The sequence below is a fragment of the Salvelinus namaycush genome, chromosome 13, assembly GCF_016432855.1.
Source record: "Salvelinus namaycush isolate Seneca chromosome 13, SaNama_1.0, whole genome shotgun sequence".
Lineage (NCBI taxonomy): Eukaryota > Metazoa > Chordata > Actinopteri > Salmoniformes > Salmonidae > Salvelinus > Salvelinus namaycush.
This window is the reverse complement of record NC_052319.1, coordinates 10,756,490-10,900,668: the sequence shown is the minus strand read 5'-3', so window position 1 is coordinate 10,900,668 and position 144,179 is coordinate 10,756,490. Positions and strand designations below refer to the sequence as shown.

The window sequence follows — 144,179 nt, the reverse complement described above, 5'->3', positions numbered from 1 at the left end:
TTGTGTGTGATGACTGTGATGAGTTAGACAAATTCGAGAGTCAAAAGACGGGGACTTCAAATATGGCACCTCAAGGGAATTGTAGCCAGATGGGTTAAATGGAATTGTAACCTAACTGAAAACTGACTGTAGGTCTATGAGCTCTCACTTAGCCTAATATAACATAAACTCCTGCAGAATTTAGCACTTATTGCAGTAAAGTGATACACCAAATGTACATTTGGACTCTGGAACAGGAGTAGAGAAATAGGATTTATTTCTTTCAGCATCTTGAAATAATGAATGCGCGGTTAGGGAACGTCTGTAAAGGTGCCATCTTTATCAGCGTCATAAAAGCTGATAGTATTCCAACCACATAAAATATGCATCCGAGACAAACTTAAATCGTATCAGAAACATGTTGGGTTGTTTTCACTGCTTTTAATTTCAAAATGATGTCATTTGGAAATTTTGCACGGAAAGCCTATCCTTTTTTAATATTTTTTATTATGCATTTTCTTCCAGTTCCTAAAAGTCTGCTGCACGAGAGAAGCAGAGATAAAAGGGGAACTTAACTGACGTCAACTAGATTGAATTCATTGATTTGTTACATTGATGTCATAAATCACATTGATGATATTATTTCAGGGTTTATTTAATCTTCTAGGGCAGTAATGACTGAAGAAAAGCTGCATGTATCCAATTATAGACAAGTTGAAAGGCAGAAACATATCAAAAATAGGCTGAAAAAAAGAAATCCGGCACCCCGTCAAAAAAATTGTTCCGTCGTCACTGACTGTACATCACATTTTCTATCAGCCTATTTGCGGGTTAGGGTCCCAGATTTTCACTTTAACACATATAGTCAGGCGGTTGCGTTATTAGGAATTGCAGGTGGGTCCGGGTGAACAAACAGCTGACCCATGCATCACTATTGTCTACTTCTTCAAGTTGGTTTAACTATGGTTTGTAAATGTCATCGCCATCTGGTGCTACAATAGATCAATGACAAGATTTGGTTCAGGTCGCCAGCAATGCAGGTGGTGGTAAATCACCATTATTAGCTTTGTGCTTTTTTCAAACACAAAAGAAGAACTGACTACTTCAAAATGGAGATGGCCTCAAATGGTGCTGCCCGTGCTGTTACAGACGCCATAATGGGACAAATAGAAAGACGAGCCCTTTAACTAACTCTATTCCTTGGCCACATCACATCGGCCTTATCCATTCTAAAAAAGTATGTGGCAGGAGTTTTGGGCAGCGCTATATTGCATGAGAACTAGGGAGGCCAGGTTCAAGACTACCACAACAAATATTGTCAGCACATTGAATCTGCAAGCTTCTGGAGAGACAAAGGTGCAATCTGGGATATTTGCGCCCTATTTTGGTCACCAAAATGAATGATATGAGGCCAATACCTATCGATTCTTGAATAATGTCAAAAGAAAATTGTATAGCATATACAGCCTCATGAGCTTGTGAGTAAAACGGTCCCTTCATAACTCAAAATTGAATGTTGTTTTAATCCATTGTTTTTAAACAAATGCCTTTGTTAACAATATATGGCTTCAAACATTTTTAAAACTATATTGATGATACCATTGAATTGCAACCAAAGCGGTCTGTAAATGTTAAAATAGTTACATTTCTTCAGCCCCATCAATTGGTAGCGGGGCTGCTGGGCTGAAACACAAATACACCAAGAGTGTAGATTTAATTAACACTCATAAACTGTTGCGCTTGGTAAATGACCCTACTTTTCACATTGCAATCTACGTTTCACATTTAATGCATAAAATGTTGCCATGTGGCAACATACCATTTCTCTTCATCCACTTGCTTCCATGAATGAAGAAATACAAACACCATTGAACTTAACAAAAGGGGGGGGGGGGGGGGGGGGCTTACACTAGCCAATAATGTCCTTTGGTGAAGTCACATGACATGCAACTCCTCTCCAGATCACATGCTAGTGGGAATAAGGAAACTCTGAAATTTCTGACTTGCTAACTGGTTGAACGCAGCACTTGTAGAACTACAACTAGTTAGCAAGTCGGAAATTTCAGAGTTTGAACTAGCCGCAAAGGCAGAAATAGCTAGCTGCTACTGAAATGCCCCACAAATTGTTCTCATAAAACTGTGTGTACACATCTCCTTCAATAAAAAAATGGAAACTCAATCTCGGGTGATAAACATTAAATCAAATTTTCCAAGTATTTGTTCTTATGAAACGGATCAAATGCATTTGTTGCCAAATGTAAACAAGTGGGAGGGCCCTGGAAGTCATAGGCAAAAGACAGTGAAAATTGCATTTTCTGTCATTTTTAAGTAATATTGGCATGAGTCATATGATTTTAACGTATTTTTTGTAAAGATAAAATATGGCCAAACAATGTTTTTATATACGCATGGATAATACAGTACAATACTGCTTTAATAAATGTACAATATCATTAGTAAAAATATGGCCAGAGTGAATTATTTTTTCAAGATAACAATTTCAGAGAGTGTGGATGAATAAAAACAATAATTATAATTCAAATACCTCATTTATATTAGAAACCAACATTCATGATTTTTGTAGTTACCGTTGTCACACAGTGTTTCCATATCAATTTTTCAAATTTTTTTTTTAATGGATTTAGTATTTGTATATTTAAGGCCATTTTATGTACGAAAAACTAATCATAGTTCTATCATAATGTGTGCAGTAATTGAGTACACTATTTTGTGGCGATATGCAGCTTAGACGAGACTTACATTTTAAAGTTAGAAACAAACTATGTTCATCCTGTATAGGCCTAAGAGCTGGCCTCTGTTCTATCAAAACCGGTAAGCGGCAACAAATTATATATTTTTCCCATATTACTTCAAACACTTTGTCACATTTTGTTTTTGAATGAACACAGAAATGCTGTTACCAGTTGTTTTTTTTCACATTACAAAACAGTACTTTATAATTATTTGTATTCTTACAGTACAAAGAATCCCATATCATTAACAATCAATAGGAATTACATACTGAAGTCATGTGTGTTTGACCTCTATTTCTATTTGACATGAACTATTTGAATGTAAATACACTGAACAAAAATATAAACGCAACATGTATAGTGTTGGTCCCATGTTTCATGAGCTGAAATAAAAGATCACATACATTTTCCATACACACAAAAAGCTGTTCTCTCTCAAATGTTGTTGACAAATTTGCAGACCATCCCTGTTTGTGAACATTTCTTTTTTGCCAAAATAATCCATCCACCTGACAGGTGTGGCATATCAAGAAGCTGATTAAACAGCATAATCATTACACAGGTGCACCTTGTACTGGGAACAATAAAAGGCCACTCTAAAATGTGCAGTTTTGTCATAACAACACAATGCCACACATCTCAAGTTTTGAAGGAGCGTGCAATTGGCATGCTGACTGCAGGAATGTCCACCAGAGCTGTTGCCAGAGAATTTAATGTTAATTTCTCTACCATAAGCCACCTCCAAAGTCATTTTAGAGAATTTGGCAGTACGTCCAACCGGCCTCACAACTACAGACCACGTGTAACCACGCCAGCCCAGGACCTCCACATCTCTTCAACTGCGGGATCATCTGAGACCAGCCACCCAGACAGCTGATGAAACTGAGGAGCATTTCTGTCTGTAATAAAGCCCTTTGGTGGGGAAAAACTCATTCTGATTGGCTGAGCCTGGCTCCACAGTGGGTAGGCCTATGCCCTCCTAGGGCCACCCATGGTTGCACCCCTGTCCAGTCATGTGAAATCCATAGATTAGGGCCTAATTTATTTATTTCAATTGACTGATTTCCTTATATGAACTGTAACTCATTAAAACCGTTTAAATTGTAGCGTTTATATTTTTGTACAGTATATATATATATATATATATATATATGGCTGAATCTTTGAGCCTATAACAAAGAGTTACATCTTGTAAAGGTACCCAAGCTGTCTGGAGCTGCACTTTGCTGTGCTGTGAATAAAAAAGTATAACATTGCCATCTTGTGGATATATGGTGTAAATATTTCAATGGGGTCACTCACGTTTTCTTGAAATTGCCTGCTGCATCTTCATTCTTTCCTGATGCTAAGGACAAGTTCTCCATCTGGCTGTTGGGAGAGATCTGACAGCAAAAACAAAAAGTGTCTTGAATAGTCATTTATCATCTGGAATCACGTCAGGGTTGAACACGAGGTGAAACCCCCTATTTCAGTTGGCAACATCAGCTTCTATTGGACATACTAGGTCATTTTATTCTCTATCACTGCAACTGCAAGAGAGGAATCTGATAAATATAGAATAATTCAAATATGGTAAACGCTAGTGACAATTTGATGCTAATCCAATACATTTCAGCAACAAATGGGGACATAGCCAAAGATGGTGGTATAGTGGTTGGTTATAAGTTCACTAGATACGGTAGGTGTCGAGTCTGAGAACTCTATCCATTGTTAGCTAATATTTGTACTGAGTCAAAAACATGTAGCTTTTCATGATACTAGGCAGGTGATATAATGCTGTCAAAAGGGAAGTCAATGTCCAAAATAATCTAAACAGGTCTGTCTGCATACTGGACTTCGAAGACTTCAGAATAAACTATTAACTCAATTTATAGTAGCCCAATATGATATGAATGGGGAAATATTGTTACATTTGCTGGGTAGCGCATCATCAGAAGTGAAATTGCAAGGATTTCTCCATTCACCTTCTCTTTGTCATCAAAGTCCCTTTCCCAAGTTGACTTATTATCACTCCCAAAGGGAGCATTAGTTGACATGTAGTTTTGAAAGCTCTCAGTTGGGCTGGAAGAAAGACAAATTTACAAATGTCAAATAACCCATTATACTAATAATAGCCTTAGCCTGTATAACTGGGCTGCAATCAGCAGGACTCAATAGTGTGCAATGTTTGATACGTCAGAGACGGCGGATGTTCTGAAGGACTAGTTGAAGGATGTTTTGATAACAGTGGCCCAGAGGGTGAATGTGCATACAGTGCTCTGCATGAGTTTTGCGATATCAAATGGTAACCACGCCCATATTGATCAGCCCACACCCCACCACACCCACCAAACGGGAGCAAACATACAAATGCTGTTGAAGAACGGTGCGCACTGTTTGGCGGAAACGTGTCATTCAGTACAAACCGCCACGCAATGTAGCAAAACGTTTAACAAACTGAACACACCCCTGTTTTACAATAGGGTACATCAACCATATAACCTCAAACAAATATGAAATTTGGATGATCAATGCACACAATCCATCTTGGCCTGGCTAAGTAGCCATAAATTACTAACAAACGAACTTCACAAATAGATTATTTTTTAATCCAGAGTAACCGTCATTATTCTCATCTTAATTTGCCTTTTTGGCTTTACCTTGCTTGCTCTTGAGCTTTTGGAGATCCAGAGAACCAATTTGGAGCTTTGTAAGATGACGCAGAATTAGGTTTGGTGTCCAAATTGGTCTCCTCGTGCCACAATAAACCTGTAAATGAATGAAAAGAACTTGGTTATCAATGTTGTACACTACAGTGGTTCCCAAACTGTGGGGTGTGCCCCAGGGATCAGCAAAGGGGGGGGCTTTTTAAAGGAAATCAGTCCCGGCAACTTACTCTTTAAAGTTGTAATAGTAGAATGCACAAGCCGTCATTTTGAAATTGGGTAGCGCATCATCAGTTTTCCTCTTGTCATGTCAGTCATTGCATATTTTAGGGACCTTTACTATCTATTGCATCTTAGCCACTTTATCACTGCTCATCCATATATTTTATACTTATATATTCTTACCCCATTCCTTTACTAGATTGGGTGTATTAGGTTTTGTTAGATATTAGGTTTGGTTGTGGAATTGTTAGATATTACCTGTTACAAATACTGCTGCACTGTCGGATCTAGAAGCATAAGCATTTCACTACGCCCGCAATAACATCTGGTAAGCATGTGTACGTGACCAATAAAATTTGATTTGGAGCTATTTATAACTTGTCTGAAATGCGGGATGTTCCCTAATGCTGAAAGGGGGGCCTGAGTGGAAAAGTTTGGGAACCCCTGGTATACTTAATTAAGCAATAACCCCTGGTTAAGCACAAGGGGGTGTGGTATACGGCCAATATACCTTGGATAAGGGCTGTTCTTATGCACGATGCAACGCAGAGTGCCTGGATACAGCCCTTAGCCGTGGTATATTGACCATATACCACAAACCCCCGAGTTGCCTTATTGTTATTATAAACTGCTTACCAACGTATTTATAGCAGTAAAAATAAATATGTTTTGTCATACCCGTGGTATACTGTCTGATATACCACCGCTGTCAGACAATCAGAATTCAGGGCTCGAACCACCCAGTTTAGAATACTAGCTATTTGCTAGTTAACGATAAAAAAATGTTTTTAAAGTGTCTCGCTAGGCCATCCTTCCAAACTGGATGGGTGTGTCATTTTACCTAGCTGCACTTTTTTACAGTCTATGAGCTAGACAGATAGCTAGCTATAACTTACTTCATTTCCACAGATTAAAGGGGAGATAATAATCTTTGTTATTTCTAGGTCAAACAGAATACCGTTTTTACCCCTCTGTCCTCCTTGTTTAGCCAGTTTAGTATAAGCAGAATCGGACTCATTGACTCCCGTACGGCGTCCTTTAGTCCTCTCCTCAGGACCATTGTTAGCATCGTCAGACATCCCAGGAATCTGCGAGGTCGGGGCAGCTTTTGTTGAATCATCATCACCATCACCATTGCCAACGCCTAAAATAAAAAAACACACACAATTATAAAGGCTTTGCTTCAAGTTGTAGCTAGTTCGTTAGCTACTTCAACTAGCTAGCACATTCACCTGGTAACGTTACATCTTAGATTCTTGTTAGAATTAGAGGTGTAACGTTAGCTAGCTAGCCAAGAGTCATATTCAGAAATATTAGCTAGGCCTTCACAGCTAACGGCGGTTAGCTACGTTAGCTAGCTAGTCAGCTTTGCACATTTGAAGACCAATTGTACTTGCCATGGTCGTTTTGTCGGCGATCTGTGTCAGTGTTCATGTCTACTGTTGTCTTTCTGTTGAAAAAAGAACGCAGTACATTGTCATCCTAGCGTACACTGCTGGTCAAATTGCTAGCTCGGTAAGGACGTTAGCTTAGCAATAAGGCGTTGCCAGCTAGCGTTAGCAGCTAGCTATACATGTTCGTTTTAGTACATGGATGTAAGTGTAGTGTAGGTAGCTAGTAAGTTAATGTGATGTTGAAGCATCATTCCAAAACATTACTTACATTTCCAGCTATACTGCGTTTGCAAATCTGGACACCAGCAAAAATAGTGCGGAGAAAACCCGAGTATGGATTTCGAGCTAACTTGCAGGGAGTGACAAAACAAACGTCTGACTGTGCCGAGAGTTTTGTTACCATGGAAACAGGGCTGGAGCATTACTTTTTTAGGGATGTGTTCAATAACCTTTTTTCGTTCATGGGTTTAAAAACAGAAATTATGTGAAATTCATTTGAATCAGAGATGATATCTATATTTAGTTTTTGACTGTTTATTAAATAAAAATAAAGATATTTAAATTATGAATAATCCACCAAACCCTTTATTTGCTACTTATTGTAGCCTATCCATAACCCACAGTATAGTTTAAAAAATATGTTCAAAATATATATATTTAAAAATAATAACAATATTTTATCTTCTGCTTTATTATTTGAATACCTTGTAATTAGACCTCTATTATGCCTAGTCTTAAAACATTAGGCAAATTTTCCATGAATGGGCTTGCAATGCAGAAAATGAAAACAACATCTTTCCTCCCATCTCTATGGAAGCTCGTTCCTGCCACCAAAAAATGAAAATCTGACTACAGGTTATACCAGTCAGACCTCCCGGGTGGCGCTGTGGTCTAGTGCACTGCATCGCAGTGCTAGCTGCGCCACCAGAGTCTCTGGGTTCACGCCCAGGCTCTGTCGCAGCCGGCCGCAACCGGGAGGTCCGTGGGGCGACGCACAATTGGCATAGCGTCGTTAGGGAGGGTTTGGCCGGTAGGGATATCCTTGTCTCAGTATGTAAAAATGTATGCACTCTACTGTAAGTCGCTCTGGATAAGAGCGTCTGCTAAATGACGTAAATGTAATGAGATAGTATGTCCTAATTATGAGATATGTAAGTCATTTTTATGAGATATGCAAGTCATATTTGTGAGATAGTAAGTCATTATTATGAGATAGTAATTAATCATTATGAGCTAGATAGGCATAACTATGAGATAGTAAGTCATTATTATGAGATATGTGAGTCATAATTATGAGATACTAAGTCATAATAAGGAGATACTAAGTCATTATAATGAGATACATTTAGGCGATCTGTATCACATGAATCCAATGTGCACTTTGCATTGGGTCCTCAGCTTTCAAGGATAACCTTATGTATATCCTATAGTCAATCACGTGTGTGTGTGTGTGTGTGTGTGTGTGTGTGTGTCTGTGTGTGTGTGTGTGTGTGTGTGTGTGTGTGTGTGTGTGTGTGTGTGTGTGTGTGTGTGTGTGTGTGTGTGTGTGTGTGTGTGTGTGTGTGAGAGAGAGAAAGAGAGAGAGAGAGAGAGAGAGAGAAGGTTTGTTGTGATATTGTTCCATATGAATGGATTGGAGCGTTTTGTTGATGTGAGTTGGTGTCTGTTTGATGACATCTGGTTGACATCAGATTTAATTACAGACATGCTCCAGAACATTGGCGACTACTAAGTGTATTCTAAACATCCCGCTTTGGGCTGGATGTGTCAATGTGTAGTTCATACATGCATAATCTCTGAGCAGAATTACTGTTTTACCCCAATTAACCACGAAATCCCTAGTTTGAAAGCAACAGTTTTTCTGGAAGCTGTGCTGCGCTAGTCTGAGTACCAGTCTCTTTAGCTAATCCATTCCGTGTACTCCATGTCATGTGCCAAACAGACTGGCCTTTCTGACATCTTCAAATATGAACATCATATCATTAATGTGCTCGAGGAGAACAGAGAATTTAAACCTGACTCAATCACCCTCACAGCTATCCTCCAATCACAACGATTATGCAAATATTGGAACTCAATCACTTTTTTTCTCCACAGAACATGTTGGTATCCGGTTGCTCAGCATCTGTTTTTTGTTTGTCTAGAATCTAGATGAAACCAGTTTGTAAAAAGTTGCTTGATTTTAAGCCTCAAAATACACCTTGCCAAGCTAACAGCTAAATGTTTGTTTTTGACTATGTTATACATTTTCATTATATTTTTCGAATGCTCCACATGTTGTCATGGAAAAAATGAAAGTTATTTCCAACAACCAATGAGCAACTCTGCCGTAAATCCAGCACATATTGAATGTTTCGATTGCTGAAAGGCCAGTCTTTTTGGCATTGACAAGGAGAGGCAAGTGGAATGTTAGCTAAAGAGAGAGACTGGTACTCAGACTAGTGCTGCGCAATTTCCCCTACAGTTTCATCCACTTCAAATCAAATCAAAGTTTATTCTTCACTTGCGCCGAATACAACAGGTGAAATGCTTACTTACAAGCCCTAACCAACAGTGCAATTTTTAAGTAAAAAAATAGGTATTAGGTAAGCAATAGATGAGTAAAGAAATAAAATTAAAAAAGTAAAATGACAGTAGTGATGCTATATACAGGTGGTACCGGTACAGAGTCAATGTGCCGGGGCACCGGTTAGTCTGGCTAATTGAGGTAATATGTACATGTAGGTATAGTTAAAGTGACTATGCATAGATGATAAACAGAGAGTAGCAGCAGCGTAAAAGACTGGTTGGCGGGGGGGGGGGGGGGCGACACACACATGATGCAAATCCTGGTGGCCATTTGATTACCTGTTCAGGAATCTTATGGCTTGGGAGTAAAAGCTGTTGAGGAGCCTTTTGGTCCTTGACTTGGTACTGCTTGGCTTGCGGTAGCAAAGAGAACAGTCTATGACTGGGGTGGCTGGGGTCTTTGACGATTTTTAGGGCCTTCCTCTGACACTGCCTGGTGTAGAGGTCCTGGATGGCAGGCAGCTTAGCCCAAGTGATGTACTGGGCTACTCTGTAGTGCCTTTCGGTCGGAGGCCGAGCAGTTGCCGTACCAAGCAGTGATGCAACCAGTCAGGATTCTCTCAATGTTACAGCTACAGAACCTTTTGACGATCTGAAGACCCATGCCAAATCTTTTCAGTCTCCTGAGGGGGAAAAGGTTTTGTCATGCCCTTTTCACGACTGTCTTTGTGTGTTTGGACCATTCTAGTTTGTTGGTGATGTGGACACCAAGGAACTTGAAGCTCTCAACCTGCTCCACTACAGCCCCGTCGATGAGAATGGGGGCGCACTCAGTCCTCCTTTTCCTGTAGTCCACAATCATCTCCTTAGTCTTGGTTACGTTGAGGGATAGGTTGTTATTCTGGCATCACCCGGCCAGGTCTCTGACCTCCTCCCTATAGGCTGTCTCATCGTTGTCGGTGATCAGGTCTACCACTGTTGTGTCGTCTGCAAACTTAATTATGATGTTGGAGTCGTGCCTGGCCATACAGTCATGGGTGAACAGGGAACAGTCCCAGGATCCTTAGCTTAGTGATGAGCTTTGAGGGCACTATGGTGTTGAACGCTGAGCTGTAGTCAATGAATAGCATTCTCACGTAGGTGTTCCTTTTGTTCAGGTGGGAAAGGGCAGTGTGGAGTGCAATAGAGATTGCATCATCTGTGGATCTGTTTGGGCGGTATGCAAATTGGAGTAGGTCTAGGGTTTCTGGGATAATGGTGTTAATGTGGGCCATTACCAGCCTTTCAAAGCACTTCATGGCTACAGACGTGAATGCTACGGGTCTGTAGTCATTTAGGCAGGTTACCTTAGTGCTCTTTGGCACAGGGACTATGGTGTTCTGCTTGACGCGTGTTGGTATAAAGACTCAGTCAGGGACATGTTGAAAATGTCAGTGAAGACACCTGCCAGTTGGTCAGCACATGCTCGGAGCACACGTGCTGGTAATCTGTCCTGCCCAGCGGTCTTGTGAATGTTGACCTGTTTGAAGGTCTTACTCACGTCGGCTACGGAGAGCGTAATCACACAGTTGTCTGGAACAGCTGTTGCTCTCATGCATGCCTCAGTGTTGTTTGCCTCGAAGCGAGCAGAGAAGTGATTTAGCTCGTCTGGTAGGCTCTGGTAGGCTCGTGTCACTTTGTAGTCTGTAATAGTTTGCAGGCCCTGTCACATCCGATGAGTGTCGGAGCCGGTGTAGTACGATTCAATCTTAGTCCTGTATTGGGGCTTTGCCTGTTTGATGGTTCGTCGGAGGGCATAGCAGGATTTCTTATAAGCTTCCGGGTTAGAGTCCTGCATCTTGAAAGCGGTAGCTCTACCCTTTAGCTCAGTGCGAATGTTGCCTGTAATCCATGGCTTCTGGTTGGGGTATGTATGTACAGCAGTGGCGTGCCGTGGGCCTGGGGCCTGGGCCTTCAGTGAGGTACTACACAGTCCCACCCGAATGAATCCACCTCTTATTACCATCATTATGATGCCATGGCTCTAGACACTATACATTTAGACAGAAACGCAGTATAACCAGGCGTTGCGTCACCTTGAAATTGACAAATTTAAATTTTTGGGTAAACAGTGTTTACCCAAAAACATGACACAATCAATGAGTCTTTTCAATATTTCCCTTCACCTTTTCATTGTGCAGCTCCGTTACCCTGCGCGCTTGTTCGTTGAGCTGTAGATCCACTCCGGTGTCCCCAAAAGTTTTCAAAAGCTCCATTGCTTGTAAGTGCCCAGCCGTACTTTGGTGTCTCGTTGCTGCCTTGGTTAGACAACTCAAGTTTGCAAAGCCAGTGTGGCTCCAAACACCAAATCGATCACTTGCAAATAATAGGCATTCCCAGCAGTACAGTTTGCAGTGCTTCTCGGAGCCTGTGAGCCATTGATAGCGCTCGTAGTTGGAACCCCTTTCCCGCCTGTGACAGGCTTTGTAGCGTCGGCGTCGGGCGACCTCTCCTTACAATGTCTAACTTTTCTTGAAAAGTTCGTCTTGAGAATGGCGTTATAATTATATCCTCGACCAAATCGATATCTTCTGTTATTTATTTCATCTAAAACATCAGGTGTACGCCGACCCCAGCTAAGTAACTCATGCAAAGATTTAAAGTGCAATTATGTGTTTTATCTCCAGTACATTGCCATGATTGTCAGTTATGTAGCTGCTCTTCTGATAATCTCAGTGCGTCTTTGCTGGGATGACACAATCATTCTACTACCGGAGAATATCACCGTTCCACGGGAGCGGCCAGTACACAGCATACCATAATGTTCTGAATAATGGCCAAGTCTACCTCGCTCCCTATTCCACTGAACCGCTTAGGCGTAACATACACAAGGGCAAAATTTATCGGAAACTGTTAAACTACCTGTTCACTACTCTCCTGCTCTCCGGGGATGTGCAACTCAACCCTGGGCCTAACATCACCGAGCCAGCCTCAACCCTGGGCCTAACATCACCGAGCCAGCGAGCAGTGGATGGCCTCGTCCACTGATCGTCGCCGCTGCGGAAGTGGGTGAGTGCTATGGTCCCATGGTTTCTCTCGACTCACCCGGCTTCAGGAGGGAATTTGACTCTTCAAACATATCCAAGTCACTATATGCGATCCCTGACTGCTTCTGGTACGCAAGTTGTTTTAATTAGTTCCCCGCATCCAGTGCAAGCGGGAGGGATAGTTAATTGCACTATCGAACTGCCTCTAATCAAAATGAAATAAAAACACTGTCAGATAACACAGAAAATGTAACTTTTTTCAATGTATCAATCCCTCTCGAGTCATCTGGGATCCACAAGCTAAGCCCAATGGACTACTAGGGGGGCACTTGAACATTCGTAGTGTCATTCCAAAAAGTGATCAAGTTCAAAATCTTCTCACAGACTCCAACCTTGACTTCCTCTGCCTTTCAGAGACATGGCTCCAAAAAAACTCTCCATATGCTGCTTTGATTGTGCCTGGCTACAATGTTTTCAGGAGAGACAGGACTGAAGGAAGTGGAGGGGGTCTGATGATTTACATTAAAGAACATATCCGACGTAAACAAATTGAGTGGTCATGTGATAATGGACCAGAATGTATTGGCCTGAACGTTACACTGTCTCTCCAAATGTATTTTACCCTTATTGGAATGAATAGACCACCTTCCACCAAAAGTGTGTTTTTTTTAATCAATTTAATAACATGCTTAGGGAATGTGATTTTGGGAAAGAGGTCATCTTAATGGGAGATTTTAACATTAATTATGAAGACAAGTCTTGTAGGAAAACCCTCAAACGGATCACTTATACCTTTGACCTTACACAGCTAGTTAAATGGCCAACCACGGTGACTTGTTGCTCGAAAACACAGATTGATTTGGTGTTCAGTAATAAACCAGAGAGAGTGACTAAATCATTCAATATGGTTACTGAGCTATCTGATCATAATCTAACACTTATAGCCAGAAAGCTGTCTAAGAGTAGGTTTAACCTCTCTACTGTTAGAAAGCAGGATCAACTAAGAATACCTAAGAGTGAATTAAATTATTTTGAAAACGCAATTAAGGGAATTAACTGTAATGATCTCTTGTCCTATACAGACGTGGAAGCTGATAGTCAGGTTTTTCTATCCACAATCCAGACTACAATAAATGAAATTCTAAATTGATCTGGGAGAATCTAAAAAAGTTAACAGGGAAAGACCATAGTAACATTGCAAAAAGACTAGAAGTCATGGTGAATAACAATCTAACACAGGATGCAGTCGAAATAGCAATAGCCTTCAATTCCTACTTTATTGACTCTGTCTGGGTACTGACACAGAACCCCTCCACTGGTTTCTTGGGCTCAGTCCTAGTAAATGACACTCAACCTGTCTTCATCATAAGGGAGGTTTCTGAGTCAAAGGTGAACAGGGTGATTAGCTCACTAAATAACTCTAAAGCCAAAGATGTGTTTGGGCTGGACTCTACCTTTCTTAAAAACTACAAAGAGTCACTCATTGGCCCCATTACTAAGGTCACCAACACATCTATTCGTCAGGGGGTGTTTCCAAGGGTATGGAAGTCGGCCATAATAATGTCCATCTTTAAATCGGGTGACCCTGCTGACGTGAGTAACTACAGGCCCATTAGTATACTACCTGTGGTTTTGAAGGTTGTTGAAAAGTGTGTAGCAACTGATTGCCCACCTCAACAACAGCCCCTTCACATTACACTCCATGCAGTTTGGGTTCAGAGCGAAACACTCCACAGAAACGGCCAACTGTTTTCCTCTGGAAAATGTGAAGTCCAAGGGGGCGTTGTTGGGGCTGTGTTTCTGGACCTAAGGAGGGCTTTTGATACTGTTAACCATGAGGTTCTCATCACAAAATTGTCCAAGTTCAACTTTCCCCCCGATGCCTTGAGGTGGATGAAATCATACCTTGAAGACAGAACTCAGTGTGTCAGAATGAGCAATGAGCTGTTGCCCACTCTTAGCTATGATGTGGGCGTGCCCCAAGGGTCAATACTGGCGCCCCTAATGTTCAGCCAGTACATTCATGATCTGCATTCTGTCTATACTGGGTCTGAAGTTCAAATGCATGCAGATGATACAGTGATATATATGCATGCAAAGAGCAAACAACAAGCTGCACAAGAACTCACTACTGTAATGGTCCAGGTTACAAAGTGGCTCAGTGACTCATGTTTGCATCTCAATGTGAAAAAAACTGTCTGCATGTTCTTCACAAAGAGGACAACTGATGCTACTGAGCCAGATGTCTATGTGTCAGGGGAGAAGCTCCAGATGGTATCTGATTTTAAGTACCTTGGGATCATACTTGATTCCAACCTCCCTTTTAAAAAGCAGGTGAAAAAGGTAATTCAAATAACCAAATTCAAACTAGCTAATATCCGATTTTTATGAAATTGTTTGACTAGAGGTAGCAAAACTGTACTTCAAATCTATGATACTCCCCCACTTAACATACTGCTTGACTAGTTGGGCCCAAGCTTGCTGTACAACATTAAAACCCAATCAGTCTGTCTACAAACAGGCTCTCAAAGTGCTTGAAAGGAAGCCCAATAGCCATCATCACTGTTACACCCTCAGAAAGCATGAGCTCATGAGTTGGGAAAATCTTGTGCAATACACCGACGCATGTCTTGTATTTAAGATTCTAAATAGCCTGGCTCCCCCTCCACTCAGTACTTTTGTTAAACAGAAAACCCAAACAAATGGCAGCAGATCCACAAGGTCTGACATGGGAGGTGACTGTATAGTTCCCTTAAGGAAAAGCACCTTTAGTCAATTTGCTTTCTCTGTGAGAGCTTCCCATGTCTGGAATACACTGCCATCAGACACATAACTGCACCACCTATCACACTTTCACAAAAAACATGAAGACATGGCTAAAGGTCAATCAGATTTGTGAACATAATCCCTAGCTGTGCATTGCCGCTTTCCATGTTGTCTGTTGTCTGTAGCTTGTGAGGTGTGGAAACACTTTGTTGCTTTTATGGATTTTGTCTTGTTGCTTTTGTACTATGTTGCTCTGTCTGCATGCTCTGTCTTCCTTGTCCTATGTTGCTCTGTGTGTGCTCACTGCTTATTGATTGTCTGTATTGTAATTGTTTTTAATAACCTGCCCAGGGACTGCGGTTGAAAATTAGCTGGTTGGATAAAACCGGCACTTTTACTGAAACGTTGATTAATGTGCACTGTTCCTGGAAAAAAATGAAATAAACTCAAACTCAATATTGATGGTAAGGGCAGATTTCCCACTCGCCATCGGCAGATTCTTACGAGGCACCCCGCCCTGTGTCCTCTATACCTGCGTCTCTTTCTCTTGTCAATGACAGGGATTTCGGCCTTGTCGGGTGTCTGAACTACATCCTGTGCGTCCTGCTTGTTGAAGAAAAAAATCTTTGTCTAATCCGAGGTGAGTGATCGCTGTCCTGATATCCAGAAGCTCTTTTTTGCCGTAAGGTACGGTAGCAGAAACATGATGTACAAACTAAGTCACAAATAACTCGAAAAACCACCACATAATAGCACAATTGGTTAGACACCCATAAAACGGCTGCCATTTCTTCAGGCGCCATCTCTTTTTCAAATCAACACCCTAGCTGATTTGGAAAGGCACACACCTGTCTATATAAGGTCCCAAAGATGACAGTGCATGTCAGAGCAAAAACCAAGCCATGAGGTCGAAGGAATTGTCCGTAGAGCTCTGAGACAGGATTGTGTCAAGGCACAGAAAAAAAATGTCTGCAGCATTGAAGGTCCCCAAGAACACAGTGAGAAACAGGATTCTCTGGTCTGATGAAACCAATGTTGAACTCTTTGGCCTGATTGCGAAGCGTCACGACTGGAGGAAACCTGGCACCATCCCTATGGTGAAGCATGGTGGTGGAAGCATCATGCTGTGGGGATGTTTTTCAGCAGGAAGGACTGGGAGACTAGTCAGGATCGAGGCAAAGATGAATGGAGCAATGTACAGAGAGATCCTTGATGAAAACCTGCTCCAGAGCACTCAGGTCCTCAGACCGGGGCAAATGTTCACCTTCCAACAGGACAATGAACCTAAGCACACAGCCAAGACAACGCAGGAGTGACTTCGGGACAAGTCTCTGAAAGTCCTTGAGTGGCCCAGCCAGAGCCCGGACTTGAACCCGATCAAATATTTCTGGAGATACCTGAAAATAGCTGTGCAGCAACGCTCCCCATCCAACCTGACAGATCTTGAGAGGATCTGCAGAGAAGAACGGGAGAAACTCCCCAAATACAGGTGTGCCCAGCTTGTAGTGTCATACCCAAGAAGACTCGAGGTTGTAATGACTGCCAAAGGTGCATCAACAAAGTACTGAGTAAAGGGTCTGAATTCTTAAGTAAATGTGACATTTCCGTTTAAAAAAAAGAAATTAGCAGACATTTCTGAAAACCTGTTTTTCTTTTTTATTATGGGGTATTGTGTGTAGATTGACGAGGGGGAAAAACGGTTTAATACATTTACGAATTAGGCTGTAACCTAATAAAATGTGGAAAAAGTCAAGGGGTCTGAATACTTTCTGAAGGCACTGTATATGTATCTATTGTAGGTCCTAGGATACAACAATGAATAATGTGGAATAAATAAATACCACCAAAGGATACCTTACAACTTACAATAATGAACACCTTGTGAAACAGCTGTGAAAACCAACCTGCCAATATTTAAGATTTTAATACATAAACATTGATATTTTTTCAGTACAGTTGTGTCATGAATACATTTTCACAGATTGTTTTGCACACATGGCAATCATAGACTAAAATACTGAATTCTGTTGTGTAGAATATAGAGGAGGTGGTTGCTGTGTGGGTCGGAGTTTCCGCCTGTCACTTCTTCTCAACAGGCAGCCAATCGCGGAATGGGGACTTGAAGTGGGAGACTGCAAAGTCCAGGTACTGCTGCGCTCTTTGTTCTGAGTGTTTGCAGTGCTAGTGTTTTTAGGTAATCTGTGTATCTCACATATTATGTGCCCAGTATGATAGAGCAAGAAAACGTTTAATCAGACAATGACAACATGACAATAACCGTAGCTGTAGATTATGTAATGAAAAGTTGAAGGGTTGTTGTTAATGGAGGACATCAGGTAGATCCACATCTGGGTGTTGGGGAGAACATTAGGTCGTGGAGAACAGGAGCAGATTTATAGGGAAAAGGGTAGGAGACAGAGACGTAAACAAGCAAACACACAGGTTACACTTTACTGTGAGAAAATATGATGGATTAGTGCAGTGTTATAAGAGATATGTACTTTTAAACAATTTTGGAAGGTATAGCCTACCTCAAGCTGGTCCCCCTCCGACTCAGAGCACAGAGAATCAGACTGTTCCATACCTCTGGTGCCTCTGGTGAGGCTTGGACAGTCGATGGTCCTAAAGTCATAAGCTCAGCATAACTACCATTTCTTGCGTTCTCAAATGTCAACCAATGCTTAACATACTTTGTCTATTGGGCTTCACTGAAGTATAGGCTGTCAGGACTTTCAGTGGTCAACCTTCCAACTGCTCCTACTGGGGAAGATTGTTGGCTTCCACCAAGGAAACTCTAGGAAGAGAAAAAATATCAGTGTTATGGAATCTAAAACTAGCTTCAGGATATTTTGTGTGCAAATGCAAATAGTTATTATCTGAGATGTTTAATATTCACTTTAACAGATGGTGACCCCAGCTAGGAGCAAAAGAGCAGCGAGGTTTCCCAGGTCTCGCCTTCCTTTTGTCCTTCTTACATTTTTGCCTGGATGTCATAGCACTTGGTCCCCTTCTTGATTCTGCTCCGGTAGCTCTCCTTCTGTTTCTCCTGTGCCTTGTCGATATTCAGTTTCACCTTGATTGATAACAGGAATACATGCAATTATAGTTCATTTTACAAATACATTTCTTACATATCTCTTGGAGGGCCAGAAAATTAATTAACACCGGATAATAATTTTTTTCCTGGTCAAAAACCACCACATCCTTCTCAGTCCGTGCCTGAAGGTGGTCCTTGAAGGCGTTCTGATCTGGTTTGTCAACTTCCACCACATCAGATGGGGTTTCAGTGATCTGAAAGTACGTTATACAAAAATAGCAATAGACAAACAACAACACTAAGTCAATCACAAATTTGAAAGACTACAGTAAATGTAATAATTATATCTACAATTGCATTGTTTACTTTAGTCAACAGCTGCGATTCCTTCCGTACTCGGTGGAGGCCTGGAGGCTGATGTTGTGTGCAAAGAGAATTACCTTCGGGTTGTTCTCCCACCGTTCCTGGTACCCGTCAAGGGACTTGCCCTTGAGGGTCTTGAGGGTCTGGTTGGGCCATTCACCAAACCTGGAGGAGGGGGCTAGGAAAGCGATATCTATTGACACTGTAAGATATTGAAATTTGTCTGATTATATACCATGGAAAAACAAAAACAAATTGTAAAAAATAAATAAAACAAACCATTAGTGATAGAATATAACCTATAACATCCGTACCATGTTCAAGCGCTCATGACCTTGGTCACTCAAGATGAACTCAGGAGAACCGTGGGTGTTGAAGATGTCCATCATCGCCTTGAAGATGGCCTCGCCAGTCTTGTCCTTGATGGGTATCATACAAAAAAAAAACATTTTTGGTTCCAAGCACCCTTTTTGATGGGTTACAGAAGGGAATTTAAGGTTAAACACATTCTCTTCTTTTACTGAATGGGTACCACCCACTTGGTAAAGTGATCGGTCTCCGTCAGACACCAGCTGTTGACATTCCTTGATTTTGTGAAGTGTCTGATGAGGTCCACCCCTAACATTTAAAGTGTTAGAGAGAAGATTACTTTATTCTTACATGTATCGGTGTCATCCAGTATGCAGATTTTCATATTTGTAAGGATACTGACACACACACACACACACACACACACTCTATAATATTGAACTCTACTGTGGTCAAATAAAGCAACCATTACAAAACAGCTTATCAGGGCAAAATTTGAATTGGGACAATTACCGATCAAGTGCCATGGTGAAGCAACTTTGATGGGCTTCAGCTCCGGGGCCACAGTCTTCACCCCCTCAAACTTCTAGCAGGTTAGACAGGGTACTGACCTTTAAGCAAAAAGTGACAAATTGAGACATTGCGTGCTCTCTGATATGACATTCATTGAAATCATAATAATTTCATATATGACAGAATGAGATTGATAAACAAAAGCTTATTTCACTTGCCCAGCTGTCCACCTCCTTGACAATTCCTCATGAGAAGAAGTGTAGGTTGATTTTAGCAATCATGGGCTTCACTCCGAAGTGGCCAGCATGCATCTCGGTCAGCACGGCCTCCTTCTCCTCCTTAGTAAAAACCACCATCCTGTGTGGCTGGCCATCCTTCCCCCGTAGGTACGTGTGATTGCCTAACAAGTTGGAATAGACGAGTTGTTGAAATACCCAAGTCTAAGTACATTTGCACTGCTATGGCACTTTTTGGTAAAGGGACACTATTTGTAATGACAGTCCCTAAATGAGATTTGGATGGTGGGCCCCCTACCTCGTGGAAAATACACTAATTACCTGCCTTTCTACACATTTTGCCATGATTTATGACATGTTAATGATTTTGAATGAGAGTGACTAACAACATCAATGGGGGCTCCCTGGAGGTAAGGGCACCTGGGCACGTGCCCTGCATGCCCGGTTGGTATTCGGACGTTATTAATACAAGTTTAGATAGCTGGCTAGACTAACTTAACAGTATAACAATTGTTAGCTGACATGGCTAATTGAGTGACTGTCAGTGACTGACATAACAAGAGAAAAACGGTTGATGCACAACAACATTTCTAAATTGCACCTTGAGTATCTTACTATTCTAAATCACAACAGTAAATTGAGACCCCGACTGAGTTCCAAAAAATTATTATGCTCAGGTAAAACAATTCGGCAAATCTATATTTCCAAGTCATATTCTTGAAGATCAAGGGGTATTGCTTTAATTGGAATGACTAGAAATCTGACAGACCTTGGTTTTTAACGTAACGATATAGCCTAATCGTATTATTATCTGTAGTACAAACAATGGGTTATAAGAAGCCTACATAATCAACCCATAAAGTAAAATGCAACATCCATTACAGGCGAGCTATGTAAACTCTGATATTGATTTATCCTGCAATAGATGTCGTTCAATTGGTCATATTAATTTTGCCTTCTTCTAATGCCTCTTAAAGGGAAAGTAATCTAAAAGTAACGGAAAGTAATCAGATTACGTTACTGAGTTTGGGCATTAAAAAAATTATGTTACTGATTACAATTTTGGAAGGGTAACTAATAACTGTAACAGATTACAACCTACCCAACCCTGCTTACTATCTCATAACTGGTAATCAGATGTATTTATTTTTTCTTGCAGAAATGAGCTTCCATACTGATGTAACTCGATTGGATAGGACTAAGGTTGGTTTTATATTACGACTCCTTGTATTTTATAAAATAGCGTATGGCTATTCAGGGATTTTTTGTTCTTGAATGTAGGTCTCAAGGATTAGAATTTGTTGAACACTATTACATAGGCTATAATATTTTCCTAACATGCATGTTTTTCAAATCAGATGACTGAAAATGTATACATTTCAAATTCAAATATCCTAGATGACCGCCTGCCCAGGTGGCTGGTGTGGGAATATGCGCAGAGGAAATGATGTGGTAATGGTCCTCTTATTACAGTGAGTTGCAGGCTACTTCCTCCTAGGATTTGCCGTAGCCTAGCTCTGCTACATGAAATATCCGCCTAGGGGTTATTACCGTTCGTGTATCGAGTGAAGAACACCAAAGCTTATGGAACGCTGGCGAAGTTACTGACCGCAATTTTGCATCACTTTGGATTATGAGCATTCGTTGTATTGTAACATAGTATCGAAGCCGAAGTAGGGCAATGTCGGCTGAAACCGGAGTCTTGCATCTAAGAAACCAAACAAATAGGCTATTGTCGGTGAATTTTCGGGATATAGCAGAATAGCCTGACTTGTGCAGTAAGCACATTGTAGGTTACGTCTGTGCGTCCTCAAATCACTTCGTAAGTTTTACATGCAAGGTAAGTTGTTTAGGTTTGTTTTTATAATTATATATTTTATTAGGAATGTGTGGCTAACGTTACCTGTAGGCTAGAGTCCTATGCGTAGCCTATACTTTGGACTTGCGGGGACCCTAAATAGTACAAATGTAGCCTTGTATGTAGCCCACTATCACAGTAGTTTTCTCGCTAAATAAGGCAGTGAGTGGCACATTCCGTCTCTCACAAGCTTTAGGTCAACCAGATAAGGTTAATTTATCTATTTGAAATATTAGCCCTATATATAAACTAATATTTAGGTAACTTTTTTCAATCTGGAGAAACAAGAAACAATACATAAAAAGACTTGTGGAGGAAAACATTTGTGTTATTATTTACAGAAGCCTAGACAGGATCAACGTTGCCACAATAACCAACGCAAACTCAAGTATGGCAAGATATAACGTTAGGCTAGATTTGGGTATTTTTTTGGCGGCGATTTTTGATGCTCAGGGGTTAGTCACTCGTAGGCTCAATTGCGTCAAATTTTCTTTCACTTTGTTAGTGTGCCTTTTGTCATGTAGACTTTGTTGGGAGCATCACTCTTGATCGTGTGCCTCCTTCAAGCCCACGCTGGGCAATAAGAACCACAATGGTCCTGTAGCCAGAGTGGGGGAAGAACTATAAATATTTAACGAGATTGGGGCACACATTGAATACTACCTGATAGTTCACAGTTAACTTTGTGTGCACAGACAGCACACTAACTAATTACTTTTTGCCTCACTTGGGCTACATTACATCATATGAACACTTTATATAGCATGTACTTATTACATATTTGTTCATTACGTTTTGCACTAGTATGTTTTCGGGTTTGTCTTATCACAGAATTGAGGTGCAGAAAAAATGTGATCAAATTATCACGTGGCAAAGAAAGCAGACTGGTGCATCTGAATGTGGTGCATATTCAATTTGAAGGTATAAGGATTTTTGTTCAATCATCATACAACACTTACAGGTCATTGGTATCGTCATTGAAAAGAGCAGGACCTCTAAATTAACTTCTCAAACAGGTTATACACAGTCAGTTATTGGCTGTGAATGTCAATCTTAATATTATCAGCTGTCCCTTACTCCCTTCTAATTGATGAAACAAATAATGTCCTTCCATCCCATGGGCATCGGTGTCTCCAGTGTGTCATAAAGTCTCCAAGGTTAGCCGCCATGCTCAAATGAGTCAAGAGGTGATGATGATGATGTGTAAATTCTCTGCTATCTGAGTAATCGGGTTACCGTTGCGACAACTGTGAGATCATCGTAATGTGTCGAGGCAGGTATGCCTCGCAGCTCGCCCAGAACCTTGAAAATAGTCTCTTTTTGAAGCTGATGATTGACTGCCCTACTGTTGACGTTGTCACATGTGCACGATGTGTGTATTGGCAGGTGAATTTGGTCATGGAATAGACTTCTAGACAGATTGGAATACACAAATGAGTGTTGGTCACTGGTCATTTCTTTGGTTGGAATCTGTAGCTCTGACCTGTCTATGAAACAATGCTAGAAATGGTGCCTATAACTGATCCATTCTTTTGAGGAAAGTTGTTAATAATAGTTTGTACCTACTAATGGAGTTGTGTGAGTGGTTGGTGAACTGGAGTGTCTCACTAGGTGAGTTGATTCCTGGAGTCTGCTGATGGCGGTCAGATAGCGCGACGTCAGTCTGGACGGAGACAGGGCTCCCACTCTATTCAGCTGAGGTGAAAGGTCCGTCTGACTTGTTCGTGCCTGCTCACCCATAACGTCCTAATAAGCTCTCTTTCTCCAGTGTCCCTCCTGACAATGTAATCATTGTGCTTTGGGCCAATGACACTAGTGGATGTTGTGGAAATCTATTGTAGCCTCCTCAGCGCTTTAGCGCTCCTTTCTTCCGTAAAGATGTAAAGTTAATTTCAAGTAGCGGTCAAAGCAATGGTATCTTGCGTATGTGATTCTGGATATTACCATTTTCCCTTTATTGTCGCTCCTTAATGTTTTTTTCAAAACTTTATTTGACCTATGGAGTATTATCTGCGAATCTCTAGAGGCTGTTTGATTCATGCACCCTTTACCTACTGGGGTGTTATAATGGCGTACAGCAACCAGAAATGCTCTATTCTGATGTTTATGTTCAAGTCAATTTCAACGCCAAGTGTTCATGTTGGGTTAGTGGGTTCAACATAGTTTCTGATTCATCATACTGTAATGCCAATTGTTTCGAACAGGCTGTTTCTAATTCTCTCCCATAGACATGATCAAAGTAATTATTCCCACATTACATGATATCCACTTCCATTGGAGCAGATATGCTGGCCTTTCCTAAGCAGATCCGTTCTGCAGCTGTTCTTTCAGAGCACCACAAAGTGTATAATTTGCCCACTGAGGCCTGAACATTTCAGAAAGCAGAGGCGCGCGAGAGAGAAACAAAGAGCGTGATGGAAAGAATAGTCCTCCGACAGCAATCATTTCTCTGTGCACAGTCATTTGGCTGTCAGAAACAGCTGGCAGTATGGACTGAGACAATAGCAGAGCAGAGGGAGAAGCGAAGAGCTTGCCTTGCTCCGAGACAGAGCGAGGGAGCCCTGGCTGGCCTGCTGGAGGATCAGGTTACAAACACGCTGTCATTAGCAGCAGACTGTGCCATGCACAGAGATGCAGGGCTTCAAGTCTGAGCAGGAATCTGGGGCTGGCTCAGGCGTGGTGGTGTAAGTGCCTCCGTCTCAAACCAGCCTGGGAGTGAGAGAGAAGAGGTTGTGTGAGAGAGCGGAGGGAGGCGGGACTTGGCGGAGACTCCAACGACAGACGAGCGATCTCCTACAGTCCCGCTGTGACGCCGGCGCGTTTTGGATTCTAACCCATTTTAAACATTGTGCGTTTGAGCTACAGACTGCTGGGTTGTTGCATTGGATTCGTCTATTTCTTCTGCATCCACTAATACCAACCATTAGTTAACGGGGGCTGAGCTAGAGCTGTGTTTTGCTCTACGACGCTTACAAGCTACAAGAGAGTCGTCGGAAGGTAAGAAGTTCTACATAGAAGATCATATGAAATCCCAGGACATAGTGCCTTAGACTACTGTAATGAGCTCACATAGTTGCTGTCAAACTCCACACAGTTGTCATTGACTACTTGGATATTCATTTCTCACTGAGCAAACAATTTCTGTACTTACAGCATTCTTATAAATTCATTTTTTTCAATCAGGTTTTTGCTTGGTGGACCTTTTTTGTTGTTGACATTTGTCAATAAAACTCATGAATTCAACTGTTTTCATTTCAAATAGTTTTGTTTTCCTCGTAGCCCTGGTTGTCCTGAAAAGCAAATGGTAAAACAGTCAATTGTGAGGCTAAATATGAGGGCAGAGAAAGCCGATGAATGAAAGTAGTGACTTTGAGCTTTTTCACTGTGGGATTTCCTGAGACTGATAAGGTTTTAAGGACCCATCAGCTGTGAGGTTGGCACTCTTGACCTTATGTGGCGCACGCTGACATGCGAGTAAGTTGTACTTTTAGTTTTCTGTTTGGATTAGCGTTGGACCTGGCAGTTGTGGCTGCGGGGGAACACAGCATGTGTGTGGCATTGCTTGTCCCCCCCCCCCCCATTTCCCACTGCTTTTTAAGACGGTGTTATTTTTAGTCAAAATCCTTGAGCCTTTAATAATCATAAGCCCTGTGCAGCCAAAACATATCAGGATGAGTGCAGCATAGTCGTCTGGGGCCTAGCTGGCTCTGCAGCCTCGGCTTGATGCTAGACAGGAAGTCAGACAGCGGCTGTGCCCCAGACAGACTTTGGTCCTACTTGTGTGTGTGTGTGTCTGCTTCCAGGATCCCCTTTGGTGGCTCTCCAGTGGGTTATTGATTTCTAGTTCTATTCTCTCTGCAAATGTGAGTGAAAGGCAAACAGAGAGGAGACTGGAGTCTGCTGTCTACGCAGTGTTCCTGTCCTCTCTCTCTCCCACTACCCCGAGACTGCACTGGAGACCATCTGCAATACACATTTTATGAGCGCTTCACTCGCTTCAGAGCTCTTATCGCTCAGCTGTTAGGGGGAAAGTTATGGCACTGTTTGGTTCTTCTGCCTTTCCCCATTCCTGGGCTTTGAAGTGGATGTAGTTTACCAATAGAATTAAACAATGATCAATTCCCTAATTTAGCAGTGACCTCTGTTTGATCGATCTCTTGATTTGTGTGATTGTACATTCATTTAATTGATTGAATTATTCCTTCATTTATACAATTTAAGGATTCCCTTATTTAACTCAAGTCTGTTTGGAAAGTTAAAATTAGCAGTATTAGAGATGTGGGGCATGTAATAAGCTGATGGTTGAAGAGATACAAAGATGCCATTTTTGGCATGATGTGTAAATACTCAAACTATTTAGAATTTATCTGCTAGGATTTATTTATCTGCCAACAGATACCCATAGACTTAGCCATTGCGCTAATGCTAGTTAGCATTGGCTTGCGAAACTACCTCGAACTTACTTTCATACTGGACACAGACATAAAAATGGTATCCATGAGTTTCTTTTGACTCTGGGGAAGTAGATGAAGGGCCTCATTGCAAAAATCCCAAAGTATCCCTTTAAGACTAACATTGGTTAAACTCTCGCTAACATCAAACATATGTGCGTCTGTGGTGTGTTGCAGTTCTTGGACTTCCTTTCCAATTTTGTGATGCTGTTATTTGTTCTCTCTCCATGGCTTTGTAAGGAAGCTAACTAACACCTGAGGATTGAGGCAGAACAGGAGATTTCTACACATTTAGAAATAGCCCAAAATCTGTCGCCTATTGCCTCTCCTCAATGACATTATGTGAAACTTTTGTGTGCTCCTATGCTTCAAGATCAATGAGAGCAGATAAACTATAATGTCTTGTCACCTATCCTCTGGAATTGAAAGAACAATTGAATGGGAGTTGGTCCCACTCCTACGAAGAATTCTCTCAGGAATATAAAACAAACCCAGGTCATAAAGCTTCCATTGACAGGAGGGTGTGACTGATGGTCCAGCTGCAGTAGTGCTGTGTGGGACTCAGTCAGTGTGGGAAGACTCAATCTGACAGGTAGACACGCAGGACTGGAGTGGGGGTGATGTGTGTGGCTGGGGGGGCTGATCTTGTTAAGCCCACTCTCAATGGCAAAGCTCACTTTCTGCCACAGGACATCAAATCAATAGAAACGTATTGAAATTCTGTGCTTGGTGAGGTCGCCTATGATTCTTCTCATTGCTACCATACATTGCGGGCTTCGAAGGCGAAACTACAGTATCTTTGGTCACATTGGACTCCCGGACAACTATCCAATCAGGTCTGACGGTGGAGAAGAGGTGGAACAAGGGTCTGTGTGATACAAATCAAGGTGCTCTTGGAGAGCTGTGTCACTCCAGCACACTGAACTTTATCAGTGGGTCATTCAGAGGGAGAGAGTGTTTGTGCATTCCACTTTCTGCAAACATTGCTAAAGGTCATAAAGACAGTGTTTGAATTGGCTCTGTCGAGTGTTGTGATGGTGGTCCATACAGAGAACTTCGCAGTGCCATGGTGACTGCTGCCGGTTGCAGTAAACTCTGTCCATCAATATGCTGACTTCTCGTCTTGAATGTCTTCACCGTGGTGCTTGAATAATTGCCCTTGATTCATCTCTGTAGCACAAAGCACCTTTTTAAATGTTTTATTTGTTCAGGAATTCACTTGATGCTTGGGGTTTTAGTACATTGTTAGAGCTTCTGTGATTGTGCAATCGTACATTTTCCTTTTCTTGCTTTCAAGTCTCACCTGTACAAAGTGTCAGCGGTTGAGGCTGAAGGCGTTCTGTTTCGTTCAGATCCTTTGCTGTATTCAATGGGATCAAACCCGCAGCCATCTCCTCAATCCAATGTCATTTCAAAGTAAACAAGGTTGTTTTGACCATGTTATTAGTCCCTGCCAACATCTTTCATTCTACTCCGTGAGGAATGGATCATCTGAGACTAAGGAGAAACAAAATGGCCGTTCAAGTCTGACCATTTTCAGGAGGGTCTCTCTGGTTGTTGTCGAAGCCAGGGTGATGGTAAAAAAAAGTACTGCTGAAAGAGAAGACATCTTTTGTCTCAGATTACAAGGGATACACACAGTGGCATGTGTATTATATCAGAAATGACCCTTTACTGCACTGAACCAAACCTGCTGCGCTCACCTCTTACCAGGAAAGGAGTGTCAGTACTGTGACAAGAAAAGGCCCATTTGCATTTGATTACATTCCTTACATTGTGAGAGAGTCGGCTGTTAAGTGGAGCCCTGGAGAGAGAAAGGAGAGAGAGAGAGCCCAGGCAGGGTCAGAATGGGCAACTGTAGGGTCCTGTGGGCCATGGAGGGCTGCCTGTGGGTTATTCACTTTCTCTTTAATCTCCCATTTGATGAGGCCCCTAGCAAGGGTGGAGGAGGATTTCCATCGCTTAATGAATGTTTTCTTCCAATGAACAGATTTAGTGTGATTATGGCAACCCCCAGTTGTTAGCTGTCTTGCGTGCCGTAATTAATTAACATAGCAGAGTTGTTTGCGGCCCTGGAATTCCTTCGACTGTTTAGCTTTTACAGAGCTCTCTGTCTCTCTCTCTGTCTCCCTCTGTCTCCTTCTGTGGATTGTTCATTTTCTTTTGTTTGCATTTTTGTTGTTGTAGGATGACACATTCTTGAAGTGTAATATCTCTAAATGGAATTGCAAATGCTGCATGAATATGCAAGCCAAAAAAACCCCACACAAAACCGCTGATTAATCATTGGATGAGTTAAACAGCAGTGCCTGGGTAAGACAGAAGTTGTCCTTGCTCTTGATTTTAAGCACTACACTTAAACTTAGTGGATCATTTCACTGCTGTTCAATTGGAAGCAAGGCCATTTTCTTTTGTCTTCCCATGCTCCTAGTACACTGTAATAAAAAATATGAATGTCTAATTTGTTGGTTGAAATTGGCACATTTTCAATTTGAATTGTTTTAGTTTTTTATATGGCATGGCACAACCAGTCATGGGCTGCAATCTGTTGTGCAGTTATGAGATACTCCTGTTCCACATATAACCTATAGTACCATTTCTATTTATCGTACGCTGCACCTATCTTTAACTCAGACTATTCTGAGTTCTCTCTCTGGAGTTTCCAGACAGGTCTTGTAAACAACCGAATAAACACTGCAAATGTATGTCTGCGTTACTTTGTTCGCTCTGATGCACTTGGCTGTGAGCAGAGATTGGTGGAGTGTTTGATTCGATATGCTGTGTTAGTCTGCTGTGTAAATGCAAGGTGAGCTCGCAGGGGACTAGTTTGCCCCCAGCGCTGTCTGTGTCACACCCATATCTACCTCGGAGCGGGCCATCTGCCTGTTCCTGGTGTCACGCTCCTCTATGAGTGGGATGGGTACATGTGAGGGGAGGCATGGGCCCCGGAGCAGGCCAAGACTGGGTCAGCTGTGCCTTGCTCTGCCCAGCTCTCCCTGTGGCTCCCCTGGCGCTGGGGCTATTTGTGCCATGGTAACTATGCCAGCGCCAGCTCAGACACAGATTCCACCTCCTGTCTCCCAACTCGGCAGCCTGATGACTCAGCAGCTCCTGCAGGGCTCCCAGGCCCAAGCAACACACACACACACACACTCACACACTCACTCACTCAATATACTGTTATACAATGCATCGCACCAATCGTTACCTGAGCATATCGCAACCGACCAAACAAACATGATGGTTGGGTAAAAGAGGATGAATCCAAATATCTGGTGTATGCATGTGACTCAACAGTCAACACTGAAATGTTCATCTTGATGCAAATGTAGGGTTTTGAAAAGGAGCAGGGACTTTGAATCGTTTGAGAGAGAAGGACGACTGCATGAAACGTATTTTTCGAGCTGCTTCGACCACAATTTGGCCACATTTTTGTTTGGTCCCACTTGGTCCTCAAAGACAACATCTCAGCAAAGCCTTTCCACTGCCAACACCCACCCCTTCCAATCCCCTGCTTATGTACTTTATAGGGCGCTCTGTTTTTGATCTCCCCTCTTGTGTTTTTTATCCTCCCCTTGGTCGACTATTACAGTGATACTAGATTCTAGCCCAAGATACATAAAATGGCAGCCAACGAGAACTGCCTGGCCTCCCTCCCTGAGACAGAGAGGGGGGGGGGGGGGTTGCAGGGGGTTTGGGAAGCAGCACACCCCTCTCAGGATGTCTGCTCTGTTAACTCATTGCAGCTAAGAGACTGCCAGAGATTTCAATATGCAGGGACAGAGGGAGGCACACCACTTCAAAAATGTACTGCTCTTTCTGTTTTGCTCAATGTGTTCTGCAGATGTTGCTGGCCTTGTTTGTCTCCAACTTTGAGGTCTAATATCAGGAGGAGCACATCTTCATCCCTTACGAAAACTCCTGCATCAGATCTGTCTGACTCTGCTTTGCAGAACCCAACTTGTTATTCATCACCGGCATTAGTGCAAGCTGGCCTCTCAAGATGGCGGTAGGGTTTTGCCTTTGATACGGTCCAAAACTAGGCAATCCTCTCTCAAATTGGGTTGCGTTCTTGTCTTTGTGCGGAGGCAGACTGCAGACAGTGACATTTTTTGTAAAAGATAACAAATGAAACACCCCATTTGTAGGTAAAGGCTAGTGGCAGATTAAGTGGAAGTGGCTGAGATACATTGGGCAGATAATTGGGCAGATAATTAAGGTGATGTATTAAGTGCCTAGAGGGACACATCCTGTATCAGGGTGTTGGGGAGATCTGTGTCATTTTATGCCATCCCTATCTGCTTCTGCACCCGTGGTGTTTGTTGCAAAAATCTGGCAGTTACCCAAAATCAGAAGGGAACACCATAGTGCCCACGAAGCTCATCACTAAGCTAAGGACTCTGGGACTAAACACCTCCCTCTGCAACTGGATCCTGGCGAGGAGAGGGACAGAAGCTATACTGTTACACTGGCAATACTAAAGTGCCTATAAGAACATCCAATAGTCAAAGGTATATGAAATACAAATGGTATAGAGAGAAATAGTCCTATAATTCCTATAATAACTACAACCTAAAACTTCTTACCTGGGAATATTGACGACTCATGTTAAAAGGAACCACCAGTTTTCATATGTTCTCGTGTTCTGAGCAAGGAACTTAAACATTAGCTTTTTTACATGGCACATTACTTTCTTCTCCAACACTTTGATTTGGCATTATTTAAACCAAATTGAACATGTTTCATTATTTATTTGAGGCTAAATTGATTTTATTGATGCATTATATTAAGTTAAAATAAGTGTTCATTCAGTATTGTTGTAATTGTCATTATTACAAATACATTTTAAAAAATCGGCCGATTAATCGGCATCGGCTTTTTTTGGTTCTCCAATAATCGGTATCGGCGTTGAAAAACCATAATCGGTCGACCTCTAGTCCAAACATACCAAGACGGTCATGAAGAGGGCACGACAAAACCTTTTCCACCTCAGGAGACTGCAACGATTTGGCATGTGTCCCCAGATCATCAAAAGGTTCTACATCTGCACCATCGAGATCATCCTGACCGGCTGCATCACTGCCTGGTATGGCAACTGCTTGGCATCTGACCGTAAGGCACTACAGAGGGTAGTGCGAACGGCCCAGTACATCACTGGGGCCAAGATTCCTGCCATGCAGGACCTGTATAATAGGTGGATTCCGAGGAAAGCCCATAAAATTGTCAGACTGTTTTCTCTGCTACCGAACGGCAAGCGGTACCGGATCGCCAAGACTAGGACCAAGAGGCTCCTCAACAGCTTCCACCCCCAAGCCATAAGACTGCTGAACAATTAATACAATCGGCGGTGGCGATTTCCCACATCCCTTTTGTACACTGCTGCTACTCGCTGTTTATTATCTATGCATAGTCACTTCACCCCCACCTACATATACAAATTACCTCAAATAACCTGTACCATCACACAGACTCTGTACCGGTGCCCCCTGTATATAACCTCATTATTGTTGTTCTTATTGTCTTACTTTTTTATTATTTTATTTTAGTCTACGTGGTAAATATTTTCTTAACCAACAGTGCAGTTCAAGAGTAGTTAAGGGCTTGTAAATAGGCATTTCACGGTGAAGTCTACACCTGTTGTATTCGGCGAATGTGACAAAGTTTGATTTGAATAAGGAGGAAATCTAGAATCTTCCAACCTGGATTTTGGGACCCCCCCCCCCCATTGTCCTCGCTTAAGGCCGATACAAGTTTAGCTAGCTAGCCTTTTTAGCTTCCCATGTCTCCATGTGAATAATCTGATGTATAGTTGCGTAAAATATGCCCTGGCAAATATGTGTATACTTGTCAGTGTAACATATAACATTATCCCAATTTTGATATGCTACTTCAATGTATTAATTCCCATATCAGCTAAAAATAGAATATCATTTTTAGTCATGGAGGAGAAAAAAGAAAAGCACGACTACAGCTGTTTTTACAAAATAGCATAGAATCACATAGTAATCCCTTCTAAACAAAATACCGTGTTGGAGGATTCTAATAAGGCTACGATGTCTGGATTTTATTTGGTTATCAATGCAAAATGGGCTGCTTATTCAATGGCAAGCTAAATCAAGATAGCAATCTTGAAGCGATTTTTGAAGTTGATTAGCTTCCCACGTCTCCATGTGAAATAATCCGATTTATAATTAGATAAATATTATACTTGCTGGTGTAACCTAGAACATTATCACAGTTTTTAATATGATGCTTGAATGTATTCACTCACATATCAGCAAAAAAGGTCATGTTTTTGTCATAGGGAAAAAGCACATGGCTCGCTTTTTTTTTTTTTTTTTTACCAAAATAGCCTGGAATCACTAGTTATTACTTCTAAACAAAATACTTTTTTTGCGGGGATTAATAAGGCTACATTGTTTGGTTTATTGTCGCTGAGATTATATTTGGTTATCAATGCAAAATAGACTTTTGATGCATTCGGAAAGTATTCAGACCCCTTGACTTTCCCCACATTTTGTTACAGCCTTATTCTAAAATGGATTAAATTGCCCCCCCCCCCCCCCCCCCCCCCCCCTCAATCTACACACAATACCCCATAATGACAAAGCAAAATCACTTTTTTTTTGTTGACATTTTTGCAAATGTTTAAAAATACACAGTACTTTGTTGAAGCACCTTTTGGCAGTGATTACAGCCTTGAGTCTTATTGGTTATGACGCTACAAGCTTGGCACAGCTTTTTTCAGGTCTCTCCAGAGATGTTCGATCGGGTTCAAGTCCGGGCTTTGGCTGGGCCGCTCCAGGACATTCAGAGACTTGTCCCGAAGCCGCTTCTGTGTTGTCTTGGCTGTGTGCTTAGGGTTGTTGTCCTGTTGGAAGGTGAACTGTTGCCCCAGTCTGAGGTCCTGAGCAGGTTTTCATCAAGGATCTCTCTGTACTTTGCTCCTTTCATCTTTGCCTCGATCCTGACTGGTCTCCCAGTACCTGCCGCTGAAAAACATCGGCACAGTATGATGCTGCCACCACCATGCTTCACCGTCGGGATGGTGCCAGGTTTTCTCCAGATGTGACGCTTGGCACTCAAGCGTCACATCTTGGTGGTTTCAAACTTCTTCCATTTAAGAATGATCCATCCTGTTCTTGGGGACCTTCAATGCTGCATAAATGTTTTCGTACCCTTCCCCAGATCTGTGCCTCAACACAATCATGTTTCAGAGCTCTACGGACAAGTCCTTCGACCTCATGGCTTGGTTTTTGCTCTGACATGCACTGTCAACTGTGGGACCTTATATAGACAGGTATGTGCCTTTCCAAATCATGTCCAATTAACTGAAATTTACCACAGGTAGAATCCACGTTGTGTAAACATCTCAAGGATGATCAATGGAAACAGGATGCACCTGAGCTCTTTCGAGTCTCATAGCAAAGGGTCTGAATATTTATGTAAATAAGGAATTTTTATTTTTATACATTTGCAAAAATGTCAACCTGTTTTCTCTTTGTCATTATGGAGTATTGTTTGTAGATACATAAAAGGTAATCTATTTTAGAATACGGCTGTAACGTAACAAGATGTGGAAAAAGTCAAGGGGTCAAGGAACCAAGCGAGTTGGTGGTAAAAAAACAAAAACACTTCATTGCCTACACAACACTGCACCCACGGCTGCGCAAGGAATGATCAGGCACATTACAATTTTCATGTGGCACGGGAGTATGTAGGAATTTCTGAGTAGTACAAGGAGCTGCCCCTTTTAGTGACGAAAAACGGCATTGCATCACTGCGCTACAAATTATGCTTTTCCATTGGGTATAAATACTCCTTTACCTGTCTGTACCCTGTGCTCATTTTTGGGTGGCACAATATTCACCTGCCCCCCTCCTTTCCTCCTCAGTGCCCTCCCCTACCTGGTCGTCACTAGTTAACACAGCCACAAAGTCATTATGGCTAAAGCCCGACCATTTATACCACTTTTCTTCTTAATCTGATTTTAAACCTAAACCTAATCTTAACCACACTGCTAACCTCATGCCTAACCCTACCCTTACATTTTTGTAGCCAATTTGGACTTTGTGGCTGCATTGTCCCTCTGCCCTCTCGTTGCCCCCTGGCCATACTTGTGTGTCCCCTGGGTGCCCCCCTCGGTCCTCCTACCCCCGCTCTGCTCTGCACAGAGCCCATGATTATCTTTCAGTGGCAGCCTCTGTTTTGTGCTCTGATTAAAAGGAGCAACATGTGGTCTGTGTGTGAGCGGGGCCATACAGACGCCGTTGGGGTAATGCTAACATTACGTGCTTAATCATTTATGTCTGGGAGCAGGCACAAAGGCTTTGGGGGAAACACTGGGGTATTTATCAGTGGGCAGACACAAACACTGCCAAGATAACGGTCTGCCCTGGCTTAGTATGTCATAAACACGCTGCATGGGGAATAGGTGGCGGAATTGTAGGGAGTTTTTGGCCAACGGCAACAATCATCAAATCTTATCAATTTGGGTTTGGTACAGGAATAGTTTGGAAAACATGCATCCTAATTTTTATGGGGTGTGGATGTGTTGCTCTAGAGTGCGGTGGGCTCTGTTTGAATCAGTCAGACAGATCACAGCCGAAGTCAAACGGACGTAAATGTACATTTTATGTCGCTGTGCCTAAAGATACATGCAATATTGAATGGTTAGAGGCAGCCTCTTCATTTGAAATGTTTCTATTTGGGCTCCCTGCTGTGATCATCTCGTCCTCCTCCTCGTTCTCCTCCTGCGTCTGTCTGCTCCACTCGCTGCCAAGTAGGCTGTCTCTCTCTCCCAGTACAGCTCAGCCAATAGGAGAGCACTAGTCGCCCAATTGCTTGCCACTCAATGCCTTGTTGCCAGGACAACAGGAAGGCATGAGACCCACTTTACTTGAGCATTTTAAACTTGGTGTTGACTCTTTACTGAAAACAAGGAAAGGTCTTTTTTTCTCGCAGTAAAATTCCCCTCTGTCATGGTGCTCTTTAGATCTAAATCCTTTTCTTTCATCTCTTTCTTTCCTTTTATACTGTCACACCATTGGCTTGAATTCATTTTAGTGGACATAACAAAGGCATTTATACAGAAGCTGCTTGTCAATTTATCTGTGTGATGCAAATAAATGTATTTGTCTTGTCAGGGAATCTTCTGAGTACATAGATTGTAAGCTATCCAGCAGGTCCATGTTTAGCGAACACACTATTCAGATGTAATTTGGTGGAACTTCTACCCTGTCTTCCAGGTCTACAATGTTAGATGGCGACATGTTTTTCCTGGTCTTCATACTTCTGGTTTTACCCTCTTCCAGCGTGAAAGGTAAGTTTTTGACACGTCTCCTTAAAAAAACATGGCTACTCTCACTTACAAAGAGATTGGGGTACATTTAGCGTGTCTCTTCGGAGACTACACCCATTCAGTACCATTTCCCATCCAGTTGGCCAAGTACACGGCTCCGAATATGTGTAGTGAGTTAAAATATTTCTGTCAAGGGCATGTTTTGGCTCTCATTCTGTCCCTGTGCCTCTCTCCCTCTCCCCCTGCTGTCTTGCAGCATTTTTTAACAACTGCAGTGACAGGCTCTCAGACTGAGAACTGAGGAATTCTCACTGTCTCTGTCTGGCTGGCTGGGGATACTTATTATTCTGCATCATCTACTTTAGTGTAGCAGCTAAATGATAAATCTCTCAAGTCAAAGAGAGAAGAAAATGAGGAAGGTTGAATATACCAAAGCTCCTGCACTAAGATGACCATGATATTCACAATGCCGAATATCCACATAGTATACTGTATGCCATTATCGATGGTTAAATGTGTTTCCTTTTCGGTTCTGTCCCATGTCTGACTGTGTTTCCTGTGCAGATGAGGGGAGCGTGAGCGACTACGAGTGTGCGTGCGATGGGCCGTCGTGCGAAGTAGGAGACCGGTGTTTTGGTCAGCAGTGCTTCTCGGCCCTCTCCGTCCAGAACGCCATTTCCGTCCAGCAGAAGGGGTGCATTGTGGGGCGGAGCGAGGAGTCCATAAGTTGCGAAAGCCCCCCATCCCATAACCTGATGGTGGAGTGCTGCCATGGCGACCTTTGCAACATGAATGTCACAGTGGCAACACCAGCGAGAGGTGACACATTTATTCTCATTGGATTCATCACGCTCATGTTTTCATCCTGCCCTCAACGTAGGCTTAGCACTAGCAATGTGCTGACTCATAAACATTTCCACTACCGATACCGACCTACCTAAGCAGCACATCACCACTTTGCACATAGATCTAGCTAATGACACATTTTATATTCAGTGTGTCCATTTGTGTGACGGCCATTTGGGTACATGAGTGAATAACAACAAAACTACCAGAAGATTTGTTATATTCTCTTCAATGATTGAGAATTACAAGCGTTTGTAGATTTCTCCAATCTCCACCTCCCTTTTTATTTTTAACAGATGAGGAAGTGATGCCTGCCTTGCGAGACATTGAGTGTGTGTGTGAGGGGCGGTCGTGTGATGGCGGAGAGCGCTGTACGGGCCAGCAGTGTTTCTCCTCTATCAAGATCAGTGACGGGTTTGTGGTTCACCAGAAGGGCTGCCTTCAGGTTGACGACCAGGGGAGAGCCACCTGTGCCACCCCTCCTTCTCCCAGCCGCATAGTCAAGTGTTGCCAGGGGCACCTGTGTAACGTGAACATCACTGTGGAAGCAACAGCGAAAGGTAACCCACCACCCTGTTTTCACTGAAATCATTACCATATATTTTTTTATGATCTTGGCCTCATTGAAGCTCTATCTCACTTTGTGTTTCATAATTCATCTAGATTTAGTTAGTGATACAGATATGCATTAAAGCAGCAATCAGCAGTTGAAACAATAACAGAGTACTCCCTGCCCCTGTTTCGGTAAAAAGCTGAGGGATGGGGCTCAATGTTATCACTCTCAAATTCATGGACAGCACTAGGATGCAAGGACTGACCATCCATGGTATCATCATTATTATATTTTTGGAGGCTATAAAGTGTTTCTTTTGGTTTACACACAGGAAAGCAAATGTTAGTATGGGGAATAACTTGCTCCTGGGTGAAGCTTGCCCTAAGTACAGATCTCGTATCCGCTTCCCCCATTCTTAACCATTAGTGGGGGAAATTCTAAACTGACCCAAGATCAGCGTCTAGGGGCAACTTCACCCTGCTGTCTTTCTGTTACCTGCATAGAGGATAAAGTGAAGTCTGCTGGCGAGCACGAGTGTGTGTGCGAGGGGCGCTCGTGTGCCACCGGGCGGCGCTGTATAGGCCAGCACTGCTTCTCCAGTCTGACGGTCAGCGACGGAGCCCTGGTCTCCCAGAAGGGCTGCTTCAAGGTGTACGAGCAGAGCAGGATGACCTGCAAGACGCCGCCCTCCCGCGACCAGATCGTGGAGTGCTGCCAGGGCCACCTGTGTAACATGAATATCACCGTGGCGCTGCCTGTCATAGGTAAATAAATACACTTGCGTCCCAAATGGAACCATATTCCCTAAGTAGTGCACTATATAGGGAACAGGGTGCCATTTGGGACCCGCAACCAATGTCTCACATTCATTTATATGCATCCCTTTTCTAATGAGAGGTCTGTGTGATGCACATTTGCATTCAAACCAAGGTTATTCATGCCAGGAAAATGAAAACATTTCTGTGCCATATGCTCTCGGTGATCTGCTGTCTCTAATGGATTCACTGACACGGTTCACGGGCAGGTGCTCAATTGATAAACCAGTGGTGACGAGGCGCTGTGATTTTTTTCTTTGGGATATAGTTTTCTTACCCATTCATTCATGATGCTCTGCCAGTTTAGCCTTATTGTCAGGCCAAGTGCAAACAATACTCTAGGAATCCTCTTTTCCAATTAGGACTGTCTGTAACCGTCTATAAGGGTTAGTTCTGCCCGCGTTTAAGGTCCGAGGGAGCGTCATTCCATCCACTTGGCCGTTCTCCCGCGAGGGCACCACGCCAGGGTGTGTGAAATTGTCTGCCATAGCCGTTTGCTGCACGGCCATCTATTGCTTTTCAGGGTCTGTGTGGCAGTTCCACCCTGAGCACCTCTACAGCAGAGGAGGGGAGAGTCTGAGAAAAGAGACGGACGTTTGCATATTGTTTAGTCGCGGTCTACTTCCTCCTCTGTCCTCTCTGACATTGTCAGCGTGGTTTGACACAGAGCTCTAGGGCAAAGCAGAACAGAGGACACTGAGATGCGTCCCAATTGGCACCCTATTCCCTATGCCAGTGGTTCCCACATCCGGTCCACAAGTACCCCAACAGTATACTTTTTATCCCCGGACAAACGCACCTCATTCAACTCAAGGGCTTGATGATTAGTTGACAAGTTGAGTCAGCTGTGCTTGTCTGGGACCACAATAAAAATGTGTACTTTTTGGGGGGTACTTGATGACTGGGGTTGGGAAACACTGCCCTACGTGGTGCACTCCTTTGGACCAGGACCCAAAGGTTAGTTTAATAGGGAATAGGGTGCCATTTGGGACACAGACTGAATCCATGTAGAGCTGTGGTCACCCAACTCTGTTCTATGAACCTTAATGACTACTCTCCTATCCCCAGTAAAAAGAGTGTGTGTGTGTGTATCCACGATAGATATCTCAGCAAAAAAAGAAACGTCCCTTTTTCAAATAACTTCACAGATCTTCATTGTAAAGGGTTTAAACACTGTGTCCCATGCTTGTTCAATGACCATAAACAATTAATGAACATGCACCTGTGGAATGGTCATTAAGACACTAACAGCTTACAGACAGTAGGCAATTAAGGTCACAGTTATGAAAACTTAGGACACTAACGGGGCCTTTCTACCGACTCTGAAAAACACCAAAAGAAAGATGCCCAGGGTCCCTGCTCATCTGCGTGAATGTGCATTAGGCATGCTGCAAGGAGGCATGAGGACTGCAGATGTGGCCAGGGCAATAAATTGCAATGCCCGTACTGTGAGACGCCTAAGACAGTGCTACACGGAGACAGGACGGACAGCTGATCGTCCTCGCGGTGGCAGACCATGTGTAACAACACCTGCACAGGATCGGTACATCCGAACATCACACCTGCGGGACAGATACAGGATGGCAACAACTGCCCGAGTTACACCAGGAACGCACAATCCCTCCATCAGTGCTCAGACTGTCCGCAATAGGCTGAGAGAGGCTGGACTGAGGGCTTGTAGGCCTGTTGTAAGGCAGACATCACCAGCAACAACGTCGCCTATGGGCACAAACCCACCGTCGCTGGACCAGACAGGACTGGCAAAACGTGCTCTTCCCTGACGAGTCGAGGTTTTGTCTCACCAGGGGTGATGGTCGGATTCACGTTTATAGTCGAAGGAATGAGCATTACACCAAGGCCTGTACTCTGGAGCGGGATAGATTTGGAGGTGGAGAGTCCGTCATGGTCTGGGGCGGTGTGTCGCAGCATCATCGGACTGAGCTTGTTGTCATTGCAAGCAATCTCAACGCTGTGCATTACAGGGAAGACATCCTCCTCCCTCGTGGTACCCTTCCTGCAGGCTCATCCCGACATGACCCTCCAGCATGACAATGGCACCAGGCATATTGCTCGTTCTGTGCATGATTTCCTGCAAGACAGGAATGTCAGTGTTCTGCCATGGCCAGCGAAGAATCTGGTGCAGTCCATGAGGAGGAGATGCACTGCAGTACTTAATGCAGCTCGTGGCCACACCAGATACTCACTATTTGGATTTTGAACTCCCCCCTTTGTTCAGAGACACATTGTTCCATTTATGTTAGTCACATGTCTGTGGAAATTGTTCAGTTTATGTCTCCGTTTTTTAACCTTGTTAGGTTCATACAAATATTTACACATGTTAAGTTTGCTGAAAATCAACTCAGTTCACAGTGAGAGGACGTTTCTTTTTTTGCATATACAGTTAGTCGGAAGTGTACGTACACTTAAGTTGGAGTCATTAAAACTAATTTTTCAACCACTCTACAAATTTCTTGTTAACAAACTGTAGTTTTGGTAAGACGTTTAGGACATATACTTTGTGCATGACACAAGTCATTTTTCCAACAATTGTTTACAGACCGATTATTTCACTTATAATTCACTGTATCACAATTCCAGTGGGTCAGAAGTAGAGGTCGACCGATTATGATTTTTCAATGCCGATACCGATTATTGGAGGACAAAAAAAGCCGATACCGATTTAATGGCCGATTTAATAAAAAAAAAAAGATATATATATAATACATAAATACACACACACACGCACACAGCTCTGAAGTGACAATGATACTGAAGAGTCTGCTTAGGAGACAAATACTCTCAACTGTTTGAATAAAAATAGAGTTTAAGTTACCTGTAATGAATGTTGAAAACCAAAACTTTAATTTCTATATGCAGGAAATACTATTTTAATAATGGGCATAGTAAGAATTGACAACCAAAGTGCGAGTCATAATTCCCATCACACCTTCTAGCAAAATCTGAAAAGCGGTTCCTTCATTTATTCCATAGGATATTTTTTAGATTCACTTAAAATAAGGTGTGTGTTTCGTGTAGGCTTACATCACCGTGCTAATTTTATAACTGTGTAGATATCCATAGGACAAGGTAACTCTGATCAATATTGGCTAAATATAAGTGAAGATAAAAAAAATTGTTTTATGATTTATGAAAATATGTTGATACACGTTACCTTATCCTAGTGAGATTTACACGGGTATCAAAACGTCGAGGCGGTTTAAGCCTGCACGAAACACAGACCTTATTCAAATAAGGTAGAGATCAAGACATTCTCTATGGAAGACATGAACGGTAAAATAACGAAGGAACCCCTTTCAAATTCAGCCGGAAGTTATTACAGGAATTATAACGCGTCGACTATTTCTCTCTAAACCATATACCTTTGGACTAATTCAGAAACTATCACCTCGAAAACAAAACGTTTATTCCGTTCCGTATTTTATCTAACGGGTGGCATCCATGAGTCTAAATATTCCTGTTACATTGCACAACCTTCAATGTTGTCATAATTACGTAAAATTCTGGCAAATTAGTTCGCAAAGAGCCAGGCGGCCCAAACTGTTGCATATACCCTGACTCTGCGTGCAATGAACGCAAGAGAAATGACACACTTTCACCTGGTTAATATTGCCTGCTAACCTGGATTTCTTTTAGCTAAATATGCAGGTTTAAAAATATATACTTGTGTATTGATTTTAAGAAAGGCATTGATGTTTATGGTTAAGTACACTTTGGAGCAATGACAGTCATTGATTGATTGTTTTTTTATAAGATAAGTTTAATGCTAGCTAGCAACTTACCTTAGCTTACTGCATTCGCTAACAGGCAGGCTCCTCGTGGAGTGCAATATAATCAGGTGTTCGAGCATTGTACTAGTTAACTGTAAGGTTGCAAGATTGGATCCCCCGAGCTGACAAGGTTAAGAATCTGTCGTTTGAGGCAGAACGTTCCTAGGCCGTCATTGAAAATAAGAATGTGTTCTTAACTGACTTGCCTAGTTAAATTAAGGTGTAAAAAAAAAACAACTGCAAATCGGCCCCCAAAAATACCGATTTCCGATTGTTATAAAAACTTGAAGTCGACCTCTAGTCAGAAGTTTACATACACCTAGTTGACTGTGCCTTCTAAATAGCTTGGAAAATTCCAGAAAATTGTTATGGCATTAGAAGCTTCTGATAGGCTAATTGACATAGTTTGAGTCAATTGGGGGTGTACCTGTGGATGGATTTCAAGGCCTACCTTCAAACTCAGTGCCTCTTTGCTTGACATCATGGGAAAATCAAAAGAAATCAGCCAAGACCTCAGAAACAAAATTGGAGACCTCCACAAGTCTGGTTCATCCTTGGGAGCACCAAACGCCTGAAGGTACCATGTTCATCTGTTCAAACAATAGTATGCAAGTATAAACACCATGGGACCACGCAGCTGTCATACCGCTCAGGAAGGAGTTCTGTCTCCTAGAGATGAACGTACTTCGGTGCGAAAAGTGCAAATCAATCCCAGAACAACAGCAAAGGACCTTGTGAAGATGCTAGAGGAAACGGGTACGAAAGTATCTATATCCACAGTAAAACGAGTCCTAAATCGACATGACCTGAAAGGCCGCTCAGGAAGGAAGAAGCCACTGCTGCAAAACCTCCATTAAAAAAAAGACTACAGTTTGCAACTGCACATGGGGACAAAGACTACTTTTTGGAGAAATGTCAGCTGGTCTGATGAAACAAAAATAGAACTGTTTGGCCATTATGACCATCGTTATGTTTGGAGGGAAAAGGGGGAAGCTTGCAAGCTGAATAACACCATCCCAACCGTGAAGCACGGGGGTGGTAACATCATTTTGTGGGGGTGCTTTGCTGCAGGAGGGACTGGTGCACTAAACAAAATAGATAGCATCATGAGGCAAGAAAATTATGTGGATATATCGAAGCAACATCTCAAGACATCAGTCAGGAAGTTAAAGCTTGGTCGCAAATGGGTCTTCCAAATGGACAATGACCCCAAGCACGCTTCCAAAGTTGTGGCAAAATGGCTTAAGGACAACAAAGTCAAGGTATTGGAGGGGCCATCACAAGGCCTGAAACGTTTGACCCAAGTTAAACAATTTAAAGGCAATGCTACCAAATGCTAATTGAGTGTATGTAAACTTCTGACCTACTGGGAATGTGATGAAAGAAATAAAAGCTGAAATAAATCATTCTCTCTATTATTCTGACATTTTACATTCTTCAAATAAAGTGGTGATCCTAACTGACTTAAGATGGGGGATTTTTACTTGGATTAAATGTCAGGAATTGTGAAACTGGGTTTAAATGTATTTGGCTAAAGTGTATGTAACTTCCGACTTCAACTGTGTACACACACACGTATGTGGACACCACTTCCAATTAGTGGATTTGGCTATTTCAGCCACACCCGTTGTGACTATTGTATAAAATCGAGCACACAGCCATGCAGTCTCCATAGACAAACACTGTTTCAGCCTTACTGAAGAGCTCAGTGACTTTTAACATTGCACCGTCATAGGATTCCACCTTTCCAACAAGTCAGTTCGTAAAATTTCTGCAACGGTTGAACTTCCACGGTCAAGTAAGTGCTGTTATTGTGAAGTGGAAACGTCTTGGAGCAACAACGGCTCATTCGCTTGGTGGTAGGCCCCACAAGCACACAGAACGGGACTGCCGAGTGCAGAAACGGAGGCTGTTTTAGCAGCAAATGGGAGACCAATTTCATATTAATGACAATGATGTTGGAATGAGTTCTTCCACATCGATCTCAACAAATCAAAATTTCTGTATGGACCTCGCTTTGTGCACAGGAGCATTGCCATGCTGAAGCAGGAAAGGGCCTTCCCTAAACTGTTGCCACAAAGTTCAGGACACAGAATCGTCTAGAATGTCATTGTATGCCCTAGCGTTAAGATTTCCCTTCAATGGAGCTATCTCGAACCATGAAAAACATCCGCAGACCATTATTCGTCCTCCTCCAAACTTTACATTTGGCACTATATACATTGGAGCAGGTAGCATTCTCCTGGTATCTGCCAAACCCAGATTTGTCAGTCAGACAGCCAGATGGTGAAGCGTGATTCAGCATTTCAGAGAACACGTTTCCACTGCTGTGGCGGTCACAAAATTCTGTGAGACTGTGATTTGTCAATCAAATTATTGACCCTTAATTAACAAACACATTTATTATCTCCTGGCTTCCATAAGCCACTGACGCATACCTTTTTGTAGTATTTTTCAGAAGAACAAAATTCGTACTTGGAGTTATCCTTATGTTAGGTACTGTTCTGGCTATGCTATATGGCTGTGACCTACACTAGTTGATTTAGCAGACAAGATTTTCTTAGAATTCTGTAGCATAATTTTATAGTATGAAGAATACAATAGAACAAAGCTGAATAAAATAAAGGATATTTTCTCCAAACGATTTGAAGGAGTGCGCACAAGGCTATTTTGTGTTGAGCGGTTAACAAGGAAATCGGGACTCCTATATGCTGAATTTAGTTATTAATGTAACTTTAGTTCTAAAAACGTTGGGCTATATGTTTTGATTTTTAATAAATTGAAAGACGTGAGTTTGCGCAGGCTGTACACACTTCATCAGTCTCTTATTTACAATTTGACAAGCACTTGATAATGCCTCAAATTTCCCGTCGACATCACCTTTGTGTGGCCGTAATGCACCCCCAAAAAATCCAATGGTGTTGTGCCCTTGGGCTTAATATAATCATTATAATTCCCTTCTCCCTGAGTGCTGTGTGCTCCGAAGCACCTCTCACTCACATGTCTCTCCATCCATGTAATCGGGTCTTTCTCACAGGCTATAAGTGAAGATCGACACATCGGGGACGTAACTGCGTGCGTCCTTATCCAATTCCGAGGTGCATATTGAAGATAATGGAACAACTGTCCACATTTACTTTTTGTCAGCAAACAAGTGTAGGCCTAATGAACAGCAAAAGCACTAGCCTATGTCAATGTCCTAGCCCCCATAATACCAAAGTTGACTTATTCTGTGCGAGAAATAAATATTCCAAACATAGTCTGGGACAGTTGTGGAATGCGATAGATCCCAAATTAATACAAAATTGTTTTATGCAATGAGGCTGACGCAACATGTAGCTTAACATTTTCATAAACTATTAGTGTAACGTATACGCTGGGAGTCGGAAAGCAAGTGCAGGTGGTGAGTTTAGTAATAAACGGAACATCGAACAATATAACAAACACGAGCCATGCTGGTTAAGTGTGCCTTGAATTCTAAATAAATCACTGACAGTGTCACCAGCAAAGCACCCGCACACCACCACCTCCATGCTTCACGGTGGGAACCACACATGCAGAGATTCTGTTCACCTACTCTGCGTCTCACAAAGACACAGCGGTTGAAACCAAAAATCTCAAATTTGGACTCATCAGACCAAAGGACAGATTTCCACCAAATGTCCATTTGCTCGTGTTTCTTGGCCCAAGCGAGTCTCTTCATCTTATTGGTGTCCTTTAGTGGTGGTTTCTTTGCAGCAATTTGACCATGAAGGCCTGATTCACGCAGTCTCCTCTGAACAGTTGATATTGAGATGTCTGTTACTTGAACTCTGAAGAATTTATTTGGGCTGCAATTTCTGAGGCTGGTAACTCTAATGAACTTATCCTCTGCAGCAGAGGTAACTCTGGTTCTTCCTTTCCTGTGACGGTCCTTATGAGAACTAGTTTAATCACAGCGCTGAAATGGTTTTTGCATCTGCACTTGAAGAATCTTTCAAAGTTCTTGAAATTTTCCAGATTGACTGAACTAAATGTCTTAAAGTGATGGACTGTCGTTTCTCTTTGCTTATTTGAGCTGTTCTTGCCATAATATGGACTTGGTCTTTTACCAAATAGGGCCATCTTCTGTACACCACCCATACCTTGTCACAATGCAACTGATTGGCTCAAGCACATTAAGAATGAAAGAAATTCCACAAATTTACTAGGCACGCCTGAAATGCAATCCAGGTGACAACCTCATGAAGCTGGTTGAGAGAATGCTAATAGTGTGCAAAGTTGTCATCAAGGCAAAGGGTGGCTACTTTGAAGAATCTCAAATGTAAAATATATTTGTTTAACACTTTTGGTTACTACATGATTCCATCCGTGGTATTTCATTGTTTTGATGTCTTCACTATTATTCTACAATGTAGAAAATAGTAAAAATAAAGAAAAACCCAAGAATGAGCAGCTGTGTCCAAATGTTTGACTGTATGTACCAAGATGTTCAAATGAACTTAAACCTCTTTCTTCTCCTCGTAGCAGGCGACCTTCCCAACTACAGCTTGACTACACTGGCCATCGTCATCGTGGCTCCGGTCATCGTGCTCATCGTCCTCTCAGGCATCGCCATCCTGGTGTTCAGACGGATCCACCAGAACCAGATGGAGAGGCTGACGGCCCGGGAGGCGGAGTACGGCACCATAGACGGACTCATAGCCTCCAACGTGGGGGATAGCACACTGGCGGTGAGTAGGACATGATCATACTGCACCATACCAGGGCCCATATTATCAACATTTCAGAGTAGGAGAGCTTTACAAGGATCAGGTCCTGCCTGTCCATAATGTAATTTCATTATGATCTAAAAGTTAACTGATCCTAGATCAGCACTCTACTCTGAGAGGCTTTAGAAATATGGGCCAAGGTCTGGGATGGGCTGGGTGGGGAGCTGTGGTTTGAGTGGTTAGTCCACACAGCACTGAAAACATTTATGGACTCTCAAGCTATGTGATTATGTTGAGCCCAAAGAGCATTTTTGTGTGCTCTAGACTAGAGTGTGTGCTAGGTAGTCATGCACTCCATGTTCCTGGGTGTTCATGTAGTAGGCCTATATCAACTGTGCTGGGATTAATTTTCTGCCCTCTCAATTGGGAATGAAAGTATTTCTTCTACTACTGGGATGGAAAATGGGCATCTTGTTTTACCAGAGCAAATTGAGCCTATCACGGATACACATGATTTCAACAAAATTGCTCATTTTGTAGAATTTTGCATACTGTAGTGAAAGAATGCTTTGAGCTCGCAACTGTAATCAGTGTTTGTTTGATAAACTTCAGCAATTTACCCACCCCAAGAAAATCCCATGAATTTAATTAAAAACTTCAAGGAAAACACTAAACACGCCTAGTGTTTACAGCAAAGCGTGACCACTGACCAGTATCCCTGAAAACACTGGGCTGGGGTGTGCTAGAGGAATTGCTGATTTTTGGATCTATTTCAAGCTATTTCCAAACCCATCACAGTACTTGGCAACGGAAACCCAAAATATGCTGCCGCAGAATGTTTGTTTCAGTGTAATTAAAAAGTGCTTGGCAGCACCCGGAGGAAAGTTATTAACAACAGTGGTGACAGTCAAACATGTAAACACATTTCCTTAAAACACATGCAGGTCCCCCTCTCCCTAGGCCCTGGGTGCCTAAGTCTGTGGTGATTATGATAATGCTGTGGCTGAATTTCCCCCCACTCCTCTCTCCCCTACCCCCTTCCACCGAACAGCCCAGATCTGCCCTCCCACCAAACAGGGATGTTAAACTCACAACAAAATGAGTTCTCATTTGGATTTACAGCTTCCATTTAGCATTCCTTTCCTTTACTTGCTTTCACACAGCTGTTGTTTTATGCATTAAGTATCTATCTCTTAAATGTTTCCATTTTAGTCCTCTCTTCTTGTTAGTGTTTTTCTCAGCCAAATTTGGAGTTGCTAAACACTGCCCCCTTGTGTCAGTCATGGTGCCCTGCAGAAGCCTGGAGATAAGATGCACATTAAAGGCTTAGCAGCATTGTGCCTGTTTGGAGTCTAGGGCTGGGATTACATCACATCTATCAGCCCCCTCAGCTCACTAATCACCAGGGACTGCTGTTTACCAAGCAGAGGACCCTCTGCTGCTCCAGGGAGGCCAGACACACAGACAGACCCAACCAACCGGACCCCGAACAGCTTTTACCCCCAAGCCATAAGATTGCTTAATAGTTAACCAAATAGCTACCCAGACTATCCGCATTGACCCTTTTTTGCAGTAATTCTTTTGACTTACCACATACACTGCTGCTACTGTCTATCTATCCTGTTGCCTAGAAACTTTATCCCTACCTATATGTAAATATCTACATCAATTACATCGTACCCCTGCACATCGACTCTACTGGTACCCCGTGTGTATAGTGTGTGTATATACGCGTACACACACACACACACACACACACACGTGTATATATATATATATATATATATATATAGCCAAGTTATTGTTACTCATTTTGTATTTATTCCTTGTGTTACTATTATTATTTTATTTTTTTATATCCTCTGAATTGTTTGGAAGGGCCTGTAAGTAAGCATTTCACTGTTAGTCTACACCTGTTGTTTACGAAGCATGTGACAAATACAAATTGATTTGACAGACCGACGTCTCTGCAGCGTGGCCACTAACCAGACCGAGAGACGGCGCAGTATGAACAACTCCCACTCCAATCAGACTCCAATGAATCCCATATGCTCTGCTATGTCCGGGGCTGGGACACCTTTTTCATCTAGGGACTACCGGCTGATCTGATCCCTCTTGATGCTGTTCATTTATTGGCTGTCCCTCCCCTTCTCTCAGGATTTGCTGGATCATTCGTGCACGTCGGGAAGCGGCTCCGGACTCCCCTTCCTAGTTCAGAGAACCGTCGCCCGACAAATCACACTCAACGAATGTGTGGGTCAGTATCCAATACAGTCTGTTCTCTCTTTGTTCAGTAACTGAGGTGTACGTTTAGGATCAGGGCGTCCATTGTATGCACGGACACGGTTTTCGAGTAAAATGCCCCTTTAAGACATCTTAAAGTGAAACGCCTTTGGAACAGATTTGTTTTGCAAAACAGAGCCCGTGCTGTTCCCTGACCCCGGGAGTTTTCTGAGTAGATTTTTTTTGGAAGTGTTCTTAGTTTTCTTACAACTCGGTTTGAAACCTGGCCAGATAGCCAAAGTAACTACCAACAAAAAATATTTTTAACAAACATTTTTGGTTTCGTGTCAAATGGGGTTGTAGTTCATGCAAAAAGTCAAGTTGAGTAAGATGACCAAAATAAAGGTACTGTGTGTTCCATTAACTAATGGTCTGCAGTTTTGTGTAACACTGCCTTTTATAAAACCAATACAATCAGCAAAACAATCTCTATGTACAGAGATTATCTGACTTTTGAGTTGGGAGGGAATATTGGGGGTATTCCTGTCATAGTTTGGCAGGTTGATATTTTTCCACTGTATTTGATGAATGTCATTTGAAGCCAGATCTGTATTCCCAAAGCATCTCAAAGTGCCGATCTGGGATCAGGTCACCCCTGTCCATATCATTTTAGTAATGATGATCTAAAACTGATCCTAGGTCAGCACTTCTGCTCGAAAACATTATTTATGAATGCAGGACTTGAGAATGTCTGCTGTTTTCTCATCTCTCCCCTGTTTCCCCCGCTATAGGTAAGGGGCGCTACGGTGAGGTTTGGCGAGGCCAGTGGCAGGGGGAGAGTGTGGCCGTGAAGATCTTCTCCTCCAGAGATGAGAAGTCCTGGTTCAGAGAGACTGAGATCTACAACACAGTGCTGCTGAGGCATGAGAACATCCTGGGTACGTACCTCCAGATACGCTCTAGGCGAAGCAACCCAGTCTGACAGGAGCTGGTCTATATGGGGCAAATCCAAACTCCCACCGAAGTGGAATGGTTTTTTTTGTCCTGCATTGGTGTCAATGGAAGACTAAGTGAACATTTGACCTGTGGGAGTTAGGATTCACCCCATCTGTCTGGCAATGTTTTTTATTTTAGTGAAAAAATGTCTGTCATATTGAATTTGAAGAAATACCGTTCCCAGCTTTTCCCTGCGCTCTAATGTGTGTGTGTGTGTGTGTGTGTGTCTGTCGGTCTGTGTGCGTCCTTGGCTGCAGGCTTCATCGCTTCGGACATGACTTCCCGAAACTCGAGTACACAGCTGTGGCTAATCACACACTTCCACGAGATGGGCTCCCTGTACGACTACCTGCAGCTGAGCACCCTGGACACAGCCAGCTGTCTGCGCATGGCTTTGTCCATCGCCAGCGGCCTGGCACACCTCCACGTGGAGATCTTCGGTACCCAGGGCAAGCCGGCCATCGCCCACCGAGACCTCAAAAGCAAAAACATACTCGTCAACAAGAACGGCCAGTGCTGCATCGCCGACCTGGGTAAGAGCATAGTGTTGTGGATATAAAGCATACTGTATGCGTTCATTCAAGATTTGTATTGGTTGTCGTCAGAGGAGGCTGGTGGGGTGAGCTATAGGAGGACGGGCTCATTGTAATGGTTGGAATGGAATAAATGGAACGGTATCAAACATATAGAAACCACATTTGACTCGTTCCATCGATTCCATTCCAGCTATTACAATGAGCCTGTCCTCCTATAGCTCCTCCCACCAGCCTCCACTGGTTGTTGTTCATTTAGATGTTGTAAATTAATCTATATAATGTGACCGTTTTCTGTTGTGTCCATATTATATATTGGTGGTAATAGGGCCTCCCGAGTGGCGCGGTGGTCTAAGGCACTGCCTCGCCGTGCTAGCTGTGCCACTAGAGATACTGGTTTGAGTTCAGGCTCTGTCGCAGCCGGCCGCGACCATAGAGACCCATGGGGCGGCGCACTATTGACCCAGCGTCGTCCGGGTTAGGGAAAGGCTTGGCCGGCCGGGATGTCCTTGTACCATCACGTTCTAGCGACTCTTGTGTTTCCTCCGACACATTGGTGTGGCTGGCTTCTAGGCTAAGCGGGCATTGTGTCAAGAAGCAGCTCGGCTGGGTTGTGTTTCGGAGGACGCACGGCTCTCGACCTTCGCCTCTCCCGAGTCCGTACGGGAGTTGCAGCGATGGGACAAGACTGTAACTACCAATTTGATACCACGGAATTGGGGAGAAAAAGGGATAAAAATAAAATTTAAATAAAAAACAGTGGTGGTAATAGCGCCTTTGCAAACTGTCACCAAAGTTCTTGGTAGCTATCTAGCTATCTAGCTTCATAGTTTGGATCATGCGACGCAGTTGCTGGGACTGCTTGTCTCTTTCCAGTGATCCTGCCGACCAAGGGCCGGTCTGAGGAGCTATTTGGCGTCGCAGCTAGCCTAGCAGCTAGCTATCTGCATATCAAGCTAGCGAGGTTTTCTTGAACGCAGCCCGCGACACGGTTAGCCATTGTGGCTGGGACCGCGGATTGTCCCGGGTTTGTGGCTGTCTAGATCCCTGCTGTTTTGTTATTTTCAATTTTCCCCGTGACCTGCCCTGTCTGGAACTGTGAGGAGATACAGCATAACCTACGTTGCTAGCTACCATGACAAAGACCAAAGCCGGAAGTATTTGGTGTTTTATTAGGATCCCCATCAGCAGCTACTCTTCCTGGGGTCCACTCAAAACATGAAACATAATACAGAATGACATAATACAGAACATCATTAGAACAGCTCAAGGACAGAACTACATACATCCATTTAAAAAAAGGCACATGTAGCCTACATATCAATACATAGACACAAACTATCTAGGTCAAATAGGGGGGAGGCTTTGTGCCGCGAGGTGTTGCTTTATCTGTTTTTTGAAACCAGGTTTGCTGTTTATTTGAGCAATATGAGATGGAAGGAAATTCCATGCAATAAGGGCTCTATATAATACTGTACGTTTTCTTGAGTTTGTTCTGGATTTGGGGACTATGAAAAGACCCCTGGTGGCATGTCTGGTGGGATAAGTGTGTGTGTCAGAGCTCTGTGTAAGTTGACTAGGCAAACAATTTGGGATTTTCAACACATTAATATTTCTTATAAAAAAAAAGTGATGCAGTCAGTCTTTCCTCGACTCTTAGCCAAGAGAGACATGCATAGTATTTATTTCAGCCCTGATTACAATTAAGAGCGAAACATGCCGCTCTGTTCTGGGCCAGCTGCAGCTTAACTAGATCTTTCCTTGCCGCACTAGACCACACGCCTGGACAATAATCAAGATTAGACAAAACTAAAGCCTGCAGAACTTGCTTTTTGGAGTGTGGTGTCAAAAAAGCAGAGCATCTCTTTATTACGGCTAGATCTCTCCCCATCTTTGCAACCATTGAATCTATATGTTTTGACCATGACAGTTTACAATCTAAGGCAACGCCAAGTAATTTAGTCTCAACTTGTTCAACAGCCACACCATTCATCACCAGATTCAGCTGAGGTCCAGCACTTAAGGAATGATTTGTACCAAATACAATGCTCTTAGTTTTAGAGATGTTCAGGACCAGTTTATTACTGGCCACCCATTCCAAAACAGACTGCAACTCTTTGTTAAGGGTTTCAGTGACTTCATTAGCTGTGGTTGCTGATGCGTATATGGTTGAATCATCAGCATACATGGACACGCATGCTTTGTTTAATGCCAGTGTCCGGTCATTGGTAAAAATAGAAAGAGTAGAGGGCCTAGAGAGCTGCCCTGCGGTACACCACACTTTACATGTTTGACATTAGAGAAGCTTCCATTAAAGAAAACCCGTTGAGTTCTATTAGATGGATAGCTCTGAATGCACGATATGACAGAGGTTGAAAAGCCATAGCACTTACATTTTTTCAACAACAGGTTATGGTCAATAATATCAAAGGCTGCACTGAAATCTAACAGTACAGCTCCCACAATCATCTTATTATCAATTTCAATCAATCATCAGTCATTTGTGTCAGTGCAGTACATGTTGAGTGCCCTTTATAAGCATGCTGAAAGAATGTTGTTAATTTGTTTACAGAGAAATAGCATTATATTTGGTCAAACACACTTTTTCCCAACAGTTTGCTAAGAGCTGGGCAGCAAGCTTATAGGTCTGCTGTTTGAACCAGTAAAGGCCGCTTTACCACTCTTTGGTAGTGGAATTACTGGCTTTCCTCCAGGCCTGAGGACAAAGACTTTCCTCTAGGCTCAGATTAAAAATATGACAGATAGGAGTGGCTATAGAGTCAGCTACCATCCTCCGTAGCTTTCCATCTAAGTTGTCAATGCCAGGAGGTTTGTCATTATTGATGGATAACAATAATTTCTCACCTCTCCCACGAACTTTACAAAATTCAAAACTTGCACGGCTTTCCTTTCATTATTTGATTTTTTATGCATGAATATAATTGCTCACTGTTTCTCGTGGGCATTTCCTGCCTAAGTTTCCCCAATTTGTCAATGAAATAATCATTGAAATAATTGGCAACATCAAATGGTTTTGTGATGAATAAGCCATCTGATTCAATTAAATAAAAGGCTAGAATTTTAATTTGTCTTTCTGCCCATAATTTCATTTAAAGTACATTTTCCCCATCATTCTTTATATCATTGATCTTGGCTTCATAAAAAAGTTTCTTCTTTTTGTTGAGTTTAGTCACATAATTTCTCAATTTGCAGTAAGTCAGCCAGTCAGATGTACAGCCAGACTTATTAGCCACTCCTTTTGCCCCATCACTTTCAACCATACAGTTTTTCAATTCCTCATCGATCCATGGAGCCTTAACAGTTCTAACAGTCAGTTTCTTAACAGGTGCATGTTTATCAATATTGGAAGAAGCAGTTTCATAAATTCATAAAATGCAGCATCTGGATGCTCCTCATAAATCACATCAGACCAACAAATATTTTTAACATCGTCCACATAAGAGTCACAGCAAAATCTTTTGTATGATCTCTTATACACTATTTTAGGCCCAGCTGTTGGAACTTCGGCTTTCCTGGATATAGCCACTATATTGTGATCACTGCATCCAATGGGTACGGATACAGCTTTAGAACAAAGTTCTACAGCATTATTAAAATGTGATGGATACATGTGGATGATCTTGTGTAGGTTGATTTAATAACCTGAACCAACTCAACTCATCTCATATGCATTGATATGTAGACTACGTGTGCCTTTTAAACAAATGTATGTAGTTCTGTCCATGAGCTGCTGTTGTCTTGATGTTCTGTGTTATGTCATTCTGTATTATGTTTCAGGTTGTGTGGACCCCAGGAAGAGTAGCTGCTGCTTTTGCAACAGCTAATGGGGATCCTAATAAAATACCAAATACCAAACCACTCCAACACTCTTCCCTCCATCTACCCTGTTTTTTTTTTTTTAGCATTAGAGGAAGAACAGAGCAGGAAGCTCTTTAAGCCTTAACCAAACATGCATTAAGGAGCACTCATGTCCCAAACTCAAAGTTCTCGGTGCCAATGATAAAAGTGTGAGTCATTTCAGGTAGCTCTGACTACTCATTGAGACTACTACTAAGGTCACGACCGTCATCCCTTTTAAGTTGTTTATGTGCTGCATTCTGCTCACAAACAGGATGTTGATGAGTTGTTTTTGTTGTGATACGATCGTGGCATAATTTGATATTGGATAAATATGGTTGTTTTTGACAACAGTTCTAAGCTATTTTTTTTTTTTTGTGTCTAATCACATCCAACAGAGGACAGTATACTGTGCTTTAGATATATTAATTTAATAAGGACAATCATTTTGGTCCATAGACAGCATATTTTGAATCCTTTTAATGATTAAAAAATGTTTTCTGTCCTAGGTCTTGCTGTGATGCATTTCCAAGACACAAACGAGTTAGACGTGGGCAACAACCCTAAAGTGGGCACGAAGCGCTACATGGCCCCAGAGGTCTTGGACGACTCCATCCAGATGGACTGCTTTGAGTCCTTCAAGAGAGTGGACATCTGGGCCTTTGGCCTGGTCCTGTGGGAGATTGCAAGGAGCACGGTCAGCAACGGTCAGTACAATACACGTTGAATGGTTTCTTCTGTTCTCTCTCACTCCTTCACTCATTGACCATCAAATCAAAGTTGATTTGTCATATGCATAGAATACAGTGTAGTGTACACAGTGCGATGAAACACTTACTTGCAAGCTGTCATCTAAAACAGTGCAGCAACTATAAAAAGTATTCAGTAAAAAGGTAGTATTAAAAACAAACATCTAGAATGTCATGCATTTAGGGCTATTTGACAAAGCATGTTAAACATGTCATGTAGTAGTTTGATTATACAGAGCTTCTGTAGGTATCTTTCTGTTACCTGTCTGTCTGCATATGCATGCTGATCTTGGAATATTCTCTAATGTCTCTGTCAGGGCATAATCAAAACCTATCATAATACAGTTGAAGTGAGAGGTTTACCTACCCCTACGCCAAATACATTTAAACTCAGTTTTTCACAATTCCCGACAGTTAATCCTCATTCCTCCTGACAGAGCTGGTGTAACGGAGTCAGGTTTGTAGGCCTCCTTGCTCGCACACGCTTTTTCAGTTCTTCCCACACATTTTCTATAGGAATGAGGTCAGCGCTTTGTGATGGCCACTCCAATACCTTGACTTTGTTGTCCTTAAGCCATTTTGCCACAACTTTGGAAGTATGTGTGGGGTCATTGTCCATTTGGAAGACCCATTTGCAACCAAGCTTTAACTTCCTGACTGATGGCTTGATATTGCTTCAATATATCCACATAATTTTCCGTCCTCATGATGCCATCTATTTTGTGAAGTGCACCAGTCCCTCCTGCAGGAAAGCACCCCCACAACATGATGCTGCCACCCCTGTGCTTCACGGTTGGGATGGTGTTCTTCGGCTTGCAAGCGTTCCCCTTTTACCTCCAAACATAACAATGGTCATTATGGCCAAACAGTTCTATTTTTGTTTCATCAGACCAGAGGAAATTTCTCCAAAAAGTACAATATTTGTCCCCATGTGCAGTTGCAAACTGTAGTCTGGCTTTTTTATTGCGGTTTTGGAGCAGTGGTTTATTCCTTGCTGAGCGGCCTTTCAGGTTATGTAAAAGCATCTTCACAAGGTCCTTTGCTGTTGTTCTGGGATTGATTTGCACTTTTCGCACCAAAGCACGTTCATCTCAAGTAGACAGAACGGGTCTCCTTCCTGAGCGGTATGACAGCTGCGTGGTCCCATGGTGTTCATACTTGCGTACTATTGTTTGTACAGATGAATGTGGTACCTTCAGGCATTTGGAAATTGCTCCCAAGGATGAACCAGACTTGTGGAGGTCTACAATTTTTTTTTCTGAGGTCTTGGCTGGTTTCTTTTGATTTTCCAATGATGTCAAGCAAAGAGGCACTGAGTTTGAAGGTAGGCCTTGAAATACATCCACAGGTACACGTCCAATTGACTCAAATGATGTCAATTAGCATATCAGAAGCTTTTAAAGCCATGACATCATTTTCTGGAATTTTCCAAGCTGTTTAAAGGCACAGTCAACTTAGTGTATGTAACTTCTGACCCATTAGAATTGTGATACAGTGAAATAATCTGTAAACAATTGTTGGAAAAATTACTTGTGTCATGCACAAAGTAGATGTCCTAACCGACATGCCAAAACTATAGTTTGTTAACAAGAAATTTGTGGAGTGGTTGAAAAAACGAGCTTTAATGACTCCAACCAAAGTGTATGTAAACTTCCAACTTCAACTGTATGTAGAACATAATGTCCAGCTGGATTTTTGAGAATTGAATTCTCCACTTTTAGAGGAAGTGTTTAGCAATCTAATAGCAAAACCGCCGTATCACTTTGCTATGCATAAAGTTGTGTTGACCATTGACAGAACAAATCAATACTTGGGCTGACAGTCTCATTGAGGAAATGAGTGAATGTGACTTCAGAGGAGGACAGACAACTCTCCCCCGTGTCTGTGGTCTAGTCTGGGACTAGAGGCGCTGGCATCTTATCTGAAATGGATCTTGCTTTCTCCACACAGTTAAATGATGTACTTTCCCCATGGGTTTCCACCTAGTACACAAGTAGCAAGTGAGAACTATGCAAACAAAGCACCTTGTTAGCGTTTTTCTATGCTATTTCACGTTTTGTTTTGTGTCACTTTTACTTGGCTAACATATTTCTGTCATTAAGTAGGATGAAATACAGTATAAAACCCCATTTGGCAGATTTTATGGATTTTTCTGTCATGTATTTTTCCTATTCTCTGTTACACTTGCATATTGCTCAATATTAAAATTCCCATGCGGTTTAATGTGAGATCGCATAGACATTTATATGTTGTGTATTCTCCCACATACTCTGTGTGTAGGCATTGTAGAGGACTACAAGCCTCCCTTCCATGATGCGGTGCCCAGCGACCCCAGCTTTGAAGACATGAAGAAGGTGGTGTGTGTGGACCAGCAGAGACCCAACATCCCCAACAGATGGTTCTCAGATCCAGTGAGTACAGAGATGAGACAAGCAGAGGTGGAGAGAGAACTAGCTAATATATGTTTTCATAAGGAATGAGCCTCTCCAAATCTGTCTATTTATAAACTGTGCAGAATGCTGCGCTGTCTGCTAGGTTGTCCTTGCTCATCAGACGGTTACATGTCTCTGTAAACAGCTTGTCAGCCGCCAACCGCATTTCCCAGCTCCATTGAAAACATAATACGGTCTGATTGGCAGTTAGTCTTTTGTGCTTAGAATTAATTTTTGCTTAGAATTCTAGCCTTTTATATTACTCATTCTGATATTTGTTATTTTCGCTGCACCTGTGATAACATCTGCAATTCTGTGTAATTTTTTTAAATTTGATTTTAAGAATAATTGCTTTACCCTTTGCTTTGCGAAACTATACACTTACACACTTGATTTTTTATTATTTTTTTAAGTGAACTTTAATGGATTTTTAACTCTGATTTCCTCTTGCTTTCCAGACTTTAACGTCCATCGCAAAACTTATGAAGGAGTGCTGGTACCAGAATCCATCCGCCAGATTAACGGCGCTACGCATCAAAAAGACTCTGACAAAAATCGACAACTCTCTGGACAAAATTAAAACGGACTGTTGAGCTTCTTCCTTGTTGGTGCGCAGGGAGAGGAGACCTAAAGGCCTTTAAAGACATCCAGCAGGCAGTTCGGTTCCCCTGGACAACACACAGGAGAAAATGGACCGGTTGGGCTCAGTGCTCTTAAAGTGGCACATTTGTATTTATTTTAAACACTTGGTGGGACACATTTTGGCATCCAAAGATGGCTTACAGGGCATTTAAGACTGCCAATAGTCTTGGATATTAGGTGACTATCCCTTTTTAAGATATAGGAATATTGAACTAATAGTCACGTTCTTCAAGGAAGAAACTGTTACCTGGGCATTTGAGTACTGTATATCGCTTTAGAGCTGCCGATTTTTCTGAGAAATGTCTGAACATATTTCATTTAGCAATATTGGCCGTGCTTTATTGCTGTTTATTGCACTAGCAATCTTTGCATTCCTGGCTTGCACTGTTGCTGATGCATTTGGAGAGAAAAAACAACGTGCCAAAAATGTTTTGTTTTATAGTTCACACAAACTCCAGTAATCAGAATGAGGAAAAAAGAGTTTTTTGCTTTCACTGCATCTCTCGTGCACTGCTGTTTACAATATTGTTAGAACAATTCTCTTGGTATTTCATCCGACCTGTAACGTATTTAGCTAACACACTGTGTTGTAGAATTGTGCTGCAGACAGTTATAGCCACTCTTTACTTCTTACTTTGGCGATGTCGTCTAACGTATCCTGTCACAGAAACTTTTTATATCGCCATACATTTCACATTATGTACCTGTTCTTTTGTTTGGTTGTTTCATCAGCTTAATTGAGACAAATCCTAAAAGAGCAAATCAAATATTTACTAGATGATGCTGAACTCAATTCATACAGGAGCAGAAGTTATGCCTGTAAAGTAATATTGTCTTAATTTGTGCATTGTCAAAGTAATTGAAGTCAAACTTCAGCCTTTTTTTCTTTTTCTTTTAACATTTTATATCAAGTAGTGATTTCTATGAATTAAATAGAGAAAAACATAGATGCTCTGTCTCATCTGTCAGTTACAACATCAAATTAACCTTTTTCCCCCTCATCAAAATATATTCCCCACAATATTTGCCCACCGCGGAGCTCTGCACATCTCTACCTAAACTTGAACTTTTTTACATGCCGTGATAGGTTTGCAAAAGTCTGGTAACCTTCCAAAATCCTCTGGTTTTTCCAGAAATGACAGTTGGAAGATTCACAGAATTTAGGTCGGAATAAATTGCTGGAAAACCTGGGAAGTTTGTGAACGTTAACACAGTTTTGCAACTATGTCAGGATAAGTAATATGCTCGTGGTGAGTATTAGCAGTGGTTGTTATGCAAATCCAGAGTGTATTTTAATTTCATCAGCTCTGCATATTTTCCTTTGTCCTCCCGGACTAGACAGTTCCTTTGCCTTGGCATAGTGCCGCCCCTAAAGTCTTACTGACCTGTAGCAGAGACGTAAGCTGTTCACTGCACAAAGGAACTTTTCTTGTGTCCAGCTTGTCGACTACTAAACAAATAATGAAATGCAGCAAAGTATGTAGGGCATGTTAATCCATTTCCATATTAAACACAGCTCAATCTCGGTTGTAAAATGCAACAAATACATTTTAATTTGGGAAATGTCAGAGGGTATTCTAGGCCCTAATGACTAAATTGAACTGCTTAAATTGTGGAGCAGTTGCCCGAAGAGAAACAAAAGGCAAGTCTAGAATGGTACTGTAAATGGTGTCACCTGCACTCATTTGTATTCCTGAATCAGCATGGGGCCGGTAAAGAGCAAAGCAATGGATATGTCAGTTGTCTGCCAGGACTGACTGTTGCACCCAAAATGAGCATCTCCAAATGAGCATATTTTATAGACAACATCCTAGGAAGTGTCCCAAATGGCACCCTATTCCCTATATAGTGCACTACTTTTGACCGAGGCCAATAGTGATCTGGTCAAAAGTAGAGCACTTTATACGGAATAATGTGCCTTTCGGGACTCACTCATGGTCATTATTAACTGGTCATGTGAACGGTCTCCTGACTGTGCTACTGTGAACTGATCCACAATGACCAGATGTAGTTTTTAACAAGGTCTCATTTTGCTGCTTTGTGTATACGGGCAGTTGTTCACTCACTATGCTCCCCATTTACATGCAAATGGAGGAAATGATTTTCGACTAATTCCCACTACAGCACTGCAAGATGACAGTAATGCATATTATTTGTGTACTTGTTTTCCCTCAGCTTTTAGGTTTGGTAGCTTTTCAATTAAAACATTGAAGCAAAGTGTTGCTGTGGTGGTGGTGATCATTCAACAGAGCTCAAGAGATCCTGAGGGCCTTGAATTCTTCGTATTCATTTCTAGAGTTCATTTCTCCAACTTCGTCACTAAGCTGGCAAATAATTTTCTTTGAAGCAGTTGCTTTTTCAACTTCCTACGCAGCCTGACACCTGGAAAACACACACAGCCCTCTCTCGTTCTCTTTCCCTCTGTTGCTTTCTCTCTCGTTCTTTCAATCTTCGGAAGCTGTGCTATTCGTCCAGGGACAGCATGTACTGTAGGTAGCCTTGGCCTTGAAGAATAGAGAGATCATGTGAGAATGAAAAGCGAATAGAACCCCCGCGTTCAACGTGGCTTTGCTAATAGTTTCGTAATGGGTTACTATGGAAATGCATTACATTTCCATTTTAGTCATTTAGCAGACTTAAAATAGTGATTGCAATGCGGTCACCCATGGCTGTTGTGTAGTGATTTTCATGCAGGTAGCTGTATGGGAGGCCTTCCGTCAGATTCACTTTGGATTTACAGACCATAGAAAGAGAAGGGAACACTACCTCGCTCTTCAACTAAGGTGCAAGAGGAAATCAATCTATTCTTGAAGGACAGTGGAAGTTGATAAGTGTTTATTGTTAAAACCTGATGAAGGCTAAGGATGCATTGGTCAATAAAGAAGCGCGCTTTATCAAGTTCCACTATCCTGCAAGAGTTCAGTAAATAGTACGGTACTCTCGAGTGGTTGTTGGACTTGGTCTGTATATGGAATACCCTTAACCTTATTCTGTTGCCCAGTTGGCTGACCTCTACATTCTGAAAGTTACAGCACTTAGATCTACATTAGGGACCTGATATGGAGGACAGAGTCCCAGACTACACCAGAGGCATGTCAGGGGTTGAGGGACTGTTGATCAGAGAAGTGCAGGGACTTTTCTAAACCGTTTTTCCAGATGTACTACATTGGTTTCATAACTGGGATGGTGTTGCCAAGAGGCCATAGATGGGGCTTAGAGTTTTTCCTGACCACGTGACCTGACCAGGAGGTATGCCGGTGCTTGAGGCACCGTAGAACAGACAGCATACAGGGTGCATACAGCATATGGTGCTAGTGCAGTGTCCTGGCTATTGTACCATGTAGGTTTGGCGCCAAGTTAAACACAGAGGCTGAAGTAAATCACTTGTGATTTCACTTCGGGGCGCAGTCAGACACCTTGGTGTAATGGCTTTGATTGTACAGCTGCAAGGTTGTGTCCAGCTCTGGTGAATCCCTACACATTTGAAACAGTAGGAACAGTCTTTTACAGATATAGCACCTCCCAGCATTTGTAGATAGCATTCACCATGGCTTTTCATCAGTTTAATTAAAACAATTGTGTTGGGGTAGGGGGCAGTATTTTCACGTCCGGATGAAAAGCGTGCCCAGAGTAAACTGCCTGCTACTCAGGCCCAGATGCTAGGATATGCATATTATTAGTATATTTGTATAGAAAACACTCAGAAGTTTCTATAACTGTTTGATGTCTGTGAGTATAACAGAACTCATATGGCAGGCAAAAACCTGAGAAAAATCCAACCAGGAAATCTGAGGTTTTTAGTTTTTCAACTCTTTGCTTATCCAAGATACAGTGGAAATGGGGTCATGTTGCACTTCCTAAGGCTTCCACTAGATGTCAACAGTCTTTAGAACCTTGTTTGATGCTTCTACTGTGAAGTGGGGGCGAATGAGAGGGGATTGAGTAAGGTCTGCCATGAGCTGACCATGCGCGTTCATGTGAGCGTTAGCTTGAGTTCCATTGCATTTCTGAAGACAAAGGAATTCTCCTGTTGGAACATTATTGAAGATTTATGTTAACATCCTAAAGATTGATTCTATACTTAGTTTGACATGTTTCTACGAACTGTAATATGACTTTTCATCTGAACTTTTGCCTGGACCTGCCCGCGCGTCGTGAGTTTAGATTGTGTACTGAACGCGCGAACAACAAGGAGGAATTTGGACATAAATGATGGACATTATTGAACAAAACAAACATTTATTGTGGAACTGGGATTCCTGGGAGTGCATTCTGATGAAGATCATCAAAGGTAAGTGAATATTTATAATGCTAGTTCTGACTTCTGTTGACTCCAACATGGCGGATATCTCTTTGGGTTAATTTGTCGTCTGAGCGCCGTACTCCGATTATTGCATGGTTTGCTTTTTCCGTAAAGTTTTTTTGAAATCTGACACAGCGATTGCATTAAGGAGAAGTGGATCTAAAATTCCATGTATAACACTTGTATTTTCATCAACATTTATAATGACTTTTTCTGTAAATTGATGTGGCTCTCTGCAAAATCACCGGATGTTTTGGAACTACTGAACATAACGCGCCAATGTAAACAATGATTTTTGGAAATAAATATGAACTTTACCGAACAAAACATACATGTATTGTGTAACATGACGTCCTATGAGTGTCATCTGATGAAGATCATCAAAGGTTAGTGATTCATTTTATCTATATTTCTGCTTTTTGTGACTCCTCTCTTTGGCTGGAAAAATGGCTGTGTTTTTCTGTGACTTGGCTCTGACCTAACATAATCGTTTGGTTTGCTTTCGTCTTAAAGCCTTTTTGAAATCGGACACTGTGGCTGGATTTACAAGTGTATCTTTAAAATGGTGTAAAATACATGTATGTTTGAGGAATTTTAATTATGGGATATCTGTTTTGAATTTGGCGCCCTCCAGTTTCACTGGCTGTTGACGAGGTGTTTTTGGTATCCCTGGTGACTTACAAATGTATCAGATTTTTTGACCATTGGTTTTAGATGGACAACTCGTTGGTAGATGCATCACTTTATATCAAGGTACCTTTTTAAAAACATGATATAGGGATTATAAGCAGTTCTGAAACGAGTTTATAGATAGTGAAAAGGGAAATCTAAATATTGCTTATCGTAGATGTTGATTCTGGTGACAATATGCTTTACTGGATCATGGTGATATTGGCTTCTGATATGCCTACATAGGTGAATGAGAAAAGGAGAATGCAGTTGATTGTGGTGCCAGATGCAGAGGTGAGTCATCATACCTCACAAACAATTTTTTAATTTTACTGCTATGATGTTTTGGGAAAACCCAAGCACAGGACAATTTTATAAATGGAACATTGATTGAATGTAGGCTGCAGTTTTTGTTCATCACAGACAAGTGTGTGCTCCACAATTTATATGGATTAAACAGACCAGGATATTCAGCCTCTCTCATTCACTTGTCTTTATCAGTGGGCTAGACCAAGCAAGCACATAATGTTCTGAGAACCATATGTTTCTTAGAGCTTGGTGAGAGAGTGGTTGTCCTATGGTTATTTTGCATATAACTTTCCCACAACTTTCTGGGAATTGTGCAGGGTCGTTGCTTGGCTTTGGAACATTATCAGCAGCACATTTTCAAGGAACTTGACAAAAACTTTATTTTCTTGGTATTTCATTACTTTAACAGAATGTTTCCTAAAAGTTCAAAAATGGTTACATTTCATTTAAATGTTGGTAACGTTCTAGGAACATTCTCCAACTGGTTTGACATTGGGAATGTTCTCAAATAGTTCAGAGAATGTTACCGTTCTTTTGTGGGGATTTCAGTACTTCAGCATAATGTTTACTCATGGTTCTATTTAAAGTCATGTTCTCAAATTGTTCAGAGAAGATTAAAGCCCCCATGCAGCCTTTTAAATGTCATTTTAAAATTGTCACTTTGTCTAAGTCACTTTGTGTTTATTTTTATAAAACTCATATTTGTCAATTTATCTTGCTTTATCTCCCTTGGGCCACTGAAATGCTCAATCACATTGTGTAGGCATTAGGAAACAAAATGTAATATGAAATTAGATATTTACATACACAGACAGTTTGCCTTTTCATTCTCTCTGCATTGTTGGGAAGGGCCCATAAGTAATAATTTCACTGTTAGTCTACACCCTGTTTTTTACAAAGCAGACAACAAATTACATTTGATTTGAATTTGATTTGGCCTTACCCCTTCAAAAACAACAAAGGCCTGTCAGTTGGAGCTGGAGTCGGACCCTGAAAGCGTCAAACTTCCACAGGTGTGTAGGCTACTTTGTTTTGTCATCAAACCAAAAAGCATACATAATGCATCTTAATTTGCTATATCAATATTGTACTATTTTCAATAGGTCACAAGAAGATGCAGGACCGGAACAGCCTGTTTACCTGGTGGACCATCCTGACCGTCTATTCATTGCAGAACGCCATGATTATCTACAGGGCTATAGGCCTCTGCGTCTGAGGCCAAACACAGTAAACAATACTAAGTTTACTTATTATTACTTGCTGTCTTAGGCCTCTGAGATGCAATGGCCCATGGTATAATCTTCAGTATCAAAGTCTATTTCATCATTTTGCAAAATAGACTTTGATGATACAGGAGATAACTTTACATTTTTCTAATGAGTAAACATTCTTAGGTAAATAAAGAAATCAGGCTCCGTTGAAAGGTTGTCATTCTTCATAAATTCTCTCAATTATTTACATAAGACAATAAAACAGATGCACTGCAATTGTTTTCTTTACTGTAAACTGTCAAAGTGCTCCATTGTGGCACATGTATTTGTATAAATAAAACCTATCTGTCTCAGATCGCAAAAAAGGTTATAATGAAAGTAAAAATCACGGCATGTATATCTTTTCAAGTTGTTTTACAACTCAAGCTCTGGAAGGTATAACTCGTTCTCAATAAAAGGTATTTCCATTCTGATCCTGTTTTTGTGACTGATGGTACTTTTCTACAATTCTACGGAATATTCCGTGCTCAGACACTTTCTTATCCAGCTAGTAAATTAAATCTGCACCAAAATCACAGAAAGCACTGACTCTATATGGAAAGACAAGTAATATATTAATAAAACAACTTTATTGAAAGAATAAGGTTAGGGGAATACATGTTCTAATTTAAAACCTGAAAACAATGTTCAAGTTCCATCACTATCAGAACTATAACATCATACACTACTGCTTGCCCTTGCATTCAGGTGCCACACAAAAAAACTAATTCTATCTTTCCTGTAATAAAGCCAACAATTTCTAGAGTAGTCCTCAAGTACATTGAAGTTTCATTCTTTCTGTTCTGACAATCAGCCAAATGTTACCTTGGTCTTTGATCTGTTTGTGCTATATACCAAACTCCTATGTATAGCCAAGCCAACTGCTATGGTAACATGGCATGACAACTATCATACATTAGTAGTTAGCAAGACAGCATAAACAGATCTGGGACCAGGCTATAACCTTTCTATGACTTGCACACCAGCTTGGCATGTACAGTAGCCACCTCCACCAGCATCAACCTAGGAAGGTTAGAGGGAGAACCAGTTCAGTTACTTCTCTGCTAGTAGATGTTCGCCTGTCTGTCCTGTTTGTGTGTGTGTCTCATACTTTTCGTCCTAGTCTTCACCAAGTAGCTCCTCATCAAAAGCATCTTCCTCCAAGAAGTCCATGATAGGATCATGTACAGTGGCAAGAAAAAGCATGTGAACCCTTTGAAATTACTTGGATTTCTGCTTAAAATAATAACACACAAACAATTATACATTTTCATGTATTTACTGAACACACCATGTAAACATTCACAGTGCAGTGTCCAAAAAGTATGAACCCTTGGATTTAACAACTGGTTGACCCTCCTTTGGCAGCAATAACTTCAACCAAATGTTTTCTGTAGTTGTGAATCAGACCTGCACAACTGTCAGGAGGAATTTTGGACCATTCCTCTTTACACAACTGTTTCAGTTCAGCAATATTCTTGGGATGTCTGGTGTGAACTGCTCTCTTGAGATCATGCCACAGCATCTCAATCGGGTTGAGGTCAGGACTCTGACTGGTCCACTCCAGAAGGCGTATTTTCTTCTGTTGAAGCCATTTTGTTGTTGATTTACTTCTGTGTTTTGGGTCGTTGTCCTGTTGCATCATCCAACTGTTGAGATTCAATCGGCGCACATATAGCCTTACATTCTCATGTAAAATGTATTGATAAACTTGGGAATTTATTTTTCCGTCTGATAGCAGCAAAGCAGCCCCAAACCATGATGCTCCCTCCACCATACTTTACAGTTTGGATGAGGTTTTGATGTTGGTGTGCTGTGCCTATTTTTCTCAACGCATAGTGTTGTGTGTTCCTACAAAATAACTCAACTTTAGTTTAATCTGTCCACAGAATATTTTGCCAGTCGCGCTGTGGAACATCCAGGTGCACTTTTGCGAACTTCAGACAGCAGTGGCTTCTTCCGTGGTGTCCTCCCATGAACACCATTCTTGTTTCGTGTTTTACGTATTGTAGACTCGTCAATAGAGATGTTAGCATGTTCCAGAGATTTCTGTAAGTCTTTAGCTGACACTTGGATACTTCTTAACGTCATTGAGCATTCTGTGCTGTGCTCTTGCAGTCATCTTTGCAGGACGGCCACTCTTAGGGAGAGTAGCAACAGTGCTGAACTTTCTCCATTCATAGACAATTCGTCTTACCGTGGACTGATGAACATCAAGGCTTTTAGAGATACTTTTGTAAATCTTTCCAGCTTTATGCAAGTCAACAATTCTTAATCTTAGGTCTTCTGAGATCTCTTTTGTTTGAGGCATTATTCACATCAGACAATGCTTTTTGTGAATAGCAAACTCATATTTGTGAGTGTTTTTATAGGTCAGGGCAGCTCTAACCAACATCTCCAATCTCGTCTCATTGATTGGACTCCAATTAGCTTTTGGAGAAGTTGTTAGCCTAGGGGTTCACATACTTTTTCCAACCTACACTGTGAATGTTTAAATTATGTATTCAATATAGACAAGAAAAATATAGTAATTTGTGTGTTATTAGTTTAAGCACACTGTGTTTGCCTATTGTTGTGACTTAGATGAAGATCAGATCAAATTTTATGACCAATTTATGCAGAAATCCAGGTAATTCCAAAGGCTTCACATACTTTTTCTTGCCACTGTATGCCTGTAGTAAAGTCAAGCCAGCTAGACCTCCAGCCTGAGCTTTTATAAGTCATATGATATATCATAAGGGGTATACATTCATTCTTGCATTCAGCAGCCAGAAGGCTTTTAATTTTGGGGGGGAATCATATATCAGTAGCCTAAGCAGCTGATAGTGGGCGCTAGATCTGCACTATTGTCTAAGATTGATATGCATTCCCGGTAATACACTCGTGTCCGCCATGGACCGGCATGTACATAAAGCATCCTCCATTCAGGCTAAATTGTCCGAAAACACGTTAAATGGTGGTGGAAAAAGGGATTTTCAAAACGATTTAGTGACGAAGCATGCAACCCATGAATAGCATGTCCTTTACTTATAATAGGAAAATAACTATCTGGACACTTGATGAATGGTTGCTGCTGCTGATGATTTCAAGATCTATGCGATGCTTGATGGAGCTGCTGGGAAATCCACATGTATACCTAGCCTGATTTGCAACGTAGTCTGATGCAAAGTGTGCTGTGCAGGAGGTTCGACTGAACTCTGACTGTTGATTATGAAAACAAATCAGATGAAGTGATTGTTTGGATGGAATACAGTGCTAATGCAGCCATACTGCACAATCGCTCTTGCTTTTGGGTGGGACCAGCACCAAAACTAGGAGGGAATATGGAAATAAACTATGAATGTTAATTGGTTTATTATAATCAGATTGCCGATGACCTTATCCCTTACGAAAAAAGATTGCAGTCAGAGTGCAGTATAACTGGAGTCCACTGCAGTATAACTGCAATTAGAGTGCAGTATAACTGAAGTATGCTGCAAATACTGTGTCCAAAATAACACTGTTTTTTTACTGCAGTAATTTTGCAGTATAATTAAGCAATAAGGCCCGAGGAGAAGACTTCTAGCTATACCCCAATGACTCTCATGTAGTTCTGCCAATAGTCTGTTTTGCTTGCTTTGTGGAATCACCACCCTGTAACCCCCAAAGAACAGAGTCATCCTCCCATAATGGTAAGTTCAAACTTTCTTTTGACATAAATGCTTAACTATTTTCAATACAGGATCTTTCTCAGTTTCAAGTGCTGTATCTATAAATGACACTCAACACAGTGGATTTGGGGTAGGACCCCTACAATCACTCAGGGGGAGTCTGGACAATGCATCTGCATTGCCATGCTGCTCTGATGGTTTGTACTGTATCTCATATGTGTAAGCTGCTAAAATCAAAGACCATCACTGCATTCTAGCTGCTGCAAGTGTTGGGACACCTGTTTTAGGACCAAAAATCTTAGGGTGTGTCAGCAAGGTACATTTCCTACCATACAAGTGAAGTTCAGAAAACGTTCTAAGAATGTTATTTAAACTCTGTCTCTCCTTTATTTTGTTAAGTGTGTTCAGGTGTGTGCGATTTACCGGTATTTACCGCACAAAACCACTCCCTTTTCCTGGGATAAATAACTGAGAGAAACCGGTAAATTATAATAAATAATTTATATGAACAGCAGGGCGGGAAATGGAACTGTTAAATTATATAAAATGTCTAAATCTGGCTGCTCTACAGCCTCTGCATGATGAATCATCAACACTCAGGGTGGGGACAGACAGCCCATTTCAGTATGGAGCACACTTCACAATGCATGTTGTAGACCTATCATCTCATCATGGTTACTTTTGTTCTTGTGACAGATAGGCCTGCATTTGCTGCAGCATAGTCTATGCTACAGTAATATAAAGACCGAATACACGTCTAATTTACTCATCTCCATCTGGCTTTTGAAGGTCACCTTATTTTTTAATTGTAAAGATGTTTTGTTTTTATTATTGCAGCTCCTGAGTTTTAAAACAGCTTATCACTCGAATATCGTTGCTTTACATCAGTGCCCGCGCGAGCATCGACTCCATTCAAATTGCATCCAAAATAGATAATCCTGTTCTAGATTGATACGGTGCATTCGGAAAGTATTCAGACCCCTTTACTTTTTTTCACATTTTGTTACCTTACAGCCTTATTCTAAAATGTATTAAATCGTTTTTTCCCCCTCATCAATCTACACACAAATACCCATAATGACAAAGCAAAAACAGATTATTAGAAATTTGAGCAAAAAAAATACAAATGAAGCTGAAATATCACAGTTACATAAGTATTCAGACCCTTTACTCAGTACTTTGTTGAAGCACTTTTGGCAGCGATTACAGCCTCGAGTCTTCTTGGGTATGACGCTACAAATTTTCCCCATTAATCTCTGCAGATCCTCTCAAGCTCTGTCAGGTTGGATGGGGAGCGTTGCTGCACAGCTATTTTCAGGTCTCTTCAGAGATGTTCGATCGGGTTCAAGTCCAGGCTCTGGCTGGGCCACTCAAGGACATTCAGAGACTTGTCCCCAAGCCACCCCTCCAAGCAGGCTGTCATGTGCATTTTACTGAGGAGTGGCTTTGTCTAGCCACTCTCCCATAAAAGCCTTATTGGTAGAGTGCTGCAGAGATGGTTGTCCTTCTGGAAGGTTCTCCCATCTCCACAGAAGAACTCTGGAGCTCTGTCAGAGTGACGATCGGGTTCTTGGTCACCTCCCTGACCAAGGCCCTTCTCCCCTGATTACTCAGTTTGGCTGGGTCACCAGCTCTAGGAAGAGTCTTGGTGGTTCCAAAGCAGACCTTTATGGTAGAGTGGCTAGACGGAAGGCTGTTGTATTTGGCTCATATGACAAATACCATTTTATTTGATTTAATGTAGGGTTCATAAAATGTATTTAATGTATGGCTCATCAGGCTCAGGTAGCATCAGGCTTGAATTTTCGATCAAAACTCTAATCAAATCCAGACAGGCCCATTTATATGCTTTTATAATGCTTTTGAATTTGGCAAGAAATACTGGGTTACCCGGGAGAAAAGTGATTTATTCTCGGAATGGAACATTTGCAAAATACCTGAAAAAGATTCAACCTTAGTCTGTTTGAATAGACTGAAATGAATGGCTTTGTATGCGTTAAAAACATGGCATGCTAGCTCTATCCTGGTGGCGCAGTGGACTAATTCCAGGGATAGAGATCATAGTTTGAATCTCGTGGATTTCCATGTGAATTACTGTATCTGTGCATGCAGTTCAAAAAAGTTAGCAGTGTTATTACAAAACTTTCACAACATTTAGAGAATGTTTTCAGAATGTTATGTAATTACCTTTAAGCCTCTTAAGCTGACAGTACCCAAAATCGGGCTCTAGAATTACTTAAAAATATATGTATATGTTTACATTACTTATTTTATTGATTTCCCACCATTTTATAAGTCAGAAGACAGACATTCATACCTTCCTAGGACCATGTAAACGTCCTCTGTTGAATAAAAGTTTATTTGCCTCTCCTTCGGCTGCATCATTATATCCATTTATATTACTTCACTGCAACGTTATGTCAAACGGGCGGTCCTTAAAAAACATTTATCCAGATCGACTGCTTCATGGCACAGACATGGCAAAGCAATCGATGAATTTGTCTCAAGCAGTGGAATCTAAATACACAACTTTCATAGCTCTACGATAAAGAATGCAACCTACGCACTTCCTTAAACCTAAAATGAGTAAGAAGAAGTAATTTTGTGTGGAAGTCAAACATTTGTTTTACGTCGGAGGCAGACACATTGAGCTCTTTATATAACCCTCTCCCCTTGTTTATAGGAAGGGCACGAGTTGTTGATTTAGACGTTCACAAATGTTACAGATTTTGACTATCACCAACGTCATATGTTTGTTAAAGTAATAAAGAAGGTGAAATATTTTGGGTAGAAAAACACATATTATAAAGTATGAAAAGGCTTATTTATTCACAATTTGTTTTATTTATCATATATTTGTATATGTTTAATTATACTTTTATTGTGTACTAGATCATATCGGTTGGATCGTTTTTTTTTTCTCAGACATAAATAAACAATTCCAGGTGAAAAACAAAGGTCATAGCTTTCTGGGGGCAGGGACAACAATACTACATTAATAAAATATTGCCCTCTTGCTAGATTGATGACTAAAGCCACAGCAAAACTGTCAGTTGTCAATTCAACTGGTTTTAAAAACTATGATTTCCATTCTCAGAGAGTTGATAAAACCTCCCAGGAAATGTTTCAGGGAACCAGAGTAAAATGTTCTCAGAACCTCCCTGTAACCTAAAAATTAACATTCCCAGAACAGGCAAAATGTCCACTTCTGTTTGCAAAACATTTCGTTTTGCGGGTCAGGAAATTTATGTGGCTTACTTCCCACAACCAATGTGAAACCAAAAACAGACGTTCCCAGAACTTTTAATGTGCTAGCTGGGGAGCGTTAATCCTTTTAAATTCCAGTCGACAGAGGCGGAGCAAATCTGCCTGCTTATTCAGCTCTCTCACTGCTTATTTAGAGTGGACTGTACGTGACGGATTTAAACACGAAAGTAATGATTTTCTCTAGAAACATGGTATAGACAGGGCGTCCGCGAACCAAGCAGATGTGGCTCCGGGCATGACTCATCCTAGGCTCAACACGGTTGAAGCGGCGTTGATATTTATATCCGTCGCACAGCTGAGCACAGGTAGGCTATAAGACAAACTTTGTGCGACCACTGCATGTATCATGTGTTTCGTGAGAACTTGTTTAGGCGGTAATTGTAGGCTGTTTTTCTGTGTCATGTGTTGCAGTTGGACTTGAAATTTAGGCAACAGCCTGACAGTTTGAGTAGACTCAATCATATGTCGGCCGTTCATGTATGATATAGTTTGCGACATCTTTTTGTTACCACATTCTGTATCCTGAACATTAAGTCAAATAGTTACTCTAACCATATGAAAAATAGCTAATATGAAAAATAGCTAATGTCAAAAGATCAGTCGAAAGCGCTTGGTTTATTTTGAATCAACGTGATAGAAGTTCACATGCATGTGCTCAATTCATATGACTTGGCTAAACTGTAGGCTACTATGTCATAAACCTAATTCACTCTACTTTTGAAATGAATTGCTTTCGCTGAGACTGAATTTGTTCCATCTTTCTAAACTGAACCAAACACAAATTGTAATACCTTTTACATTTTTTTAATTATTATTTATAAACGTTTTCTACAGTACTATGATGAAACCATTTAAAAAAATTAAATAGGTAGATTTAATGTAAAATCATGATAAGAGGCTCTTTACATTGCTGGTCCAACTCGAGGTGTCAAAAATGCACCCTCCTCCACAACCTTAAAAATATTTTCACATGACCCTCCCCTTGTACTGTAAATAAACATTTCACACCCCCCCCCCCTCATAAAATTAACAAAAAAATGATATTACCTCCATAAATAACAACTGTAGCAACTCTGTGTTTATAAACTAGGATATCGATTTTACCGCTTCAGCGTGTTTTTTTTGTGGCACAGTTGATGCCATGCAGGTCTAACGGGCCAGAAGGTTGAGGGTTCGCGGACCACCACGGACGAGCTCACCCTGCCTGATTTCCAACAAAAATGCTGGAAATCAGATGTTCAACATTTGGCTGCTATACTCATAGAAAACAACTGCAAATCATTTTCCACCAACAGATTTCTGTGCCAATGCACCACACACAACCAATAAACAACTCAGAAATGCATACCGATTTACTAACTTTGAGCGTTCATCATCATCAGCTTTGACAAACTCAATTTAATTGAGGTGTTAATCTCGACAAACCGAAAATACATCCACCCCTTCCTACTTTGTTATTTTTAGTATTTACGTTGTTGATTGATTACTGCGTTGTTGGGTTTAGAGTTTGCAAGAAAGGCATTTCACTGTACTTGTGCATGTGACATTAACTTGAAACAGGATCGATCGAAGGCTTGGTTTGACAATCTCCGAATGTCATTAAACCTTTGGGTGTTTTGTAACAGATGTCTCTATCCTTTAGTCGAATGGATTTTGCGCAGTTTGGATGCTGTAATTATCAGTGTGGATGAACGTGTGCAGGTAGCGCAATCAGATTAAAACATTGTGACTAGTTGTTTATGCCACACATACACTGAGTGTACAAAACATTAGGAACACCTTAATATTGCTTTGCACCTCCGTTTGCCCTCAGAATAGCTTCATTCTGTCTGGGCATGGACTCTACAAGGTGTCGAAAGCGTTCGCCCATGTTGACTCCAATTGTTGCCACCGTTGTGTCAAGTTGGCTTGATGTCTTTTGGATGGTGGACCATTCTTGATACACACAAACTGTTGAGGGTGAAAAACCCAGCAGCATTGCAGTTCTTGACACACTCAAACCGGTGCGCCTGGCACCTACTACCTACTACCTACTACTATGCCCCGTTCAAAGGCACTTAAATCCTTTGTCTTGCTTGCCCATTCACCCTCTGAATGTTTCAATTGTCTCAAGGCTTTAAACCTGTCTCCCCCTTCATCTACACTGATTGAAGTGGATTTAACAGGTGACATCAATAAGGGATCATAACGTTCACCTGGTCATGGAAAGAGCAAGTGTTCCTAATGTTTCGTAAACTCGATGTAAAAGGTAATACATTTTAAAAAGTATTGAAGCATTAGGTTCCCGGTTGACGAATAGCCGCTCGGATTGGAAAGGAGGCAGAATGCGTGTTAAGCTTTCCTGAATAACTGGGCCTGCTGGGAGCATATAGCCCGCTGTTTCCCAAACTCGGTTCTCGGGACCCCAAGGGGTGCACGTTTTGGTTTTTGCCCTAACACTACTCAGCTGATTCAAATTATCAAACTTGTTGATTCATTTATTTGAATCAGCTGTGTGGTGCTAGGGAAAAAACCAAAAGGAGCAGCCCTTGGGGTCCGGAGGACCGAGTTTGGGAAACCCTGATGTAGGCCTATGTGGTCACGACTTGGGAGAATGATGATCGGCAACAGCCAGCTCATCAGTATTAGAAGTAAAAAATAGAACCAGACTGGTCTGCAACTGTGCCTTTCTATAATCTATCGAGAGTAGACCCACAACTGATCCAAATGGAACGAAACATTCAAATAACAGGGCTTTTGCTCTATTATTCAAGTTACATTTTCACTGCATATTGCAGCCTAGAGTAGAATTGTACTCACTTGAAAACAATAATGCAATTATTCATTGGATTGTGGTGTTGTAGGATAATTGTTTTGTCCCTTAACAAGATCAATAGGGGAGCTTTTTGAGCTGTGTCTCTGCACTCTTCTTTCATGTGTAATGATGGACCTGGTCTCCCCACTGCCTATCAGCTATTCCTCTCTTGTGGATTTTATATATAAAATTGGTGCAGATTTGATTAATTGTATGCGTGGTATAATTGCAAGATAACACATTGCAGATCTGGACAAACAGTCCAACTGTCACTATGGATGGAGTGCAGGATAGACAGTTGACTGGTATACTATACTGAACAAAGTTTTTCCACATTTTTCCTGAGTTACAGTTTATACAAGGAAATCAGTCAATTGAAATAAATTCATTAGGCCCTTATCTATGGATTTCACATGATTGAGCAGCCATGGGGGTGGGCCTGCAGGGTGGGCCATGGGTGAGCCCACCTACTGGGGAGCCAAGCCCAGCTAATCAGAATTAGTTTTCCCCCACAAAAGGGCTTCATTACAGACCAAAATACTCCTCAGTTTCATCAGCTGTCCAGGTGGCTGGTCTCAGACGATCCCGCAGGTGAAGTAGCCGGATGTGGAGGGGCTGGAGTGGTTACGCATTGTCTGCGATTTTTAGTCCGGTTGGACATACTGCCAAATTCTCTAAAATGAAGTTGGAGGCGGCATGTGGTAGAGAATTGAACATTCAATTATCTGGTAACAGCTCTGGTGGACATTCCTGCAGTCGGCAGGCATTGTCATTAATACGTGTCACATATCAGTTTGCAAACAATGTAATTTAAAAAAAAATAATTTCGTTGATAGAGCCGCATACAAACATGGTCTCTTTTTTTTGCTTTCTTGAGTAAGCCAGCTCCAAAATGCAGGTGTTTCAGCCTAGCTCCGTGCTTTCTGTGGTGGTGGGGCAGCCAGCGGAAAATACGGAGAGTAGGGGTTGCTAATGTTCTCTAGTTGCGCCATGATTGGCTCAGTGTTCTGTCACTCATGGGGACACTACGTCACTGCCAAATCTAAGGGTAAAGCTCAAATTCAAACCCCTTCGGTGCTGCCATAGCGTTACATTAGAAGTGCCCATCCAAGAAGGCTCAAGGTCATTGGCCACAGATGAAATGACGTCAAATCACGTTATATCCACAGAAGCTTTGATTGGACTGAACATCATACTTTCAAAATCTTAGCTAGCAGTCATCATCACGAACAAAGTTCACAATATACTGGCAAATCCTTTTTAATCCTTGTCATATGAAGAGAAATTATAGATAAAACATATCTGCTCGTAGGCCATTGGACATAAACATTACACAAGTTGGAAATTGCAAATTCAACAATGAGTGGTTTAGAAGGAATCAGTAGCTAACTGCAAGCATTGAAAAGCAATCACTAGCCTGCTATTCAGTGGAGTGGGTGTGTGGTCCCTATTCTGGGTTTAAGGTACGGATGCACAATATATCGGTGAGCATATCGGAATGGGCCGATATTAGCTAAAAATGCCAGCATCGGCCCGATGTCTAGTTTAACACCGATGTGCAAAACCGGTGTCAAAGCTGACATACGTTTTAATATAACGTAAGTAGATGACGTCATGACGCCACAAAAAAATACAGCGCTACACAGAACAAAAGCAGAAAAATACTAAGCGCACTTCCAACAACTAAACAAGTTCAAGTCCAGCAGTCATTTGAAAGAGTAAGAACATTTCAGCGGGACAACTCAAAGGCGAAATCCGTTAACGCAAAGATAATGGAATGAATTATGCTACTTGCTATTAGCTTCACAACTAATTTCTCTCTAATTTCTCTTCTTTGGACCAGCGATGTCAGCCCCATGAGTATGCTGAGTCTGACAGCACAGTGGGTCAATGAGGATTTCGTACTGAGGAAAGCCGTATTGCATGCTCAAGAATGTGCTGGTTCTCATACCGCTGCTGCCATTTCAATGGCATTTGAAAACATGTATGAAACTTGGAAACATGAACACACTCCTGGCTCCAACTGACTCCAGAAATAAACTAATCAACTGCGTCTGCAGCAGACGTGACACCCTCTGTCATGGCATTGAAACGCCTGCTCAACGCCAGAGAGATATGTATACTGTAGCTAGGAAAGTAATACTAAGTGTATGTTGTGTAGTCAGCTGTTGGTAACCCATGTGACTCACCCTAATAATTTGGTCTATTTTCCCCTTTTAATGTTGCCTACTGTTCTGACTTGGTGGTGCACATGTAGCCTATAACCTGTTTTAGAGAAATGTAATCATCGAATATTGAAAGAGCTTTCATTATCTGCTTATATGCCCCCTTTATTTATCCTACAGCTCTGACTTGGTGTACAGGGAGAACACTGTAAGAACGGCCCGTGTTCTGAACTCTGTCGCTGTACATTTCAAAAGTGTTGAACAAATAGTTATATTGACTAGGTCCATCCTAGCTCGCTCATTAATGTCTTAATCGAAATCCCTCTTATCCGCTTGTCATCCCCTTATGCCATAGTTTGTACTAGAGGTCGACCGATTATGATTTTTCAACACCGATACCGATTATTGGAGGACCAAAAAAAGCCGATGCCGATTTATTTATTTTCATTTTATTTGCAATAATGACAATTACAACAATACTGAATGAACACTTATTTTAACTTAATATAATACAAAAATAAAATACATTTAGCCTCAAATAAATAATGAAACATGTTCAATTTGGTTTAAATAATGCAAAAACAAAGTGTTGGAGAAGAAAGTAAAAGTGCAGAATGTGCCATGTAAAAAAAGCTAACGTTTAAGTTCTTTGCTCAGAACATGAGAACATATGAAAGCTGGTGGTTCTTTTTAACATGAGTCTACAATATTCCCAGGTAAGAAGTTTTAGGTTGTAGTTATTATAGGACTATTTCTCTCTCTACGATTTGTATTTCATATACATTTGACTATTGGATGTTCTTATAGGCACTTTAGTATTGCCAGTGTAACAGTATAGCTTCCGTCCCTCTCCTCGCTCCTACCTGGGCACGAACCAGGAACACATCGACAACAGCCACCCTCGAAGCAGCGTTACCCATGCAGAGCAAGGGGAACAACTACTCCCAAGTCTCAGAGCGAGTGACGTTTGAAACGCTATTAGCGCGCACACCGCTAACTAGCTAGCCATTTCACATCGGTTACACCAGCCTAATCTCGGGAGTTGATAGGCTTGAAGTCATAAACAGTGCAATAGCTGCTGGCAAACGCACGAAAGCGCTGTTTGAATGAATGCTTACAAGCCTGCTGCTGCCTACCATCGCTCAGTCAGACTACTCTATCAAATCATAGACTTAATTATAACATAATAACACACAGAAATACAAGCCTTTGGTCATTAAAATGGTCGAATCCGGAAACTATCATTTCGAAAACAAAACGTTTATTCTTTCAGTGAAATACGGAACCATTCCGCATTTGCGCTTGTTAAATCATCACCCGTTTGTTGAAGTAGGCTGTGATTCGATGAGAAATGCAGGACACACTAGATAAACTAGTAATATCATCAACCATGTGTAGTTAACTAGTGATTATGTTAAGATTGATTGTTTTTTATAAGATAAGTTTAATGCTAGCTAGCAACTTACCTTGGCTTCTTGCTGCCCTTCTTGCTGCCCTCGCGTAACAGGTAGGCAGGGGGTTAGAGCGTTGGACTAGTAACCGGAAGATTGCAAAAATGAATCCTCGAGCTGACAAGGTAAAAATCTGTCGTTCTGCCCCTGAACAAGGCAGTTAACCCACCGTTCCTAGGCCGTCATTGAAAATAAGAATGTGTTCTTAACTGACTTGCCTAGTTAAATTAAGGTATAAAAAAATATATATAATTTTAAAAATCGGCAAATCGGTGTCCAAAAATACCGATTACCGATTGTTATGAAAACTTGAAATCGGCCCTAATTAATCGGCCATTCCGATTAATCGGTCGACCTCTAGTTTGTACATATCAATTGTCAGTAGAAAGCACATTTGTTTAAGCAAGTCAGCCATATCAGCTATGTTTGTTTTAAAAGGCTGTTTATAAGGCTGAATGAACTGTTTCGCTGCCAGACAAGGCTCCGCTGATAGCCAGGTGTAGCAGTGGTAAGGTGTTGGGACTGCTGTTGAGACTCTTCTGTTGGGACAGCTTGATGTAGGCCCTAACAGTTTGTGGGCACAGTTTGACACCGTTATAGTGCAATTAATGTATTGTTTAGTGTGTTGTGTAGTGGCTTTGCTGGCATGCATCCCCCATTTTTTTGTTTTGTTTGCCCCACCAAGATTTATATGCTAAAATCGCCACTGATAAGAGCAGCATCTTAATGACTACACAGTAAAATATAAATGTAAAAAATGCTCAATGTTGTGATGAGTGAAGACTTCCACCTTCCTCATCACTTATTTGGACATTCTAGATAGAGCAGGTGTACATTCTAACTACCAAGGAATACTGATCTGCATGACCGTACATGAGCCATCTACATGACTGTACTCTGCCCTTCCCATTAGCCATAGTGGCAAGCAGGGGCCAGAGAGCCTGCCATTTCACTATGGGTCAGGCTGGCACAATTATTGTATAATTGTGTAGCCGACAAATATGGACAATAACCATGAAGTTTACAAATAATGAATCATGTTAATACATTCATTTTAGGAGAAGGGAATTCAACTTCATATTCAAGTAGATATAGTTTATCCAATATGTGTTTAATTTTGACATGAAAAGGGTCAAGTTGGCAATAATTGTATGAGCAGAACAACACGGTTGGGAGGAGAACATTAATTTCCAAATGTTCATAGTGGTCAAATCCATTAGTTTGTCAGACTGGGTGTCAGGTGTTGTATTCATCAGGTACACTTCCCTCCGTATGTTTTTGGACAGTGAAGCAACAGTTTAAATTTGGCTCTATACATTTTGGATTTGACATCAAATGTTTCATATTAGGTGACACAGAATGTCTATTTTTTACCATATAGAAGTAATAGCACTTTATGTATCCGGTCCCCCCATTTGAAGAAGTCATACGTATATGACAAAATCACTTAGTGTATTAAAGTAGTCAAAGTTCAGTATTTGGTCCCACAGTCCTTGCACATAATGACTGCATTAAGCTTGTGACTTTGCAAACTTGTTGTATTCGTTTACAGCTTTGTTTAACCCAATAGGAAGTAAGTCAATTTCCTGAATAGCTGGGCGCATATGTGGCCACATTATTATAGGACAGCTTGGGAGAATGATGTGCCGTCTGTTACGGCTCATCTCAGAATACAGCCAGACTGGCCTGCTACTGTGCTTTTCTAGACCTTTTGAACTTTTGAGTATAGACCCACAACTGATCCAAACAGAATGAAACATTCAAATCACAGGGGTTTCGGTCAGTAATTCAAATGACATATTCACTGCAGTTCACAGCGTAGAGTAGAATTTTGTACCCACTTAAAAACAACAATACAATTGAAGTTCCTTGGCGCTGTGAGGTCACCTAGGCAGAGGGCTCCTGTACATTTGAATATTTTCTTCTGTTTTTTTGGTTTGAAACATCTTACTTTTTTTCCTTTTTAGTTTTGAACAGCCAAATGTGTACAGATAAGGTCTGGATTGCATCCATTTGTTTCCTGCCTATGAATTCATGGAAAATCATATTTCTAAAGATGGCTAGCTAGCAATTCTACCAGGCTACGGTAGCAATGCTAACTAATGCATTTTGATTTGACTACACCAGTCTTTTTTGTTTCGACGGTCTCCTAACCCAATAAAGAGGACTACAATGCATGGTGAGCTGGAAGTGACAATTTGATTGCTCAGGAGGTTATCATCTGAAGTTATGAGCAGCTGTCATAATTATCCTGAGTGAGAGAGAGCTCAAAAACAAACTTCATCTCGTTCTACAAGACCAGAGATTCAACGGTTACGGAGGAGTCTGTCAGACCGCCGGGATGGCGAGACGCCGGTGAGACGCCTTCAATGGAGAGTGAACTGTGCTCATCCCATGTGGTTCCTTCTTGACTGTTTGAGTCTTGAAACACTCCACTTTAAACTTCGGCAAAGAATCGTAATCCAGACCCACTCTATCATATCTGTATTTTATTCTTGTTTGTTTTGCTTTTTCAAGAGCTTTGAGATTCTTTTTGTAATTAAAAGTGCAATAGAAGTTGAATTAATTATTAATTGTATTGTGGTATTGTAGGCTAGTCTAGGGTCATTGTATTGCCCCTAAACAAGGTCAATAGGGAAGCTCTTCGAGCTTCGTGTCTCTTGTCTTCAATGTTCTCTCAATGTGCAATGACGCACTTGGCCTCTCCGCTGCCTATCAGCTACTCCTCCTTGTTATTGTGAATTTATATAGAAAATTGGTGCAGACTTTTGTGTGGTATGATTGCTAGTAGTTAGCCTATTGCAGATCTAGACAGTAATTTGGCTAGGATGGAAGAAATTATATAGTAAAACTTCCAAAAGGACGAATGTAAACCAGTGAAAATAGCACTACCCTCCCCTGTGCCCAATTTAAAAATAATAATAATAATAATACAAAATAACACACAACTCTCCCCTATTTTTGATATTCTCTACTGTCGCCTCATATGAAACGTTTGTCAAATCTAAAATGCAGGAGTATAGAGCCACATTTACAATTTTAGCTTCACTGTCCAAAGGCATACGGAGAAGAGTGTAGTTCATAGATAAAATAAAAAAATATGCATTACAAGGTTAAAACATTTTTCAACAAACATGACTTGCAAATTGACATAGTTAATGTATGGCAATTAATCGTTACCCCAAATTCCATAATCATCACAATTCTACCCATGGGGATAAGCAAGAACAGCAAGTGAGACCCAATCATCACTATGAGAGAATTGTGAGTTGCGTTCATATAGTACAGTTCAAATCAATGACCATTTATAAACCGTACATGCTGCTAGTAGTAAAACAATTGATTGTGAACCCCAGATGGCAATTAAGACATATCTAGAGCCACAGGTTACTTACCTGCCTGTCAGAGCTGTTTTCCCCTCCATTTAGTTTTCTTTCTTGTAAATAGGCACTCAGCTACTCTTCCTCATTTTCAGTCTTACCATTGACAGGTTAGGTTGAGTGCAGCTACTTTCTGTCTGCACTTTATGATTAGGTATAATTTACCAGACATCTGTTCACAGTAGAGTGCCTCTTATGCCAGAAGCCCACTTGTATCTTAGTGTGCCTGCCCATGCTTGCCATTGGTCAGGCACACTAAGAAAGTCCTCGACTTTCACTATGGCTAATAGGAAGGGCAGAGTATAACGTAAACAGTCAATGGTAGATGGAGCGACAGGTAGCCTAGTTTTGACCCCAGCTCAGATGGGGAAAACTTGTGTGGAGTGAGACGACCCCGGGCATGCATCATCCCAGATGCAGTTGAAGTTTACATACACCTTAGCCAAATACATTTTAAACTCAGTTTTTCACAATTCCTGACATTTAATCCTCGTAAAAATTCCCTGTTTTAGGTCAGTTACGATCACCACTTTATTTTAAGAATGTGAAATAATAATAGAAGAGAGAATGATTTATTTCAGCTTTTCTAGTTTGAGAAACAGACGCCTCACAGTAGTACCCGCAAAACACCAGTCTCAACGCCAACAGTGAAGAGACGACCCCGGGATGCTGGCCTTCAAGGCAGAATTCTTCTGTCCAGTTTCTGTGTTCTTTTGCCCATCTTAATCCTTTCTTTTTATTGGCCAGTCTGAGATATGGATTTTTCTAATGCAACTCTGCCTAGAATCCCAGAGCATCCCAGAGTCGCCTCTTCACTGTTGTGGCATTGAGACTGGTGTTTTCCGGGTACTATTTAACGAAGCTGCCAGTTGAGGACTTGTGAGGCATCTGTTTCTCAAACTAGACACTAATGTACTTGTCCTCTTGCTCAGTTGTGCACCGGGGCCTCCCACTCTTTCTATTCTGGTTAGAGACAGTTTGCGCTGTTCTGTGAAGGTAGTAGTACACAGCGTTGTACGAGATCTTCAGTTTCTTGGCAATTTCTTGCATGGAATATCCTTAATTTCTCAGAACAAGAATAGACTGACTAGTTTCAGAAGAAAGGTCTTTGTTTCTGGCCATTTTGAGCCTGTAATCGAACCCACAAATGCTGATGCTCCCGATATTCAATTAGTCTAAAGAAGGCCAGTTTTATTGCTTCTTTAGTTTTCACAATTTTCAGCTGTGCTAACATAATTGCAGAATGGTTTTCTAATGATCAATTAGCCTTTTAAAATGATCAACTTGGATTAGCTAACACAACGTGCCATTGGAACACAGGAGTGATGGTTGCTGATAATGGGCCTCTGTACGCCTATGTAGATATTCCATAAAAAATCAACTGAGTGATGGAGGAAGTCACCCAGGAATATTGTAAAGGCATATGGACAAGTGAATCCATTACCACACTTTGTTTAGAACAAAACATCTATTTGGAAGGGATTAGTCTATTCATCTTCCCATCAGCAGTGTTGTGGGGTGTTCTGGTACTCTGGGAAATCGAGCTTTGCTCAGACATGTAGCAGGGACCTGAGATAAGGACATGAGAGATTCCCTACAGCTTCATATCAACCTAGCGAACATTACCTCCTATAAAAGTTGGACGTAGTCCCATCCAGTGGCGTTCGGTGCCGTTTAAAAGATGAGGGAGGACGATTATTTTCACGAGCATGGCCTTATTTCTATTACAACATAATGGTTCTGTCATTCATTTTCCATTCCCCCAGTTCAATGTAACATCGATTTGGTTTAGGCTACTACATGATACTCAAATTTTACCTATACACATCATGAGGTTGCTACAACCTAGCCTATGAATGAAAGTTGACAACGTAGGTGCACACAGGTCGAGATTTTTCTTTAGGTGACACATTCAATACTGCCTTGCACACTCTTGCCTGCATCTAGCTGATCTAGGGTGTAGTCATTAGTCCAACAGTTGCAAACAAGAGTTTCTATTGGACAAAATCGGGTATGTTTATCTTTGTTCCGTTTGCTTCCTTTTTAAGATTTTTTTTTCCAACAGAATAGGCAGAATGAATACACAGAATGAATACACCCCTGATCACACATAGACATAGTTCACTTTCATAGCAGTTATGAAACAGTGTGTTTTTTAATCAATTATTTGGTGACATATCAATATATTTAGTATAGGATAACTTTCTAAATGTTTCACTATTAAATAAATAAATAAGGAAATTCACTGAGGAGGACGGTCATCCCCTTCCTCTACTGGTCCCATCCTACAGAATAGACCACCAATTCCTTGTGAGTAGGAGAGCCCTGCTGTCCTCGTGGCTTTATCAAAACAGGACAGGAGTGGGTAGGCGTCCAAGAAGAGCACAATATTATCTGGGTGTTAAACTAAAGGGCATTATAGAATACTCTAGACATTGGTCAATGGCCACTGAGCGCCTCCTATTTGTATTGCTGAAAGAATGTATGCAAAGTGGTTCTAAATTGATAAAAACTACTGTTTTCCATGCTGTACCTGAGATGGCTTGTCCTAAAACATGAGGTATACAGTTGTTAATGTTGTTCTTCAGAAGTCTAAGTGATATGCAAGAAAGGCTCTAGACAATCACAAACGTGGGAGTGTACTAAAACCTCTTAGTAGAAAGCCAGGCATCTAATGTCACACTGTTGCGTTTCAGCTCTGAAGTGTGTGTGCCAGCTATGTGTCAACAACACCTGTGAGACGGGTGCAGACGGGGCCTGCTGGAACTCTGTGATGCTGATCAACGGGAAGGAGGAGGCTGTCAAGTCCTGTCTGTCCCCGGCTGAGATGAGGGGACAGGTCTTCTGCTACAGCTCCCGGAACGTCTCCAAGAGAAACTGCTGCTTCACAGACTTCTGCAACAACGAGACCCTGCATCTGCATCCAGGTACTTATGAAGTCATGCTACTTATTGCAAAGTCTCTTGTACTGTTATTACAATCTATTGCCCAATCACAATGGTTTTCACTTTCTGGAATTTAACCCCATGGTTTCGAAACTCAAACGCACGTCCCTTAACCATGTAATACTCTCAGCCTGAACTGTGTTTATTCTACCAAAGGAAAGCGTTATGAAGAAATAGAAAACCCATGCGGACATCATTAGTAGCTAGAGTGCATTCCAGGAGGGATTTCCCGCTCAGGCCGTGGTCTAGCCAGGCGAGCTGAGCTACCATTGATTGGCCTAGCGTATCCCGTGACATAATGTTGTCAGAGGTTACCTGCCGCCTGCCAGTGATCCGCCCGTCAGGTTTTATAGACACCTCGTCAGGCCAGGCGTGTGGAATTGGTTAGAGTGAACCGTCGGCTTTGTCGCAGGTAGAGGGCTTAGAGGTAGGTTAGTTAAAGCTGCCGGTACATGTTACTGTTCTCAACTCGGTGACCTCGGTGAGTAAACATTCTCACCTTTGACGTTTTTAACGTCGCCTGATTTCTGTTACCGCTCAGTATGGAAGTTAGTTATGGTGTTTTGAAGTTGTAGATTTTGAAGCTGTATAACGTCCACATGCTTCTCCCTTTTTAGTTCCTGGCGTTTTACTTTGCTCCCCTCAAAGTTACTCTTCATTAGGAATGGGAGGGTTTGTACACATTATAATCGGTCAAACGTATATTATTAGGATTTAGGCCTTGAAATTGATATACACTGAGTGTACAAAACATTAGGAACACCTTCGTAATATTGAGTTGCACACCTTTTTGCCCTCAGAAGAGCCTCAATTATCAGGGAATGGACTCTACAAAGTGTCAAGGGTTCCACAGGCATTCTGGCCCATGTTGACTCCAATGCTTCCCACAGTTGTGTCAAGTTGGCTGGATGTCCTTTGGGTGGTGGACCATTCTTGATACACACAGGAAACTGTTGAGTGTGAAAAACCCAGCAGCTTTGCAGTTCTTGACACACTCAAACCGGTGCGTCTGGCACCTACTATTCTACCCCGTTCAAAGGCACTTAAATCTTTTGTCTTGCACATTCACTGTCTGAATGGCACACATACACAATCCATGTCTCAAGGCTTAAAAATCCTCCTCACATTCATCTACACTGATTTTGAAGTGGATTTAACAAGTGACATCAATAAGGGTTCATAGCTTTCATCTGGTCAGTCTGTCATGGAAGAGCAGGTATTTCTAATGTTTTGTACACTCAGTGTACAGCTTGCAGTAGCAGTGCTGTACCTTGCAAGTTAACATCGGCTCGTTCCCTAAATAGCCCAAAACCCTGGAATAGAACATCTTGTACTCTTCATATCATATAATTGACCTATCTGACCTTTTCCATATAACTATTTTCTATATATATATATATATATATATATTAGTATGTGTCATAAAGCTTCTTATATCTAGAATCTTATATGTAAGGTTTAGAATAGTTAAGTCGAATCAGACTGTGCTGGGCTTGAACAAAGGCCTGCATACCCGGTTTCTCTCCAGTACCAGGGTTGGTAATAACTGAATTACAGTGACGCTATAGGATCCAGACCAATCATCAGAGTATACTTAGACCCTTTGATGTGAAAAATAAACACACACATTGTGATAAAGCTGTTAATGGTAACATTCATCAGTTGTTCACAGATGATAGTCTACACAACAACTTCGGGTATGAATGGATATGGGGATGTTTAAGCACTTGCTGCTGTTTCAGAGGAGAACTGCACTATTGCTGACGACCTTGTACTTCAAGAGGGTACGGACTAGACTCTCTATTTCCTCTATTCTTCAGTGCCTGTGCTATGACCTTGATTACCGTTCCCCTGGTAACCACATTGATTGTATGTACCGAAGCAGAGTGCTCCAACAGCTTCCAAATTGCCCGAGCTACAGAGAAAAGATTAGCTCTATATCAATAACTCATAAAGGCCACTTAGACAATGATATAACTGACTACTATTGCCGTGGATGAAGTGTGTATAGCTGTTTTACAGTTCATATAAGGTAATCAGTCAATTTAAGTACATTTGGCCCTAATCTATGGAGTCCACGTGACTGGGAATACAGATATGCATCTGTTGGTCACAGATACCTTTAAAAAAAAGGTAGGGTCGTGGATCAGAAAACCAGTCAGTATTTGGTGTGACCACCATTTGCCTCATGCAGCGTGACACATCTCCTTCGCATAGAGTTGATCAGGCTGTTGCTTGTGGCCTGTGGAATGTTGTCACACTCCTCTTCAATGGCTGTGCCAAGTTGCTGGATATTGGTGAGAACTGGAACGCACTGTCGTACACAACGATCGTGAGCATCCCAAACATGCGCAATGGGTGACATGTCTGGTGAGTATGTAGGCCATGGAAGAACTGGGACATTTTCAGCTTCCAGGAAGTGTGTACAGATCCTTGCGACATGGGGCTGTTCATTATCATGCTGTAACATGAGGTGATGGCGGCGGATGAATGGCACGACAATGGGCCTTAGGATCTCGTCACGGCATCTCTGTGCATTCAAATTGCCATCGATAAAATACAATTGTGTTCGTTGTCCGTAGCCTATACGTGCCCATGCCATAGCCCCACCGTCACCATGGGGCACTCTGTTCACAATGTTGACATCAGCTCACCCACACAACGCCGTACACGTGGTCTACGGTTGTGAGGCCAAATTCTCTAAAACGATGTTGGAAGCAGCTTATGGTAAAGAAATTAACGTTCAATTCTCTGGCAACAGCTCTTGTGGACTTTCCTGCGGTCAGCATGCCAATTGCGCGCTCCCTCAAAACTTGAGACATCTGTGGCATTGTGTTATGTGACAACTGCACATTTTAAGGTGGCATTTTATTGTCCCCAGCAGAAGGTACACCTGTGTAATGCTCATGATGTTTAATCAGCTTCTTGATATGCCGCACCTGTCAGGTGGCCAGCATCCCGGAGTTGCTTTTACCCCAAACTTTTGAACGGTAGTGTGTGTATATATAAAGCTGACGTCAATGGATCACGTGGAAACAAGCTCATTTAGATAATTTTATGGATCTTATTGTAACCGGTTAGAGCACATGACTGAAAGTTCAAAGGTAGATGAGATAACTTTAGCCCACTACAGTTGTAATGTTTGAAATCTATACTAAAATGGCTCTGTGCATGTAAAATGCTGTATCTGCCTAGTGCATAGAAATTGAATATATGATCTAGCTCCTATGGGTACGCTAGCAATGGCTGCCTGTCCACCCATTATGCAATCAATGTTTTGAATGGGGAGGCCTGTTCTATAGACTCTATTTCTTGTCATAATGACTGTTCTTTATTTCAAACCGGGGACGTTGATTTACAGAAATTTGCCTAGTCTTAAGAACACATTGTTTTCATACCGTCGCGTAGATATTGTGATTTGGATACAAATATTTGAATATGTCAAAAAATGATGAATGACTTGAGATTGCTGCCTTAACACATGCCACCCCCAAAGTAGCCTCCCAACATTAGACACAGATAAGTGGCCTATTCAAAGCATATGGGGAAGTAGATATGTCCCAAGTGCATCCAACTGATATGCATGTTGAGAAACATTCAATCTTTTCACCAGTAGGGCAATGGAGGTTAGAGACTGATTTTTTCCCCCTGTTGTTTTGCGTGCTTCGTTGAGTGACTTGCTTTGCTCTACTTGGACGTGTGGTAGAAAGGCTTTTAGGTAAAAGGGAAAGACATGTTATGAAATAGTGGACTTGGGTTGTTGTGTTCACATATCTGAATCTGTGTACAGTTCTCACCCTGTCAATGTTGCAAGACGTCTTACTAGATGAGGACACTCAAAGACTATTGCTGTAATTGGGGATAAGACCATCAGGTCAAAATAACATGACGCCACTTAAGCTCTAGACTGCACTTTCTGTTTTGTCGATATTAATAAGGCTATTTCCAACTTTGAACAATAACTGCTTCATTACTTTTTTATTCTTGAATAATTTAGTATTCCCGTGGTAATTCCAGGACATTTGCATAAATGTCATTCAGTCAGTGCTCATTCATTTCCAAAAATAACGACACAAAGTTAGGCTTACTGTATATGTCTGGCAGTACAGCCAGAGCCATGTCATATGTTGAGTGATTCATAGTCTAGATACTTATCTCCAAGATGCATTTTGCAGTCAGTACATGACTCCATGGAATGTATTATTGGTAAAACAAGCTGAACTTATAAAACCTATGGCCAGTAAAACCCTCCTTCTGTATCTTGTGCTGCTGATGAATCTGTTTGCCTGAGAACATCTGGCATAGAACAGGTCTTTTAGAAACGTGTTTAATTGCAAACCTAACTTTGCATCTGCCAAATTCAAATTTCTCAGGATCTAAGAGGATTTAGATTAGCTGAAGGGCTGTATTCATTTTCTGGATGTATGGTTTTCTGTCTAGCCTGGGTGCCTGAGCCTTTCTGTGTCCATACTAACGCACAACATCGTTTGGCAAGTCAAAGTAGTTTTTAAGCAGAATAGCACCCCATGCCAGGTTCGGTCTGACTAAATGATCATGGAGTAAATGACACTGGCAACCCCATAGGGTTCTGGTCAAAGGTAGTGCACTTTGGGACACAACCATATTCATAACATTGTTAGCTGCTGGTGAACAGAATGGGGCCTTTGTTTTTGGCGAGATTTCTTCAGCTTCATATTTTGACCACAAGCTGGTACAGTATGTTACTACATGACGTACTGTACATTGTTGGTAGTAATGGGTTAATGAATCAAGTTGAAAATGACCACTAGAGGGCATAGGGATCATGAGAAGTATTAGCCGTTGTATTATTTGAGTTCAGGAAGTATATATATTTTTTCATCCCTAAACATTCTCCATCCACGTTTTTAAAATCTTATATCACAAATGTGTGGGCCATTGCACATTTTAATCTACTGATCTGTTGTTACTGAATGAGGCCCTCTGTTTTTGAATACATAGTATGGTGTGTATGCTTCTGTGAGTTGTGTAGGCTATGTTGAGAGGCCTTCGGAGGAGCCCGGCTGGGGCAGGCTGGAGTTGGCAGCGGTTATCCTGGTTCCCTCTGCCCTGCTGTGTGTGAGCATCCTGCTGGGGGTGTGTGTGGTGCAGGGCCAGCGCTGTGCCTACAACAGGGCCCACAAGAATGACGTGGAGGAGCCCCTGGACGACCAGAGTCTCATGTCCCCCGACAAGTGTATTAAAGATCTCATCTATGACATGAGCACGTCCGGCTCAGGCTCCGGTAAGAGAGAGTCTACAAATGCATTTACAGTCATAGAAATAGAATCACTAGAACGGACATCCCTTTTCAAGTCAATGGGTCTGTAATGGTGATTCCATTTAGGCGCACACCAGATGAGAGCAGGTAATGGCGCTCTGATAGACAGACCTCATGGTGAGTGTAGCGTTTTGAATCAATCTGATGTTTTAATATTGAACACCATTTTATTTGCTTGATATGGACACAATGGGCAGAAAGTGAGAGAAACAAGTCGAGTTCAGAGAGTTTTCAATTAGATGATGTTCCTGGCAGATCAGTTGTAACTCCCGAGGGCTCCCGAGTGGCACAGCGGTCTAAGGCACTGCATCTCATGGCTAGAGGCGTCACTATTGGCCCAGCGCCATCTGGGTATGGCCGGGGTAGGCTGTCATTGTAAATAAGAATTTGTTCTTAACTGACTTGCCTAGTTAAATAAAGGTTAAAGAAAATATAACATGAAATCCTGATTAAACTGATTTTAGTTTTTGTTTCACAGGGCTGCCGCTGCTGGTACAGCGGACAATAGCTCGGACCATCGTGCTGCAGGAGACCATTGGGAAGGGCCGCTTCGGGGAGGTGTGGCGAGGGAGGTGGCGAGGTGAGGACGTGGCGGTGAAGATTTTCTCATCTCGAGACGAGAGGTCCTGGTTCAGAGAGGCAGAGATCTACCAGACCATCATGCTCCGACACGAGAGCATCCTGGGATTCATCGCAGCCGATAACAAAGGTACTTATTGACACATTTGGGCAAATGGCACCGTGTTCCTCATTAAGTGCCCTACTTTTGACCATGTGAGACCAACGTTCTCAATAGGACTGTACGTGTACACTAACCCCAGGTGTATGACCATGCCCTTTGCTGTTTTTGCATTGCAGATAACGGCTCTTGGACCCAGCTGTGGCTGGTGTCAGAGTACCACGAGCACGGCTCTCTGTTCGACTACCTGAACAGGTACACAGTGTCTGTGGACGGCATGATCGTCCTGGCCTTGTCCATCACCAGCGGCCTGGCACACCTCCACATGGAGATCATTGGCACTCAGGGTGAGGGACTGGCACCGCAATCCTCTCTGCCTAGATCGGGCACTACAGCTCCCAGGTCCTAGCCACAGCTCCACAGATAAATATACCAAGCCCTCGGCTCTTATTTGCAGTATAGTAGGCTCCAATTCAGTAACAATTGCAGACCTGTGTATCTGTCAGTCTAGCGTTACAATGATGCCATTCCTGCTATAGATGATCTATTTAACATCCCACAGGATTCACATGTATTTATTTACCACAGGTCAGAAGATTACTCACTGCGACTAGGTGAGGGCCTCCTACTGTACGAAGCACTAACAGCAGAAAACCCTCTTTCGTGGAGCACTTTGTTATTCTTAGCTACTTTCCCAAGCACGCTTCTTTGTGTCACTAGTTACTTGCTGTAGTGACCTTGTCACATTCACAACCAAAACCCTACTTCAATAGTTGCAGTGTAACACATACGGTATTTTATTCTGAATGGGTTTACTTTGTGTCAAATGTTTACACAGTACTACTGTTAATCGATTGTGAGCACCAGACTTCTGTTTTGCAAGGGTCATTAAGCAGTGAAAACAAACATCTATCCTGTTAGCAAGTTATTGAAATGACATGAAGTATAACTGTATTGTAATGTGTTATTATCTATTATTAATATATTATTCTTAGCCCTGGGCATCTATTTTGCAAGGGCCATACAACAGTGACAGCAAACCCCATGTGTCACGTTAGCAAGTTGAAATGATATGTAATATAACTCTGATTTGGGATCTGTCTTACAGGGAAACCTGCCATTGCCCACAGAGACATCAAGTCTAAAAACATCCTGGTGAAGAAGAATGGGACAGCCGTCATAGCAGACCTGGGATTGGCCGTGAAACACGACTCCAGCACCAACACCATCGACATACCATCCAATCACAGAGTAGGAACAAAGAGGTAACTAGGCAGCTTTTACCTGTGAGAAGAGAGAGAAGGGCATGGGCATGTTTATTGGCGACTTTAATCTACTTATTCAATTATTAGTATTTAATCTTTATGTCCTTTTAGAGAGATGGAGGGAGAAATATTGGGCCGATGATCAGGAAGGTCTCACATTGACTTTGTGTGCGTCCCAAATGCCACAGCTCTGGTCTAAAGTAGTGCACTACAGAATAGGGTGCCATTTGGTACACATACCAAGTCTTTACCTCACATCACTCGCCCTCGTTTCGTTTAGGAAATTGATGGCTAACCCGACAGGTATCCCCTTCCACGAGCTCTCTCCATCATTCAGAGCTCCTTTTTTTTAGGGCCACCATATGCTTTGCTTGTAAACTGTTAAAAGAATGATTGGACCACAGCTCACATGGAGCCCTGTATCTATAATAATAAACTGACTATGTGTATCTCTGTGTGCCTGCTGCCCATCTGTGTATCTCTGCCAGGACATTGAGTCTTCTTACTCTAAAGGACAGATGCGTCATTGTTGACTCTCACCCTAAAACACAGTTAGTTAGGAGTTAACAAGTGTATCCTCCCTCCCGGCAGGTACATGGCACCAGAACTGCTGGATGACACGATCAATATGAGCAGCTTTGAGTCATTCAAGCGGGCCGATATCTACTCCCTGGGCCTGGTGTTCTGGGAACTGGCACGGAGGTGTTCCGTCAGGGGTAAGTTATTTTAAAAAAATAAAAGAAGAAAAAAAAGAAGCAAACTGAAGCAAATAAAATGGAAATCCCCAGACTGCAACTAATACACTCCTAGAAATGATACTATTTAAAGCTGAAGCTAATATTCTATTCCCTGTATAGTACACTACTTTGACCAGGGAACCTCTATATAGGGTGTCATTTGGGACACAGATCAAGTTATTTAACTGTTAGTACAAAAGCAACCTTAAGCAAATGGAATGGAAGTGTCCAGTCTGTGCAGCTAATGCACTGAAATAAATGACACTGGAGCAGTGACTGATGCAGTTATTGGTTTATTGGGTAGATGACTCAAATGACTTTATTCAGTGATTCGTCATTTTATAAATATTAAAGGTACAGCACAAGTAAAAATTGCCTTTTGAAAGACCAAAACATCACCCATAATATTTTTACACTATTAAAATGTTCAGAATTGAATCAAGTTGTACCTTTTTCTCTCATCTCTAACTATCAGGAAGCCTGAAAGAACAGGCAGAGTGGTCAGGGAGTTTATATTCATGAGCACACCTTGACTGGCAGCTTTTTAAAATACCCTTGTGGTCATTCTGAGCCCATTTTATTTTACCAGCTAAGTTGACTGAGAACACATTCTCATTTACAGCAACAACCTGGGAATAGTTACAGGGGAGAGGAGGGGGATGAAAGAGCCAATTGTAAGCTGGGGATGATTAGGTGACCGTATGAGGGACAGATTGGGAATTTAGCCAGGACACCAGGGTGAACACCCCTATTCCTACAATAAGTGCCATGGGCTCTTTAATGACCTCAGAGTCAGGACACATATTTAACATCCCATCTGAAAGACAGCACCCTACACAGGGCAGTGTCCCCAGTCACTACCCTGGGGAATTGGGATATATATTTTTTTAAACCAGAGGAAAGGGTGCCTCCTACTGGCCCTCCAACACCACTTCCAGCAGCATCTGGTCTCCCATCCAGGGACTGACCAGGACCAACCCTGCTTAGCTTCAGAAGCAAGCCAGCAGTGGGATGCAGGGTGGTATGCTGCTGGCATGGGTTATTATCAATAAAACGTCATGATATGGTGCAGAGTGTTCGATTTGACCACCAGCTCTGCTAAAACCAATGACAACTACGTGCCATTTTCAAGGGATTGTTAAATGTTAGAACTATTTGGTTTCAATATCATCACCTCTTGAAGAGCATTGTCATAACTTCCCATTTCAGATTATTCCACATTTATCTCTATCATCAGAGTTATACAGCATATAACTGCATACTTTTCATGATCAGTAAACATCAATTGATCCTCGTCCCGTTGAAGTTGTCAGTAGGACTACTGTCCTCACCACCATATAAGCAAAGCAAATATAGTCTAGCCATCTAAACTCAGCAAAAAAAGAAAGTTCCCTTTTTCAGGACCCTGTCTTTCAAAGATAGTTGGATTTTTACAAATGAACTTCACCGATCTTAATTGTAAAGGGTTTAAACACTGTTTCCCATGCTGGTTCAATGAACCATAAACAATTAATGAACATGCACCTGTGGAACGGTCGTTAAGACACTAACATCTTACAGACGGTAGGCACTTAAGGTCACAGTTATGAAAACTTAGGACACTAGAGGCCTTTCTACTGACTCTGAAAAACACCAAAAGAAAGATGCCCAGGGTCCCTGCTCATCTGTGTGAACATGCTGCAAGGAGGCATGAGTACTGCAGATGTGGCCAGGGCAATAAATTGCAATGTGAGACGCCTAAGACAGGGAGACAGGACGGACAGCTGATTGTCCTCGCAGCGTCAGACCGCGTGTAACAACACCTACACAGGATCGGTACATCTGAACATCACACCTGCGGGACCGGTACAGGATGGCAACAACTGCCCGACTTACACCAGGAACGCACAATCCCTCCATCAGTGCTCAGACTGTCCACAATAGGCTGAGAGAGGCTGGACTGAGGGCTTGTAGGCCTGTTGTAAGGCAGGTCCTCACCAGACATCACCAGCAACAAAGTCACCTATGGGCACAAACCCACCGTCGCTGGACCAGACAGTACTGGCAAAAAGTGCTCTTCTCTGACAAGTCGCGGTTTTGTCTCACCAGGGGTGATGGTCAGATTCGCGTTTATCGTCAAAGGAATGAGCGTTACACCGAGGCCTGTACTCTGGAGCGGGATCGATTTGGAGGTGGAGGGTCCGTCATGGTCTGGGGTGGTGTGTCGCAGCATCATCGGACTGAGCTTGTTGTCATTGCAGGCAATGACAACATGTGGTACCCTCCCCTCATGTGGTACCCTTCCTGCAGGCTCATCCTGACATGATCCTCCAGCATGACAATGCCACCACGCACAGAACTAGCAGTATGGCTGATTTCCTGCAAGACAGGAATGTCAGCGTTCTGCCATGGCCAGCGAAGAGCCCGGATCTCAGATCGGAGGGTGAGGGCTAGTGCCCCCCCCCCCCCCCCCCCCCCACAGAAATGTCCGGGAACTGGCAGGTGCCTTGGTGGAAGAGTGGGGTAACATCTCACAGCAATAACTGGCAAATCTGGTGCAGTCCATGAGGAGGAGATGCACTGCAGTACTTAATGCAGCTGGTGGCCACAACAGATACTGACTGTTACTTTTGATGTTGACACCCCCTTTGTTCAGGACACATTGTTCCATTTATGTTAGTCACATGTCTGTGGAACTTGTTCAGTTCATGTCTTGTTATGTTCATACAAATATTTACACATGTTAAGTTTGCTGAAAATAAACGCAGTTGACAGTGAGAGGACGTTTCTTTTTATGCTGAGTTTATCCCCTGAAAGTTAGCTTGTTAACTAGCCATATGGATGTGATCTGTTATTAGCTAACTAGCCAATTTGACGTGGTCCATCAATCAATATCTGTCAGCAGAAATTGTGATTAAACACTCACAATGTTGAAAAGGGGATAAGATAATGTTAGGCCTACCTAGCGAAGTTGGCTTTGTTAGGTCTACTTACCGCTATGTTTAGCAACTACAAAGTTTCTACCGGTAGCTTGCAAAGTAAACATTAGGCCTTATCAGCTTTAGTACATTGGTAAATGCGCCCTTCTGCTGCTTGACAGGTTTTAGGGGCTTCATAGCAAAGAGGATGAATTAATATGCCCGTACCACTTTTCAGTTTTTGTTCCTTTTTTAAAATTAAACAAGTTTTTTTTTTTTTTTTCACTTCACCAATTTGGACTATTTTGTGTCTGTTCATTACATGAAATCCAAATAAAAATCAATTTAAATTACAGGTTGTAACGCAACAAAAACGGCAAGGGGTATGAATACTTTTGCAAGGCACTGTGTAGGCACCCGGGCCGCCCTACAGTGTGCAGGACCCTCTCACACCGGGCAGACAGGTGTCCTGGGATGGACAGCTCACACAGCTTCCTCACATACGGCGCTGGATCACGGCTGACATTGAAGAGGAGATCCAGGAGCCTGTCTACCCAGCCTGTTCTTTTTTTTTGAAAAGGGAAATGTTTGTTAAATGGGTAGTGAATTGAAGTAGTGAGTTATGATGCTCTCAATTCGTTTATGTAGTGATCTACTCATTCTACAATGTGTATTCGGGCATTTTTGAAGTACTCAATTTGAAATATGCAATATTTTGTCAAGTTTTTTGCTGAAACTTTTCAATGTTTGTATTTGGAATGTGTGTGTCTGGAATGCTCAATTGATTTGAAATGAATAACTATGACTTATAGTATGTTGGGTCGGGCTTCACAGCATATCCCCCCTACTTTGGTCTGTCTTCACAGGCTTCACAGGATATCCCCCTTCTTTGCCTTGGGGGATATGCTGTGATTTTGTATCAAAACATGATTTTCAGGGGTAAATTACAAATACTATACACACTGCAGATCCTTATGTGGACAACGTTCAAATCACATTTTATTTGTCACATGCTTTGTAAACAACAGGTGTAGACTAACCGTGAAATGCTTACTTACAGGGGGGGAGGGACCAGTAACTTTATGATCAACTTTCTCAATGTACCAGCTACAATCATTTGTCATACTTGGATCAACCTACTATGAACTGTTTTAATCCAAATATCATCAAATTAGATTTTTAAAAAAACATGATTTTCACTGTTGGGGACCTTTTTTAAAGAATCATTATATTACCACTGATAGTGAATAAACAAAATGTTTAATATTGCAGTGGAACTCATGGAGGTACATTTGTGCCGCGGAACTGATGATAAAACGTGTGTCTTTTTCCCAAAGGACTTCAAGAAGATTTTCAGTTGCCTTACTATGATATGGTGTCTTCAGATCCCTCGGTGGAGGACATGAGAAAGATTGTCTGTGACCAGAAACTGAGACCTAACATTCCCAACCAGTGGCAGAGCTGCGAGGTGAGATAGGATTCTGACTCTAATAGCGTTGCTGAATTCCTGTCATTTCCCCAAAATGTCCAGGTTTTTCTAGTTGGAAGATTCCTTGAATCAGCAGTAAATGGGCAGTAAATCTGTGAATACTCCAACCGGGAAGCCTGGGAATTTAGGTGAAGTTACCTGAATTTTACAACCCTAGACTGGAATGTTTTATTATTTTTTGCTTTACCACTACAGTGCCATAAGGTAAATACTGTATGTTGGCTTGGCTAGCATTTTGAATTGTACCTCTGTAAATTGAACTGCTGTTTCTGAAGAAGTTTTTACTTGCGTTGACTGTGATATGGGGTTGTGTTACCTACAGTGCCTTCGGAAAGTATTCAGACCCCTTGACGTTTTCCACATTTAGTCATAGCCTGAATTTAAAAGGATTTAATTGAGATGTTTAATAAGTTGCATGGATTCACTCTGTGTGCAATAATAGTGTTTAACATTATTTTTGAATGACTACCTCATCTCTGCACCCCACACATACAATTATCATTAAGGTCCCTAATTCAATCATTAAGGACTGGGGAGTTTTTCAGGATAAAACAGAAACGGAATAGATCTAAGCACAAGCAAAATCCTAGAGGAAAACCTGATTCAATCTGCTTTTCACCAGACAGTGGGAGATGAATTTACCTTTCAGCAGGACAATAACCTAAACCACAAGGGAAAATCTCCACTGGAGTTGCTTACCAAGAAGACAGTGAATGTGACTGAGTTAGTTTTGACTTAAATCTATAAAAAAATATATGGCAAGACCTGAAATTGGTTGTCTAGCAATGATCAACAACCAATTTGACAGAGCTTGAATAATTTTGAAAAGAATATTGGTCAAATGTTGCACAATCCAGGTGTGGAAACTCTTAGAGACTTACCCAGAAAGACTCATAGCTGTAATTGCTGCCAAAGGTGCTTCTACAAAGTATTGACTCAGGGGTGTGAGTCCTTACGTGAATTAGATATTTCTGTATTTTCAATATATTTGCTAAAATGTCTAAAATCATGTTTTCACTTTGACATTAGGGCGTATTGTGTGTAGATTGGTGAGAACAAAAAATATTTAATCAATTTTTAATTCAGGCTGCAACACAACAAAATGTGGAATAAGTCAATGGGTATGAATACTTTCTGAAGGCATTGTACCTTAGTTGAATGCACTTACTGTAAGTCGCTCTGGATAAGAGCCTGTGCTAAATTACCATAAAAGTCTGGTCTGACCATGTAAAATCTGGGCCTGTTAATTGATAAAAATCCCTCTTGATTCGTTAGGCACTGCGGGTGATAGGCAAGCTGATGCGCGAGTGCTGGTACGCCAATGCTGCAGCTCGGCTCACCGCACTGAGGGTCAAGAAAACCGTCTCTCAGGTGACTGTACTCAAGGACATCAAAGATTAGCTAGGTAAGCTAGCCCACTGGCTGCCCCCCCCCCCCCCCCCCCCGTCCAATGTGCTGTTATTAGTTGGGAGCAAAGCATCCTCTGGACTACACTGAAGCACTAAACACTCAACTGGGTGGTATTCATTAGAAACCAAACAATAAAACAGACCGGAGCGGGGAGGGGTCTACCAGAATTTGTCAAATAAGAAACTCAAATTTTCATTTTTTATTTATTTTTTGCTGTGTTGTGCACTAATGAATACGACTCAGCAGTGTGCATTCTCAGCTTGTGATGCCAAAGGCGCCTACTGCTGCTACCCAGCAGGGAACACTCCTGCCCTGCAGTGTGTGACTGGAACTGCATCACCCAATCAAGAAGGAACAGGAAATGAAACTGTGACCTTTTTAGATGACAATGGATGATTTACAATGTACTGATTTGTCTCTGCTACCTCAGATGTTTTTAAGTGCCCAAAGCTTGAAGTTGCACATTGAATGCTTCATGCCATATAATAGTGTATGTACTGTAGTGGCAACAGTAGGCAACATACAAAAAGGATTGTAAATGTTACCGAGTAATGCACTCACTGCTATGCCTGATTAGTAAAGGACACCCAAGGTCTACATCCATAAAGATAACTGCTACTTGGGTGCTGCCCCCTCCCCACCCTATTCTATTTCGTATCCATATATATTTTTGTATATGACTTGAAAAATAATGCCTATATCAACTATACTCTGTATTTAAGTAAAAAAGTCCAAGATGTTGTATATCACAATATGTTATTGTTAAAGGGGCAATCTGCAGTTCTAACAACAACAATGACAAAGTGGACATCCGCCGCTATTTTGGTTAACAGCTGAGGGATGGGGCTGGAGAAATGTAACTACTCTCAAATTCATAGACAGAGCTATAGATGCAAGGACTGACCATCCATGATATCAATGTTATAGTATTAACCATATAATTAGGAATTAAAATACTAATAGTTGAAATAAGAATAGTGATTTAATAGGATCTCTGGTTTTAACCATGCTTTGAGGATATACAGTATCTGTGTACAATGGCACTGTTTACAAACAATGGCGTAAAATATTGTTTGTTTGGTTTTCGATGTGCTACGACAGTTTTACTTAGCTCATGAGGCATTTACAAGTTATATTCTTTAAGAATCAATGGGTGTATATCATTAATGTAATAAAAGTGAAAAAACGGATGTCGCTATTGCAGATTGCCCCTTTAAACACATCCACACGCGCCTAACAATCGCATCTTCTCTGTGAAGCACAACTTTTGTTATATTACAGAAGAGAGAAGTTTTAGAAAAAAACATTTAAATATATTTAATATATAGATATAATTATGGAAAGACTTTTATTCCATAGAAATATTGTTATATCCAAAGCCTTTAATTGAATGCTACAATATGTAGGGGCCCTATGAAATGCCAATGTGAAAATATATACATACACTGTTTAAAAAAAAATAAAGTACAACATTTACTACATTGTTGGTATAATGTACTCAAAGCAGTACACCCTTTACCCAAGATAATATGCAAACACAAAAAAAGACCAAATTGTTCACCAAATATTTTTGTTTGTCTACTAAAGAGGGATTTTTCAGTGAGTCGAGACAGCCGTGAGTTTGAACAGTGGCCGTGTTCAGGCTGCTTATGTGAACACTAATGCCATTGTCAGACTTGGCTTGTAAACCCTTGCCATAACAGGTTTAGGAACGGGGACATAAGCTAAATCTGCTGTGGGTGTCTCCTGTACACAACACGGCAGGCCTGGTGCTCTGTTTGTGTAGGCCTGCAGCAAGTTCAATCAGAGGTATACGACGTGTATATCACACAGACATTTTGCTAATGTATGTTTGGAAATTTGCCAATGTATTGCCTGTGGTGTCATTTTGCTTAAACAAAGCCTGCGATTTGAGATTGTTTAAGATGGGTGCTGTTTAGAAAAATACACTTGGCTTTTAATGACTTATGTAGATTTGTTCTTGTTTACTTTTATATTGTTTGCTTATGCAAATAAGGCCTCTATTGAATTTGGATCGCTAAAGTTCAGAGTTACAGCGTGATTGAAATCTGAAGGCAAAGTTCCCGCGTTAGCGAAGACTGCATTCACGGTAAAAGCTGCATATGTCGGCTCAATCGGAATTTACCTTTGGATCTCATAACCTGGAATGCTTCAGCGATACAGATTGAATAGAGCCCTGAGCTGTTTAACATCTTTGTAGTTCATGCAAGTCAGCATCTGTCTGGGGGGGTTGTCAATGTACAGTACAATGGGCAATGTAGCATCTGCAGTTGCTTCATAGGTGTACATAGTTACAGGCTTGCTGCTCTGCTGCCCATATAGCTGTATCATTAAGTCAATGTTACAATTATGTTTTGTACGTAAAAACAATGACCGTTTCACTTTAATATGTGTAATTATTTCCCCAAAATGTTAACAAAATATATATTGACATTGCAGTATTTAGTGCTCTGTCTATCCTGTGGACAAGCAAGCTAATGTTAATTGTCTAATTGGAAATTAAGCTGTGCTTTTGTTGTCATGGTTTCCCTGAGGAACTGAACAGTCTGATCAATGTTTGACCACTGCTCAAGATGATGTGTGGAATTGTTTTGCTTCTATAGACTATCTGTCATTCCGAAGAAAAGAGACTAATTCTGTAATTTCTGGTCAAATATCTTTTGAAAATTGTGTATGACACAATTTGGAAGTTTTGCCTGCTCTGGGAATGTGATATTAGTTTTCTAACGAAGGTTTTACGTTGAGAAATGTCACCCTCCAATGAATTAGCTTCATTCTTTCTCTTGACAAGAGCAACTATTTTGTGTCGTGAATTCAGATATGGGTCTCTTATGTCAATATGTCTTTCAGTCTTACACTATTTATTATAAATATGTGACAACGGTGAGTCAATAAACTACATTTAATTGAAAATTAAATTTTTCTTCAATATCTTTAATACCTTATTTGTTTGTCATGTGTAATTCCCCATGACAGATTATAATATAATCACTTCCGGAATGAGAGCGTTTCCCTCTCATTTTCGGTCATTTACCTGAAATGACAATTTCTTATGTATGTCATCCGTTTATCCTCTGCAATGATTCATAAATGTACTGTGGTTCAGAAGACTTGACAGCTAACTTGACAACTACAGCAGATTTGTCTGTTTAAATGGAGGAAGTAAGCCTTGTCACCTTGGCTGTTAGCGGCACTACTCAGATGAGTCAGCCACTCCCGAATGTGCTTAGGTTTAACCATATTCTCCGTTCAATTCTACAGCACTGTGACCGGGAACATGGACAATCATAACTTCACAGATGTGGCTTTGTGAGACACATTTCTGAAACCAGGCTTGTTTTTTTTTCAATGGTGACGTGACGTAGAAGTATTCAAGGCCTCAAACTAATTTAATTTGTACTGTATGTTCTGCAGAGTTGAGGGAAAACTGTCATAAAACCACTTACAGTACATGCACTTTACCCTGCTCTTTCCTCAGTGAATTTCCAACTAGGCAAGGCCTATCTGAACAACTGACTGTAAACTTCCTACATTCACACAATTGGTCAATTAATATCCCAGCTACTTAAAGCTGATCAGCACAATGTAACATTTGAAACATTAGCGAGGAATGTTTTTGTCTTGATGAAATATTGCAATATGTTAAATGTGACAACCATCAGAATTACATTTCTAGTTGAGCCATGTGTTCCAAATGGCACCCTATTCCCTACATATTTCACTACTTGACCAGAGCCCTAAAGTGCATTCAGAAAGTATTCAGACCCCTTTTCCACATTTTGTTACGTTACAGCCTTTTTCTAAAATGGATTCAATAAAAATGTTTCCTCATCAATCTACACATAATATCCCATAATGACAAAGCAAAAACAGGTTTTTAGATTTATTTTTTGATAATTTATTAAAAATATAAAAATTACACCTTTTATTTACATAAGTATTCAGACCCTTTGCTATGAGACTTGAAAGTTAGCTCAGGTGCATCCTGTTTCCATTGGTCATCCTTGAAATGTTTCTACTTCTTCATTTGGAGTCCACCTGTGGTAAATTAAATTGATTAGACATTATTTGGAAAGGGACACACCTGTCTATATAAGGTCCCACAGTTGACAGTGCATGTCAGAGCAAAAACCAAGCCATGATTTCAAAGAAATTGTCCGTAGTGCTCCGAGACAGGATTGTGTTGAGGCACAGATCTGGGGAAGGGTACCAAAACATTTATGCAGCATTGAAGGTCCCCAAGAACACAGTGTCCTCCATCATTCTTAAATGGAAGTAGTTTGGAACCACCTAGATTCTTCCTAGAATTCTTCCGAGCAATCGGTGGAGAAGGGCATTCGTCAGGGGAGGTGACCCAATCAGGGGTCAGGGGAAGAGCCCGATGGTCACTCTGACAGAGCTCCAAAGTTCCTCTGTGGAGATGGGAGAACATTCCAGAAGGACAACCATCTCTGCAGCCCTCCACCAATCAGGCCTTTATGGTAGAGTGGCCAGACGGAAGCCACTCCTCAGTAAAAGGCACATGACAGCCTGCTTGGAGTTTGCTAAAAGGCACCTAAAGGACTCTCAGACCATGAGAAAAAAGTTTCTCTGGTCTGATGAAACCAACATTGAACTCTTTGGCCTGAATGCCAAGTATCACGTCTGGAAGAACCCGGGCACCATCCCTACGGTGAAGCATGGTGGTGGCAGCATCATGCTGTGGGGATGTTTTTCAGCGGCAGGGACTGGGAGACTAGTCAGGATCGAGAGCAAAGATGAACAGAGCAATGTACAGAGAGATCCTTGATGAAAACCTGCTCCAGAGCGCTCAGGACCTGACTGGGGCAAAGGTTCTTCTTCCAACAGGACAACGACCCTAAGCACACAGCCCAGACAATGCAGGAGTGGCTTCGGGACAAGTCTTTGAATGTCCTTGAGTGGCCCAGCCAGAGCCCGAACTTGAACCCGATCGAACATCTCTGGAGAGACCTGAAAATAGCTGTGCAGCGACGCTCCCCATGGACAGAGCTTGAGAGGATTTGCAGAGAGGAATGGGATAAACTCTCCAAATACAGGTGTGCCAAGCTTGTAGCGTCATACCCAAGAAGACTTGAGGCTGTAAGCGCTGCCAAAGGTGCTTCAACAAAGTACTGAGTAAAGGTTCTGAATACTTATATAAATATTATGTTTTTTGTATACATTTTGCATAATTATGGGGTCTTGTGTGTAGATTCATGAGTAAAATGTTTTATTTAATACATTTTAGAATAAGGCTGTAATGTAACAAAATGTGGAAAAGGTCAAGGGGTCTGAATAGCGAATAGTGTGCCGTTTGGTGTGCATTCCTTGTCTGTACACAGTGTTACAGTGGAGGGGAAATCTACTGGCCTGACAGTCCCGTGGAAGCTTGGTAGCTGGCTCTCCTATGGGTCACACAGGTTCAATGGGCCAGAGAGGATTAGAGTGAGGCAACACTGCCGTTAATTGTTCTGTTTCGTGAGGGCTGGTCCCAAATGGTAACCTATAGGGCTCTGGTCAAAAGTGGTGCACTATATGGGGAATACAGTGCCATTTGGGACAGTGTCACAAAGACAGGCTTTAGGTGTGGGACATTCTGATGTTTCTATTTGACCAATTTAATTAGTTTTGTATCCCAAACACATCATACATTTTGGGGTATTTGAATGAATGCAAATGGAAAGGTACTGTATAATCATCTAATACATATTGTTCTTTGTCTTAGAAAACTAATTAGGAAAAATCCTTAACTCTCAAAAAAAACTACATTTTTATATTGTTCTTTATGTCCTGTGAGAGAGTCTTCTTTAGCACGTCCGACTTTGTTTTTATTCTTGACTATTGGCCTGTGTGTGATTTCCTCTTTGATCAAACCACGTCTGAAGGCTTCTAGCCATTGACCCATGCCGTGTGTTTGTAAAGCAAGTCTCTAGCCCCGAGCGAAAGCCTGCTTTTGTCTGTCCTCACAAGACAAAGCTCTTTGCTTGGCAGACCAGAGAGGCTCAGGTTGACTCCAACCCATTCAGAAAACAGAACTTGGAGTAAGGGGAAGCAGGTGATGCTAGACTAGACCACAGAGGTGGCAGTTTTTCATGCATTGCTGATTTCTGACAGACCATAAATCGAATCGCACAGACTGCACAAAGAAAAGGGGGATGTTTGAAAAGAAAAAAAACGTAAGCAGATTCCTTTTCCCGGCCGCAGCAGAGCAGACGAACAGTTCACGAGAAAAATAAGAAAAAAATGTAAAGAAAGTGAGCGAGGGCTGTGATCGACTAACACAGGTTCACCATAATCACATGGTGTGGATTTCCGCTTTGACACATTTGCTTTCAGCAGCACAGCAGGGCAGGGACACACCACATACGACACATGCAGAGTTACTGTACGGAACTATCTGTAGCAGAGCTGCAATATGGTGCTGTGAAGAGAGAGCGCTCCACTCCACTATGCAATCCACCATGAACCTCAACAGGCTCCTGCGACAGGGCAGCCAGGACAGTTACATTATGGAGGGCTCTCTGAGGAAGAAGGTATGGTATCAGCACTCTCTGAAGGGACCCCATAACAAAAGCAGTCAGAATGGGGGGACTACTCCCGGGACTCTGCCAAGAGGCTGGAAACAGGTGAGTGAGAAACCTTGGAAAGAAACAGGAAAAGATTGAACTGTTTTACTGTGTATCATTTCAGTCATGTGACCTATAAGTTGCACACAGTTTGTTATTCTTAGAGGTCATTGATGTTTGTAGATAGTATATAAAACTGTTTCAGTGGCATCAGAGAGGTATACATTAACACTTACCAAAACAGAACAGAGCACTTACAAAGACAAAAAGCAGTTTGACAATTGTAATTTTTTTGTTCTACATAAGAGACAAACTAGTTCACGAGCAGAAAAAAAGTACCTGGAAACACACTGTTTAAGATAAATTAACATATTTTGTCACATTATTTACCAAGAATATGAAGAGACTGGTCTAAATATAGTTTATTTTACATGAAATAAATGTATAATCAGAATAGTTATTTTATTTATAAAAAAAAAAAAAGTATTTATAAAATGTATGAAAATGTATTAAATATACTTTTGACTTTCCAGTCCAACAGAGCCCGCTCAAACTCCTTAGTGGATTACACTGACCCTCAGAGGTAAATACAAGCCCTTTGTCATTTGTATAGGGCACTGTTTGCTTGCTGTTTGGGGTTTTAGGCTGGGTTTCTGTACAGCACTTTGTGACATCAGCTGATGTAAGAAGGGCTTTATAAATACATTTGATTGAAATTTGATTGACTGTTAATACTATGATACAAACACAATTGTTTAATGACTCAAGTTATGACAAGTGTGTAACTGAATTCTGCCTGCACATAGGACTACCATTATGTTGCAAAAGCAAGACAATGAGACTTTTGGATTTGAAATTCAGGTGAGACATTTAATCCGTTTTACAATTAATACAAAATACATTTTCAATACATATTTATCTGCGCTATCAGTCCTGCCTAGTGACAGAAGTATGATTCCTCTTGTTCTAGACGTATGGCATGCAGCTGAAGAAAAGCATGGCGGTGGAGATGTGCACGTTTGTGTGCAAGGTGCAGGAGGACAGCTCAGCTGAGAGTGCAGGTCTGACCGCCGGTGAGACACCCACCTCCTACTTCCTCTACCTGTGGCCCAAACTCGGCGCTCTATTCAAACAGATCCGCTTTAGCTGACATCCGCATAGCGTTTGTTCTGGTGGTGTCGGGCTGTCAAATCCACAAGCGGCTCCTGTCATTATACTTAAAGTGGACATTGCCATTGGCTGCACGGGGTCGCATTATGAGAAATCCCATGCAGCCTTGTTTACAAGTTTGAACACTGAAATGTGAGATGTGATCTACAGTACACCTCGATTAGGCTGGTAGAAATGAATAGTTTTATGATTTTTAATTTGAGCGTCATTATTATTTAGCCAACACTTTCTCGTTCTGAACTTCTAACGCGAGTGGGATGGGTGTGGCTTCGTGACAATGATCAAGAGCAGCTGCTCACCGATTTGACAGCTCCAACGCAGTTACACCTCTGACACTGCCAAAATATCAGCTATGCGGGTGTCAGCTTTCGCCGCTTAACGCTTGATCTGATTGAATCAGAGAGATGTCCACGTTACACCCATTACAATACATGTAACTTTCACACAGAGAAAGGCCAGCAACGCAAAGGCCTGACTTCTCTTTCTCTCTCTGTCTATCTCTCATATGCTCTCTCTCTCTCTCTCCTTCTCACTCTCTCCCTCTCTGTCCCTCTTCCTCTTGCTCTGTTCACATAGGTGATGTTATCATCACCATCAATGGGCTCAGCATTGAGGGGTCAAGCCATCAGCGCATCGTTGACCTGATTCGAGAATCCGCCAACCTATTACGGTGAGTAAGACCTGCAATGAGACCCAAGCCAAAGGGTTACCGTCTAACTCTGAAGAAATGAGAAAAACATTGAGCATAGAAACATTTTGATGAACCTTGATATTGTATCACGGTGTCAGAATTATTTGTGAGATTTGTTTGAGCGCATCCCAAATGGCACCCTATTCCCAATATAGTGCACAGCTTTTGAACAGAGCTCTATGGACCCTGGTCAAAGTAGTGCACTATAAAGTGCCCTATGGGACATGGTCAGAGTTAGCGCACTATATATGGAGCTATGGCTGCTTGTGCTCATTTAGTCCCTGTGTAATCTCAGGATGGAGACGGTGTGTGGGACGGCGGTGAAGAGGATTGAACTGGAGAAGAAGATGAGCTTGCTCAAGGTGTGTCTCTCTTACAGGGCGGATGTTTGGCTTCAATAACACACCCTAGTTGAATAAAACCTTACAGTGGAAAATATGGGTGGCGTGCTCTGTGCTGTAGCAAACCACATAACCCCACCCAGCACAGCACAAATAAGCACACATGACAGAACAACGTAGCACACTATTGAAACAGGTTTAGTATAGCTATAAGTATGCTCAATACCATTTCATCACTAATCCTACATAGATGAATTGGGTCACAGGGAAACACATCATTATAAAGGTTATGTTAAGTACTGTATGGCTGACCTCCGAGTCAACCAAGTCTAATCGTCATTCTACATCTTTGTCCACACAGCAAACCCTGAGAGAGAGAAGGGTGGAGTTGCAAGCACTCAGATTACAGGAAAACTGTCTTATGCGAGGTGGGGGTTTTGCCCAGCTTTGAAACCGCAGAACTTCCTTTCTCATTAGCTGATGTGAAAATGACGAGTAAATCGCTGATCTGTCTATTAATGAGCTTTGTTGAACGTCATTGTGAGAAATTAACTGAAAAAAAAATCCTGCCAATCAACCACATCCTTTATAGTGCACATGAATACTGTGGTTGGATAAGTCCACACTGTGAACTAACTACCCTTCTCTTGTCTCAAGGTAACCTGAATGACAGTTCTCTACACCCCTCTATGGACTCCCTGATGTCTCCTATGTCTCTGTCAGGACACAGTGGCCACCGTGGCCACCGCTTCTCCAGTGACAGTAGCTGCCAGAGTGGGATGACGGAGGACAGTGACCTGGCCAGTGTGTTTGGCGACCTGGACTCCCCGAGCCCCTGCAGTGTGGCCAGTCCAGACGATAGTTGCTTCTTCTCCAGAGACTTCACCGAGGAGGGGCCCCCCAGGCCCCCAGCCAGCCTCAGCCGTACCCGCAGCGGTAGCCTGTCCAGCCGCAGCAGTTCCCTCTCCTCCCCCTCCCCCACATGGGATGCTTCCAGAGCCTCCTCCCTGTTTGGGACTCTCCCCAGGAAGGCCAGAAGAGCCAGCGTCCGCAAACACATCCTGAAGTTCATCCCTGGATTCAACCACTCAGTGGAGGAGGAGGACACCTGAACTGAGCTATGAACGAACACTACAGTACGTCTTTGTGTGATGTGACGTTCAATACAAACATTTCTTGCTGAGACAGTCCTAATATAGATGCCATACCTGGACTCGGGAAGAGACACGTACTATATGACCATTATGGACATGAGAAGCATTAGGAGGAAGCAAGCATTCTCCCTTTCACAAAAGCCTTCAGTTATCTACAGATACTGCGTGCATGATGGACTGCTTTGGTGTTGCACTTTCACACAACCATTTTCAGAGGATTTGTTCTTGACCAAAATCCTAGAGAAAACAGCGTAAATTCTTAAAATTGTAACAATTCTTTGTAATAAAGAATGCAGTTATTTGTAATAAGGAACGCAAGAACTCAGTTCATGTGTGTGCAGCCAATGAAACAAAGATTGTGCTTGGCATTTCTAAAATTGTGACCATTGGATGTAGGGTGATAACTAAGAGAGACTATGAGTGAAAAGGCCCGATCTTCCTCAATTAAGCATGTTGCTTGTATATAACTTAAGACATGTATGCGTTGCATATTTACATGTGATCAAATAAGTTATTGGACAGCATGTCTGGCAGTTTTGTCACATAAAAAAAGTGTGAGTTCTTAGCTACGTGGTTAACTGCACAGTTCAAAACAGGATGTGGGTAGAGAAGGTGCTACGTTCTTCACTATTTCTGTTCCCATTGCCACGTTTGGCTTGCTTATGTATCTACAACTTTCAGTCTTGATAAACTACACATCTGAAGTTTCCTGCAATTCAGGCCATTTTTCAGTAACTTGGAGTGTCGTGTAATGTCATTTGTTTTATGCTTGCTGTCTTCATATTGCTGCTTTTATTAAGGTTCAAAGCAAATATGTTTAGAAATTCTCTGAACACAAGTGACCTGTAACAAAATGCACAAATAAACTGTCACTCTTCACATATTCTCTATCTCATACTCTCATATTGCCTTCTTCTTTTGCTTAAATGAAAGGGTAGGTAGCATAAAAGTAACTTACATGAAAGGGTAGGTAGCATAAACGTAACTTAAATGAAAGGATAGGTAGCATAAAAGTAACTTACATGAAAGGGTAGGTAGCATAAACGTAACTTAAATGAAAGGGTAGGTAGCATAAAAGTAACTTACATGAAAGGGTAGGTAGCATAAACGTAACTTAAATGAAAGGGTAGGTAGCATAAACGTAACTTAAATGAAAGGGTAGGTAGCATAAACGTAACTTTAATTAAAGGGTAGGTAGCATAAACATAACTTTAATTAAAGGATAGGTAGCACAAACGTCACATGACTTTGACCCGCGTCTGACTTGAGACTCAAATGGATAGAATTATTTTTTTTACTTGACTTGGAACCTCAAGACTGGGGACTCTGCAGCAAGAGACAGCATTGCACTCACAGGGGGTTGGAATATATACAGTGCATTCGTAAAGTATTCAGACCCCTTGAATTTTTCCACATTTAGTTACTTTCCAGCCTTATTCTAAAATGGATTAAATAGTTTCCCCCCCCTCATCAGTCTACACATAATACCCTCTAACGACAAAGCAAAAACGTTTTTTTTATTTTTATGTTTGCACATTAACAAAAACTACACATTTATATATTACATTTACATAAGTATTCAGAGCCTTTACTCAGTACTTTGTTGAAGCACCTTTGGCAGCTATTACAGCCTTGAGTCTTCTAGGGTATGACGCTACAAGCTTGGCACACCTGTATTTCGGGCGTTTTTCCCATTCTTCTCTGCAGATTCTCTCAAGCTCTGTCAGGTTGGATGGGGAGCGTTGCTGCACAGCTATTTTCAGGTCTCTCCAGAGATGTTTGATCGGGTTCAAGTTCGGGCTCTGGCTGGGTCACTCTAGAACATTCAGAGACTTGTCCCGAAGCCACTCCTGCGTTGTCTGGGCTGTGTGCTTAGGTTCATTGTCCTGTTGGAAGGTGAAACTTCGCCCCAGTCTGAGGTCCGGAGCGCTCTGGAGCAGGTTTTCATCAAGGATCTCTCTGTACATTGCTCTGTTCATCTTTCCCTCGATCCTGACTAGTCTACCATCATGTTACCATTGGTGTATTAAAACCAGTTGAGCTGACAGCTGATTTGCACTGTTTCGATATGGCTTTAGTCATCAATCTAACAAGAGGGCAATATTTTATTAATGTAGTTGTGTTTCCACTCCAAGTAAGCTATGACTTTTGTCTTTCACCTGGAATTGTTTATTTATGTCTGAGAAAAAAACACTTTTCAACCCATATGATCTAGTACACAATAAAAATATAGTACCAGTCAAAAGTTTAGACACACCTACTCATTCAAGGGTTTTTATTATTTTTTTACTATTTATTATTATATTATATATCACAAAGTTGTAAGGACATAATTGTCTAGAATGTCATTGTATGCTGTAGCATTCAGATTTTCCTTCACTGGAACTAAGGGGCCTAGCCCGAACAATGAAAAACAACTCCAGACCAGTAATCCTCCTCCACCAAACTTTACAGTTAGCAATATGTATTGGGGCAGGTAGTGTTCTCCTGGCATCCCCCAAACCCAGATCTGTTCCTTGGACTGCCAGATGGTGAAGCGTGATTCATCACTTCATAGAACACGTTTCCACTGCTGCAGAGTCCAATGTCAGCGAGCTTTACAAAATTCCAGCCGACGCTTGGCATTGCACATGGTGATCTTAGGTTTGTGTGCAGCTGCTCGGCCATGGAAACCCATTTCATGAAGCTCATGACAAACAGTTATTGTGCTGATGTTGCTTCTAGAAACAATTTGGAACTACAATAGGTAATGAGTGTTGCAACCGAAGACAGACCATTTTTACGCAAGCTAAAAAAACAGTCACGTTTTTTTCGCTTGTGTGGCCTACCACTTCATGGTGGAGCCGTTGTTGCTCCTAGATATTTCCACTTCACAATAACAGTACTTACAGTTGACCGGGGTAGCTCGAGCAGGGCAGAAATTTGACGAACTGACTTGTTGGAAAGGTGGCATCCTATGATGGTGCCACGTTTTAAAGTCAATGAACTCTTCAGTAAGGCCATTCTACTGCCAATGTTTGTCTATGGAGATTGCATGGCTGTGTGCTCGATTTGATAAATCTGTCAGCAACGGGTTTGGCTGAAATAGCCAAATACACTCATTAGAAGGGGTGTCCACATACTTTTGTATATATATATAAATATATATACAGTACCAGTCAGAAGTTTGGACACACCTACTCATTCAAGGGTTTTTCTTTATTTGTTCTATTTTCTACACTGTAGAATAATAGTGAAGACATCAAAACTATGAAATAACACATATGGAATCATGTAGTAACCAAGAAAGTGTTAAACAAATCTAAATATATTTTATATTTGAGACACTTCAAAGTAGCTACCCTTTGCCTTGACGACAGCTTTGCAAACTCTTTGCATTCTGAGGTTGGGATAATACTGTGAACATTATACTGTAAGAGCTGTTTAAAAAGACTGCCTGAAATGTCAGCCTATTTTGGTGGGAGGGAGTCACAATAGACCAATAAGAAAGGGAGTTACAAACCTCTCTGCCAATGACAACTCATTCTCCCCTTCCCACTCAGACCACATAGACAGTCCAAGCAAAATAGCTCTTTTCTAAGATGCTATTTTTGTTTATTTTTGACCATTTTAATTGTAATTACATTACGGTACTTCATTGTTACCCAGAAATTATTTGACATTGAGATAAAAACGGCTACATTGGACTTTTAAGCATGCAACATGTGCACTCTATAGGTAATGGGGCCCCTATAGGAATACACTCTACTCTGTAGCTTACCCTGCTTTTTGAGTAAATCTACAGTAGAATGTCAATCTAGCCTCAGAATGTCACAGGGAGAAGAAGGTGGTCACTCAGGAGGGATTAAACTAAAGAATCAGTACAGTCAGTTCACTTGCCACACAGACAAAGAGACATTTATTGGCCCGACACAAAACCTCTGTTTTTCATTGGCTCAAACACACTTGAAGAATTTCAAGCATACTAGCACAAAAAAGACAAACTCGCATCACATCATTGATTAAAATGCAGGATGGTAAATCTCTCTTATAATCAAACGGGATAACTTGGACCGAGAATGCGCATTTTCATTGGACAACTGGAATGGACGACCCCAATTGGCCAGCTGAGGATTTACAAACTCTGGCAACTGATACGACAAAAGCTCAGCAGGAAAAAACAAGAGGTGGACAATCGTCAACATCAGATAAGTCTGATTATTTTTCAACACCACAAAGGGGGTCCAAAAAACTATTTTGAACAAACAAACAAAACGAGATGGCATCCCAGGTGGTGGAGATCATCAGTGGGATGAGTCTGGGAGCCATCCAGTCTCTGGAGCAGGCCGTGGAGAGAGCTGCTGCCGCTCTGGAGGAGGAGGGCGATGACTCTGTGTTCTAGGATGAGGGTGATGCTCCATTAGACGGGGAAGGAAGGTCTTATCCCTTGATCTGTAGTTCCACAGAGAAGTCAGCTCAACAACAGAATGGGGAGGTGAGCCTACTCAAGGCTGAGACAGCCGGGTGTAGTCATGGAGAATGGAACAGGGACAGATCCGATCACTGACGGAGGAGACACTCGTACCTCTGCCATGTTTGACAGTGGGTCACTTCAGCACAACAACAGTGCCGTAACTGAGCCCCAGACAGCCCAAACAGAAACTTTGGCACAAATCCCAACTCCAACACCTGCAGAGCCACAAAAACAACCAGGGTAGAACACATTGCCAGACAAGGGTAAGGAAATCTGCGTTACAATAAAGCAAAAATGTCAGTATCAATTATCCAGCACATACATTCCACAATGAATATTTTTGGTAAATCACCATATAACCAGGTTTATGATCCAACCAGATACAATACACTTTTTCATGAGCTGGAGTTATGTGAATGGAATATTTAGGTCACTACAAGCAGAGAAAACTCTGAATATTAATTTGTTCTAAGAACAAGGGGCATAAATGTTGTGTACTTTTGCTTTTAAGTTTCTGCTGCACTCAAGGAATGGAAGTGAAACATTCACAGGATCAGACCACTGTTACTACACCCCTGTCTGTACGTAAGGAGGAAGTGGCTCAGCTGAACATGGAGCCTGAGACCACAACCTCCTCTGGTGATGAGCCCGACAGTGAGAGTCAGGATGAGGTGGAGGACAGACAACGGTTCCCAAGATTCCCTGGCCTGTCAAGGTAACAGTTCCCAGTCTTCATGAGGATAGAAGTCTGGCCGACCCCATCATAAGAAATCCTCCAACCACAACATCAGCTCCAAATATAGCACTGTCTCCTACAGGAAGACACGCAAAGGTAACACTCGCCAAAAGATTGACGAGTTGGAGTCCATGATGAAGAATCTGTAACATTCTATTGATGTCAGTTTCCTTGAAGTAGGCTATACTGCAGTTTTACTTCAACTACAAGGAGCTGGATGTGGACTGAGGGGCATGCTAAACCAGTCACTGTGCAAACTGCCATAATTATCCCCTATTGTTAGGGGTTTGTTTATCTTTCTAATACACAATACACAGTCTTTTAAGATTGTATCTCAAACGTTGACGTTTTACTGTAACGCCATGTCCCTTCTCAAGCCAAATGAATGGTCGACACGTAAAAAGTCTAAGTTCCCACAGACTTGGAATGACTACTGATAAGAGCTCAATATGGATAGTAGTATTGTAACGTAATGCACAGAAGTATTGTAATAATTAGTAAAAAATATAATCCCCAGAATTAAGTTATTTCAATTGAAAATAACAGTGGGAACATTTAATTATGCAAGGCTAGTATTTGATTAGCAGATCAAAAAAATAAGAGGCTTGGGGACATAGTAATCCTACTAGCAAACATTGAGATTTACAATACCTTCGGAAAGTATTCAGACCCCTTAACTTTTCCCACATTTTGTTACGTTACAGTCTTATTCAAAAATGTATTAAATATTTTTTTTTCACTCATGAATCTTCACACAATAACCCATAATGATAAAGCAAAAACAGGTTTTTAGAAATATTTGCTAATTTATTCAAAATAAAAACCTGAAATATGACATTTACATAAGTATTCAGACCCTTTACTCAGTACTTTGTTAAAGCACCTTTGGCAGCGATTACACCCTTGACTCTTCTTGGGTATGACACTACAAGCTTGGCACACCTGTATTTTGGGAGTTTCTCCCATTCTTCTCTGCAGATCCTCTCAAGCTCTGTCAGGTTGCGTTGCTGCACAGCTATTTTCAGGTCTCTCCAGAGATGTTCGATCAGGTTCAAGTCCGGACTCTGGCTGAGCCACTCAAGGACATTCAAAGACTTGTCCCGAAGCCACTCCTGCGTTGTCTTGGCTGTGTGCTTAGGGCCGTTGTCCTGTTCGAAGGTGAACCTTCGCCCCAGTCTGAGGTCCTGAGCGCTCTGGAGAAGGTTTTCATCAAGAATCTCTCTGAACTTTCCTCCGTTCATCTTTGCCTCGATCCTGACTAGTCTTCCAGTCCCTGCCACTGAAAAATATCCCCACAAGATGATGCTGCCACCACCATGCTTCACCATAGGGAAGGTTCCAGGTTTCCTCCAGACGTGAAGCTTGGCATTCAGGGCAAAGAGTTCAATCTTGGTTTCATCTTGTTTCTTATGGTCAGAGTCTTTAGGTCCCTTTTGGCTAACTCCAAGTGGGCTGTCATTTGCCTTTTACTGAGGAGTGGCTTCCTGTCTGGCCACTCTACCCTAAAGGCCTGATTGGTGGAGTGCTTCAGAGATGGTTGTCCTTCTGGAATTTTCTCACATCTCCACAGAGGAACTTTGGAGCTCTGTCAGAGTGATCATCGGGTTTTTGGTTACCTCCCTGACCAAGGCCCTTCTCTCTCTCGATTGCTCAGTTTGGCCGGGCAGCCAGCTCTAGGAAGAGTCTGGGTGGTTCCAAACTTCTTCCATTTATGAAGGCCACTGTTTTGGTACCCTTCCCCAGACACAATCCTGGCTCGGAGTTCTACGGACAATTCCTTCGAGCTCATGCCTTGGTTTTTGCAGGACCTTATATAGACAGGTGTGTGCCTTTCCAAATCATGTACAATCAATTGAATTTACCATAGGTGGACTCCAATGAAGTTGTAGAAACATCAAGGAAACACCTTAGCTTAATTTCAAGTCTCATAGCAAAGGATGTGAATAGTTTTGTAAATAAGGTGTTTATTTTTTATAAATTTGCAAACATTTCTAAAAACCTGTTTTCGCTTTGTCATTATGGGGTATTGTGTGTAGATTGCTGATAAAACTGGAAGTATGAATGTAAGCATCTTAAAACCTACCGCAATTTTTCCCCCCAGGTGATCAACCCTATATGTGAAGAAGTTCTGCTATTTAAAATGTATATAGTTCCCGTTAGGCTATACGATCAACTACTAAAGTTAACCCCTAAAGCTCTCTGTAACAGCCATGCCTTTCCATGCTGTAATATTTCCATAAGAACAGTGAGAAAGTGTAGGCCTATATGTTCTCATGAAATATCTGTTGCAAAAAATTGGAAAAAGAAACCCACATTAAAGATGATAATTTAATATCTATTCAGAAAAGGAGAAAGAATTTCATATTTTAACAACAGTCCCCTCTAGTGTTAGAGAAATATACATACAGTATGTACTAAACCTATAACCATATAGTAATAAAGAAGCAGCTCTTTATTATCCTAGGTGAGCCATAAGGTGTAGGGTGAAGTGGCCCCTAGACACTGATCTTGGGTCAGTTTTGCATTTCCCCCACTAATCGTTGAGGTTGGGGGGGGAAGGGAAGTTGAACCTAGATCTGTACCTTAGGGGAAACGTCAACCAGCGCTGAGTCATAACCTCACATAATACAATACAATTTTTTATCTCATAAAAAAAAATCTGATGTCTTTAGCAAAGCTATCTGTGATACGTAATGTCTACACAGGCTCATGCATTTCAATTTGTACATAAAATGATATTTCAAACAGTGAAAATGGTACATGACAGAAAATACGTATTTACATGAATCATGGAAAAGTGGCATAATATATCCAGCCATTTGGCACTGAAACAGTAAGAAATATGGTACATTGTGTGGTCAAACCGAGTGCTACAATATAGAGAACATCCGTAGAAAAATCCTCACGTAAATAGTCAAGGCACATTCGTGGTCGATTTGCCACGGCTCTTTAGAGAACTATTTTTTGGCAAAGCTGATGAACATACAATGTAAAACCAAAGAGCTCAATAAAAACTGCAACTCCAGTAAACTATGCTTCCTAAAACAATGTGATTACGTTGTCTAATAGCTGCCCTTTCAAATCACTTCCGGGGCCTCAGAAATCATGCAAAATTCAAAGGTTGATCATGATAAAAAAAACAAAAAAAACATTGCACATCCCAACACCACCCTCAAACCAACACCATGCGTATTCCTATTGCAGCAGACCACATCCAAACACACACAGTCAAGTACTTGAGTGTCAATCACTGATGCATGAATAGTGCTGTAGCCCTGTACTCCCGTCATTCAGCGTGGTAGTGTGTGAACTGCCACTTCTGGTATGGACTGGTAGGCACACACTTCTTCAGCTGTATGCTGTCACCCAGAGTCCCAGCCTCGAGACACAAACGCTGGGGAGCAACCTCCGTAACGAGGTGCTCCGCCTGAACAAAGACGACACAGGGAAATAGTACAGTAAGCACCACAATGTACATAATGTTAACTTCCATTCAGCAAAGGAACACTGCTGCTATCTTGCTCTCCAACCAAGGTGTTGTGAATTGAGGTGCAAACCCTGACGAAGGCTAAGGGCCAAAAAGCGATGGTTTTAACAATAAAAAAGCAATTGAATCAACATACACTATCCTCCAAGAGTTGCTGAATTTCCTCTTCACTTCAACCTTCATGTACATATTCTGTATGCTAGTAGCTGACAACAGCTTGGTTTAAGAATAACAAATATTAGTAGTCGAACTCTAGTCGAGGAGGTAAAGGCCCACTCTGAAGCAAACCTACCAGAGCAGAGACGGAGGCCTTGTGGAGCCAGCGTAGCTGTGGCTTGGTGTTGTCACACAGCTGCAGAGCCAGGCTGCTACCTTTGTTCTGAGTGGTGAGACAGACATCTTTCTGGCGAACGTGCCTCATCCAGGTGTAATTGAAGTGCTGACTCTGAGGTTTAGGGACAGAGGGGATAGTTAAGATATGTCACAAATGGCACCATTACCTATATAGTGCACTGCTTTTGACCGGGACCCATAGGGTAGTGCAATATCTAGGGAATATGGTGCAATTTGGGAAGCAGCCTTAGTGTCAGTCAAAAGTTTGGAGACACCTACTCATTCAAGGGTTTTTCTTTATTTTTTTACATTGTAGAATAGCGAAGACATCAAAACTATGAAACACGTGGAATCATGTAGTAACCAAAAGTGTTAAACAAATCCAAATATATTTTATATTTCAGAATCTTCAAAGTAGTCACCCTTTGCCTTGATGACAGCGTCGCACACTCTTGGCATTCTCTCAACCAGCTTCATGAGGAATGTTTTTCCAACAGTCTTGAAGGAGATCCCACATATGCTGCGCACTTGTTGGCTGCTTTTCCCATCACTGCAGTTCAACTCATCCCAAACCATCTCAATTGGGTTGAGTTCGGGTGATTGTGGAGGCCAGGTCATCTGATGCAGCACTCCATCACTCTCCTTCTTGGTCAATTAGCCCTTACACAGCTTGGAGGTGTGTTTTGGGTCATTGTCCTGTTGAAAAACAAATCAACATTTTGATGTGATTTGTTTTTTAACAGGACAATGACCCAAAACACATGATAGTCCCACTAAGTGCAAACCAGATGGGATGGCGGATCGCTGCAGAATGCTGGTTAAGTGTGCCTTGAATTCTAAACAAATCAGTGTCACCAGCAAAGCACCCCGACACCATCACACCTCCTCCTCCATGCTTCACGGTGGGAACCACACATGCGGAGATCATCTGTTCACCTACTCTGCGTCTCACAAAGACATGGCCATTGGAAGCAAAAATCTCAAATTTGGACTCATCAGCCCAAAGGACAGATTTCCACTGGTCTAATGTCTATTGCTTGTGTATCTTGGCCAAAGCAAGTCTCTTCTTCTTATTGGTGTCCTTTAGTAGTGGTTTCTTTGCAGCAATTCGACCATGAAGGCCTGATTCTCCTCTGAATAATTGCTGTTGAGATGTGTCTGTTACTTGAACTTAGTGAAGCATTTATTTGGGCTGAAATTTCTGAGGCTGGTAACTCTAATGAACTTATCCTCTGCAGCAGAGGTAACTCTGGGTCTTCCATTCCTGTGGCGGTCCTCATGAGAGCCAGTTTCATCACAACGCTTGATGGTTTTTGTGATTGCACTTGAAGAAATGTTAACATTTCTTGAAATTTTCCCAGATTGACTGACCTTCATGTCTTAAAAGTAATGGACTGTCGTTTCTCTTTTCTTATTTGAGCTGTTCTTGCCATAATACGGACTTGGTATTTTACCAAATAGGTCTATCTTCTGTATACCACCACTACCTTGTCACAACACAAACATATTAAGGAAGCAAATTAACAAGGCACACCTGTTAATTGAAATGCATTCCAGGTGACTACCTCATGAAGCTGGTTGAGAGAATGCCAAGAGTGTGCAAAGCTGTCAAGGCAAATGGTGGCTACTTTGAAGAATGTAAAATATATTTGTTTAGCACTTTTTTGGATACTATATGATTCCATATGTCTTCACTATTATTCTACAATGTAGAAAACAGTTAAAAATAAAGAAACCCTTGAATGAGTTGGTGTGTCCAAACTTTTGACTGGTACTGTATAATTAGGCTTCATGATAACTATGGGGTTTTCAAGGCCGGTTGGGTGTGTGTTGAACTCAACAGGGATTCCATAGTGGGTTATAGTCATAAGACAGCTTTTCATTTCAAATGGGGAAGGTAGGAGTATTTACCAGCTTGCTGAGATCACATATCTCAAAGGCAGGGGAGCCTTTCTGCAGAGCGAGGCATTTTCTTACTCCACGATTGAAAACCTAGCAAAGGAGGATCACAGGTATAACATTTCATGACAATGCATAGAGCAGTCATAACAGTAGTTTACATAGGTAGTGTCACTGCAGTATTGACAGTAGAAAAGCTGCTCCTTTCTTTCCATTCTGCGCCTTCAACAAATCCTGACTGGATTGTGACAGTTCTATCACTTTTTGTTCAGATAAGAGGACAATTGACATCTGTGTTGCAGAGGCATTGAGAGCAGACAAGTATACATCCCCCTCTCAGAAAAAAAGTACTATTGTCTGTCAGCATCGAGATGAGGGATAAGTTAACGGAAAAATAAGAGTAACAATTGTTTGCCAGAAAAAGAGCACCAATGCAATATATTCTAAGAAAAACAGCCTAAAAAGCAAAACTGGATTCCTACTAATTCAGTAAAGACAATGATTTTAAGCGTTTCAAATAAAGTTATAAACCACAGGAATAAACTGCATAAGGGTTTTGAGCATCTGGAAAAGCGCTATAAATATCAAATCAATTATAAAAAGTACACCTACTAGCCCCTCAGCTTTGACCAATGGAGCGACCATGTCTGGGTACACATTATCCAGGTACCATTTGAAGCTTTTGCACTTGAGCTTCTTCCGGAGCTCGATCTGGTCTGTGAGGTTGCCAATGTCGATGACACTCCTATCCAGCAGATGGTAGTATCCATGGCCGTAGAACAGGTCCTTGTACTCATCCAGCCACACCTCTGCCACCCTGGCCAGGTTACGCTCAACCGTCTTCTGCCTGTCCTTGGGGAACTTGTATGGGTTGGCGCCACGGAAAATGTGGCCCACTCTGGAACATGGTATGATCTCGATTTCACCTCCACACATCCAAATCTGCAAAATCAACACAAGTAGGATGTGATCAGAACATTTGATCGAAGTCCCACACGGCACCCTATTGCTCATCGGGCTCTGGTCAAAAGTAGTGCACTGCATAGGGTGCCATTTGAGGCAGCCTTGATCATGAGCCGAGTTAAGTGTGTAATCCTGTAACATGTTGAAGAATGAACTATTTGCAGGTTTGTTAATCTCTAATAAAACATAAAAATTTTTTTTGGGGTCACTGACCTTAAAAGAGATCTCCATGTTCTCTCCGCCCCACACGTCCAAGCCAGGATCATAAGAGCCCAGTTCATAGAAGTACTTCTTATCGATGGAGAAAAGTCCTCCTGCCATGATGGGACACCTGAGAAACAAAGTACACAGTCATACACAAGGGAGGGACTAACCTGAACTTATGCAATAAGTACCATTTGTTTCGTTGCGAAACGTTTTCTGTTGAGATTTCCTGGAGATTGTATTACTCACAAAACATTCCTCCTTGGTCTTATTAACTGAGAGTAATTAGGATGAGTCAGCTGATCTCAACTGGTTGGATTGGTAAAAGTAATAGGTTGGCGTAAACTAGCATTGACCTATCCAATCGTGTATAGATCGATGATTAACTGATGGAAACAAGGAACGAAGGATGAATTTCCGAAGAATTGGAAGAGGGCCCAATACTTATGTACTTGAACTAATCCGCAACTGTTACTACACGACAAATTCTCCAGTGTTAAAATCAACACTAGCTAGGTTTCATGCAAATATTGCCAAAAATGTGCTCATTTTCCCACCAGAGATGTGTTTCCATCAAATTGACTTGCAGATAAAGGCTGTGCGTGATGGCGTAGTACACATAGAAATACCTATTGCGGTAAAAATTCCCATGTACCGGAAAAAATATATATGTTTGGCTAGAGCGCACATATAGCCTACATGAGGGAGATTATTATGGACAAAAGAGCCAGATTCATTTTATTTGTCAAATGGCAGCCAAGCATCGATCATCATGTCACCACAATAACACCCTCAATATTTATTGGAAAGGAGCATCAAGCTCACCACCTTGCACTGTGACGTTCAAAGTTGATTTAAATCTGTAGTTTAATAAATTGCATGCTTTCCCAATAAGTCATAGTGGGAGGACCACATAACATTGTCATCACGACTCCATGTTTACTTCAATATTATGGTTATTATAACAATATTTGCACATAAAAGCATTTCCACCGACATCTCCCATCATTCATTTTACAAATACATAAAGAGCCCACCTTGTCTAGCGTATTTCGTTTTTTCAACATTTGGAGAATTTACCCAAAAATGTTGTTTCCATCAGGCCTGTCATGACATTTTTTTATCCATCATGTACTTTACATACATAAAAAGTTTGGATGGAAACCTCGTTAGTGACCATGTTAAGTTTGTAGAGTAAAAAAAAAAAAGCCTCATCTCAGACTGGCCAATAAAAAGAAAAGATTAAGATGGGCAAAAGAACACAGACACTGGACGGAGGAACTCTGCCTAGAAGGCCAGCATCCCGGAGTCGCCTCTTCACTGTTGACGTTGAGACGGATGTTTGCGGGTACCATTTAATGAAGCTGCCAGTTGAGGACTTGTGAGGCATCTGTTTCTCAAACGAGTCAGTCTAATGTACTTGTCCTCTTGCTCAGTTGTGCACCGGGGCCCCACTCCTCTTTCTATTCTGATTAGAGACAGTTTGCACTGTTCTGTGAATGGAGTTGTACACAGCGTTGTACGAGATCCTCAGTTTCTTGGCAATTTCTCACATGGAATAGCCTTCAATTCTCAGAACTAGAATAGACTGACGAGTTTCAGAAGAAAGGTCTTTGTTTCTGGCCATTTTGAGCCTGTAATCGAACCCAGAAATGCTGATGCTCCATATACTCAACTAGTCTAAAGACTTTTCTTTCAAAAACAAGGACATTTCTAAGTGACCCCAAACTTTTGAACGGTAGTGTATATTCCGGACTATGACAACGCTCGTTCTGATATTTTTTCCTTCTTACTTTTTGGATTATGTGCGTATTGTTGTGTACCTATTAGGCAGAAGAGTGAAAGCGCTGTCTAGTTTAGTGAAAGTGAGAGTAACTTGGTGAGTGAGAGGGAAGTGGAGGGGGTGAAAGATAGAGGGAGAGGGAGCACTGTTGGAGCTAAAAACATATCTGCGTGTGTGACCAATAAACTTAGATTTGTTTAATTAGTCAATTTTTAGTCCTGTGGACTTCACCAAGTGAGTTCCTACTGTAGGCGAATGTTATCATAAAAATGTAACTGTTTTTTAGAATACATTACATATATCATAACCCACTGGGCATAGACACCAATTCAACTTCAATTCCATGTTAGTTCAACGTAATTTCATTGAAATGACGTGGAAACAACATTAATTCAGCCAGTGTGTGCCCAGTGGAAAGGCCTTACTTTGACAGACAAGTTTTACCCTAACAGTGGTGTTAGGAACCTCCTGCTTTACAGGCCACAACAAGCCAGCAAATCACATTATGCTGGCTTGCAGAGTGATGTGTAATTCTCACTCTTAGAGTTAATTTAACCCCTGAATCAACACTAGAAATGCTACACTGAAGAAAAATAAACACACTAGCCAATTTGCAGTGTATGTAAACATACAGTAATGAGGGATGTAATGAAATCCAGAACTACCTGATGGGATCTGAAGCCTTCATGTGATTCTTCTTAATGACGTCCTCTGATAACATGCGCCACAAAAACACCAAGGGCCATTTGAATACCCCTCTTTGGAAGTTGTCAACAAACGCATAGCTGTAAACAGAATATCATTAAACAAATATTACATTACTGGATTAACAATGCATGAGGGAATGAAATGCGCGAGACTCAAGACAACTCCCATGAATCACATATATCAACAATATCCAGTAAACAGGATGTTGCATCAAACCTGGCTGTATAAAAATAAGTTGATACAACTCTGGTCGTCGGGGTTACTTTTTACAGCAATGTATACAGGTAAGTTCAACATGAACCCTAGAAGTCAGAAGGCCGTTGACCCAAATATTCAGAAAATGTATCAGATGGATAGCTGTGAATCAAATATTTCTAATGATGTAGGATTTGTAGGTAACACACAAAGCTTCCATTGCTGCAATGTTATCACACATTTTGCAACTGTAGGGACATAGTCAGCTAAGTAAGCAGTGTCCGAGCCAAAACGGCACAGTCTAGGTAAATAAAGATACATTGTGCCCCCAGATGATACTGACAGACCAAATTTGGGGGTCTAACTCCTAGACAATAAGATTGAATAATAACTCTGAAATTAGAGCTGGGACGATAAACCAAAATGTAACACCGACCGATACAATCACTTCTTGAGAAAATGTTACTGATAATTACGATAAAGTAGCCTACACTAGAGAAATGTGAAGTTTGAAATTAAATATGTACGCTAATATGGCCAATTGCTAACAGGACAATTGATAGCTACAACTTTTAAAGTAGTAGTAGTTTTAAGTGTAATGTAATTTATTTATTTTTTAAAGCAACTGATGCATATTAATGTTAGATATTTATCTTTCAATTCATTGTGATAATTCAGTCAATTTATCGTGATATGGATTTTTTCCCCATATCGCCCAGCTCTAATAGGGGGCGTCCCAAATGGTATCCTAGTCCTTACATAATGCACTACTTTTGACCTGGGCCCATAGTGCAAATTTATACAAAATAAATAACAGATATACATTATCTACATACAGTACCGGTCAAATGTTTTAGAACACCTACTCGTTCAAGGGTTTTTCTTTATTTTTACTATTTTCTACATTGTAGAATAATAGTGAAGACATCAAAACTTTGAAATAACACGGGTGGCTATATATAAAATGTATTTTGATTTGTTTAACACTTTCTGGGTTACTACATGATTCCATGTGTGTTATTTCATAGTTTTGATGTTTTCACTATTATTCTACAATTTAGAAAATAGTAAAAATGAAATAAAAACCCTTGAATGAGTAGGTGTTCTAAAACTTTTGACCGGTAGTGTAAGTATTCAGACCCTTTTCTAAGAGACATCTTGTTTCCATTGATCATCCTTGAGATGTTTCTACAACTTGATTGGAGTCCACCTGTGGTTAATTCAATTGATTGGACATGATTTGGAAAGGCACACACCTGTCTATATAAAGTCAAATGGGTCTGAATACTTTCCAAATGGACAGTATATAGGAAATGTGCCATTTGAGACGCAAGCATTTAGTATTATGGTAATGTTACATTACCTCATGTCCTTGTCACTGATGACGTCGATGACTGGGCAGGCCACTTTCCTCCTGTCCATGTACACTCTCTCCAGCAGAGGTTCCAACCAGCCCACGTTGCATTCAATATGCGAGTCAAGAAAAGTCAAAACATCACCTGAAGGGAAATGCAAACAAACCACTGAAGACAAACAAAACCACGGTTGACTGCCTCATGTACGGGAGGACAAGACTGAGATTTTTTTGCATAGAATATTTTGTTTAAACAGCATACAATGCAAGCGAGAGTGGTCATACGATATAGCAGGATGTGGATGGTTACCTTTGGCAATGGCGGCTCCTGCCAGCCTAGCTCGGATCAGGCCCTGCCTCTCCTTCAGACGGACGATCCGCACTTTGGAAAACTGGGACATGTACACATCCAGGTGGTCCTTCAGATATTCTGAAAGCGTGGATGAGAGCGAGTGTGTTTAGGGCCCTGAATTTATTCTGACTATGTGACCTGCCCAAGAAAAACTTCAGGCCCTATTTATAAAGCTATCGTTGCTGTCTGAAGATCTCCAAATCTGTAACTTTATAGTATATTGCAAATAAATGCCATATTTTACCATTAAGAATATACATTTACAAAACTTCATTAGTTAGTTTGAATACATTTACTTGGTCCTAGATTCATGAAATTGTCTTCAGTTGGGCCCAGAATTTCCCTGGACACATCACATGGCTGGGAAAAACTCTGAACCCATCCTGTACTGTTTACCAGGAAAGCTCCTCCCCTCTCTTACCTTTGGTACTAAAGTCATCCACCAGGATGATCTCTTTGAGAAGGTGTGGTGGAGAGCGATTGAGGACACTGTGGACGGACCGGAGCAAAGTGGACCATACCTCATCCACAAAGCAGAAGATCACACTGGTGGTGGGCAAGTCATCATGGACTACACTCTTTGAACACCTGGAAAACAACACAAAACAGTAACAAGAGAGGTTACCTAATGCTAACTGTACTATATCACTATATGAGTGTCTGTATGAGGAATACAAGTGTGGGAATACGTGAGTATGCATGATGTGGTCAAGGCCAGAGTGTGACTCACGTATGAGGTCTGGTGTCTGGGATGGCTCGGTCCACAGGGATCTGGTCACTCAGGTACACGTTGAAATAGCCTTCATTCCACCGGCTCCTCACCTCCTGCTCTTTGTCACTGGGCACCATGGCTGCTTTCCCAAATTGCCCAATTGCATTGGCATCTCTGGGGGCTTGGGTCATGTCTAATGCCAGCACTTTGTGGACGCCTGTGTTTCGAACATCTGTGGAGTTTGTGGGAACTCCTGGTTGGAGTTTAAACTTTGCTCTAGGAAGTAAGGTCTCCTTTAAGGCATACGGCTTACCTTTATCAACTGCCTTGATCCGTTTGTGCTTAATATTGACAACCACCTCTTTTCCTTTCAGTACATCCTTTTTGACAGATTTAACTGTGCGGTCCACGGCAACTTTGTATTTTATAAAGCTTTCTTGTATGCCAGGCTCCAGTGGATCTTTCTCATTTGTCTGTGAGTCCATATTTGCTTTGGCTTTTTGCATTAGGCCTATATTTTCCTCTGCTTTCACTGTCTTTTTTGAGGTCAATGTTTCAACATGTTTTCCTTCTTGAACACCAGGTGGCACTTTGGTGAAGTTCGAAAGCACTGCCACTTTCTTATCCTCTGACTTCACCAGATTTGCCTTTTTTGACAGGTCTTTGACAGGCGTTTTCGTATTCAAAGACACACTCAACTGTCCTGTGACATGATTCACTGTTTCGATTTGGTTAGGCTTAAAAATGACATAATTTCCTTGTTCTGACTTTAGTTGGGCATTCCCCCCTTGTTTCGCATGTGAATTTACTTTGTCCTTCAACTGCGGGTCCTTTTTGGCAGCAGGTCCTCGCTTTCTGCCCACTTCAAGGACTTTCTTTTCATTCTGGAGTGGACCTTTTTTACCTGCCTCGTCCAGGTCTAAGTCTAACTGTGTACGTTCGGTGGCCTGCGATATGACAGTCAGCCTTTCCTTCACTACGCTTTCTTTCAGAAGTTGGCTGTTAGCATCATTCATTGACAGGCGAAGTGCTACCATATCAAACAGTAGCCAAATGACAGATGCAATGAAAACAAATGCAAGTGCCCTACCACTACCCCTAAAGTATTTCGTTATAGCCTTCATTTTAGTACGTCTAGATATACTAGGTCACAGTATCTTATTAACGCATGCACAAGTCATACTTCACCCTCCGTTCAACTTCTCTTTACTTTGGGGTAGTTTTAGTAGGCTATTGCCTGCATGGCATTCCACGCGGTAAAGATTGCTTTGGCCAAACAACGGTTGGAATCTTCTGGTAGAAGTCGTTGAACTTTTGTGAATTTTGTAGAGAAACGCAACAATGTTTCAATGAAACTTACCTCCACGTTGTCCATTTACTTCCCTGAATGGTGCAATGTATATCACAAGTATCCATGCGCTGCCCACTATTATGGAAGTACACAGGCAATTATCTTGCAATTTGTTGTTAACTTACTTGCCCTCACCTAATGTCTTTGAATGAGAAAGGAAAGGATCATATTCCCTTGAGGAGAATGCAAAACCACAGACATCCAATTTAGTTCTTTGACACATTTGCCCCTGTTCTGTCGTGGAGGTAGCGCCCATCAACGACATATTTCAACGTTGAGAGCACACACAGTGATTGGATAGACAGCTTCATTTTAAGCAAACCGTTTTAGGGTACACCGAAGGTGGCGTGAAAGTGGGTGTGGCCTGTCTAATGTCAACAAAATAAGGCATGGCGCGTCGCACAGTGAGTGTAGGCCTAAACAAAAACGGATTATTTGGATGTTTTTCTTTCCCCCGACAGGTTTTTGGTCAGTAATGGACCTTTGCACATCCGTTTTTTCAACTTTGAAATTATAGCAAAGTGTGACGTGTCAATATGGTGATAATAGGGTAAATCAAGCATAACTGGTGTAACCAGTACAGGTGTGTCTGCAATGAATACATTCACAATTCAAGTAAAACGTTCAACTGAGTGTTTGTCACTCAGTGACTCACTCACGCACTCACGGACGCACACACACACACACACACACACACAAGCATCATAAAAGCTGTATTGCAATAGCCATTAGGCAGTGATTAAGAGAGGAAACAACAGGTTTTCACTTCATCAGCAGTCATCTCTTGGGAGCCCTATTGGCTCCATCCAGACCATTAAGTGCCCCCCAACACTTAGAGAGAGAGAGAGAGAGAGAGAGAGCGGGAGGCAGGCAGGCGGGGTGGATGTTGTGTTGTCTCTCCTGGTGGCTGCCCTTAGCCACAGTACACGGGCTTTCATTAGTGGCTTGGCTAAATGATTGGCCCCAGGAAAGCCCTGAAGCCTCTCAATGCATGTGTCAGTTTATATATCCTATTCATTGGACAAGTTATTCATGTATTCATTATCATTTATCTATTGTGGCACCCACAAACATGCAGCGATTATTGAATGGATAGATCAGCTTTTTGGTTTAAGGTGAATAAATCTACATCCTATGTTGTGTTATAGGGATAGGTACTGAATTCTCAATATGCTGTAATGTCCTTGTTTACTGGTAGCCATTTTCTTTTGAAATTGAGAGGGATTATGCAAAAAAACATTACTGACAATTGAAGCTCTTAATTTGACACTGGCATGTGTAAAATGGACAACATGTAGTTGTAGGATATCTTTAGAACATGCTAATCAGACCTTGGAATTAAAATGACAACATTTGGTCTCTGTCATTTACATAAGAGGTCATGTTTTGCTAATATGTCTCTCGTTGGAACCGACAGCCAGCAAGAATGGTGGTTAAGTCTGACCCACTGACATTTTCAGCTCCAAATTATGCACAATGTGTGAATTAAATTAATTACAGAATTCATTAAGAAATATGGCTTGCGGAAATGAGTGTAATATTTAGTTATGTGATGTAATTTTCTTTAATTGTTAAAGCTAATTTGTTTCATAACAGTTCCTGCGGTAGTTTCTCCCAGTGTTAACTATGATGTATGTAATTTGTTAGCCATTTAATTAATTACGATTAGATTTGCTGAACGTACAGCTTGTTTTGACAGATGGTACCCATCAGGGAGACCTTTGCACAATTAATTTGAAATCAATTACTTCCCTTTTTTATTTTTGTAACATATTTTCCATTTGTGTGAAAAATATCCATGGCACATGCATCAACTGGGTTTTTACTTCAGCTTAATTTAATGGTCTATTATCTACAATTCCCCTAACAATGTACAAGTCAGATAAATGAGCCAGACTCAATTAAAGTTTTCAGTTTATCTCTTAACTAAGCACTGATAGTTCACTCAATGACTGTAAACTCAATATATTGTAAATCTCCTGCATACTATGTTTACACATACAGTGGTTGTCTAGCTTTAATCAGCAATTAAGCATTTCATATAATATAGCAATATAGTCCTGCTACTCAATTGTCATGGAGCATCCCTAGATCTCTAGTCCATCAAATCTCTGTAAGTGACACTATTCTGCGTCTCAAATGGCATCCTATTCCCTTTACAGCACACTAGTTTTGACCAGGGCACATAGGGCCCTGGTCAAAAGTAGTGCACTATATAGGTAATAGGGTGCCGTTTGAGACACAACCTGTGTCATAGACCCCCTCATCTATGAACATCTCAATCACCAAAGGTACCGTATAGGCCTTCATAATGATGAAACTAGGCCTTCATCCAGGTAGAATATTGTCTGCCATATTATTCACAAGACAAGGGTCCACTACAAATGATATATTGTTTGCTCCCCAGGGGATATTTAATTCCTAGTTAATTTGTCTCATTAATTTGCTATTCAGTACCATTGTATTTGTTTCCCCCAAAACATTATCATTGGTTTGAATGATATTTCAAACCTATATGTTTTCTGGTACTCCATCTCACAGATTCTTGATATTAACCAATGTCTTGCCTGCATCTAATATTTGTTACCTTATTGAATTCTAATGGTTCTATTATGAGAGGTTTACTATAGTAAAGTATAGTAGTATACTGCTCACAGTGCTGTAGTGTAGAGTACCTGGGAATGTATTTGTTTGTTCTGAAGTTCCATTTCCTTTCACACCACAAGATGGAGCTTTTGTTCTCTTCATGTTCTTTCCTTTGGTCTAGTAGTCCAAAATCAAACCCCTACCATTCATTGGAAATTTCCTAAGATTGAAAGAGAATAAGTTCCAAACATGATTTGATACATTTAAAGCATATTCTCATTGTTACCCACAGAAATACCCCAATTATTATTTTTTCCAAATAGATCTGTCTCATGCTCTCATCTCAGTCATTTCTCTTGATGTGAATAGTTTGACTCATTCCATAATCTAGAATAGAATAGTCCCAAAATATTCGTTATCATTATGCTTCAATTAAGATGTAATTAAACATCAGATAGGATATGCTGCCAGGGGTGAAACAATGAAATGTATTCTTATTGATTCACTCTTTTTCTTCCATCTCTTTTTCATTTCTTCTCAGCGTTTGTGAGGACAGAACACCACATGGAACATCCCTGCGTTCTACCCAGGTAAAGTTGAGCAACTTGTCAGTCATATTTGTAAAATATTCGTGTGGAATATTTGGTTGCCTTCTATCAAAGATTAGTTGTACCTATACAAGATAGGTAAATTATGATGATTAACTTCATTAATAGATACTATGGGGTTTGTCACATAACAATAGGCATTTACCACTCTTAGGGTCGGCTTCCAAACACAGATAAAGCCTAATCCTGGACTTAAAAGCATTTTCAATGAAGATTCTCTCTTGAGGTTGCTTTGTAGTCCATGACTAGATTTACTCTGTGTCTGGGAAACCACACCATAGAGGTTGAATGTCTTGTTGACTCTCTACCAGCACTTTATGAACACCATGCATGGCCCATGGATATGTATATGGGGATGAGAGGGTAACATATTTATTCTGGATAGGTGAACAAAACTTCACGCACATCATCCAGCAAGAAGAAAGCAAGGAGCATAACACCATGGTCAAATCCATATCCTTTAACCAGTTGATTTGAAGGTGATACAGATTTGGCTCCCACTGGACGTGAGTTAATGTGTGACATAAAAAATAACTACATAATTTGTCTCAATCCAGTGGGCTGACTTGGCATGGGCAGCAAGTCCTAAATGTCAGGCTGTAATGAGTTCTGGCCAAAGGTACACAGTTAGGAGATGGAGCCTGCTGGCACCTGGGATGACACTGGCCAGGCAGCCACATACCCCTCAGCCATTTGGACCACACATGCATCCAAATAAAGTTTTAGACAGTTCTATTATGATTTCGGGGTCTGGCTTTGGTTAAGTTTATTTGGACATCTTGGTACATATGCAGAAATACATAGAATGTTATGTCATACAATATAAAACACAGGTGAAAAGATATGATCTGCTTAAATATATGGACAGTGCATCATCAATACTGCTATTAATGATGTGTATTGTATAAGGATGTATAGACTGGGTTTCCATCAGTGAGAGAGTTAATTGAAGGTACACATTGTGCGTGCTTTACTTTTATGTAAATCACACACTGATGTCAATTAGAGATTGGTTCCTGTCAGTGATCACACAACAACGCATTGAAAAATTCACAAAGTCACAATACTTTAGAAATGAATGCGGGCCGATCTGGTTTTGAGGAACTTGACTCTTTTTGTTACGTTTCTACGAGACCGATTGGCAAACACGCTTCTTTATTATCTCACAATGGCGAAGAAGATGATGGAGCATTGTATCTAAATTAGCTTTTTCTATTTCCCGGTAAATGAAATCAATTCTATCCTTTATGTTACTTTTCATCTGCCTTTTGTCTTGTTGCGCAATCTTCTCTCTTTCTCCCTCGTTCATCTGTTTTGCCCTTTCCTTGATCTGATAGCATTAAACATATAATTAAGTCATAAAGGAGGGAACTGATGAGTGTAGCAGATGGTAATTGCGTCCTACATTTGAATGAAATGATATGCATTGCTACAATTTACAGCCTTCACCTCATATTTTATTCAGCAACCTTTTATCTCTTTTCCTGCAGAATTATTCTGCAATACATTTAGACATCTTATCAATAGCTGGAGTGATAGTGGGAGAAACATGGAAAAAACTGAGCCTCCCACATTTTACCCTGTTTAAAATGATTTTCCATAATAAAAGACTTATCAGCCTTGCTCTATCACAGTGGAGGGGCGGATAGTCTTATTTCTAGAAGTCTCCCTTTGGTTTGTGGACAAGCTGTCATTCTTCTCATGGTATTCAGAGGAAATGCCAAAACTGAAGATAGTTTCGGGTTGACTTCAGGCAAGCCTTCTTTAACACGAGACACTGGAGGTGAAAGGGTTTCATTTCCATGGACCTAGACAGTGATAAAGGGGTTACAGTCAGTATCGAGAACATTGGACTTATTCCAAAGGATTGAATAATTAGACCGCAGCTCTTCTCAAGCACCAGGCAAATGCACCTTTTATGCTGTCACGTCAACTAAACGTGTCATTTCCTGTGGTATAGTCTGTGTCTCTGTTTGCGGTATCCGGATCTGTCTTTAAGCTCATTCAGGCATTTAAGGTCATGATCACAAAGAATAGCCTAATGGAATTTCATAAGAATGTCAACTGAATCGTGTTTTTACTCTATGAATTTCCTCTTCAACCTCTGAGTTTTACTAGTACTGTATGAATGACTTTGATACTTCTGATATTTGGGTTTAATGGCTTCTGTTTGTTTAGAAGGGAAGGGAATGAATGCATTTCTGGGCCGTGAGCCATGGTTGTACTGAAAGGGGGGCTGGGGAGCACCCAATAGTTGAGAAGGCTGCTTTAGTGGGGTTACAGTACGACATCACGCTTCTCCCTGTCTGGTCAGTGTAGTAGACGTGGCAGTGGTTCCTACTCTAGCAGTTCAGGATGTTAGTATTGAAATGATGAAATGGAAAACCTGTTAGTGACAGGAATTATGGGGAGTAGCTATTCCCCCTCCTCCTATTTTGGAGAAACCAAAACCTGTCCTGCCTTGTGCCTTTCCCACAACTGTACCCGTAGTCATCCCGTTGGTCCACGAATTAGTGCACAAATATGAGTCCTGGTCCGATGGTTACATCTATGTAATCCATCTTTGAAAAATTCCCTTAGAAGGATGAAAACTTTCTTCTGAAAACGTTTTTTCTTGAAGCTCTGCGAGGATGAGCTGGTTGTTTGTGCCGTTGACATGCTTTCCTCCCGCTAGTCCCCTGTGAAGTGCTGGACTCCGCTGATATTTGAGAACTGGTAGCTGGTGCGATATAGGTTTAATTATCATGTTCCCCCCAACCTGCCAAGCACAGCAGCATGCCAGCTGGAAGGCTTACACAGGGGGGGAGAGTTAGATATTAGCAGGGGCAAAAAGAGACAAACAAACACAAGTGTCTGCTAGCAGACCTTGGAGGTGCCACAAAGCTGCATCCTGTATCTTACCTCAGGCACTTAACGTTTAGTCATGATACAGGTCCATTACCTTTTAAGTACAAGTGCTTAGGTTTGGTCTACTGTTTTTACAGGCCTCTGGCTGCATAGAGAATCTATCCTGGGTGACCCGGCTGTATTTATTGATGCCTCTTGAGTTTCCACTTGCTGGTAATAGACTGAAAAAAACAGATAATGTGTTTGATCGATCAGCGTGAACAAATTTAATTTGTTGGGATCAATAACAGTTTACAGTTGACAGAGCCAAAGAACTACATTTGTTTGAGCTTTTTGATTGAAGGTGTCTCACTTACAGAGAGCCGGCTATGTGAAGCAATCTTGGCTGTGGTTTGTGTACCAGACAGGGACCCCTCTGCTGTGTTATTGCCAGCAATCTGTATTTAAAACTAATATCAGTGTGTGCTGCATGGCTGCGGGCGAAAGGCGCCAAACCAATCTGATATATGTGTTTCTTTTGGGTTCCTTGTGATGTGAATTAGAATGTGAAAAATAACAATTCCCCCACATTCCCCTCACTGGCTATCCATTTTTCGTTTGAGGGTAATGATTAGATTTTGTGAGCAAAATAATGATTTGTACTATGTTGCCAATGTGGCCAAAGCATAATAGAAAAGTGATGTGGAACAAAAAGGAAAGGAAATTAACTGACGTGCCGGAGAAATATGGTCCCGTGCTCAACCTTTTACCGTCTGCTCCATGTTTCTGCATTTCATGATCATGCTCTGTGAAACCCCCTGAAGACATGAGAGCCCTTGCTCTGTGTCATACGGTCATCAGCCACCCCTTTACCTTCAGCACAGAGACCAAACAGCATGAGATGGGAAGTCTACATGGATAAACATTTACAGTGGAAGGTAATGCTCCGGGCAAATGCAATTCAGAGGGAATGTACTGTGTATAAACCTGTATTATGGCACCAGCACTCTGTAGTATATCTGTTTTCATTTTTACCAGCTAAATGTGGTACTGTACAATACTTAGCCCACCACAGTGTGAGAGTGCTGTGCTGTAAGTGTGCATTCCATTAATAGTATATTATAGGCTACCACATTAATGTGAAAATAACTTTGCACTCAATACTTATTCAATCCTGCTCATAACATTGTCTGATGTAAGCAAATCCACCCAGAACCTAATATCTAAAGTGTAAAAACTGGCACCATGTATCGTCTGTATCAGTGTGATTGCTGGTTGGTTTTATTCGGAGGGAAAGACTAGAACATGTATGGAGGACATTGCGAAACAGATTGCTGGTCCTCATGTCTTATGTTTGGCACAGGTTAGGGAAAGGCCTGAGATGCATATTGTTTGTGTTCATTTGAATAAGGACAAATGTCAGATTTCCATGGCTTCAGGCAGCGTGCATGTTAGATGATCAACTCTTTTGGGCTCCTGGATGTGGGGTCATCAGTACTCTTTCCAGGTCAGTGTCACTGCATGGCGGTTTGGGGCCATAATTGACCTTTTGACAGAGCGCAGGGAGACAGCCCTTCTCCCAGGGCAGGAATAATCACGTTAGATTTTCTGGGAGCCGTGCTCATCCAAGGTAATGAAAATGTTTTGTCACAGATTGGGTTGAAAATAAGAACGATTTCAAAAATAATTTTGAATTTCTTATCCGGATGTATTATAACACAAGCTCTGTTTCTATGTTATAACTGTATCCTTCAACCGATATTGGTCTGTAAGGAACATAATGTTTGAGATTTCATGTGGAGAGCAGGAGAGCATGCCATGTTCAAAGTCAAATACCTGTATTCAAGTTACAGAACGTCATCTATTTTCATATGTTGTCTTAACATCTTGTCTGTATCGTTTTGTGCTCGTATGTTACTGCATATTTTCCCATTATCACACATGCATTTATAAGAGTATATGAAATGAGTCATTACTTCAGCAGTAAAAAAGTCACATCAGTTGTGGGTGTACTGTGAGACTGGAGAAAGAGAAAGGTTGAATACACCCCATCTCCCAAAACCCCAGGGTTCCCCCAGAGCTCCTTCCGGTTCAGCTTCTCCACACAAGCGTGCTTTTCACCCTTCACTGTGCTTGTTATTCCTCAAAACTTGGCACCCACAGCCATGTCTCTGTGGTAATAGCCTCAAACATTAAGTTAGTCACACCATGTAGTACATGGTATGTACTGTACTTAGGCTTTTCTCCTCCACCACCCTTCTTTTTCTCTCATTTTCTTGCTTTTTTTATCCTTCCTTGAGGTCCTTCCATTATTCTTGTTCTTCTTGTTTTTGTTCGTCTTGTTCTTCTTGTTATTGTTCTTCTTGTTATTGTTCTTCTTGTTCTTCTTCTGCTTCTTCTACTTCTTCTTCTCACGCTCCTCTTCCTCCCATTGAACATTTCCATGGGCTTTGCCGCTGAATGCCTGCATATTGTTAGCCAAATGTACCTTTTTGCATTTTCATTCATCGCCATTGTTGGTTTACAGGCTAACACAATTTGTTGTTTAAAACGTCTTCCAATTTGCTGATATGTCTTTTAGTCACAAAAGAGTCTGAGCACACGGGGTTATAATGTAGATCACATACAATTTGCATGAGGGAGAATGTGCTTCCTGGGATATTTTTTGGTTTCTTCAAAGTGTTTACAAGAAGGGAAAAAAAGTCAGCTCAGAACACCACAGAGCTAGCCATTGAGAACAGGGTCTCACATTATTAATTAAAATACAAGTCGCAATGTAGCCCATGGCTATACATTGTAGCACACTTGATTGAATCAGGTAGTGGCAGCCTAGGCTTTTTGTATTTTGCGCTTGAAGGGAGGAGAGAAATTTGAGCTTGGCTGTATTACTTCAAATGAGAAAAAAAAAATGTTTTCAGAAAAGCATTGTAAGCTGTCATGTGAAGTAGCAGAGTTAAAACGCTGTTGGATTCTCCGTCAGGAATCAGAGATTTGTCCCATGGATGTACATCCTGTTTCACTTTATTTACAGTTGTAGGATTGTTGAATAGAATTGTAATGTAGGGATTTATACAATCCCATTTCTGGGGTTTTGCCCTATGGTCTATTCCTTAACGGCTAACCTTATAGTGCGCTTTGGTATTATCATTGTTCTGGCCACTGATTTTATGAGACAATAGATCTTGAGCTATCAATTTATTATTGATCATATTTTTTAAATGAACTGAAAAATATTGTACATCGCAAATGTGTCTCTATTGCATATTTTCAATCAGAGGGGAGGAGACTGCAGAGGGAGCTGTTGTATCTGGGCTACAGTTTTAACGTGCCGGCCGGTCACTACAATGCATACTGGCTCTGACCGCACACTCACACTCAAAGTTTTGCTTTCACTGGTCTTTTGAAATCGTTGAGCTTGAACACTAAGCCAAATTTTGAGGATTAGCCCTTGACCACTTTGAGTGAGTAGCATGTACCCTACTCTGAATAATTCTGTGTATCATTTGTATAGTGCAGGTGAACATTTCGAAACATTCTCAACCTTTTATTTATCGGTATTCACATGCTTTCAGACCCTCAGTTTTCTTGTTGTGCCATACTTGTGGTCTTCTCATAAACGTTGGCTTTGACTCGGAGAAGAGGGGAGCCGTTTCCCTGTCTCCACTCCCCCAGCTCATTATTGCCCATAGTTCATGTCATAAAAAGGGGACAGAAGAAACTCTATTAGTCTCCCTTCATCCTCATTAAAGCGCTGTCCTACAGAGGTGTGAATATGTAATGTTCCAATACGGACTGTGACAGGATGAAGGTGCTTCTAATGGTTTTAATGCTGGGGAGGGAGAGGTAATAGAACACAATACTGGACAAAGGTGTCCGTAATGAGGCCGCTATGTGTCCTGTGTCTCCTAAATCTCTCCCGACACTGCCATCACAGGGGTGTGACTAGTGAGAGAGGGAGGAGGGTATCTTCACCATTCTTTCTTTGGTTGTTCTTTCATTCGTTTGTTCTTTCTTTCTCTTTTATTTCTACATACTGTCTACAAATCGTACTGCATACAATTTCAAACATACTGTTTCGTAAAACGAATACAGTAAGCAAGAAATATCAACATACTAGGCTCCACCATCCTGAGAATGTGTCATGTAATGTGCAATTGCGTTGATTCCTGCCAGAGGCATCATGCCCATAAGAGGCATGAAGAGGCATCCCTCAGATTTGTCCTGTAAAATATTTTTTGTTGTTGTTGTTGCTGTTTCTCTGTAATCCTACTGGCCACCTAGCGATTTTATGAAGTAGGCTTTAGCTAGCCCAGATTGGTTCCCAATCTCCCAACCTCATAACTAGCTACCAAGAAGCCATTTCAGGCTACCAATCAAGACAGAGTAGCTAGCTTGTCTAACTATATGTAACTGCCAAAATAAGGGAAACACTAATAGGGTGTTGGGCCACCGAGCCAGAACAGCTTCAATGCACCTTGGCATGGATTCTACAAGTGTACGGAACTCTACTGGAGGGATGCAACACCATTCATCCACGAGAAAATCCAACATTTGGTGTTTTGTTGATGGTGGTGGAAAACACTGTCTCAGGCGCCACTCCAGAATCTCCCATCAGTGTTCAATTGGGTTGAGATCTGGTGACTGAGATGGCCGTTGCATATTCTTTACATCGTTTTCATGTTCATCAAAACATTCAGTGACAACTCGTGCCCTGTGGATGAGGGCATTGTCATCCTATGGGGGCATATTCATGGTAGCCAAAATAATACATGACCCTAAGCATGATGGGATGTTAATTGCTTAATTAACTCAGCACCTGCTTTCAATATACTTTGTATCCCTCATTTACTCAAGTGTTTCCATCATTTTGGCAGTTAACTGTATCTTAGCTGGCATGCCTGCTGGCAAGGTTGACTTTAGAAAAGCAAGCAATAACTAAATGTACTGAATAAGACTCAAGTTCCATCTTTCACCCAGATTTTAGCAGAGATGCAGAGAAGAATATTACGTTTCTTAAAATAAAAGAAGCACCAGTCAGGAGGATGCAGACAGCTCAAGAGGTATGCTTATGCAGAAAAAAATATATATTTTTGTGTCACCTTTTCTCATTATCAGCTGATTATCAGTTGTTGTCAAACACGCCGTTCCTACAAGATGAAAATCAAATTAGTATAGCATCCTGGCATTTAAAGCATCCTCGATTTTCAAAATTTCACATAGTATAAAATAAATATTTTCGCATACCTAAAATGTCTACTATTTAGAATGCAAGTATGAATATTCGGACACGGGCCTCTGTCTTTTGTTTCTTTTGTTCCTTTATTTTTCTTTCTTTCTCCCATCCCTTCTCCTCTGATTCCCATTGACCTCTAGTCTAGGTCTGTTAGATATAGTCCAGGTCATAGCAGACGAACAGCTGAAATATCAAAACCTGCCCAAGGCCTTTACATTTGCTCTTCTGCTCCAAGTAGTCGGAGTGGGGAGATCAGCCGAGGTAGTGACGAAGGGAGGGACGGTCTTCTTCTTCATGGCCTGTCTTCCCTACACCCCCTCCTCTATAGGACTGAATTCAGACGCTCCATTTCTGCTGTCACAAGCAAATCTCAGGGTTAATTAGGTCTTAATCCGGAGTAGCTACCAATATATAGAACGGCACATTCTCTAATGGGATTTAATTAATTGAAATAGTGTTCAGTCAGATAATATGCGAGCCGAAGGAAGCCCAGAGCTTAGGCACGGGCCTGGCCAATCCATTTGAAACAGATAAAAAAAGAAGAATCCATCTGGAAAGAAAGGATCTGTCAGTGAAGATGCCCAATTGTGTGAGATCATGGCTGGCTGTTCAGCATGCAAGGTTCTGAAGTGTATCGAGAGGCACAGCTGAGTGACTGGAATAGTCTGTGTTGTATTGATAACTAGCAGCCTGTTTTAAAACCCTCGCAGAACAATGAAACCAAGGCCTGCTGTGCTCTGCTGAGTAACAATACCTGTTTTCACTAGAGGGTTCAAATGTAAAGATGAAAAACAACAACAACAACAAAAGAGCTCTTTTCTTTTTATTCTGGCACGTTTGGATAGTCATATTTTGTTAAAAAAATTATATATATATTCCCAAATGTTGTACCTGCTTAAAACTGTCAAGCCTGTATAGGCTACAGTGCCTTCAGAAAGTATTCATACCCCTTGACTTTTTCCACATTTTGTTGTTACAGCCTGTATTTAAATGTTTTTTAAATGTATTTATTTTCTCACACATCTACATACAATAGTGAAAACATGTTTTTAGATTTTTTTGCAAATTTATTGAAAATGAAATACAGAAATATCAAATTTACGTAAGTACTCACACCCCTGAGTCAATACTTTGTAGAAGCACCTTTGTCAGTGATTACAGGTGTGAGCCTTTCTGGGTAAGTCTCCAAGAGCTTTCCACACCTGGATTGTGAAACATTTGCCCATTATTCTTTTCAAAATTATTCAAGCTCTGTCAAATTGGTTGTTGATCATTGATAGACAACCATTTTCAGGTCTTGCCATAGATTTTCAAGTTGATTTAAGTCAAAACTGTAACTCGGCCACTCAGGAATAATCACTGTCTTCTTGGTAAGCAACTCCAGTGTAGATTTGGCCTTGTGTTTTAGGTTATTGTCCTGCTGAAAGGTGAATTCATCTCCCAGTATCTGGTGGAAACCAGACTGAACCAGGTTTTATTCTAGGATTTTGCCTGTGCTCAGCTCCATTCCGTTTCTTTTTATCCTGAAAAACTCCCCTGTCCTTAACGATTACAATAATACCCATAACATGATGCAGCCACCACTATGCTTGAAAATATGGAGAGTGGTACTCAGTAATGTGTTGTATTGGATTTGCCCCAAACATAAGACTTTGTATTCAGGCCAAAAATGTTTTACTCCTGAACTTATTTAGGCTTGCCATTAAAAAAGGGGTTGAATACATATTGACTCAAGACATTTCAGCTTTTTCATTTTTTATTAACTTGTAAAAATGCCTAAAAACATCATTCCACTTTGACATTATGGGGTATTGTGTATAAGCCAGTGACAAAAATCTAAATTGAATCCATTTTAAATTCAGACTGTATCACCACAAAATATGGAAAAAGCAAGGGGGTGTGAACACTTTCTGAAAGCACTGTATATAAGAATTGATAACCTAGACCCTAACAAACACAAAATAACAGTGTATAATAGGGATCGATCCCAAGACAATAGCAAAAGCTTTGAATAACAATATGAAAATCACATTGTGCTTGACAACACACTCAGGGCTCTCCTTCCTACCCTCCCTTCCTCCTTCACCCTCTGCCTCTCTCTAGCTGTGTGTGTTGTGTGGGGAAAGGGAAAGCAGCCATAGCGTGGAGCAGAAGGAGACAGTAGCTCAGAGCAATGGTGGAGTGTAAGTTGTGTTGATGTGGATGGCCTCTGGTCAGGAGCCAGGGCCTGGCTGTAAAAAGGCTTGGTCTTTTGTGCGTCAGAGCCATGCTTGCCAGTCCCAGTCCTCCCTGTCGCTGGGGGTAGGGAAGCATTTACCCACCACATGCATTCATTCCAATGGCATGATTTGATGTGGGGCTAAATGGCATTGTTACAACGCACCTCCGAGAAGTGTTGACAGGTCCATATGCTAATTTTAATGAATACAACAGGGCTGTGGTTTAATTTACCTTAACTCGGCCGCAGAATGTCTCTCTGTACCCAGACTAGCCAATATAATTGCAGCAAACTCAAATTAGCTCATTAGGAAATGTATTGAATTTACACGTTATTTCCAGTAGTTAAGCTGAATTATTTTCCCTGAGGACCCAATTACACACTCATTTGTCACTCAGGTATATGCTGTTCCGTTGACTTCCACAATGGCGGAACGGAAGCCACTGAATAATTTGTAAGAAAGACGTAGTACAGGCACATCTATTGACATTCATTTGTGTAAAAAAAATGCCTAGTAAAAGAACAGAAGATGAGAGAACCAATTGCTTTTGTTCTCATACTCAGTTAGTTTGGTTTACTCATACAGATGTACTCATTACTCATACAGATGTTGTAATATCTGAACATATATCTTTGTTATGTTTCATTGTTATGTTTCTTTGTTCACAACCAAAATGTTTAGCTTTTTTTGTAAAGCCTTAATCACGTGGCAGTTGATTATCTGCAGCGATATAGCTAGTTTCACGTTGAAAGCCTGGTTGCGAGCCATTTTCAGGCAACGAAAAGGACAAAAAAGCAAAGAGAACAAAAAACACCACAACACAGAGCAGGAAACGTGAGTCATGGCTCAATATCAGTGATTATGCCGGCCTACTGGAGTCTGAGATGAAAGTGAACATTCATGGACTGAGTCACTTGTTGAACCATGTCATCCTGTGTCACAATGAGAAGATTGTTAAGAGGAGGGACATGGTGTGGAAACTATGTGAGAGAAAGGAGTGTCCAAAATTCACAAACTCTGTGTTCGTCCTGTTCAAAAATGGACCAATTTGCTGGAAAACAACTTGGAATTTTGGAGGGGTAAGCAGATGGGTATTCGGCCTCTTTCAGTACTGTTTCACAAAGCTCTGCATATTCTTGGGGTAGATGACCTAAAATGACACTGGTCATTGGTTGTGTTCCAGTAGGCAAACTGAGCCACTGCTTCACTGACTTTTAATAGAGTTCAGCATTTGATCTTGACATTTTGTTTGTTATGGTCCCTATCCGGACTGTGATTGGTTAGGCCATTTATCAGTCTGGAATGAGCTTACAATATCTTGGATAATGCATATTTATTGTTTTATTTTGGGGTAAATGATGCTTTTCATTCTCAAGCCACTTCAAGCCACTTTAGGCACTTCACACGAGTTAACAAAGCAAACACGTACGTCCTGCATCCATACAATGGTATGTGTATTTGCACGTCTGTGCGTGACCCTAACAACGTAATTTTAATATTGTAGCATAATTAACAATATCTTTATTTCTTGGCCCTGATAAAGAGCCTTCTAGTTAATATATGTGCTGTAGGATGTGGCGGATGGAGTGCCTATATGGAATTGGGACTAGGCCCAGTCCAGTCTGCATGCTGAGGTCCAGACATACATCCTCCTCTGCATTGGACTGTAAATGCCAGTGGCAGCTAGTGGCACACAAGTTACTCGTGCTTAACAATTGATTGGCTTACATGACCAAACAGCTTCAGCCATAGTTACTTGCCACTCAGGCTATATTGCACCATATTGTACCATCAAGACCAGGCAAAATTAATGAATTTAGTGCTATAGACAGTAACGTAGTTTGTCCGTCTAGATTTGAACACATGAACTGCTGTGCCCCTGTCCAGTAGAGGTCCCAGAGTAGGCAGAAACGCCCCTCAAATTATGTTGTGGCCTTTTCTCAAAGATTTGGATCAGGAACATGTAGACATTCTCAGTTCTACAGTAGGAGTCTAGAGGTGTTCAAATCAGAATGATATGTGTCACGTGCACCGAATACAAGGTGTATATCTTACTGTGAAACGCTTACTTACAAGCCTTTAACCAACAATGCAGTTTTATAAAAACATAGTTAAGAACATTAAGAACATTTTTACGAAATAAACTAAAGTTAAAAAAAGTTAAACAATAAAATAACAATAACGAGGCTATATACAGGGGGACCGGTACCGAGTCAATGTGCGGGGGCACAGGTTAGTTGAGGTAATTTGTACAGGTAGGAATAAAGTGACTATGCATAGATAATAAACAGCGAGTAGCAGCAGTGCAAAAACAAAGGGGGGGGGGGGGGGGGTCAATGTAAATAGTACAGTGGCCATTTGATTAATTGTTCAGCAGTCTTATGGCTTGGGGGTAGAAGCTGTTAAGGAGCCTTTTGGACCTGGACTTGGCGCTCCGGAACCGCTTGCAGTGCAGTAGAGTCTATGAGAGTCTATGAGAGTCTATGACTTGGGTGACTGGAGTCTTTGACAATTTCTCAGGCCTTCCTCTGACACCGCCTAGTATAGAGGTCCTGGATGTCAGGAAGCTTGTTGATCTGGAGGCATGTTTTGAAACTGCATTTGACACAATTTTTGCCCGAATTTGTCACTCAACGAAACTTATTTGAAACTTATTTTTCTCAGCATATTAATGTAATTACTTCTATGTTTGGCATTACCTAATTTCTGCTCGTGATCTGTCCTGTAGAGTCAACACATCTTAGGTTAGAATAGTAAAACGTTCAGTAAGTTTCAGAGATACTAACATGTTTGATCAACACATTTCCAGTTCATAGTCAGCATCTCACACGTAGGACTCTGTTTGGAGAGATATGAATTGTCAATGTCACCTTTGAGCTCCGAAGCCCGCCTGGTGTTCATAGTATCAAGCATAATGACATTCAGTGTAACCCAGATCACATTTATGATGGTATATTTGATACAGTTGTAAACCAGCAAAGAATAAGCCTACCTAAGAGAATAAACCTTTTTTTCAGTTTAAACAAAATCTATTTTCCACTGTAAATCACTTGTCACTCTTTTGCAAATGTAACTGTTACAATCTGAAAGAGAAGAGGGGGGAAAAAAGAGAAAGAGAGAGAGTACAGATGATCTTTTCGACCATTTCCCTGGCACCGGTGCATGACAGAGACTGACAGGTCTTTCAGTTGACTGACAGGTGTCCTTTGAAATGCCGTTGAACCAGCTTCTGTTCAGACTGTTGAAATGCATATTTGGAGCTCTTATCATAAAGCCATGGATGGCCCAGATAGGTGCCGTTAACATTGCAAATGGCTCCAGAATTATTCATTGTCGGCGTGGCTGGGATGAATAGGAGGGTGAAGTTTGATTATTCTGCTCACACAATGGCAGGGTACTTAATGATTCCTCTCCACCTTGGCAGCGCTGTGTGCCGACTTCAGGCAGCTAGCGACGGGTGACACAGGTCTGGCCAAGTGTTAGAGCAAGATCATACGTCCGGGCCCCATTTTAATTTCTAATACATTAATCTTTCCCGTGCAGATCCTCCATGAATATTCCGCGGCTCCTTGTTTGTCGGGGAGGCTGTCTCGCTTTCATCTATTCGGGTGGTTTCATTCACTGTGAAAGGCGGCTAAATGGACCCGATCAGTCAGTGACAACTGTGGCACAATAGAGCCCAGTAACACGTCCCTTTTCTCCTTTCAGCCTTCTGATAGACAACACTGACACCTGGTCCTCGGGGACTCCCGCAGCCAAGTCACTGTGCCGCCGCTCCTTGAGAGACTTCCCTTACTTTATCGGCCCATAAAGGATTGTCACAGGTGAATGTATCAGCAGTGCTGGGGAGCTGCACCCCCTGACCTGCCCAGCGCCACTCCGGGTCGGGCTCGGCATCACAAATGGATTAAGGTGGCTTAAACGCTGTCATACAAGCAGGCTCAGCGCCTTGCACTTAAAAAAAAGAAAGTTAAACCATTGTCTTCATTCTCGTCCATTAATTAGCATTGTCTTAAGTTCATTATAGCAGGGCTCGTGTTGTTTCTAATGAGGCGGTCCTCCTACAACGTCCTGGGCTTTGTAGCGTCTGACCTAACACTGGCTCTGTCCTAGCATTCCTGTTCACAGTGAAATGACACACACACTGAGGAACGCTGCAACCTGCATGAGTTTTCACAGTCTGGCTTTTACACTCATTGATTTGGAAAGCGCTACATCTTTTCAAGTTGCGTTATTAGGTCTGCATTGATTAATGGAACATGTGTTATGTTGTTTGTTGCGTTATAGCTACTGAAGGATGTTTTCTTATACAGACTCTGTAGTGTTTGACTGTATTTGAAAAAGCTGTCTGCTACTCGGTGGCTTCCAAGTGTGGTAGGTAAGTTTCTTCTCTTTTCTTGGGATATTTCAGGACAATGTGGTTGTGCTTAATCCAAATGAGGCTATCACTCATAGCACTCTGTTCTACGGTTAAATGAGGCTCACAGGAGCTTGTTGTATTCCGGGATGGCTCCACAGAATACTATAACTCAGCAGAGAGAACACCTTTACGGGTGGAACTTAAATGTGCAATGGCATACAGTATATGGATATTACAAGTGTCAAACGTAGGGATGTAGATATGGTGACGTTCATAATTATAATTTCTGATTTGGACTCAAAAGCTCAAAAGCTCTACAGGGAGAGGCGAGGTTAGAGCACCGATATTTTAATGCAGAGGACAGCCCACTCCCTCAAGGAACATCTCAAGTGACATTGGCTGCTAGAAAATTGGGATTTATACTTCCT

At 41.5% G+C, this 144,179-nt stretch overlaps 5 protein-coding genes and 1 long non-coding RNA gene across 10 annotated transcripts in view; 3 read left to right on the top strand and 3 right to left on the bottom strand.

The window, feature by feature from the left end:
* Positions 1–7,382, bottom strand: part of LOC120058230 (uncharacterized protein C7orf57 homolog) — a 9,615-nt gene extending 2,233 nt beyond the window's left edge. The window contains exons 1-7 of one of the 4 annotated variants that reach the window (XM_039006733.1): positions 7,262–7,382; positions 6,997–7,049; positions 6,558–6,743; positions 5,372–5,480; positions 4,697–4,793; positions 4,035–4,114; positions 1,624–1,662 (exon numbers count right to left, since the gene is read on the bottom strand). In XM_039006733.1, coding sequence (XP_038862661.1) covers positions 1,624–1,662; positions 4,035–4,114; positions 4,697–4,793; positions 5,372–5,480; positions 6,558–6,743; positions 6,997–7,033 — 548 coding nt within the window. In that variant the 5' untranslated portion in view covers positions 7,034–7,049; positions 7,262–7,382. The remainder of the gene's footprint in view (positions 1–1,623; positions 1,663–4,034; positions 4,115–4,696; positions 4,794–5,371; positions 5,481–6,557; positions 6,744–6,996; positions 7,050–7,261) is intronic. The other 3 variants (XM_039006734.1, XM_039006735.1, XM_039006736.1) reach the window with 3 other exon arrangements.
* A 9,585-nt stretch (positions 7,383–16,967) lies between these two features.
* Positions 16,968–19,608, bottom strand: LOC120058228. Of its 2 annotated transcripts, none has more exons than XR_005477990.1 (7): positions 19,516–19,608; positions 19,233–19,311; positions 19,008–19,112; positions 18,269–18,895; positions 17,984–18,087; positions 17,825–17,915; positions 16,968–17,641 (listed from the first exon to the last, which is right to left on the bottom strand). It is a non-coding gene; the product is annotated as an uncharacterized LOC120058228 (long non-coding RNA). The 2 variants fall into 2 exon arrangements; XR_005477991.1 differs by having other exon boundaries at positions 18,269–18,871.
* Positions 19,609–21,253: 1,645 nt separating this feature from the next.
* Positions 21,254–58,434, top strand: LOC120058227 (activin receptor type-1-like). Its single transcript, XM_039006731.1, has 12 exons — positions 21,254–21,591; positions 35,309–35,382; positions 35,926–36,180; positions 36,504–36,767; positions 37,264–37,524; positions 45,870–46,075; positions 48,212–48,311; positions 49,069–49,215; positions 49,531–49,806; positions 54,174–54,371; positions 56,694–56,824; positions 57,304–58,434. Exons 2-12 carry the CDS (start codon positions 35,316–35,318, stop codon positions 57,436–57,438), a joined length of 2,040 nt encoding a protein of 679 aa, XP_038862659.1. The 5' UTR covers positions 21,254–21,591; positions 35,309–35,315; the 3' UTR covers positions 57,439–58,434.
* A 12,619-nt stretch (positions 58,435–71,053) lies between these two features.
* Positions 71,054–100,362, top strand: LOC120058226 (activin receptor type-1C-like). Its single transcript, XM_039006730.1, has 9 exons — positions 71,054–71,240; positions 83,422–83,652; positions 88,682–88,933; positions 89,448–89,678; positions 89,828–89,995; positions 90,757–90,913; positions 91,505–91,629; positions 95,885–96,015; positions 97,312–100,362. The coding sequence occupies exons 1-9, from the start codon at positions 71,171–71,173 to the stop codon at positions 97,435–97,437; spliced, it is 1,491 nt and encodes a 496-aa protein (XP_038862658.1). The 5' UTR covers positions 71,054–71,170; the 3' UTR covers positions 97,438–100,362.
* Positions 100,363–103,640: 3,278 nt separating this feature from the next.
* LOC120057854 (cytohesin-interacting protein-like) lies at positions 103,641–108,257 on the top strand. Its single transcript, XM_039006321.1, has 8 exons — positions 103,641–104,093; positions 104,567–104,616; positions 104,840–104,894; positions 105,004–105,106; positions 105,780–105,873; positions 106,190–106,256; positions 106,597–106,663; positions 106,893–108,257. Exons 1-8 carry the CDS (start codon positions 103,767–103,769, stop codon positions 107,345–107,347), a joined length of 1,218 nt encoding a protein of 405 aa, XP_038862249.1. The 5' UTR covers positions 103,641–103,766; the 3' UTR covers positions 107,348–108,257.
* Positions 108,258–114,964: 6,707 nt separating this feature from the next.
* Positions 114,965–126,123, bottom strand: LOC120057852 (polypeptide N-acetylgalactosaminyltransferase 5-like). Its single transcript, XM_039006320.1, has 10 exons — positions 124,587–126,123; positions 124,278–124,444; positions 123,815–123,934; positions 123,514–123,649; positions 121,913–122,032; positions 119,474–119,591; positions 118,910–119,239; positions 118,310–118,390; positions 116,358–116,510; positions 114,965–116,005 (listed from the first exon to the last, which is right to left on the bottom strand). The coding sequence occupies exons 1-10, from the start codon at positions 125,690–125,692 to the stop codon at positions 115,865–115,867; spliced, it is 2,472 nt and encodes an 823-aa protein (XP_038862248.1). The 5' UTR covers positions 125,693–126,123; the 3' UTR covers positions 114,965–115,864.
* Positions 126,124–144,179: the final 18,056 nt, after the last annotated feature.

Excerpts from the sequence above, each read along its gene's own strand:
- LOC120058227 (XM_039006731.1), top strand. The coding sequence starts at position 35,316 with ATGTTAGATGGCGACATGTTTTTCCTGGTCTTCATACTTCTGGTTTTA. Across the intron at positions 48,312-49,068 it reads CACACTCAACGAATGTGTGG|GTAAGGGGCGCTACGGTGAG; the intron begins GTCAGTATCCAA and ends CCCCCGCTATAG. Across the intron at positions 56,825-57,303 it reads ACAGATGGTTCTCAGATCCA|ACTTTAACGTCCATCGCAAA; the intron begins GTGAGTACAGAG and ends CTTGCTTTCCAG.
- LOC120058226 (XM_039006730.1), top strand. The coding sequence starts at position 71,171 with ATGACTCATCCTAGGCTCAACACGGTTGAAGCGGCGTTGATATTTATA. Across the intron at positions 90,914-91,504 it reads CACAGAGTAGGAACAAAGAG|GTACATGGCACCAGAACTGC; the intron begins GTAACTAGGCAG and ends CCCTCCCGGCAG. Across the intron at positions 91,630-95,884 it reads ACGGAGGTGTTCCGTCAGGG|GACTTCAAGAAGATTTTCAG; the intron begins GTAAGTTATTTT and ends TTTTTCCCAAAG.
- LOC120057854 (XM_039006321.1), top strand. The coding sequence starts at position 103,767 with ATGGTGTGGATTTCCGCTTTGACACATTTGCTTTCAGCAGCACAGCAG. Across the intron at positions 105,107-105,779 it reads GAGTGCAGGTCTGACCGCCG|GTGATGTTATCATCACCATC; the intron begins GTGAGACACCCA and ends CTGTTCACATAG. Across the intron at positions 106,664-106,892 it reads GGAAAACTGTCTTATGCGAG|GTAACCTGAATGACAGTTCT; the intron begins GTGGGGGTTTTG and ends TCTTGTCTCAAG.
- LOC120057852 (XM_039006320.1), bottom strand. The coding sequence starts at position 125,692 with ATGAAGGCTATAACGAAATACTTTAGGGGTAGTGGTAGGGCACTTGCA. Across the intron at positions 123,650-123,814 it reads AGGAGCCGCCATTGCCAAAG|GTGATGTTTTGACTTTTCTT; the intron begins GTAACCATCCAC and ends ATTTCCCTTCAG. Across the intron at positions 119,592-121,912 it reads AAGGCTTCAGATCCCATCAG|GTGTCCCATCATGGCAGGAG; the intron begins GTAGTTCTGGAT and ends TTTGTTTCTCAG.